At 38.1% G+C, this 142,600-nt stretch overlaps 15 protein-coding genes across 19 annotated transcripts; 11 read left to right on the top strand and 4 right to left on the bottom strand.

Annotated features, from left to right (window-relative positions):
- Positions 1–25,950: 25,950 nt before the first annotated feature.
- Positions 25,951–27,710, top strand: LOC140016396 (cytochrome P450 76T24-like). The gene is made up of 2 exons (XM_072069900.1): positions 25,951–26,770; positions 27,033–27,710. Exons 1-2 carry the CDS (start codon positions 26,012–26,014, stop codon positions 27,639–27,641), a joined length of 1,368 nt encoding a protein of 455 aa, XP_071926001.1. The 5' UTR covers positions 25,951–26,011; the 3' UTR covers positions 27,642–27,710.
- Positions 27,711–42,107: 14,397 nt separating this feature from the next.
- Positions 42,108–44,355, top strand: LOC113716120 (cytochrome P450 76T24-like). Its single transcript, XM_072071363.1, has 2 exons — positions 42,108–43,045; positions 43,593–44,355. Exon 2 carries the CDS (start codon positions 43,644–43,646, stop codon positions 44,199–44,201), a length of 558 nt encoding a protein of 185 aa, XP_071927464.1. The 5' UTR covers positions 42,108–43,045; positions 43,593–43,643; the 3' UTR covers positions 44,202–44,355.
- A 3,911-nt stretch (positions 44,356–48,266) lies between these two features.
- LOC113716119 (cytochrome P450 76T24-like) lies at positions 48,267–49,808 on the top strand. The gene is made up of 2 exons (XM_072070125.1): positions 48,267–48,543; positions 49,210–49,808. The coding sequence occupies exons 1-2, from the start codon at positions 48,267–48,269 to the stop codon at positions 49,806–49,808; spliced, it is 876 nt and encodes a 291-aa protein (XP_071926226.1).
- Positions 49,809–55,909: 6,101 nt separating this feature from the next.
- On the bottom strand, positions 55,910–57,484 carry LOC113716118 (loganic acid O-methyltransferase-like). Its single transcript, XM_027240414.2, has 3 exons — positions 57,365–57,484; positions 56,438–57,100; positions 55,910–56,296 (listed from the first exon to the last, which is right to left on the bottom strand). The coding sequence occupies exons 1-3, from the start codon at positions 57,458–57,460 to the stop codon at positions 55,958–55,960; spliced, it is 1,098 nt and encodes a 365-aa protein (XP_027096215.1). The 5' UTR covers positions 57,461–57,484; the 3' UTR covers positions 55,910–55,957.
- Positions 57,485–71,920: 14,436 nt separating this feature from the next.
- On the top strand, positions 71,921–86,188 carry LOC113716607 (putative late blight resistance protein homolog R1A-10). 2 transcript variants are annotated; one of them, XR_003454158.2, is made up of 4 exons: positions 71,921–72,508; positions 76,441–78,699; positions 85,150–85,205; positions 85,908–86,188. XR_003454158.2 is itself a non-coding variant. In XM_027241006.2 (3 exons), exons 1-2 carry the CDS (start codon positions 72,086–72,088, stop codon positions 78,655–78,657), a joined length of 2,640 nt encoding a protein of 879 aa, XP_027096807.1. In that variant the 5' UTR covers positions 71,921–72,085; the 3' UTR covers positions 78,658–78,699; positions 85,908–86,188. The 2 variants fall into 2 exon arrangements, 1 of the variants encoding a protein (XP_027096807.1); XM_027241006.2 differs by lacking the exon at positions 85,150–85,205.
- A 10,750-nt stretch (positions 86,189–96,938) lies between these two features.
- On the bottom strand, positions 96,939–97,823 carry LOC140016570 (uncharacterized). Its single transcript, XM_072070124.1, has one exon. The coding sequence runs from the start codon at positions 97,821–97,823 to the stop codon at positions 96,939–96,941; it is 885 nt and encodes a 294-aa protein (XP_071926225.1).
- Positions 97,824–104,943: 7,120 nt separating this feature from the next.
- Positions 104,944–109,593, top strand: LOC113716361 (putative disease resistance protein At1g50180). Its single transcript, XM_027240658.2, has 3 exons — positions 104,944–105,594; positions 106,733–108,993; positions 109,081–109,593. The coding sequence occupies exons 1-2, from the start codon at positions 105,151–105,153 to the stop codon at positions 107,783–107,785; spliced, it is 1,497 nt and encodes a 498-aa protein (XP_027096459.2). The 5' UTR covers positions 104,944–105,150; the 3' UTR covers positions 107,786–108,993; positions 109,081–109,593.
- Positions 107,865–108,947, top strand: LOC140016569 (putative late blight resistance protein homolog R1A-3). Its single transcript, XM_072070123.1, has one exon. It carries the CDS (start codon positions 107,865–107,867, stop codon positions 108,945–108,947), a length of 1,083 nt encoding a protein of 360 aa, XP_071926224.1.
- A 759-nt stretch (positions 109,594–110,352) lies between the features above and the next one.
- Positions 110,353–111,822, top strand: LOC113716115 (putative late blight resistance protein homolog R1B-23). Its single transcript, XM_027240412.1, has one exon. It carries the CDS (start codon positions 110,353–110,355, stop codon positions 111,820–111,822), a length of 1,470 nt encoding a protein of 489 aa, XP_027096213.1.
- A 69-nt stretch (positions 111,823–111,891) lies between these two features.
- LOC113716555 (putative late blight resistance protein homolog R1B-16) lies at positions 111,892–114,180 on the top strand. Its single transcript, XM_072070122.1, has one exon. The coding sequence runs from the start codon at positions 111,892–111,894 to the stop codon at positions 114,178–114,180; it is 2,289 nt and encodes a 762-aa protein (XP_071926223.1).
- Positions 114,181–115,171: 991 nt separating this feature from the next.
- LOC113717322 (adagio protein 3-like) lies at positions 115,172–119,668 on the bottom strand. Its single transcript, XM_027242117.2, has 2 exons — positions 119,199–119,668; positions 115,172–117,029 (listed from the first exon to the last, which is right to left on the bottom strand). Exons 1-2 carry the CDS (start codon positions 119,525–119,527, stop codon positions 115,421–115,423), a joined length of 1,938 nt encoding a protein of 645 aa, XP_027097918.1. The 5' UTR covers positions 119,528–119,668; the 3' UTR covers positions 115,172–115,420.
- A 4,124-nt stretch (positions 119,669–123,792) lies between these two features.
- LOC113716370 (uncharacterized) lies at positions 123,793–124,585 on the bottom strand. Of its 2 annotated transcripts, none has more exons than XM_027240669.2 (2): positions 124,118–124,585; positions 123,793–124,041 (listed from the first exon to the last, which is right to left on the bottom strand). In XM_027240669.2, the coding sequence occupies exons 1-2, from the start codon at positions 124,484–124,486 to the stop codon at positions 123,862–123,864; spliced, it is 549 nt and encodes a 182-aa protein (XP_027096470.1). In that variant the 5' UTR covers positions 124,487–124,585; the 3' UTR covers positions 123,793–123,861. The 2 variants fall into 2 exon arrangements, with proteins under 2 accessions (XP_027096470.1, XP_027096471.1); XM_027240670.2 differs by having other exon boundaries at positions 124,160–124,576.
- Positions 123,926–129,067, top strand: LOC113716368 (two-component response regulator ORR21-like). 2 transcript variants are annotated; one of them, XM_027240667.2, is made up of 5 exons: positions 123,926–124,062; positions 126,357–126,509; positions 126,584–126,988; positions 127,166–127,242; positions 127,724–129,067. In XM_027240667.2, the coding sequence occupies exons 1-5, from the start codon at positions 124,029–124,031 to the stop codon at positions 128,786–128,788; spliced, it is 1,734 nt and encodes a 577-aa protein (XP_027096468.2). In that variant the 5' UTR covers positions 123,926–124,028; the 3' UTR covers positions 128,789–129,067. The 2 variants fall into 2 exon arrangements, with proteins under 2 accessions (XP_027096468.2, XP_027096467.2); XM_027240666.2 differs by lacking the exon at positions 123,926–124,062 and adding an exon at positions 125,444–125,896.
- Positions 129,068–130,608: 1,541 nt separating this feature from the next.
- On the top strand, positions 130,609–137,758 carry LOC113717049 (two-component response regulator ORR21-like). Of its 2 annotated transcripts, none has more exons than XM_027241698.2 (6): positions 130,609–131,186; positions 133,027–133,179; positions 133,256–133,648; positions 133,838–133,914; positions 135,748–136,941; positions 137,254–137,758. In XM_027241698.2, the coding sequence occupies exons 1-5, from the start codon at positions 131,054–131,056 to the stop codon at positions 136,939–136,941; spliced, it is 1,950 nt and encodes a 649-aa protein (XP_027097499.2). In that variant the 5' UTR covers positions 130,609–131,053; the 3' UTR covers positions 137,254–137,758. The 2 variants fall into 2 exon arrangements, with proteins under 2 accessions (XP_027097499.2, XP_071926593.1); XM_072070492.1 differs by having other exon boundaries at positions 131,041–131,178; positions 137,254–137,678.
- Positions 137,759–140,072: 2,314 nt separating this feature from the next.
- LOC113716114 (tabersonine 16-hydroxylase 1-like) lies at positions 140,073–141,776 on the top strand. The gene is made up of 5 exons (XM_027240411.1): positions 140,073–140,251; positions 140,335–140,467; positions 140,557–140,685; positions 141,389–141,460; positions 141,621–141,776. The coding sequence occupies exons 1-5, from the start codon at positions 140,073–140,075 to the stop codon at positions 141,774–141,776; spliced, it is 669 nt and encodes a 222-aa protein (XP_027096212.1).
- Positions 141,777–142,600: the final 824 nt, after the last annotated feature.

The following is a 142,600-nucleotide window of genomic DNA, read 5'->3' as shown; positions in this document are numbered from 1 at the left end:
GTGATTTTGTAGGAACGACGATAATTAAATAAATTCAAATGAGAAAGTAAAAATAAATAATTAATTAGGAATTAAACCACAATTTACTGAACTCAGGATAACAATAATTAAAGGCCTAAATTAATTAAAATAAGGAAACAATCAAAAATAAAATAAAATAAAGTAGGCAATTAAAAGTCAAATGGCAATCCGCTCCAATCAAGGAAATGTTAACTAAAGATCTAGCCAAGAAATAACTTCAGCAATGGTTCACCTAATTGATCATTGATGCAAAGCAATCCCACTTATCTACCAATAAATAGGTTATAACTACCAAACAAACGATGGCAGTCAACCCCTCCTTACTGTGTCGGTGATCAAGGTACGCCCGTTAATCACTGCTCTAATTGAGGAATAATCCTAAGTACGCCCGTAGAATTTAATTCCCCAATTGCCTTACGTATTAGAGGAGCCCTATTCTAACCAAATAACGCACTACCAGGGTTATTTTAGATTAGCCCGTGTATTCCCCTGACACGAATCTAATCGTGCCAGGTGTCACTATTTTGAGGTAATTAAACAATTACGGATTTAATACCCCAATTAACAATAGATTACCCAATCAACTAATCATCCGGATCCAAGACAATCAATTAATTAAATAACCATAAGCATAGTAATCAGGGAATACACGAATACCAATAAATAAGAGGGAAAGATTAAATTAAATCGATCTCACAATTTTCAGGTGATCCAAAGCATCCGTCGTTTCTTGACTAGAATGAGGGGATTAGCTCATATTGGGTGAACTAAGCCCGCGGAAAATTGTAGAGAGAGCAGCGGCCATTGCCTGCGTTTCGGGGAGTTGCAATTCGTCGAACAATTGGAGAACAAATGAAAAGCGCGGTAACAATTGAAGCTTTGTAGTTGTTGCTAGCATTCGTAGTGCAAAGTCATTCACAAGATGCCAGAAAGAAAAGTCAAAGAAAGCAGGCTATCAATTTTTGCTCCCCACATGCGTGGAGCCAGAAGCTACAATAAGCTAAAGGAAAAGTCAAAGGAAATAATTCTTCCTTGTTCCTGCCATGCGCAGGATTCAAAGAAACTAAGAAAAGTCAAAAAGAAAAGTCCAAGGCTCCAAGCTCAAAAGCTAACAATTCTCTGCTAAAAATTCAGCCCCCCAAAAGAGCTCTCCCTTCTTATTGCGGCGGCTCACCAGCAGGAGGAAGAATCCCTCCGTCCGTCCTTTTTTGCGGAAATTACCAAAATGGGCATCATATCCTCTTTGCCAAAAATATCCCTGGAATAAGCTCTGTGGCTTGGACATCTTTTCTGTCAAACTTGGCCCTTGTTATCGTATTTTCGTTCTACTCCCTGAAATAATTGCAAAATACTAAAAATGACTAGAATCCAGCAAATAAACCCACATCAAGTCAGGTAATGGGAGGAATTAATAATAAAATAAATGAATAAATTGCGACCTATCAATTCCCCCCACACCTAAACCATGCTTGTCCTCAAGCATAAGAAAAGTAGACAGACACCAAAAACTGATAGTGGTCATTGCCCAATCTACCAAATTGCCAAGGTATTCAAGAGAAAATCATATATCGGGCACTAGTAGTTAAAATCCGAGAAGCATCCCCCCAGTTAGTCTCTAAACCACAGACTCCTTTAATTTCTGAATTAACTAAACTAAGGAAAAGGAATGACACTCAGCATTTATCAGCTAATGGTCCAAATATTCACACAAGTTCCCATATCAAGTCCATAAACCAGCAAGCTTCCCTATTATTTACTCTCTGTTTTTTTTTCTTCTTTTCTACTTTTCTTTGTTTTTTTTTTTTTTTGTTTAGTTCTTTTTCCAAGAAGACTTAGTCTCTAGCCGCCGGAGCCTTTTGACGCGAACTCCAACATTTTTAGATGAAGGAGCCCGGTTACTCAGCTCCTACCGCTATACAACCACGTACTCATATAAAGTACCACCTTTTGACGCGAGAAACGACACTTTTAGGTGCCGAACCCCGGTTACTCAGTAGTAACTCATAGCGGAGTACAGTCCAGATTATTCACAGCCAAGCAAACCCAGCAACACATAATATCAACACTAAGAACCTAAAATAGGAGCGGCTCGCCTCATTATTGCCAAACATAGAGAACTGGAGTCAATATTGGACCAGTTCACATTAAAATGCCAACAGTCATTCCCAATGCCTAGAAAAATTAACAAAGAAATCAAAAGAATTAAGCAGTCCGATATTCACCAAGGAGACATCTCGAATCCAACCACATTAACCCGATACCTTTGTATTTTAAAAACTTGGCAAGATTAAACTCGGAGTCAATAATTCCACACCTCAATATTGGCATTCACATGGAAGACAAGCACCAAGAAGAAAGAACGGAACATAAGCAACTAAAAATAAAACTACGAAAAACTACTAAAAACTAAAAACTCACTTTTCTTTCCCTTTTTCTTTTTCTTGTTCCCCTTTTTTTTTTTTACATTAACCAACAAGAGTGAAGGAGAATGAACAAATAGAAAATAAAAACGACTAACGACTAAAAACTAAAACCCAAAACTAAAAACTAAAAAAAAAAGTAATACCAAGAACTAAAAACACTAAAAACTACTAAAATGAAAAGCTGAAAACTGAAAACTACTAAAGACGGAACACACTAGCATAACTTTAGATCCCCCCCACACCTATAGGACACATTGTCCTCAATGTGACAAATAAAAACCAAAAGTGAAGCAAAAGTGAGAGGGGAAACAACCAAACGTCCCTGAAATCGGGTCAAAGCGGAGGGCGAGGTGGAAACGGAGGTGCAAAGCCTGTATGCATCAGAAACTGCGCCAAATTCTGTGCCATTCCGGCAACATTGGCGTCGACGTTGGTCATCCGGGCCTGCAAATCCTGAACCTGCTCCCTGAGATGCTGCCAATCATCGGTCCCAGGTGGTGGAGGTGGCGCAGAAGTAGAGGTAGACGGCCCAGCAGTGTCCGCGGCCGACCCAGGGAATGAAGATGGCCCTGCCCGGGCCGAATGGTGTGCACCCGGGGCTCGAGGTGGTCCCGGACGGGTAAACTGGTGAAAACCATCTGGCAGACGCTCGACGACCCCCATTTTCTCTAAGCAAACTACGTCCAAGTGCTCCATCTCAAATGCCAAATGGAGGTCGTGGTCATCCAGGTTAAGAACTCCCAACTGGGTCGCCAAGTGAGTGATGTAGGACTCAAGGATCAGTGGTTTGTTCTTCTTGGTCAAGACCGTCTTGAACTGTGCGGCCAACCAACATCCCAAGTTCACCTTGATATTGTTCTTCATACTCCAGAGAAAGAAGAATTCGGGCCGAGAGAGTATACCGGAGCTGTCCTTGCGCCCCGAGTAGCTATAAGCTAAGAATCGCTGAACATAGCGGGCGCTAGGGTCCTTAAGAAAGGAGCTCCTGGACCGGGAAGGATCGTAGCGTTGCCTATCGACGGACATGTCCTCCCATACATCATGGTAGTGGGAGAGGAAAGGCTCTACGTAGTCACAGGCACTCTCCGCATATTCCCTAGTCTCAGCATACTCTCTAGTGATAAACCCAAATGCCAGATTGAATTGAGTAATGGAGAAATTGAATTCTCGACCCATGAGCCGGAAATGAATGACATTCGGTGTTTCACCCGTGTATCTCGTAGGTAATTCGAACTCAAAGGTGAAGTAAAACTCCCGGATCAGCTCAACAAAAGCGGGACAAGAAATATGGAAATATGGGCGCCACCCAATGGCTGTGAACATTTGCTCAACCTCCTCCCGTATACCCAGGGCAGTTAGAGAGAGTCTATGACAAGACTTACAGGATATTATACGCCTCTCGCAGACCTTAGCGTATCTCTGCCGATCGGCGGGTCTGGTAAATGTTAAGTGCCCCCCAAAGTGAACAGGTGCATCTACCTGAGCACCCCTATCCCTACCCAAACGGGTTCGAACACTAGAAGAGGAGGGTAGGTTGGTAGGTGAGTTGACAGGAATAGAGGCTTGTGGAGGGGGTTGAGACTGAAAGGTCCTAGACCTAGAGGAGGATTTCGGTCTCACCATTTCCCCCAAAGTAAGTTCAAGGCAACAGAAAATCCAACAAGTATAGAAACCAGCAATTGACAAAGCAAAAATCTCCCAGTAGTAACCCAGCCAATAGCAAACAAAAGAGTTCCAGCAAGTAATCAACAAGCAATTCAGAAATATCTCAACTAAAATCTCAAGAGAAACCCCAGCGAGTTATCCAGCAATTCAAGCAATATCCCCAAGCAATGTGATGGTCAAAATGTCATCTCCAAATCGAACAAATAATCAGAGCATTGCAACACATTTAAAATCTCAATAAACGGCTCCAGTTGGCCAAGAAAAATTGCTAACTCATATGCAGCAATAGTAGTGCAGCAAGGGGACAGTAACAACGCAATAAACACAGCTACTCAGCCAAGCAAACCAATGCAGTATTATAGTTCCCCCAGATTCCCAACATGTGGCTCCAGATGGCCAATTAAATGCACAATTTCACCCAACCCAAAAGAATTAGCAATTCCAAGCAAGAATAGTCCAACCAGTACCACTGGTGGAAGATCATCCAAATATGCACAAGCCGCTACCAAATATCACTGGCTAACACTGAGAAATTGAGGGCAAGTGTCAAATACCTCCACTGGGACTACCCCAGGCGGCAGACAGAGCAGCGGCGTTGAAGCTGGTGGTGGGGGCTGCGTACGTGGGCAGAGCGTGGCTGCTGGACCGAAACTACTGCACGCGCCGTGGGCTTGTGGCTGCGCGCGGCTGGACTGATCAGCGGCGGACAGAGCAGGGAGGTGGCGGCTGCACCGTGCGGCTGCTCGCGACTGGACCGAGGCTGCAGCACGTACCCGTGGGCTTGTGGCCGCGTGAGGAGGAGATCGTTTGGGCGACGGTGGAGATGTAGCAGCGGCGGCCAAGCAGGAGCGGAAATCGCGTGGGCCGGCGAGGTGGAGCTGCGGCTGCTGGGGCGGCGCGCGCGAGGTAGGCTGGGTTGCCTACAAGCTGGTGGCGCGCGACCTTGGAGTTGGCGGCGGCGATGCAGATCTGCTGGTCGGCAGCAGTGGTGGACAGGCCTATGGGTGAAGCGGCGTAGGCTGCTGGCGGCGGACGCGGGTGGTTTGGTGCGGCGCGAGATGGCTGCGCGCGCGAGGGAGATGGGCTGGTGGCGCGCGGTTGGTGAGCCCAGCGCGAGGTGGGTGGCGAGCGTGAGTTGAGATGGCGGTGGGCAGAGCGGCGGACAGAGCAAAACAGCGGAGAAGAAAGAAAGAAAAGAGGAAAAAAGAAGAAGAGAGAAAGAAAAAGAAAGGAAAGAAAGAAAAGAAAAAGAGGAAAACCCCCCTTTTTTTTTTTCAAAATTGAAATTGCTATGGTTAAGAGAAAAAATTTCCAGCTTCTTATTATTATTATCGTTTGTTTTTTTTTTCATATTATTATTAATATTAATTTTTTTTAAATAATCTTTTTTTCTTCTTTTAATGAAAGGCATAATAATAATAACAATAATAACAATAATAATAATGAAATATTTTTTTCAAATCCTCACCTTTCCCGCGAACGTGACGCGGGCACGTCAAGAGGTCAAGAGAGCTCCCAGAAGTTCAGAATTTTCTGATCGTAAGCGTCCTGCACATCACCACGCGGGCACGTCATGAGGTCAGGAGAGCTCCCAGAAGTTCAGAATTTTCTGATCGTGAGCGTCCTGCACATCACCACGCGAGCACGTCATGAGGCCAGGAGAGCTCCCAGAAGTTGGAAGTTTCTGATTCCTGCCCGTCATCACGCGGGCGCGTCATGACTGAAGGTCACCTACAAATCAGCAAAAACGAAAACTAACACCCAAAATCAGTCAAATTCAGGGAAAGCAGATTTAAACTATGCTACAAAACCAACAAACAATTAAAAGAAATAATTAGGTTGCCTCCCAATGAGCGCCTTTCTTTAATGTCTTTGGCTAGACATGGTAAAGTGTCACTGATTAGGACACGGTGGTGCGTCAAGCCTTATTGTCTCCACCTCTCTACCTGAAAATTCTTCGTAATAATATTTGAGACGGTGTCCATTCACCACAAATTTGTTGTCTGTCTTAGCACTCTGGATCTCAACTGCACCATAGGGAAAAACATGAGTAACAATGAAAGGTCCAATCCAACGGGAACGTAGCTTACCAGGGAATAACTTAAGCCTTGATTGGTATAGGAGGACCTTCTGACCAACTTCAAATGTTTTTCTTGAAATTTGTTGGTCATGAAATGCTCGGCTTTTCTCCTTATAAATCAAGGCGTTTTCGTATGCTTCGTTCCGGATCTCCTCCAATTCTTGCAAATCCAGCTTCCGTTGAACACCGGCCTCTTCTAGATTCATATTACATTGCTTTATCGCCCAAAAAGCCTTGTGCTCGAACTCCACTGGAAGGTGACACGGCTTCCCAAATACTAACCTGTACGGTGACATCCCTATAGGAGTCTTGTACGCCGTCCGATAGGCCCAGAGTGCATCTTCCAACCTTTGGCTCCAGTCTTTCCTATCAGGGCGCACCATTTTCTCTAAAATGGACTTAATCTCCCGATTCGACACCTCTGCCTGACCATTGGTCTGAGGGTGGTATGATGTTGAGACCCTGTGGAGTACACCATACTTGCGAAACAACGCAGCTATGGTTTTGTTGCAAAAGTGCGTTCCCCTATCACTGACAATAGCTCTAGGCATTCCAAACCGCACAAAGATATTAGATCTGATAAAATCTGCAACTACTCTCGAATCATTAGTTCGAGTGGCCTTAGCCTCCACCCATTTAGACACATAATCAACTGCCAGCAAAATATATAAAAAGCCAAATGAAGTAGGAAAAGGCCCCATGAAATCTATACCCCAGACATCAAAAATTTCAACAAAAATCAACGGGACCTGGGGCATTTGATCTCTACGGGCTATATTACCTACCCTTTGACAGCGATCACATGACTTACAAAACACATAGGCATCCTTAAATAATGAAGGCCAATAAAATCCACTTTCCAAAACCTTATGAGCAGTTCTCTTTGGCCCAAAATGACCTCCACAGGCAAAAGTATGACAAAAAGCTAGAATTGATTGAAATTCCATTTCACTTACACATCTCCTCATGACTTGATCTGCACACCTCTTCCATAGGTACGGGTCGTCCCAGATGAAATACTTGGCATCGCTCTTCAATTTATCCCTCTTCGATTTTTGCCAACCTGCAGGAAAATCACCCGTTACTAGATAATTGACCAAATCAGCATACCAAGGCAATTGAGAGTTTAAGGAAAATAAATGCTCTTCAGGGAATGCATCCTTCAATGGCTCGCTATCCTCTTCAACTAGTATGCGACTCAAATGGTCCGCTACTAGATTTTCTGAGCCTTTTTTGTCCCTTATCTCCAAGTCAAATTCCTGTAGGAGCAGTATCCACCGTATGAGCCTCGGTTTTGCATCTTTCTTGGTCATCAGGTACCTCAATGCTGCATGATCAGAAAATACAATCACTTTAGCACCTAACAAGTATGACCTAAATTTTTCCAAAGCAAAAATAACTGCAAGAAGCTCCTTCTCAGTGGTGGAATAATTCAACTGGGCTCCATTCAAGGCTCGGGATGCGTAATAGATGACATGAGCCGCCTTCCCTACTCTTTGCCCCAGTACAGCCCCAACAGCATAATCACTGGCATCGCACATGATCTCAAATGGCAAATTCCAATCGGGGGGTTGGATGATTGGGGGTGAAGTCAACAATTCCTTCAGCTTGTTAAAGGCTCTCTCACACATATCATCAAACTCGAAGGCTACATCTTTTTGTAGGAGTTGGAACAACGGGGCTCCAATTTTTGAAAAATCCTTGATGAACCTTCGATAAAAACCTGCATGTCCAAGAAAAGAGCGCACCTCCCGCACACTCGCGGGGTAAGGTAATGCAGAAATAATGTCTATTTTAGCCTTGTCAACTTCTATGCCCTTAGACGACACAATATGACCCAGGACTATCCCGTGCTCAACCATAAAATGACATTTTTCCCAATTAAGCACAAGATTAGTCTCTATACACCTTATCAGGATCAATTTCAGGTTATCTAGACACGTATCAAAGCTATCACCATACACACTGAAATCATCCATGAAAACTTCTATTATTTTCTCAACATACTCAGAAAAGATGCTTACCATACATCTTTGGAAAGTCGCAGGTGCATTGCACAACCCAAATGGCATTCGTCTGTAGGCAAAGGTCCCGAACGGGCACGTGAAGGTTGTCTTCTCTTGATCCTCCGGGGCAATTGCTATCTGAAAGTATCCTGAAAATCCATCCAAAAAGCAATAATAAGCCCTACAAGCTAAACGTTCAACCATTTGGTCAATGAAAGGGAGAGGGAAGTGGTCCTTTTTAGTGACGGCGTTCAGCCTACGGTAGTCTATACACTGCCTCCATCCTGTGGGTTTGCGCACTGGCACGAGCTCCCCCGTTTGGTTGGCCTCTACCGTCACTCCTGCCTTCTTTGGGACTACCTGAACCGGACTCACCCAAGGGCTATCAGATATTGCAAAGATGATCCCCACATCTAGCAATTTTAGAATCTCTTTCTTTACAACTTCCATCATGAGGGGATTGAGCCTCCTTTGAGCCTGCCGTACAGGTTTGGCATCCTCTTCTAGTCTAATCCGATGCATGCAGACGGCCGGGCTGATTCCGTTAATGTCTGCAATTGTCCAACCTATCGCCTCTTTATACTCTCTAAGGACCCGGATCAATTTCTCTTCCTGGGTTTTTGACAGTGCCGATGAGATAATCACCGGGAGTGTCTCATTATCACCCAGATATGCATATTTCAGGTGCTCTGGTAGAGGTTTCAACTCCAATACAGGTGCCTGCACCACATATGGCAATACCCTCTGGTGAGGCTCGGGAGTAAAAATAGGCAAGACTTCATACCTTTTCGTGGTGGTCTGCAACGAGTGTAATGCACCTATTGTGCATTTTAAATCCTCGCTCCACTCCACCTCAGGAGTTGTCCCCAACTCGAGGTGCTTGGTTAAAGCCACCTCCAGCTCATCCCTGCCATCAGTTTCAAACACTTCCTGCACTACAGGGTCAATAGCACTCACAGAAAAAACTGAGCTAAAGTTGGAGTTCGAGGGGTACTTCATAGTATCAAAAATATTAAAATGCACAATTTTCCCATCAAACTCCATGGACAGGATACCCTTATTAACATCAATTTTCGTCTGCGCTGTGCTCATAAAAGGTCTACCCAATAACAGAGGTGAGGGGTCAGGGGAGTGATCATCATCCATATCAAGTACATAAAAATCAGCTGGAAACACCAAACCATTAACTTTTACCAACACATCTTCAACCAACCCATCAAGATATGCATTAGTTCGGTCAGCTAATTGAATGATTATTCCAGTTTCTTTTAATGGACCTAATTTTAGAGAAGCATAGATAGACTTAGGCATGACATTTATTGATGCTCCCAGATCCAACATGGCCCTTCTGATCACAGTATTACCTAACTTACAGGGAATAGTAAACATACCTGGGTCCCCGCACTTTGGTGGAAGCTTTCTCTGCAGGACCGCAGACACATTTTCCCCAACTATGACCCGTTCATCTCCCCTCAATCGCCTTCGGTTGACACACAAGTCCCTTAGGAACTTGGCATATTTTGGTACTTGTTTGATGGCGTCTAAGAGGGGGATATTTATCTCAACCTTGCGAAAAACCTCCAAGATCTCCTTCTCCTTATCCTGTTTCTTTGATTTTTCCAACCTGCTAGGAAAAGGAGGCGGGTTAGTTTTAACTGTAATTATTGGGTCAGGAAGTACCTTTTGATCTGCACCATTGCTGTCCTCCCTTTCGAGCTCATTTTCGATCTTCTCTTCATCCTTGTCCTTGGGAATCACAGGTTCAGGCCCCTGAATTTCTTTCCCACTCCTTAGGATCATTGCGCTCACATTCTTCGGATTCAACTCCGGTTGAGATGGCAGCTTCCCTTGGTTCTGGGACTCCAAACGGTTCATTCTGGTGGCCAATTGACCTATCTGATTCCTTATGTCCTGCATCTCGGAGTCCGTCTTTTGCTGATTTTGCATAATAGCTGCCTCCGACCTTTGCTGATTCTGCGCCATGGTTGTCATCATTTGTTTCAGTATCTCATCCGTAGATGAACCAGATTGAGGGGGCGGAGATGGTCGGGGTTGGTATTGCTGCTGGTACCCTGGTGGCTTATTTGGCACAAAGTTAGACTGCCTGTTTGGCGTGAAGTTGGATTGCCTATTCCCACCATAACTGAGGTTGGGATGATCTCTCCACCCGGGGTTGTAGGTGCTTGAGTAAGGGTCGTACTGCTTTCTTGGCGCGGGCGCGTGGTCAGCCATGTTCACCTGTTTCGCAGTTTCTTCCTGAATCATTGGGCACATGTCTGCAGAGTGACCTATACCAGTGCAAATCCCGCATACCCTGGCTTGTGATACATTTCTCACAGCCTGTTGCCTAACGAACGCAGTCAATTCATTTAGCTGCTGCTGCACAGAAGGTGTCTCTATCTCATTCACCCTACGTATTGGGACATCCTCTCTTGTACTGAATTGCTGTGAATTCTCTGCCATCCCCTCTATTAACTCCCGTGCTTCCTGAGGGGTTTTATTCACCAGTGCCCCTCCACTTGCAGCATCAATGATGCTCCTGTCTCTAAAAATGAGCCCCTCATAGAAATATTGTATGATCAACTGCTCACTTATTTGGTGATGGGGGCACCTGCGCAATAAGCTCTTGTACCGTTCCCAATACTCGTAAAGTGACTCCCCGGGATGCTGTTTGATCCCACAAATTTCTTTCCTTAGACTCGCAGCCCTGGACGCCGGAAAGTATTTATCCAGAAATTTTTTCTTCAATTGGTCCCACGTGATAATGCTACCTGGTGACAGGTAGTACAGCCAGTCCTTCGCAGAATCTTTCAAGGAGAAGGGGAATGCCCTCATTTTTATCTGCTCTTCTGTGATTCTCGGGGGTTTCATACTATTGCAAACGACATCAAACTCCTGCAGATGCTTATACGGCTCCTCACCTGGTAAAACATGAAAAAAGGGTAAAAGTTGAATCAGACCAGATTTTAGTTCAAATGGAATGTTGTCATTTAAAGCGGGGAAAGTAATGCATAACGGCTGCTGAGTTAAATCAGGAGCAGCCAACTCACTTAATGTTTGTGCATTAGCCATGGTGAACTCCTCCTGGTCAGAGTCACTCGAAGTGTTACCAAACGAATCTGTTGGTTCAACTTCTGACTCAGGTCTTTGAGATGTAGCACTAGAGTGCTCTTCTCTAAGTTGTCTGGTTTCCTTTCTCGTTCTACGCGCGGTCTTCTCTACCTCAGGATCAAAAACCAAATCACCTGTGCGACAAGATCGAGGCATACACTAGAAGAAAACCAGAAAATTAGGATAAAATTGAATTTAAAAAGAAACAAATAATAACGCCAGTCCCCGGCAACGGCGCCAAAAATTGACAGGTCGTCAGCCTGTGCAATAATAAAATTAAACTTAATTGCCAGTTAAAATGACCAAAACCCAATTCCAAGTACTGGAGCAGGGACTCTAGGTGTGCAATGGGTTACTTGATTCACCCTGTTCCCGAAGAGTTTGCTTGATCCGATATACCCGAATGGAATGGTTATTCCTTTTCACAAATGATTAGGAATTTGTAGACAGGGCAAGTAGGGTCGTATCCACAGAGACTGGGTATATTTGTTTCTTAAGAAATCCAAAGTAACACAGGGGGTGATTTTGTAGGAACGACGATAATTAAATAAATTCAAATGAGAAAGTAAAAATAAATAATTAATTAGGAATTAAACCACAATTTACTGAACTCAGGATAACAATAATTAAAGGCCTAAATTAATTAAAATAAGGAAACAATCAAAAATAAAATAAAATAAAGTAGGCAATTAAAAGTCAAATGGCAATCCGCTCCAATCAAGGAAATGTTAACTAAAGATCTAGCCAAGAAATAACTTCAGCAATGGTTCACCTAATTGATCATTGATGCAAAGCAATCCCACTTATCTACCAATAAATAGGTTATAACTACCAAACAAACGATGGCAGTCAACCCCTCCTTACTGTGTCGGTGATCAAGGTACGCCCGTTAATCACTGCTCTAATTGAGGAATAATCCTAAGTACGCCCGTAGAATTTAATTCCCCAATTGCCTTACGTATTAGAGGAGCCCTATTCTAACCAAATAACGCACTACCAGGGTTATTTTAGATTAGCCCGTGTATTCCCCTGACACGAATCTAATCGTGCCAGGTGTCACTATTTTGAGGTAATTAAACAATTACGGATTTAATACCCCAATTAACAATAGATTACCCAATCAACTAATCATCCGGATCCAAGACAATCAATTAATTAAATAACCATAAGCATAGTAATCAGGGAATACACGAATACCAATAAATAAGAGGGAAAGATTAAATTAAATCGATCTCACAATTTTCAGGTGATCCAAAGCATCCGTCGTTTCTTGACTAGAATGAGGGGATTAGCTCATATTGGGTGAACTAAGCCCGCGGAAAATTGTAGAGAGAGCAGCGGCCATTGCCTGCGTTTCGGGGAGTTGCAATTCGTCGAACAATTGGAGAACAAATGAAAAGCGCGGTAACAATTGAAGCTTTGTAGTTGTTGCTAGCATTCGTAGTGCAAAGTCATTCACAAGATGCCAGAAAGAAAAGTCAAAGAAAGCAGGCTATCAATTTTTGCTCCCCACATGCGTGGAGCCAGAAGCTACAATAAGCTAAAGGAAAAGTCAAAGGAAATAATTCTTCCTTGTTCCTGCCATGCGCAGGATTCAAAGAAACTAAGAAAAGTCAAAAAGAAAAGTCCAAGGCTCCAAGCTCAAAAGCTAACAATTCTCTGCTAAAAATTCAGCCCCCCAAAAGAGCTCTCCCTTCTTATTGCGGCGGCTCACCAGCAGGAGGAAGAATCCCTCCGTCCGTCCTTTTTTGCGGAAATTACCAAAATGGGCATCATATCCTCTTTGCCAAAAATATCCCTGGAATAAGCTCTGTGGCTTGGACATCTTTTCTGTCAAACTTGGCCCTTGTTATCGTATTTTCGTTCTACTCCCTGAAATAATTGCAAAATACTAAAAATGACTAGAATCCAGCAAATAAACCCACATCAAGTCAGGTAATGGGAGGAATTAATAATAAAATAAATGAATAAATTGCGACCTATCAATTCCCCCCACACCTAAACCATGCTTGTCCTCAAGCATAAGAAAAGTAGACAGACACCAAAAACTGATAGTGGTCATTGCCCAATCTACCAAATTGCCAAGGTATTCAAGAGAAAATCATATATCGGGCACTAGTAGTTAAAATCCGAGAAGCATCCCCCCAGTTAGTCTCTAAACCACAGACTCCTTTAATTTCTGAATTAACTAAACTAAGGAAAAGGAATGACACTCAGCATTTATCAGCTAATGGTCCAAATATTCACACAAGTTCCCATATCAAGTCCATAAACCAGCAAGCTTCCCTATTATTTACTCTCTGTTTTTTTTTCTTCTTTTCTACTTTTCTTTGTTTTTTTTTTTTTTTGTTTAGTTCTTTTTCCAAGAAGACTTAGTCTCTAGCCGCCGGAGCCTTTTGACGCGAACTCCAACATTTTTAGATGAAGGAGCCCGGTTACTCAGCTCCTACCGCTATACAACCACGTACTCATATAAAGTACCACCTTTTGACGCGAGAAACGACACTTTTAGGTGCCGAACCCCGGTTACTCAGTAGTAACTCATAGCGGAGTACAGTCCAGATTATTCACAGCCAAGCAAACCCAGCAACACATAATATCAACACTAAGAACCTAAAATAGGAGCGGCTCGCCTCATTATTGCCAAACATAGAGAACTGGAGTCAATATTGGACCAGTTCACATTAAAATGCCAACAGTCATTCCCAATGCCTAGAAAAATTAACAAAGAAATCAAAAGAATTAAGCAGTCCGATATTCACCAAGGAGACATCTCGAATCCAACCACATTAACCCGATACCTTTGTATTTTAAAAACTTGGCAAGATTAAACTCGGAGTCAATAATTCCACACCTCAATATTGGCATTCACATGGAAGACAAGCACCAAGAAGAAAGAACGGAACATAAGCAACTAAAAATAAAACTACGAAAAACTACTAAAAACTAAAAACTCACTTTTCTTTCCCTTTTTCTTTTTCTTGTTCCCCTTTTTTTTTTTTACATTAACCAACAAGAGTGAAGGAGAATGAACAAATAGAAAATAAAAACGACTAACGACTAAAAACTAAAACCCAAAACTAAAAACTAAAAAAAAAAGTAATACCAAGAACTAAAAACACTAAAAACTACTAAAATGAAAAGCTGAAAACTGAAAACTACTAAAGACGGAACACACTAGCATAACTTTAGATCCCCCCCACACCTATAGGACACATTGTCCTCAATGTGACAAATAAAAACCAAAAGTGAAGCAAAAGTGAGAGGGGAAACAACCAAACGTCCCTGAAATCGGGTCAAAGCGGAGGGCGAGGTGGAAACGGAGGTGCAAAGCCTGTATGCATCAGAAACTGCGCCAAATTCTGTGCCATTCCGGCAACATTGGCGTCGACGTTGGTCATCCGGGCCTGCAAATCCTGAACCTGCTCCCTGAGATGCTGCCAATCATCGGTCCCAGGTGGTGGAGGTGGCGCAGAAGTAGAGGTAGACGGCCCAGCAGTGTCCGCGGCCGACCCAGGGAATGAAGATGGCCCTGCCCGGGCCGAATGGTGTGCACCCGGGGCTCGAGGTGGTCCCGGACGGGTAAACTGGTGAAAACCATCTGGCAGACGCTCGACGACCCCCATTTTCTCTAAGCAAACTACGTCCAAGTGCTCCATCTCAAATGCCAAATGGAGGTCGTGGTCATCCAGGTTAAGAACTCCCAACTGGGTCGCCAAGTGAGTGATGTAGGACTCAAGGATCAGTGGTTTGTTCTTCTTGGTCAAGACCGTCTTGAACTGTGCGGCCAACCAACATCCCAAGTTCACCTTGATATTGTTCTTCATACTCCAGAGAAAGAAGAATTCGGGCCGAGAGAGTATACCGGAGCTGTCCTTGCGCCCCGAGTAGCTATAAGCTAAGAATCGCTGAACATAGCGGGCGCTAGGGTCCTTAAGAAAGGAGCTCCTGGACCGGGAAGGATCGTAGCGTTGCCTATCGACGGACATGTCCTCCCATACATCATGGTAGTGGGAGAGGAAAGGCTCTACGTAGTCACAGGCACTCTCCGCATATTCCCTAGTCTCAGCATACTCTCTAGTGATAAACCCAAATGCCAGATTGAATTGAGTAATGGAGAAATTGAATTCTCGACCCATGAGCCGGAAATGAATGACATTCGGTGTTTCACCCGTGTATCTCGTAGGTAATTCGAACTCAAAGGTGAAGTAAAACTCCCGGATCAGCTCAACAAAAGCGGGACAAGAAATATGGAAATATGGGCGCCACCCAATGGCTGTGAACATTTGCTCAACCTCCTCCCGTATACCCAGGGCAGTTAGAGAGAGTCTATGACAAGACTTACAGGATATTATACGCCTCTCGCAGACCTTAGCGTATCTCTGCCGATCGGCGGGTCTGGTAAATGTTAAGTGCCCCCCAAAGTGAACAGGTGCATCTACCTGAGCACCCCTATCCCTACCCAAACGGGTTCGAACACTAGAAGAGGAGGGTAGGTTGGTAGGTGAGTTGACAGGAATAGAGGCTTGTGGAGGGGGTTGAGACTGAAAGGTCCTAGACCTAGAGGAGGATTTCGGTCTCACCATTTCCCCCAAAGTAAGTTCAAGGCAACAGAAAATCCAACAAGTATAGAAACCAGCAATTGACAAAGCAAAAATCTCCCAGTAGTAACCCAGCCAATAGCAAACAAAAGAGTTCCAGCAAGTAATCAACAAGCAATTCAGAAATATCTCAACTAAAATCTCAAGAGAAACCCCAGCGAGTTATCCAGCAATTCAAGCAATATCCCCAAGCAATGTGATGGTCAAAATGTCATCTCCAAATCGAACAAATAATCAGAGCATTGCAACACATTTAAAATCTCAATAAACGGCTCCAGTTGGCCAAGAAAAATTGCTAACTCATATGCAGCAATAGTAGTGCAGCAAGGGGACAGTAACAACGCAATAAACACAGCTACTCAGCCAAGCAAACCAATGCAGTATTATAGTTCCCCCAGATTCCCAACATGTGGCTCCAGATGGCCAATTAAATGCACAATTTCACCCAACCCAAAAGAATTAGCAATTCCAAGCAAGAATAGTCCAACCAGTACCACTGGTGGAAGATCATCCAAATATGCACAAGCCGCTACCAAATATCACTGGCTAACACTGAGAAATTGAGGGCAAGTGTCAAATACCTCCACTGGGACTACCCCAGGCGGCAGACAGAGCAGCGGCGTTGAAGCTGGTGGTGGGGGCTGCGTACGTGGGCAGAGCGTGGCTGCTGGACCGAAACTACTGCACGCGCCGTGGGCTTGTGGCTGCGCGCGGCTGGACTGATCAGCGGCGGACAGAGCAGGGAGGTGGCGGCTGCACCGTGCGGCTGCTCGCGACTGGACCGAGGCTGCAGCACGTACCCGTGGGCTTGTGGCCGCGTGAGGAGGAGATCGTTTGGGCGACGGTGGAGATGTAGCAGCGGCGGCCAAGCAGGAGCGGAAATCGCGTGGGCCGGCGAGGTGGAGCTGCGGCTGCTGGGGCGGCGCGCGCGAGGTAGGCTGGGTTGCCTACAAGCTGGTGGCGCGCGACCTTGGAGTTGGCGGCGGCGATGCAGATCTGCTGGTCGGCAGCAGTGGTGGACAGGCCTATGGGTGAAGCGGCGTAGGCTGCTGGCGGCGGACGCGGGTGGTTTGGTGCGGCGCGAGATGGCTGCGCGCGCGAGGGAGATGGGCTGGTGGCGCGCGGTTGGTGAGCCCAGCGCGAGGTGGGTGGCGAGCGTGAGTTGAGATGGCGGTGGGCAGAGCGGCGGACAGAGCAAAACAGCGGAGAAGAAAGAAAGAAAAGAGGAAAAAAGAAGAAGAGAGAAAGAAAAAGAAAGGAAAGAAAGAAAAGAAAAAGAGGAAAACCCCCCTTTTTTTTTTTCAAAATTGAAATTGCTATGGTTAAGAGAAAAAATTTCCAGCTTCTTATTATTATTATCGTTTGTTTTTTTTTTCATATTATTATTAATATTAATTTTTTTTAAATAATCTTTTTTTCTTCTTTTAATGAAAGGCATAATAATAATAACAATAATAACAATAATAATAATGAAATATTTTTTTCAAATCCTCACCTTTCCCGCGAACGTGACGCGGGCACGTCAAGAGGTCAAGAGAGCTCCCAGAAGTTCAGAATTTTCTGATCGTAAGCGTCCTGCACATCACCACGCGGGCACGTCATGAGGTCAGGAGAGCTCCCAGAAGTTCAGAATTTTCTGATCGTGAGCGTCCTGCACATCACCACGCGAGCACGTCATGAGGCCAGGAGAGCTCCCAGAAGTTGGAAGTTTCTGATTCCTGCCCGTCATCACGCGGGCGCGTCATGACTGAAGGTCACCTACAAATCAGCAAAAACGAAAACTAACACCCAAAATCAGTCAAATTCAGGGAAAGCAGATTTAAACTATGCTACAAAACCAACAAACAATTAAAAGAAATAATTAGGTTGCCTCCCAATGAGCGCCTTTCTTTAATGTCTTTGGCTAGACATGGTAAAGTGTCACTGATTAGGACACGGTGGTGCGTCAAGCCTTATTGTCTCCACCTCTCTACCTGAAAATTCTTCGTAATAATATTTGAGACGGTGTCCATTCACCACAAATTTGTTGTCTGTCTTAGCACTCTGGATCTCAACTGCACCATAGGGAAAAACATGAGTAACAATGAAAGGTCCAATCCAACGGGAACGTAGCTTACCAGGGAATAACTTAAGCCTTGATTGGTATAGGAGGACCTTCTGACCAACTTCAAATGTTTTTCTTGAAATTTGTTGGTCATGAAATGCTCGGCTTTTCTCCTTATAAATCAAGGCGTTTTCGTATGCTTCGTTCCGGATCTCCTCCAATTCTTGCAAATCCAGCTTCCGTTGAACACCGGCCTCTTCTAGATTCATATTACATTGCTTTATCGCCCAAAAAGCCTTGTGCTCGAACTCCACTGGAAGGTGACACGGCTTCCCAAATACTAACCTGTACGGTGACATCCCTATAGGAGTCTTGTACGCCGTCCGATAGGCCCAGAGTGCATCTTCCAACCTTTGGCTCCAGTCTTTCCTATCAGGGCGCACCATTTTCTCTAAAATGGACTTAATCTCCCGATTCGACACCTCTGCCTGACCATTGGTCTGAGGGTGGTATGATGTTGAGACCCTGTGGAGTACACCATACTTGCGAAACAACGCAGCTATGGTTTTGTTGCAAAAGTGCGTTCCCCTATCACTGACAATAGCTCTAGGCATTCCAAACCGCACAAAGATATTAGATCTGATAAAATCTGCAACTACTCTCGAATCATTAGTTCGAGTGGCCTTAGCCTCCACCCATTTAGACACATAATCAACTGCCAGCAAAATATATAAAAAGCCAAATGAAGTAGGAAAAGGCCCCATGAAATCTATACCCCAGACATCAAAAATTTCAACAAAAATCAACGGGACCTGGGGCATTTGATCTCTACGGGCTATATTACCTACCCTTTGACAGCGATCACATGACTTACAAAACACATAGGCATCCTTAAATAATGAAGGCCAATAAAATCCACTTTCCAAAACCTTATGAGCAGTTCTCTTTGGCCCAAAATGACCTCCACAGGCAAAAGTATGACAAAAAGCTAGAATTGATTGAAATTCCATTTCACTTACACATCTCCTCATGACTTGATCTGCACACCTCTTCCATAGGTACGGGTCGTCCCAGATGAAATACTTGGCATCGCTCTTCAATTTATCCCTCTTCGATTTTTGCCAACCTGCAGGAAAATCACCCGTTACTAGATAATTGACCAAATCAGCATACCAAGGCAATTGAGAGTTTAAGGAAAATAAATGCTCTTCAGGGAATGCATCCTTCAATGGCTCGCTATCCTCTTCAACTAGTATGCGACTCAAATGGTCCGCTACTAGATTTTCTGAGCCTTTTTTGTCCCTTATCTCCAAGTCAAATTCCTGTAGGAGCAGTATCCACCGTATGAGCCTCGGTTTTGCATCTTTCTTGGTCATCAGGTACCTCAATGCTGCATGATCAGAAAATACAATCACTTTAGCACCTAACAAGTATGACCTAAATTTTTCCAAAGCAAAAATAACTGCAAGAAGCTCCTTCTCAGTGGTGGAATAATTCAACTGGGCTCCATTCAAGGCTCGGGATGCGTAATAGATGACATGAGCCGCCTTCCCTACTCTTTGCCCCAGTACAGCCCCAACAGCATAATCACTGGCATCGCACATGATCTCAAATGGCAAATTCCAATCGGGGGGTTGGATGATTGGGGGTGAAGTCAACAATTCCTTCAGCTTGTTAAAGGCTCTCTCACACATATCATCAAACTCGAAGGCTACATCTTTTTGTAGGAGTTGGAACAACGGGGCTCCAATTTTTGAAAAATCCTTGATGAACCTTCGATAAAAACCTGCATGTCCAAGAAAAGAGCGCACCTCCCGCACACTCGCGGGGTAAGGTAATGCAGAAATAATGTCTATTTTAGCCTTGTCAACTTCTATGCCCTTAGACGACACAATATGACCCAGGACTATCCCGTGCTCAACCATAAAATGACATTTTTCCCAATTAAGCACAAGATTAGTCTCTATACACCTTATCAGGATCAATTTCAGGTTATCTAGACACGTATCAAAGCTATCACCATACACACTGAAATCATCCATGAAAACTTCTATTATTTTCTCAACATACTCAGAAAAGATGCTTACCATACATCTTTGGAAAGTCGCAGGTGCATTGCACAACCCAAATGGCATTCGTCTGTAGGCAAAGGTCCCGAACGGGCACGTGAAGGTTGTCTTCTCTTGATCCTCCGGGGCAATTGCTATCTGAAAGTATCCTGAAAATCCATCCAAAAAGCAATAATAAGCCCTACAAGCTAAACGTTCAACCATTTGGTCAATGAAAGGGAGAGGGAAGTGGTCCTTTTTAGTGACGGCGTTCAGCCTACGGTAGTCTATACACTGCCTCCATCCTGTGGGTTTGCGCACTGGCACGAGCTCCCCCGTTTGGTTGGCCTCTACCGTCACTCCTGCCTTCTTTGGGACTACCTGAACCGGACTCACCCAAGGGCTATCAGATATTGCAAAGATGATCCCCACATCTAGCAATTTTAGAATCTCTTTCTTTACAACTTCCATCATGAGGGGATTGAGCCTCCTTTGAGCCTGCCGTACAGGTTTGGCATCCTCTTCTAGTCTAATCCGATGCATGCAGACGGCCGGGCTGATTCCGTTAATGTCTGCAATTGTCCAACCTATCGCCTCTTTATACTCTCTAAGGACCCGGATCAATTTCTCTTCCTGGGTTTTTGACAGTGCCGATGAGATAATCACCGGGAGTGTCTCATTATCACCCAGATATGCATATTTCAGGTGCTCTGGTAGAGGTTTCAACTCCAATACAGGTGCCTGCACCACATATGGCAATACCCTCTGGTGAGGCTCGGGAGTAAAAATAGGCAAGACTTCATACCTTTTCGTGGTGGTCTGCAACGAGTGTAATGCACCTATTGTGCATTTTAAATCCTCGCTCCACTCCACCTCAGGAGTTGTCCCCAACTCGAGGTGCTTGGTTAAAGCCACCTCCAGCTCATCCCTGCCATCAGTTTCAAACACTTCCTGCACTACAGGGTCAATAGCACTCACAGAAAAAACTGAGCTAAAGTTGGAGTTCGAGGGGTACTTCATAGTATCAAAAATATTAAAATGCACAATTTTCCCATCAAACTCCATGGACAGGATACCCTTATTAACATCAATTTTCGTCTGCGCTGTGCTCATAAAAGGTCTACCCAATAACAGAGGTGAGGGGTCAGGGGAGTGATCATCATCCATATCAAGTACATAAAAATCAGCTGGAAACACCAAACCATTAACTTTTACCAACACATCTTCAACCAACCCATCAAGATATGCATTAGTTCGGTCAGCTAATTGAATGATTATTCCAGTTTCTTTTAATGGACCTAATTTTAGAGAAGCATAGATAGACTTAGGCATGACATTTATTGATGCTCCCAGATCCAACATGGCCCTTCTGATCACAGTATTACCTAACTTACAGGGAATAGTAAACATACCTGGGTCCCCGCACTTTGGTGGAAGCTTTCTCTGCAGGACCGCAGACACATTTTCCCCAACTATGACCCGTTCATCTCCCCTCAATCGCCTTCGGTTGACACACAAGTCCCTTAGGAACTTGGCATATTTTGGTACTTGTTTGATGGCGTCTAAGAGGGGGATATTTATCTCAACCTTGCGAAAAACCTCCAAGATCTCCTTCTCCTTATCCTGTTTCTTTGATTTTTCCAACCTGCTAGGAAAAGGAGGCGGGTTAGTTTTAACTGTAATTATTGGGTCAGGAAGTACCTTTTGATCTGCACCATTGCTGTCCTCCCTTTCGAGCTCATTTTCGATCTTCTCTTCATCCTTGTCCTTGGGAATCACAGGTTCAGGCCCCTGAATTTCTTTCCCACTCCTTAGGATCATTGCGCTCACATTCTTCGGATTCAACTCCGGTTGAGATGGCAGCTTCCCTTGGTTCTGGGACTCCAAACGGTTCATTCTGGTGGCCAATTGACCTATCTGATTCCTTATGTCCTGCATCTCGGAGTCCGTCTTTTGCTGATTTTGCATAATAGCTGCCTCCGACCTTTGCTGATTCTGCGCCATGGTTGTCATCATTTGTTTCAGTATCTCATCCGTAGATGAACCAGATTGAGGGGGCGGAGATGGTCGGGGTTGGTATTGCTGCTGGTACCCTGGTGGCTTATTTGGCACAAAGTTAGACTGCCTGTTTGGCGTGAAGTTGGATTGCCTATTCCCACCATAACTGAGGTTGGGATGATCTCTCCACCCGGGGTTGTAGGTGCTTGAGTAAGGGTCGTACTGCTTTCTTGGCGCGGGCGCGTGGTCAGCCATGTTCACCTGTTTCGCAGTTTCTTCCTGAATCATTGGGCACATGTCTGCAGAGTGACCTATACCAGTGCAAATCCCGCATACCCTGGCTTGTGATACATTTCTCACAGCCTGTTGCCTAACGAACGCAGTCAATTCATTTAGCTGCTGCTGCACAGAAGGTGTCTCTATCTCATTCACCCTACGTATTGGGACATCCTCTCTTGTACTGAATTGCTGTGAATTCTCTGACATCCCCTCTATTAACTCCCGTGCTTCCTGAGGGGTTTTATTCACCAGTGCCCCTCCACTTGCAGCATCAATGATGCTCCTGTCTCTAAAAATGAGCCCCTCATAGAAATATTGTATGATCAACTGCTCACTTATTTGGTGATGGGGGCACCTGCGCAATAAGCTCTTGTACCGTTCCCAATACTCGTAAAGTGACTCCCCGGGATGCTGTTTGATCCCACAAATTTCTTTCCTTAGACTCGCAGCCCTGGACGCTGGAAAGTATTTATCCAGAAATTTTTTCTTCAATTGGTCCCACGTGATAATGCTACCTGGTGACAGGTAGTACAGCCAGTCCTTCGCAGAATCTTTCAAGGAGAAGGGGAATGCCCTCATTTTTATCTGCTCTTCTGTGATTCTCGGGGGTTTCATACTATTGCAAACGACATCAAACTCCTGCAGATGCTTATACGGCTTCTCACCTGGTAAAACATGAAAAAAGGGTAAAAGTTGAATCAGACCAGATTTTAGTTCAAATGGAATGTTGTCATTTAAAGCGGGGAAAGTAATGCATAACGGCTGCTGAGTTAAATCAGGAGCAGCCAACTCACTTAATGTTTGTGCATTAGCCATGGTGAACTCCTCCTGGTCAGAGTCACTCGAAGTGTTACCAAACGAATCTGTTGGTTCAATTTCTGACTCAGGTCTTTGAGATGTAGCACTAGAGTGCTCTTCTCTAAGCTGTCTGGTTTCCTTTCTCGTTCTACGCGCGGTCTTCTCTACCTCAGGATCAAAAACCAAATCACCTGTGCGACAAGATCGAGGCATACACTAGAAGAAAACCAGAAAATTAGGACAAAATTGAATTTAAAAAGAAACAAATAATAACGCCAGTCCCCGGCAACGGCGCCAAAAATTGACAGGTCGTCAGCCTGTGCAATAATAAAATTAAACTTAATTGCCAGTTAAAATGACCAAAACCCAATTCCAAGTACTGGAGCAGGGACTCTAGGTGTGCAATGGGTTACTTGATTCACCCTGTTCCCGAAGAGTTTGCTTGATCCGATATACCCGAATGGAATGGTTATTCCTTTTCACAAATGATTAGGAATTTGTAGACAGGGCAAGTAGGGTCGTATCCACAGAGACTGGGTATATTTGTTTCTTAAGAAATCCAAAGTAACACAGGGGGTGATTTTGTAGGAACGACGATAATTAAATAAATTCAAATGAGAAAGTAAAAATAAATAATTAATTAGGAATTAAACCACAATTTACTGAACTCAGGATAACAATAATTAAAGGCCTAAATTAATTAAAACAAGGAAACAATCAAAAATAAAATAAAATAAAGTAGGCAATTAAAAGTCAAATGGCAATCCGCTCCAACCAAGGAAATGTTAACTAAAGATCTAGCCAAGAAATAACTTCAGCAATGGTTCACCTAATTGATCATTGATGCAAAGCAATCCCACTTATCTACCAATAAATAGGTTATAACTACCAAACAAACGATGGCAGTCAACCCCTCCTTACTGTGTCGGTGATCAAGGTACGCCCGTTAATCACTGCTCTAATTGAGGAATAATCCTAAGTACGCCCGTAGAATTTAATTCCCCAATTGCCTTACGTATTAGAGGAGCCCTATTCTAACCAAATAACGCACTACCAGGGTTATTTTAGATTAGCCCGTGTATTCCCCTGACACGAATCTAATCGTGCCAGGTGTCACTATTTTGAGGTAATTAAACAATTACGGATTTAATACCCCAATTAACAATAGATTACCCAATCAACTAATCATCCGGATCCAAGACAATCAATTAATTAAATAACCATAAGCATAGTAATCAGGGAATACACGAATACCAATAAATAAGAGGGAAAGATTAAATTAAATCGATCTCACAATTTTCAGGTGATCCAAAGCATCCGTCGTTTCTTGACTAGAATGAGGGGATTAGCTCATATTGGGTGAACTAAGCCCGCGGAAAATTGTAGAGAGAGCAGCGGCCATTGCCTGCGTTTCGGGGAGTTGCAATTCGTCGAACAATTGGAGAACAAATGAAAAGCGCGGTAACAATTGAAGCTTTGTAGTTGTTGCTAGCATTCGTAGTGCAAAGTCATTCACAAGATGCCAGAAAGAAAAGTCAAAGAAAGCAGGCTATCAATTTTTGCTCCCCACATGCGTGGAGCCAGAAGCTACAATAAGCTAAAGGAAAAGTCAAAGGAAATAATTCTTCCTTGTTCCTGCCATGCGCAGGATTCAAAGAAACTAAGAAAAGTCAAAAAGAAAAGTCCAAGGCTCCAAGCTCAAAAGCTAACAATTCTCTGCTAAAAATTCAGCCCCCCCAAAGAGCTCTCCCTTCTTATTGCGGCGGCTCACCAGCAGGAGGAAGAATCCCTCCGTCCGTCCTTTTTTGCGGAAATTACCAAAATGGGCATCATATCCTCTTTGCCAAAAATATCCCTGGAATAAGCTCTGTGGCTTGGACATCTTTTCTATCAAACTTGGCCCTTGTTATCGTATTTTCGTTCTACTCTCTGAAATAATTGCAAAATACTAAAAATGAGTAGAATCCAGCAAATAAACCCACATCAAGTCAGGTAATGGGAGGAATTAATAATAAAATAAATGAATAAATTGCGACCTATCAGATAATGAACCTTAAGTTAGTCTACCTTTTATTCAATGTATCCCCCAGTGTCTTCCCAATTATTTACTACTCTTCTGAGAATTTCAATATGAGGAAAACTTAAATTTCTTTAGTCTTCTCCTCTTTTCTCTGCAAATTATAACCTCCAAACAAGGCCTAAGACTTCTTTGTAGTTCACGAAAGTATTACCTGAACGCTTGCAAGAATTTTTATGTTAATCGAACAAAAAAGTTAACGTTGGCTATTGTTTCCCAAGTTCTGGCATGCTAATTTTCCGAGAGGCAAATTTATCTTATGCAATTATGTCACTTTTTTGACAAAAAAAAATTATGTCACTGATTTATTCTTCAATCAGAAGAAAATAAGCTTGAATGTTGATTGACGACGATTTTATATTGCTCATGAGCAGATTCCTAATCATTGAAGTTAAGGAAAATACAACAAAAGAAAAGCAAAAGCATATTCCTAATAGTAGTAACCTTTTTTTTTTAAGTTTGCATGGAAGTAGTTATCCTTTTTTTTTTTTAGTTATAATTCAACCATATTTAATTGGCATTTTGTCCTCATGAAGACATAGCATAATGTTTACAAATCCAAATAGCGATGAACTTTGGCAGCGTGATGGATAGCGAAATTTCAACAGTGCACAATAATTTGAAAATATAATGAATCAATTTCCAGCCATTCTCACCATTAAATCTCTAGACAGACAGAGGACATGTAGCTAAAGAAGAAGAGTGGAAAAAGAGAGATAAAGATGGAGAAGCCATCCCTTTCCCTTTTGCTACAAGTAGCACTGCTACTTTTCATTTTGTATCGGATCTTCGGCCGCTATTGCGGCCACAAGTCCAGTAAACTTCCACCAGGGCCATACCAATATCCCATAGTTGGAAACATGTTCCAGCTCAGTGGAATCATGCATTCAACACTAGCAAAACTCTCCAAAACATACGGACCTTTGATGTCAATTAAGGTACTGAACAGAACTATGATTATTGTATCCTCCCCAAAAGTAGCCAAAGAATTACTTCAAAAATATGATCATCTCTACACCTCAAGACTAGTCCTTGATTCAGCCCGAGCATTCGATCATCACAAGTTCTCTGTTGTCTGGCTACCAATAAATAGCAAATGGCGCAATCATCGCAAACTGTGCAAAGAGCAACTTTTCTCCTCAGAACGACTCAATGCTAGTCAAGGGCTCCGTCAAGAAAAGGTGCAACAACTTTGTAATTATGTCCATGGCTGTTGCATTAACGGGGAAGCTATTGATATAGGTGAAGCTACCTTCACAACAATGGTTAATATTGTGTCCAGCACTTTCTTCTCTGTTGACTTTGGTTGTTACGAGTCAAATTCGTCTCAAGAACTGAAAGAAAATATATTGGGTGTGTTGGACACCCTAGCCAAACTTAATCTCTCAGACTTCTTTCCCGTGCTCCGAGCGATTGATCCACAGGGTATTAGGCGCCAGACCAAGTTTTACTTTGGAAAATTGCTTCAAATGTTTGATGAAATTATTAGGCAGCGGTTACAAGAAAGGGAGAAATCCGTTGCTTATTGTCGGAGAAACGACTTGCTAGAGGTCCTCCTTGACCTGATTCAGCAGCACAAAACTGAATGGAGCATTAAGGACGCAAAACATTTGTTTCTCGTGAGTATCTACTCTTAAGCTTTTCACTGATACATTTGTTGAAAATGATAAATGATTGATCTTTTATACAATGACAATGTATATATTTTCAACATTGGATGCATGACACATAATTATTGCCAGATCTATTAGCCATAATTCCCTCAATAGTTATTGTTTTTTTATCTTTTATTCAGATTTTATAAAGAATTGCAAACCTAAAGAAAAATTGGAAGCTAAAATCAGAAACTCTGGGAAGATATTTGACCATATTCTGTTTCAGGATTTATTTCAAGCAGCATTTGATACAATATCTTCTACGATGGAATGGGCAATGGCTGAGTTATTGAGGAACCCAGACAAAATGGAAAAGGCTAAAACTGAGATAAGAGAAATCATTGGACATCGTAAACTGATTCAAGATTCAGACATTTCTGCACTCCCTTACTTGCGGGCAATTGTTAAAGAGGCCCTTCGCCTTTACCCTCCTGCCAGCACAATGAGTCGCTACTATGAGGCCGATATAGAAATTGACCAGTATATTGTACCCAAAAATACTCTAGTACTTGTTAAGCTTTGGGCTATTGGTAGAGATTCGAGTGTGTGGTCGAATCCTGATTCATTTGTGCCTGAAAGATTCCTAGACAGTGAAATCGATGTCAAAGGCCATCATTTTGAGCTCCTTCCATTTAGTACAGGCAGGAGAATATGTGTTGGGATGCCACTGGCTGAACGCATGATTCATCTAATATTGGCTTCACTCATTCATAACTTTGATTGGAAGCTTGAAGAAGGGATGAAACCAGAAGATATTGACATGCGTGAAAAGCTTGGAATCACAATGCAGAAGGCAGTACCCCTTAAAGCCATTCCAATTAGAGCCACAATGTGATGATTTGTTTTACTTATATGTCCTTTTCATGGTCAGACTGTCAAAATAATATTAGCCAAGAACCTGGAATTGAAATGGGATCCGGGGCGTTGTATTTCGTTTAGCTTTAATGTAATTCTTACAATATTTGGTGTTGTCCAACTTTTGTGTTGTTGTGAAATTTGTTAGTTCATATAGTTGAGTTGGAATAAAATTGAGGATTTACACCAAACTTGGATGGATTTACACCAAATATTATAATAATTAATCAACTGAACTCAATCAGACAAAAGTCAACCGGAGAGACCAGTTTCCATTGAAATGTCCCTTAAAGAAATGATCGGACTTGTATGACTTTCTCTATTATTTTCTTGGATAGAGATGTTTAAAAAATCAACCACAAATTTTAATTAATTGAAATTGTTTGATACCATCATCTTAATTATTGATGTGCCAGTGTTTTTTAAAATTATGCTTCAATCAACTTTGAAGTGCAACATGCCAAAAAGGTAAAAATATTTTCTTAGCACGATTTTAAAAAATCTCTCATCTCCTCTTAAGTGATAAAAAGAGATAAAAACATTCTCTCCACCAAATAAGAGGAAAAAGTAAATGCCATCAAAGTGAATAAAAAAAATGTCAAAAATTTTAAGACGAATCATAATGATGTACATTTTAAATCCAAATTAGCACCATCAATTTTCACCAAAAAAAGATTAATTTTTTATTGAAAAAGTTTCTACCAAGCCCCATAAATGCTATGGGCTCTTTGGTCAACTTGGTTATAAAAGTGTGGATTTAAATTGTGAAGATGTGGATTTATCCCCACCTCTTTCTAAATTTCATTAGCTTTAATTTACTCTTATTCAATTCATTAACACAAAATTGAGAAATGAAAAGATCAAAATTACTAATTCAAAAGAGAGATAACGAAATCCAAGAAATAGTAGGAAAAGATTTGTATTTATAGTTATTTTGCTGTGCTCCAGATACTGTGGGACTCTTCCCTAATTATCAATTATCTTCTTTGCATCCCTCTAATATCAATTTGTGGTCATTATTTAAAAATTCAATCAGAAAACATTAAAATGGTGTTTTACCCTGCTCAAAGAAATCAAACTCTTCAGCATAGCGACTTTCCTCTTTAGCTTGCAGCATTGACAGGTGTCGTGCCTGTGCAATAATAAATACCTGCTTAAGAAAAATAAATTTTCTGTGTATAGTAGTAAGCAGGGTCGAATCCACAGGAACTGGAAAAAAAAATTTGATTCTTTTTAAATTCGAGACACGGGGGATTTTTATCAGATAAAACTAAAAATAAATAATTAAACAATTTAACTAAAAATAATTAACCAAAAATAAATAATTAATTAATACAATTGTAAATAGCAATTAAATAAATGATAAATAAATTCTAGCCAAGGATACAACTATGCAGACACAGTCCATTCATCCGATCATTGATGCAAAGAAGGTTCACTTAATTTTATTAACAGGTTAGTTATAGTCGCCGATAAGCTCTAACGACCAGTTTTTCCTTAATTTATTGATAACCAAGGTACGACCATTGATTACCCCTAACCAGAAAATACTCCTAGGTACGACCGTAGGAATTAATTTCCTAATTGCATTAAAAACTAGAAAAGCCTAACCCAAATTAATAACACGCTACGAGGGTTATTTAAATCAGATTGCATGTTCTCCTAGTATGTGAAAATACTAGTTGTCACTAATATTAACCAACTAAACAATTACGGATTTAATTGATTAATTTGACAAGAGATTAATAAGTCAAATTGCACATCGGGCCCTTGATATCCAATTAACAAAATAATCCCATGGAAATTAAAATAGAAAACATGCAAATATTAACAAATTAAGGAACACGTAAAATTAATTAGATCTCACAGATATTTGGGACTGCGTCTTCGCGTTGATCCTTGACTAGAGGAGAAAATTAGCCACGCTTCATAAGAAAATTCCCACGCAATTTAATTGAATTCGAAGACATAAATAACTCTTGCTAGTAACTGAAAATGAAAATTTGATTCTCCGTAATCTAATGCAATAAAACTAGTTTCATGGAAGAAACTAGTTGAATGAAAGAGACCGAAGAAACAAAAAAACAAACTTCTGGAGAAAACTTCACACCCAAAATCCAACAAACCAATCAACTACCTATTCTACCTACAGAGCTTCTTGGAGAGCAAACTAAAAACTAGTCTAATGGCTTATGAAGCTATCGTCTGATATATATAAGGCAAGCCTTTAGTCTTCATAGCTTTTTCATAGTCTTTTCTCCTTGAGCCCACTAATCTAGTGCCTTGTTATTTTATTGGAGCACTAGTCTCCCACAATAATCAAAGCTACGTAGGAAGCAATTGGAAAGCTACAATCATCAAAGCCAACATCTTAGCTAATGACTAATGAGTATATCTCCCACAATAAGGACAAACTTTCTACGTGGTCCCCGTTAGATAATGAAAGAAAACATCATCCCAATTAATTCCAGCACAATCATCAATTCCTCTGCAATTATCAAAACGGAGGAGTCCACTATAATCATCAATTCCAGCACAAATACACCCGTGGAACTTAGCTTGTATTTTCTTTAGAAACTTCCCACGTGTGGAGTATTTGTTGTAAGAAAATCTCTCTTTTCTGCTCCACTTCCTAAAATTGAGTCCAGATGCCAAATATTAGTACATGTCACAATTAAAGCAATATTTGGCAAGGATAAAGAGGAGAATTAACGATAAAATTACTAACAATTAATACCCTATCAATTTCCCCCACACTTAAATCATGCTTGCCCTCAAGCATGGGAACAACACAATAGACAACAATGGCTAACTCTCATTTCATTTACTGCCAAGCTGCGCTTATCCCAAAATCAAGTTTTAGTAGCTAAGTGTCAGGACATATTTCTCCCGGTTAGCTCCTGAAATCGTAGACTCGTCCAATTCATAGCTAACTCGTCTAAGAAATCAAAATATTAAACTAGCAAAAGTTAGCAATTGGGTCAACTGAAAAATCAAAATCTCAACATTGAAAAACAAGGATCGGCGGGTCAACATGATCATAAGCTTACTTATTATTTTCTTCTCTCTCTCTTTTTTATATATATATATATATATATATATTTTTTCAATAAATGCTCAGTCCCAAGCTATTCAAGTCTTTTGACGTGAACTCTGACATTTTTAGATGAAAGAGCCCAGTTACTCAACTTTTCACAGTTTCAGGACTAACTACTCATAGATATCGCCACTTTTTGACGCGAAAGTCGACACTTGTGGTGAAGACTCCCGGTTACTGGGTGACGGCACTAGCGGAGTAGAGTCTTTTATTAATCATAATTAAAGTATCAGAATACCAGATAATTAAAGATCATGGCTCACGTCATCTCCTAATATGGAGAACTAAGATCAACAATTGCCCAATCCACACAACAATTGCTAGTAAAATATTTATATTGCCTAAACAAGTTAACCACAATTTGCACCAAGTCATTAAACTCATGATATTCACCAAGATAACATGCGCTTACTTGCCATCTAAACAAAATTCATAGGATAAATCACAACCAGCAATAAACGAATGAATTGCCATATTTATTCATCAAAACACTAGTAAGAAAGGTAGCAAATTAAAGAAACACCAATCAAAACTAAACCCAAATCCCCCCCCACACTTAAATCACACATTGCCCTCAATGTGATAATGAAACAGTAAAAATAAGAAGAAGGACAACGAAACTCCCCTGAAGCTGGTGCCAGCTATTAGCACCTGTAGTTGGAGGAGACGGAGCGGAGGTCAAAGGGTCGGGATCGTGGTTTCACCATTCTTTCCAAATTGTACTAAATAAATAAAAATCAAGCAAAGTAAAAAGAAACAAGCAAAGTAACACAGAAGTATCCAACTAAGGATGAATAGAAATGTCAGGTAGTCCAAACACGCAGAATTTTCAAAAACGTACTGTAATAAAAATAATAAAAACATACTGCAATAATAAAATAAGAAAATAAAAAAAAATAATAGAAAGAGATTCAGGCAGGCGCGTGCATACGAAGCCAGTGGTGCGATGAAGGTGGTGGCTGTGAGAGAGAAGAGTTTGCGGCAGCTGGATCTGGTGGTGCGCGGCTTTCGGGGCTTCAGGCGGATCTTGGAGGCGGTGGCTATGGCAAGGGTGAAGGAGGTCAGATGAGCTGGTGTTCACCCTTGGCGAGGAGAGCCGAGGCAGCGGCGAGAAGAGCTGGGGTGGGCGGCGGTGGGCGGCGGTGGGGTGAGGTTCGCAGCCGAAGAAGAAAGAAAAAGAAAGGGACAGCGGGAAGAGAAGAAAGAAAAGAAGAAGAAAGAAAGAAAGAAAAAGAAAAGAAAGAAAAGAGAAAAAGAAAGGGAAAAAAAATAGTTTTTGATCTTACAGTTTTTTTTTTTTTTTTCAGAATTGAATTGCTGAAAAACTAAAACGAATGTTAAGAAGGAAAATAACAGCATTTTGAATTTTTTTTTTTTTAGTTCGTTAAACATGGCATGGGCATGCCAAGATTAGAAAACATTCTCTGACCTTGAAGTTGGAACTTGTAAGATTAATGCGTGCCCTCTCCGTGCGGGCACGCCATGATCACCTATCCTGATCATAGTAGAGAAAATATCAAATTTAAGCAATACCCAGATGAGAAACGACATATTTAACGAATTGAACAACAAAAACCAACAAAATCAAAAATTGGGTTGCCTCCCAAAAGCGCATTTCTTTAACGTCTTTGGCTAGACGGAGTCCAGAATTTGCTTAAACTAAGCAAATCGGGTCTTCCAGTTGCATCATCTCCACCCGTTCAATTGAAAATCCTTCATAATACGGCTTGAGACGGTGACCATTCACCACAAATTTCTTCTCCGTTTTCAAACTTTGGATCTCTACTGCACCATAATGAAAGACATTAGTCACAACAAAAGGGCCAATCCAACGAGAACGTAATTTACCTGGAAATAGTTTCAATTTGGAGTGGTATAGTAAAACTTTTTGCCCGCAGACGAATATCTTCCTAGAGATCTGTTGGTCATGAAAGATCCGATTCTTCTCTTTATAGATCACTGCATCCTCGTATGCTTCATTTCGGATTTCTTCCAACTCTTGTAATTGCAACTTCCTTTGAATTCCGCCCTCCTCGATATCCATATTGCATTGTTTGACCGCCCAAAATGCTCTATGCTCAAACTCTACCGGGAGATGACATGGCTTTCCAAATACCAATCGGTAAGGGGACATGCCAATAGGTGTCTTGTATGCCGTCCTATATGCCCATAGTGCATCCTCTAGTCTCACACTCCAATCCTTCCTATCGGGTCGGACCATCTTTTCTAGAATTGATTTGATCTCTCGGTTCGATGCTTCCGCCTGACCATTTGTCTGAGGATGGTAGGATGTAGAGACTTTGTGCAAGACACCGTATCTCCTAAAAATTACAGCGATCGTTTTGTTGCAAAAATGAGTACCCCGATCACTTACAATTGCTCGCGGCATCCCAAAGCGAACAAAAATATTAGACTTAACGAATTCTGCAACCACTTTGGAATCATTAGTACGGGTGGCCTTTGCTTCTACCCACTTCGAAACATAATCTACAGCAAGCAATATATACAAAAAACCAAAGGACGAAGGAAAAGGACCCATAAAATCAATGCCCCAAACGTCAAAAATTTCAACAAAAATCATTGGGGTTTGAGTCATTTGATCCCTACGAGAGATATTACCCACTCTTTGACACTTATCACATGACTTACAAAATGAGTAGGCATCCTTGAATAGAGTTGGCCAATAGAATCCACTCTCTAGCACCTTACGAGCCGTTCTCTTCGGTCCAAAGTGACCTCCACATGCAAAAGAGTGACAATATGCTAGAATAGATTGAAATTCAACTTCACTTACACATCTACGGATGATTTGATCGGCACCCCGCTTCCAGAGGTAAAGATCATCCCAAATGTAGAACTTTGCATCGCTCCTCAACTTGTCTCTCTTTGCCTTAGACCATCCTGTAGGAAATTTGTCAGTGACTATAAAATTAACAATATCTGCATAACAAGGCAAGGATGAATTAATAGAAAATAAATGTTCCTCGGGAAATGCTTCTCTCAATGGGAGGTCCTCTTCGACGACTTGTACTCGACTCAAATGATCTGCTACTAGGTTCTCTGTCCCTTTCTTATCTCGGATCTCCAGGTTGAACTCTTGTAACAACAATATCCACCGTATCAATCGCAGTTTTGCCTCTTTCTTGGTCAATAAATACCGTAAAGCTGCATGATCAGAAAAAATAATAACTTTAGCACCAAGTAAATAAGACCGAAATTTTTCTAAGGCAAAAACAACTGCTAAAAGCTCCTTTTCGGTGGTTGAATAGTTCAATTGAGCTCCGTTCAAGGCTCGAGATGCGTAGTAGATAGCATGAGCTGCCTTTCCTACTCTTTGACCCAATACCGCACCCACTGCATAGTCGCTGGCGTCACACATGATCTCGAATGGGAGGTTCCAGTCAGGGGGTTGGATAATAGGTGAGGTGGTCAATAACTCCTTTAACTTATTGAATGCCCCCTTACATGTTTCATCAAATTCGAAGGATACATCTTTTTGCAAAAGTTGGAACAATGGTGCTCCAATTTTCGAGAAGTCCTTGATGAACCTTCTATAGAAACCTGCGTGACCCAAGAAGGAACGAACTTCCCGCACACTCGCGGGGTAAGGTAAAGTATATATAACATCTATTTTTGCCTTATCAACCTCAATACCTGTAGATGATACAACATGACCCAAAACTATCCCGTGTTCAACCATAAAATGACATTTTTCCCAATTAAGCACGAGATTAGTTTCTATACACCTTACTAAGATCAATTTCAGGTTATCTAGACAGTTTTCAAAACTTTCACCATATACACTGAAATCGTCCATGAAAACCTCAATAATCTTCTCAACATATTCTGAAAAGATACTTACCATGCATCTTTGGAAGGTAGCAGGTGCATTACACAATCCAAATGGCATCCTTCGGTATGCAAATGTTCCAAATGGGCAGGTGAAAGTAGTCTTCTCTTGGTCCTCGGGTGCGATGGCAATTTGAAAATAACCTGAAAATCCATCCAAGAAACAATAGTAAGCTCGACATGCTAGTCGCTCCACCATTTGGTCAATGAAAGGGAGGGGGAAATGGTCCTTTTTCGTGACGGCATTTAGCTTTCGGTAATCGATACACTGTCGCCATCCGGTGGGCTTTCGAATTGGTACGAGCTCACCCTCTTGGTTTGATTCTACCGTCACCCCTGCCTTCTTCGGGACCACCTGTACTGGACTTACCCACGGGCTATCTGATATTGCAAATATAATTCCAACGTCCAGCAGTTTTAAAATCTCTTTTTTTACGACCTCCATCATGAGAGGATTTAATCTCCGTTGAGCTTGCCGTACGGGTTTAGAATTCTCCTCGAGTCGAATTCGGTGCATACACACCGCGGGACTAATTCCCTTGATATTGGCGATGGTCCATCTTATTGCCTGCTTATGTTCCCTAAGAACTCGAAGTAGTTTCTCTTCTTGAACCTTTGATAAACCCGCGGAGATGATCACTGGAAGTGTCTCCCCTTCACCCAAGTATGCGTACTTCAGGTGTTTCGGCAGCGGTTTCAGTTCCAAGACAGGTGCCTGCACCACAGATGGAAGTAACCTTTTGTGAGGTTCAGGTATAAAAATGGGTGCGAGGTCATACCTTGTCTTCGTGGTTGGTAACGTTTGCAACGATCCAATCACGCATTTAAGCTCTTCACTCAACTCTACTCCAGATGTCGTTTCGGACTCGAAGTGCTTGGTCAGAACAACCTCTAACTCATCTCTGTCTTCAATTTCAAAAACCTCCTGTATAGCAGGGTCAATAACATTTACCGAGAAAACAGAGCCAACATTTGAATCGGATGGATATTTCATGGTCTCAAAGATGTTAAAGTGAACAATCTCACCATCAAATTCCATAGACAAAGTACCCTTATTAACATCAATTTTGGTTCGGGCTGTGCTCAAAAAGGGTCTACCTAACAATAGAGGTGACGGATCACGGGAGTGTTCATCCTCCATGTCGAGCACATAAAAATCAGCTGGAAAAACCAATTCATTAATTTTTACCAAAACATCTTCAATCAACCCGTCAGGGTATGCATTGGTCCTGTCAGCTAATTGGATTATTATCCCAGTTTCTTTCAAAGGGCCTAAGTTCAAAGAAGCATAAATAGATTTCGGCATGACATTAATCGATGCTCCTAGATCTAACATGGCATTTCCAATCAAAATATTACCTATCCTACAAGGAATAGTAAACATACCTGGATCTCCGCATTTCGGTGGAAGCTTTCTTTGTAGAATTGCTGAAACATTCTCCCCAACTATAACTCGTTCATCTCCCTTCAATCGCTTGCGGTTGGCACACAGGTCCCTCAAAAATTTTGCGTACCTGGGTACTTGTTTAATCGCATCCAGCAGGGGTATGTTGATCTCCACCTTGCGAATGATCTCCAAGATCTCTTTTTCCTTGTCTTGCTTCTTTGGTTTCTCTAACCTGCTAGGAAAGGGAGGTGGATTAGTTTTAGCTGTAGGAATTGGGTTCGAGGGTACCTTTGCATTTTTGTTGTCTTTGCCCTCCTCTTCCAATTCTTTCTCAATCCGTTCCTCGTCCTTGTCTTTAGGAATCACCGGTTCGGGTCCTTGAACTTCCTTGCCACTCCTCAAGGTCATTGCGCTTACATTCTTTGGATTTGACTCAGGTTGAGATGGCAACTTTCCTTGAACTTGGGACTCCAAACGATTGATTGTTATAGCCATTTGATTCATTTGATTTTGCAATGATTGCACCTGTCCCAATTGATTTCTCATGCTTTGCAGGTCTGAATCCGTCTTTTGTTGATTAGCAAGTAATTGCTTCATCATCTCTTCCATGGACGGACTTGAATTTGAAGGGGGTGGTGGTGGTGGTGGGCGAGGATGGTACTGCTGTTGGTGTCCTTGCTGTCTATTTGGCACAAAGTTAGACTGCCTATTTCCTCCATAGCTAAGGTTGGGGTGATCCCTCCAACCAGGATTGTAGGTGTTTGAGTATGGATCATACGGCTTTCTTGGCGCGGGCGCGTGGCCAGCCATGTTCACCTGTTCTGCAGTTTCTTCTTGAACCAGTGGACACATTTCCGTAGGATGACCTACGGCAGTGCACACCCCACACACTTTGGCTTGCGAGGCACTTCCCACAGCTAATTGTCTGACGAAAGATGTTAATTCGGAGATCTGCTGTTGGATAGAGGACGTTTCTACCTCATTCACCCTACGCGTCGGGATGTCCTCTCTTGAACCAAACTGCAGCATTGACAGGTGTCGTGCCTGTGCAATAATAAATACCTGCTTAAGAAAAATAAATTTTCTGTGTATAGTAGTAAGTAGGGTCGAATCCACAGGGACTGGAAAAAAAAATTTGATTCTTTTTAAATTCGAGACACGGGGGGATTTTTATCAGATAAAACTAAAAATAAATAATTAAACAATTTAACTAAAAATAATTAACCAAAAATAAATAATTAATTAATACAATTGTAAATAGCAATTAAATAAATGATAAATAAATTCTAGCCAAGGATACAACTATGCAGACACAGTCCATTCATCCGATCATTGATGCAAAGAAAGTTCACTTAATTTTATTAACAGGTTAGTTATAGTCGCCGATAAGCTCTAACGACCAGCTTTTCCTTAATTTATTGATAACCAAGGTACGACCATTGATTACCCCTAACCAGAAAATACTCCTAGGTACGACTGTAGGAATTAATTTCCTAATTGCATTAAAAACTAGAAAAGCCTAACCCAAATTAATAACACGCTACGAGGGTTATTTAAATCAGATTGCATGTTCTCCTAGTATGTGAAAATACTAGTTGTCACTAATATTAACCAACTAAACAATTACGGATTTAATTGATTAATTTGACAAGAGATTAATAAGTCAAATTGCACATCGGGCCCTTGATATCCAATTAACAAAATAATCCCATGAAAATTAAAATAGAAAACATGCAAATATTAACAAATTAAGGAACACGTAAAATTAATTAGATCTCACAGATATTTGGGACTGCGTCTTCGCGTTGATCCTTGACTAGAGGAGAAAATTAGCCACGCCTCATAAGAAAATTCCCACGCAATTTAATTGAATTCGAAGACATAAATAACTCTTGCTAGTAACTGAAAATGAAAATTTGATTCTCCGTAATCTAATGCAATAAAACTAGTTTCATGGAAGAAACTAGTTGAATGAAAGAGACCGAAGAAACAAAAAAACAAACTTCTGGAGAAAACTTCACACCCAAAATCCAACAAACCAATCAACTACCTATTCTACCTACGGAGCTTCTTGGAGAGCAAACTAAAAACTAGTCTAATGGCTTATGAAGCTATCGTCTGATATATATAAGGCAAGCCTTTAGTCTTCATAGCTTTTTCATAGTCTTTTCTCCTTGAGCCCACTAATCTAGTGCCTTGTTATTTTATTGGAGCACTAGTCTCCCACAATAATCAAAGCTACGTAGGAAGCAATTGGAAAGCTACAATCATCAAAGCCAACATCTTAGCTAATGACTAATGAGTATATCTCCCACAATAAGGACAAACTTTCTACGTGGTCCCCGTTAGATAATGAAAGAAAACATCATCCCAATTAATTCCAGCACAATCATCAATTCCTCTGCAATTATCAAAACGGAGGAGTCCACTATAATCATCAATTCCAGCACAAATACACCCGTGGAACTTAGCTTGTATTTTCTTTAGAAACTTCCCACGTGTGGAGTATTTGTTGTAAGAAAATCTCTCTTTTCTGCTCCACTTCCTGAAATTGAGTCCAGATGCCAAATATTAGTACATGTCACAATTAAAGCAATATTTGGCAAGGATAAAGAGGAGAATTAACGATAAAATTACTAACAATTAATACCCTATCAAGCATTTTTGCTTCTGTCTTTCCCTTTCCCCTCTCCAAACATGTCCTCCATGGAAATGCCAACGTAGGTTTAATTTTGCTTTCTTCCCACCATTGTTGTTACACTTGATTAGCTTAAACATTCGCACCTTTATTTCTAAACTACAGATAGCACAATCAACAATACATTTGATCGTCAAAATAAATATTACTGCCAAGAAACAGTATCATCTAAATTAATTTGTTTCGAAGCAAAATTAAAAAAGGTCAAGATCCACCTTCCAAAGAATTCAAAACTGAGAAATTACTTCTATAATAGATTTGGCAGTTCTAATAACTGATACCGTCGTACTTGTCAGGAATCTATTGGTTGTCTCTAATATACTAACACATTATCTGCAGGTGTCGTCTAAATAAATGTGCTTCAAACTGAATAATTGGCGAAGCTGCAGCTTTCTTCAACATGTACACGGCTGACTAGCAGGTTTTATGGATTGTAAAGAGATAACACGTTAATGAAATACTTCCAAATTTCTCTTGCCAAAACAATCTTCAATAACTTAGGAAAATAATCAGTCAATTTTCAATTTCTTTAGTCTGCCAATATCTAGTTTTAAGTTTCTTTAAACGTTAAACAAGCATTTTTTTTTTTTTAGTAAAATGCTGGTTAATTTGCAGCTTTTTCCATGCAGATTCTGGCAGCTAAGAGTTTCCCTTTTTATGTTGCTGTTCTCATTCAAATTGGTCAGTGCTGATTTAGTTTGCCCTCTTGAATTTTAAGCCTAGATGCGCTTTTTTTTGAAAAAAAAAATAAAACTGAAGTCAATATTATTAATAAACTAGTTGAAAATCAGCTGGTATGATTTGCTTGACAAAGCAATCTGTACTAATGGCAAAAAATTCATAAAACATGTCACACATATATTTGATCTTAAAAATGATAAGATTTAATGGAGTTATAAAATATAAAAGACTACACTGTGAATCACAAACAATCAAATCTGACCAATTGCACGAGCTGCTCCATAGATATTTGTATATGTCTATTTGCTTAGATTTGCTATTCAACTATTTCAAACTCAAAATTAATAATGAGATCCGATGAAAAGATATAAGAAATTTCAGATCCGACATATAGATCTGAAAAAAAAAAACTCTTACATTTGAGAAAAATTAAACAAAACTCTCACTAGAAAAGCTTAAGAGAGAAGAAAATTCAAACTAATAAAACATTAGGAGAGACAAAATTCTCACTAGGATTTCTTAGGAGAAAAAATTGAAAGTATAAAGAAGGCAAAGAGAACGAGAGAGAGAACCATCACTCTCCTCTAATTATATATGATTTTCAGGATAATTTACCGCCCATGATAATTGTCAACTTTGGCGGTTGCATGGCCCCCCACATCAATTAAAGCCCCAAATTTGGCTCTTTAATCCACCACTCCGTAATATTTTATCTATTAAGAGCAAACAGCTATCTAGCTGTGAAAAGCCCAAATTTTTTATCCCCTACTTACCCATACTTCTTTAATTTTTTTTTAATTTTTTTTTAATTCTGTCTAGCTGATGATAATCCCGATCACATTATTTAAGATGATAGAATACAAGAAGACGGTGGCATTGGTTAAATTATTTACTATTGATTGCAGAATATCTGCAAAATAAATAAATCAAGTTGTCACAATTAGAGAATCAAGAACTAATCCAGTCGTTATCACTAAAAACTTAAAATAATTGCCTTTTCTTTTATTGCTTCTTCAATTATGCCACAACTCCATCCCACCTTATCTTACATTTTTCCCCCACCCTTATGTTATATTTGCAACGACTAAATATTATATTCCCAACTGTTTTTTAAATAATTTCTTTGACTCTTCCATATCTGCCTTCTTTATAGCATCTTGTACGACAGCAAATGCATGATTAAAATCAAACAAAAAATTGGACAGGAATCAGATTAACAAGCTCCAAAGGAATCTATACCTGCCAAACATCTTTGTCTTGACAGCAAAACCCAAATGCCATGCGCATATGGATTAAGCTTCTTTCCATGCCGAATCAAGTTGAACTTTGACCTAATTGAGGTGAAGCTCAAGTCAATTTTATGAAATTTGAATTCGATCTCGTGCTCAATGAGCTTCCAATGCCAAATTCTAGTTCAAATTCAAGCCTAATCAAACTCAAACTCAAACCTTCTCGAGTTTAAAAATAAAAAAATGATTATTTTATTTTAAAAATGAATAAAATGTTCATTTTTCTTAATGAATAATAAAAATATTAGAAATATATATATAATTTCACTATTAAAATAAAAAATAAATATGTATAATCAAGTTGACTTGCAAGTTAAAGAACTAAACTTCTCTATGATTGGCTCGAATTCTATAACTTGATTTGGTCGAGTCGAACTGTAACCGACCCAAAGCATGAGTACTCATGAGCAGTTTGCATCCATACTCATGATACAGCACATCCAAAAGTAAAATATAAAATAAAAATAAAATGCTGAAAGTAAACAATATTTGGTATATGGTAAGTTCTAATCATAATTCATAACCTTTTGGGACGTTTAATGTTAAGTTATAGTTTGATTGAAGTTAATGCTTAAATCCATCAGTTAATAAGCAACTGTCTCTAATTTCCCCTTTTAAGCAATATTCCTTTCAATTTCATTAGTTTAAACAATGCCAATTATCAGGTTGCCTACTTTTTTCTGCAAACCATCCCTCTATGTCTTCCCCATTCTTTACTTCTCTTCTTAGAATTTCAAAACGAGCAAAACTTAACTTTCTCTAGTCTTCTCCTCCTTTCTTTCCAAATTACAACCCCCAAAACTAGTAATAAGACTTCTTTCTAGTTCACAAAAGTATTAATTACCTGAACGCTTGCAAGAACTTTTATATTAATCGAACCAATAAGCTAATGTTCATTTTGGCTATTGTTTCTTCCAAGTCCTGTCAAGCTAATTTTCTGAGGGGCAAAATTATATTATGCAATTTATGTCACTGATTAATTCTTGAATCAGAAGAAAATATGCTTGAACGTTGATTGATGATGATTTTATATTGTTCATGAGTAGATTCCAAATCATTGAAATTAAGGAAAACACACCAAAAGAAAAGAAAAGAAAAGAAAACGCATAGTAGTTTGCTGGATCATGCATCCAGCTACCATTTACTTCACTAGCAATTTAAAAAGCTAATAGTAGTTGGTATCGATTTTTTTCTTCGGTATAAGTTTGCATCAATGTAGTTTTTTCTTCTCCGGTTATAGTTCAACCATATTTAATTGGTTTTTTATCCTCATGGAGACAGAGCATAATGTTTAAAAATCCAAATAGCAAAAAACCAGTACAGAACTTTGGCAAGGTGATGGAGTTGGTTATTGATAGCGAAATTTCAACAGTGCACAACAATTTGAAAATATAATGAATCGATTTCCAGCCATTCTCGCCATTAAATCTTTAGACAGACAGAGGACATGTAGCTAAAGCAGAAGAGAGGAAATTGCGAGATAAACATGGAGAAGCTACCCCTTTCCCTTTTGCTACAAGTAGCACTGCTACTACTCATTTTGTATCGGTTCTTTGGCCGCTATCACGGCCACAAGTCCAGGAAACTTCCTCCAGGGCCATACCAATATCCCATAGTTGGAAACACGTTCCAGCTCAGAGGAATTCTCCATTCAGCACTATCAAAACTCTCCAAAACATTTGGACCTTTGATGTCAATTAAGGTACTGAACAGAACAATGATTATTGTATCCTCACCAAAAGTAGCCAAAGAATTATTTCAAAAATATGATCATGTCTACACCTCAAAACTAGTCCCTGATTCAGTCCGAGCATTCGATCATCACAAGTTCTCTGTTATCTGGTTACCAGCAAATAGCAAATGGCGCAATCTTCGCAAGCTGTGCAAAGAACAACTTTTCTCCTCGGAGCGACTCAATGCTAGTCAAGGGCTCCGTCAAGAAAAGGTGCAACAACTTTGTAATTATGTCCATGGCTTTTGCATTAACGGGTAAGCTGTTGATATACGTGAAGCCGCCTTCACAACAATCGTTAATGTTGTGTCCAACACTTTCTTCTCTGCTGATTTTGGTCATTACGAGTCAAATTCATCTCAAGACCTGAAAGAAATTATATCCGCTGCGTTGGGCATCATAGCCAAACCTAATCTCTCAGACTACTTTCTGGTGCTCCGTGCGATTGATCCACAGGGTATTAGGCGCCAGATCAAGTTTTACTTCAGAAAATTGCTTCAAATATTCGATGAAATTATTAGTCAACGGTTAAAAGAAAGAGAGAAATCCCTTGCTTATCGTCGGAGAAATGACTTGTTGGAGGTCCTCCTTGACCTGACTCAGCTGCGCAAAACTGAATGGAGCATTGAGGACGCAAAACATTTGCTTCTCGTGAGTATCTACTCCTAAACTTTTCACTGATACACAGGGTGATAATTATTGGCAGATCTGTTAGCCATAACTCCCTCAATAGTTATGGTTTTCTCTCTTATATTAGGATTTTATAAAGAATTTAGACAGTTACTATTTTTTCTCGGAATACAGGCAGTGGATATTATATCATCCATGGTATTTTATTAGTTCCTTTGAAGGTCAAAAGATTAAAAGACGTGAGATGAGGCTGTGTATTGTTGCATTAATTAACACCGTCACTCGAATGAACAGGAAAATAGGCTCTCATGCCTATGTGAACTAGGGGCTCAATCTCTGTGTGTGTGTGTGTGTGGAAATTTTTTTTTTTTTTTTGTCAAAAGTGTGTGTGTGGATATTGAGTTACCTATAATCCGGAATTGAACAGTGTTAATGTACTTTGAATTACGCAATACGTTATGAAAAATTTCAGAATTGTATGAGAGTGGACTGAGCTGCAAATCCAATTTACAAACCTTAAGATTGGAAGCTAAAATCAGGCAAGATATCTGACCATATTTTGTTTCAGGATTTATTTATTGCAGCATTTGATACAACAACTTCTACGGTGGAATGGGCAATGGCTGAGTTACTGAGGAACCCAGAAAAAATGGAAAAGGCTAAAACTGAGATAAGAGAAGTCATTGGACATCGTAAACTGATTCAAGAATCAGACATTTCTGCACTCCCATACTTGCTGGCAATTGTTAAAGAGACCTTTCGCCTTTACCCTCCTGTCAGCATAATGAGTCGCCACTACGAGGCCGACATAGAAATTGACCAGTATATTGTACCCAAAAATGCTGTAGTACTTGTTAACCTTTGGGCAATTGGTAGAGATTCGAGCGTGTGGTCGAACCCTGATTCATTTGTGCCTGAAAGATTCCTAGACAGTGAAATTGATGTCAAAGGCCATCATTTTGAGCTCCTTCCATTTAGCACAGGCAGGAGAATATGTGTTGGGATGCCGCTGGCCGAGCGGATGCTTCATCTGATATTGGCGTCACTCATTCATAACTTTGATTGGAAGCTTGAAGATGGGATGAAGCCAGAAGGTGTGGACATGAGTGAAAAGCTTGGAATCACAATGCAGAAGGCAGTACACCTTAAAGCCATTCCAATTAAAGCCACAATGTAATGATTTGTTTTACTTATACTTCTGGCATAAGTTGTCCTTATGATCAGACTGTCAAAATAATATTAGCAAAGAACCAGGAATTGAAACGGGATCCGGAGTGTTGAATTTTGTCTAGCTTTAATGTAATTCTTACAATATTTCGTATACAACTTTTGTGTAGTAGTGAAATTTGACCTCTCACATAACTAAAGCTGTATAAATTTACACCAAATATTGTAAAAATTAGGCAATTGGACTCAATCAGACGAAACTCAACTGAAGAGCCCCATTTCCATTGAAATGTTCCTTAAAGAAATGATCGGACTAATATCGCTTTCTCTATCATTTTCTTACATGCACATCAAATCAAGGTTAGAACAAGTACAATACGTATCATTTTCTTACATGCAAGACAAACTGTTTTTTGAGGCGATGACACGCTTTTGGTATTACTCTGGCTCTTACTTTTGGTGTTGTTACATAGGGTATGATAGTATCATAAATTTGTTACACCCAGACATAGCATATATTCAAGTCTAGCTTATTCCGATATATAATGATTCATATCCTTTTTTTTAAAAAAAAAAAAAAAAAAATCCTCCCACCCCTCCCTATATCTTTCATTACCCCTAACTATTAGGCACAAATCTTAAACCTGACAGCAGCGAGAAGGATTCTAAGTTTTAACTAGGCCTATTATTCTTGAACTCATGTCTAAAGTTGATATTAATTTTCTAAGTTTTCAACTAGGCCTATCCTTCTTGAACTCATCTCTAAGTATTAAGTTGATATTAATTTTCTAAGTTTCATTTGCTTTAACTCGCTTTTATTAAATTCATCAACACAAAATTGAGAATGAAAATATCAAAATTACTAATTCAAAAGTGGGATGAGGAAATCCAAGAAATAGTAGGAAAATATTTGCGTTTATAGTTATTTCAGTATGGTCCAAATATTGTGGGTTTCTCCCCCCCCCCCCCCCAAATTATCAATTGCCTTCTTTACATCCTTCTAATATCAAATTGTGGTAATTACTTAAAAATTCAAATAGTAAACATTAAAAATGAAGCTTTACCCTGGTCAAAGAAATCAAACTCTTCAGCATAGTGATTTCCTATCCAAACATGTTCCCCATGGAAATGTCCATTAGCGCAGAGCAAAATATACCTATGTACGACTTAGGTTTTGCTTTCTTCCCGCCATTGTTATTACATTGAGTAGCTTAAACATTCGCACCTTTAGTTCTAAACTACAGATTGCACATTCAACAATAGATTTGATTGTCAAAATAAATATTACTGCCAAGATGCATTATCATCTAAATTAATTTGTTCCACCTTCCAAAGAATTCAAAATTGAGAAATTACTTCTATAATAGCTTTGATAGTTCTAATGATTGATACAGTCGTACTTGTAAGGATCAACCATTATCTATTGGTTATCTCTAATATATTAACATTATCTGCAGGTGTCGTCTAAATAAATGTGCTTCGAACTGAATAATTGGCGAAGCTGCAGCTTTCTTCAACATGTACACGGCCGACTAGCAGGTTTTATGGATTGTAAAGAGATAACACGTTAATGAAATACTTCCAAATTTCTCTTGCCAAAACAATCTTCAATGACTTAGGAAAATAATCAGTCAATTTTCAATTTCTTTAATCTGCCAATATCTAGTTTTAAGTTTCTGTAAACGTTAAACAAGCATTTTTTTTTTTTTTTTAGTAAAATGCTGGTTAATTTGCAGCTTTTTCCATGCAGATTCTGGCAGCTAAGAGTTTCCCTTTTTATGTTGCTGTTCTCATTCAAATTGGTCAGTGCTGATTTAGTTTGCCCTCTTGAATTTTAAGCGTCGATGCGCTTTTGGTGCACGAAAATGAACTTACAATATCATCTTTTGAAGTTATTTTTTCAAGCCCCACTTGTTATTGTACGATTGTTTATCTTATTCTTGCCTTGATACCAAACAAATAGACACAACCATCATACTAGTTATATATGATTTTCAGCATAATTTAGTGTTCATGATAATTGTAGAATTTGGTGGTTGCATGGCCCTCGAAATCAATTAATGCCCCAAATTTGATTCTTTTCCCCACCACTACATAATATTTTGTCTATCAAAAGCAAGCAACTAAGCCCTCAAATTATTTATCAAAAAAAAAAAAAAAGTCGATTAGCTTCCAACAATTTTACTTCTACATTTTCAAAAGCCCGATTTTGTATTCCTCACTTACCCCTACTTCTTTAATTTTTTTTTTTTAATTCTATCCAGCTGTGATGATAATCCCGATCACATTATTTAAGAGGATAAAATTAAGAGAAGACGATGGCATTGGTTAAATTATTTACTATTGATTGCAGAACATCTACAAAACAAACAAATCAAGTTGTCACCATTAGAGAATCAACGACTAATCTAGTTGTTATCTCTTAAAACCTAAAATAGTTTATTTCACTATTTCTTTTATTTCTTCTTCAATTATGCAACTACTCCATCCCCCCTTATCTAACATTTTTCCCCCCAACTTATGTTATATTTGCAACAACAAAATTCAATATTCCCAATTATCTTTTAATTAATTTCTTTGGCTCGTCCATTTCTGCATTCTTTATAGCATCTTGTACGACAGCAAATGCATGATTAAAATCAAACAAAAATTAGACAGGGAATATGATTAACCAGCTCCAAAGAAATCTATACCTACTGACATCTTTGTCTTGACGCCAAAACCCAAACGACATTACTTTCTTATCAACTGACCTTATCAAAGTAAACTGTATTTGGTAAATGGTAAGTTCTAATCATAATTCATAAGCTTTTGGGACGTTTCTTATTAAGTTATAGTTTGATGGAAGTTAAAGCTTAAAACCATCAGTTAATAAGTAACTGTCTCTAATTTCCCCTTTTCCGCAATATTCCTTTCAATTTTCATTAGTTTAAAACATGCCAATTATCAGCTTGCTTACTTTTTATGCAAACCATCCTTCTCTTCTTAGAATTTCAAAATGAGGGAAACATAACTTTCTCTAGTCTTCTCCTCTTTTCACTCCAAATTATGACCCCCAAAACTAGGCCTAAGACTTCTTTCTAGTTCACTAAGGTATTAATAACCTGAACGCTTGCAAGAATGTTTATGTTAATCGAACAAATAAGCTAAAGTTCTTTTTGGCTATTGTTTCTTCCAAGTTCTGTCATGCTAATTTTTGGAGTTATTTTATGCAATTTATTCACTGATTAATTGTTGAATCAGAAGCAAATATGCTTGAACGTGGATTGATGATGATTTTATATTGTTCATGAGTAGATTCCTAATCATTGAAGTTAAGTAAAATACACCGAAAGAAAAGAAAAAGCATAGTACTTTGCTGGATCATGCCTCCAGCGACCATTTACTTCATTAGCAATTTAAAAAGTAATAGTACTTGGCATCCACATTTTTTTGAGTTAATTTCATTTTGCACCCTTCACCTATATTCAAATTTTTACTTTGTTCCTCAAAGTTTAAAATGGGACATTTTAGTCCTCAGAGCAATAAAATTTGTCTCACTTAAGTAACATCATTAAGGAAGTGAAACAGGTTTTATGTGTAAGTAGATATACTTGGGGACTAAATAGGGGCAACTTTTATACTTTCAAGACTAAAATGGATAAATTTTATACTATTGTGATTAAAGTATGATAAATTTTATAATTTACAGATTAAAGTGTCTCATTTTGAAGTTTAGTGGTCAAAATAAGATTTCAGGTCTAGTTAAAGGGTACAAAGGAAAAATTAACCCTTTTTTCAATGTAAGTTTGCATCGAAGTAGTTGTGTTTTCTTTTTTTTCTTTTCTTAGTCATAGTTCAACTATATTTAATTGTTATTTTGTCCTCATGGAGACATAGCATGATGTTTACAAATCCAAATAGCGAAAAACTTGTATAGAACTTACTCTTTGTCTTTTATCCATTATTTAGATTCCACTTAATCAGCTTCAACCTTTGAGAAATTGAGAAAATTGAGAAATAACTTCAATAAATAGCAAATGGCGTAATCTTCGCAAACTGTTGAAAGAACAAATTTTGTCCTCAGAACGACTCAATGCTAGCGAAGGGCACCGTCAAGAAAAGGTGGTGCAACAACTTTGTAATCATGTCCACGATTGTTGCCATTAAGGAGGAAGCTGTGGATATAGGTGCAGCAGCCTTCACAACATCCCTGAATTTTCTGTCAAACACCTTATTCTCTGTTGATTTTGCTGATTATGAGTCAAATGCGTCTCAAGAGGTGATCGAAATTATATCCGGTGTGGTGGGTATCATAGCCAAACCAAATCTTTCTGACTTCTTTCCCATGCTCCCAGCGATTGATCCACAGGGTATTAGGCGTAAGACCAACTTTTACTTTGGAAAATTCGATGAGATTATTGATTGGACTTACAAGAAAGAGGGAAATCCCCTGCTTATTTGAGGAGAATGACTTGTTAGAAGTTCTAGTTCTACTCGATCTCAGTCAGCAGCACAAAAAATGAATGGAGCATGACGGACATAAAACATGTGCTTCTCCTGAGTATCGAATCCTAAACTTTCCTGTGATATATTTTGTCCAAAAATCAAGAAAAGTTACTAATTTCTGGTAAATCTAACGGCAATTGTTTGTCTAGATAATTATGGTTTTCTTTCTTTTACTCGATTTTATGAACAATTTAGATGGAAAATTGCTGTAGACACCAAAATTTCTTCTTCCTTTCTTTTCTATCTCGAAATGCTAGGACAGTAGTGGAAATTATACACGAGATTATATTAGTTTGTTGCATTAATGGGATGAGGTTATCTATTAGCTGCATTAATTAGTAATCTTGTCACTCAAATAAATTCCCAAGATCATAGATTTCATCCATATGCAAACCTGAGACAATGTTTTGGATCCAATCAACGGACGAGCTTTAAATCAGAATTTGCAAAAGCTTAGCAGAACTCAAAGAAAAAGAGAAATCTTGAATACATATCTGACTCCATTCTGGTACAGGATTTCTTTCTTGCAGCATTTGAGGCAACTTCATCAACAGTAGAATGGGCAATTGCAGACTTGTTGCGGAACCCTGAAAAAAGAGAAAAAGCTAGATCTGAGATCAGAGAAGTCGTTGGACAACATAAACTAGTTCAGGAATCAGACATTTTGGCGCTCCCTTACTTGAAGGCAATTGTTAAAGAGACCTTTCGCCTTCACCCTCCAGTCACCACAGTGAGCCGCTACTATGAGGCCGATGTAGAAATTGACCGGTACATTGTGCCAAAAAATACTCTAGTACTTGTTAACATTCGGGCCATTGGTAGAGATTCGAGCTTGTGGTCGAACCCTGAATCATTTGTGCCTGAACGACTCTTGGACAGTGAAATTGATGTAAAAGGGCAGCATTTTGAGCTCCTTCCGTTTGGCACAGGCAGGAGAATTTGTCCTGGAATTCCGCTGGGCGATCGAATGGTTCATCTCATGGTGGCTTCATTCCTTCATACTTTTGATTGGAAGCTCGAAGCAAGGATGAGACCAGAAGACATGGACATGAAAGAAAAGCTTGGAATTACTATGCATAAGGCACATTCCAGTTGGAACCAAAATGTAACCATTCTTGTTACAAATTAGTTCAGGCATAAGTTGTCCATCTTATGGTCATTCTGTCAAAATAAAATATTAGCAAAGAATCATCAAAAGTTTTTGAAAAGTTCAAACATTGATTGTCCTGGTATGACATTCCGTACCATTTTCATTGATGCACATATACCCAATCAAGTTTAGAACAAGTAAAATATTTATATGGAGTAGGCCACAGCTTGCGAGATCAACTGCTTTTGACGTGATGATACAATCTTGGTATTAGGTCACTCTTACTTTTGTACTTCTGTATCATTTTAATACAAGGTGTAACAGGGATTGTAATACCAAGGTGTGATACATCCAAAGCCTCCATTAAGAGTCAATTTTCATTATTTGTAGCCTGCTTATATCTAATTTTGGATTTCAATTAAAGTTGAACAAGCAATATTTATAGTGAAAAGCTGGTTAAATTTCAGTTTTTCACATTCCTATATTAAGAGTTTCTCTTTTTTTATGTTACTGTTCTTTCAAAATGGTCTCAGAATTGTAAGAGCCATGATGCCTGAAATGATACTGTGCTGATTTTCATGAAGTCGTTAGTTTTCAGCCTAGGTGCGCTTTTGACACATGAAAATGAACGTACAATATAAGTCCCAATTATTCTTTTGACTCTGTACAATTTAGTATCCATGACAATTATCGGCTTTGCTAATGGCACAGCACACCAAATCATTTTTAAGTCCCAATTATAGTTCTTTTCTCCACCATTAACTTCGATCAATGTTAACTTCTGCATTTTCTTAAGCCTATATTTTGTTATTGCCCTACTTATACACGCATTTCTTTAGATATAATTTTTTGATTCTATCTGGCTTTGGCCACGATCACATTATTTAGGAGAATGGAATAAGAGAAGACGGTGAAATTGGCTAAATTATTTATTATTGATTGCTGCGTATCTACAAAAGAAAGTAAAATAAAATTAATAAAACACGCTGTTGCCCTAAAATACATGCTTTCACGTTTTCTTTCTTTTCTTCCAATTTATGCAAGTACTCACCCCAGCGTATCCTCTTTTTTTTTAACCTAACTTATCTTATAACATACGCATGTGGATTAGGGTCCTCTCCATTTTCCCTCAATGGACTATTATATTATAATTATCACATGGACTAATTAGTTATAATATCACTTTATCAACTAAACGTTCTAACTCTAGTTAACCTACAAAATTTTTATACATATGATTAAATTTCTTACCACCGTTGTCATATTCAATTATCGTCATCATAAAAGCACATCCAAACAAAAAAAAAAAGGGCCTGGAAGTGACTAGATTTGGTAATTGGTAAATGGTAATCATAATTCATAATCTTCTGAGACGTTTCTTGTTAAGTTGTAATTTGATGGAAGTTAAAACTTAAAATCATCACTTAGGTTCCATTTGATAAAACAGAATCTGAATTTTGAAGTTTGAATTTTGAAATCTGAATAATGAAACAATTAATTTACTGAATTTTAAACAATGAAAAAAAATATATGAATGTCTGAATTTTAATACTAAGCTATTTATATTGTTTGATAAATATTTATAACTGAATGCTTAATAAGTTTAATTTGACAATTTTGCCCTTATATCTTTTCATTCAAAAAAGAAATAGAACATATGATTTAATTAGCTTAAAATTGTTAGGTATGAAAATGATAATATTTATTTTTAAATCAAATTAATATAAAAGATGAAATATATTATATGAAAAGTATGGAGAAGATGTGAAAGTCATTAAAAAGGGAGAAAAGAGAAACAAAAAACCGTTAAATAGAAAATACCAGATTGTTTAATGAGATACGAATTTTGAATATGATTAACAAATAAGGGTAGATTTGGTAGAGAAGATAACGTAGTTGAAGTAATTCTATTGATTTTTATCCGAATTAAGCATTCAGTTAGGATTCTTGTGCTGAAAAAAATACACACAAGTTCAGCACTGCTTAACAAGTTCAGCAGATAGATTTTCATTTATCAAACACTCAAAACATCTGAATATCTGAAAAGATTCAGTTTCAACACTTTTGTATGTTATCAAACAGACCTTTAGTAAAAGAAAAAACTGTCTCTAGTTTCCTCTTTTCAGCAATATTTCTTTCAATGGATAGTCTGAAATTTTTCATTACTTGCCAATTATCAGCTGGCATAACTTAATTGTTGACATTTCACACACACCTGCCTTCCAAGCTTCCATCTATAAATACTACCGATCACCGGCGAGAACTTCTCATCTATCTACTCTAAGAAGTTTTAACTTTTCAGTTTGTCTTTTGAGCCCAAAGTTAAGGCCATGGTTACAAATGGTGTGAAGCTACTTTGGTGTTCAAGCAAGCCAATTTGTGAATCGGGTTCAGGTTGCCCTAAATCTCAAATCAATACACTATGAATTCATCCGCAACGGATCTTCTGTCCCACGCCATGTGCCATTCTTTGTCTCGTTGCGGATAATTCATAAAAAATATCATTTTTTATGCATTTTTATTTTTTTTTATTTTGTTAAATTTTTTGTATTACTCAATTAATAGTTATTGGATCTTAAGGAAACAAAAAAAGAACTAAAACATAGTGTTTATATAAGAGAAGTAGTAATATAATAAAAAATAGGACAGAGAATGGCACAAAATGTGAGACAGAAGATCCGTTGCGGGGAAACGTGGGCTCCTTCTTCAATCTAATCCTGCTCACAAGAGCATCCGAGTACTCCTCCACGGCGATAAGCCCATCTGTGAGTAACTGTAAATTGTGATTGTCCAGTGCATCGATGACTTCTCGTCGGATGGTCCTCTATCCGCCCTTCTGGTCCCTATGACCGTGCCATAGCCCGCTTTAGGGCAGCTAACATTGATGAAAAAGTACTACGACATATGCCTTTCCTACCTTATCATTTTTTTCTTTTTTCTTTTTAATACAACAATTGCAACTGGTCCTATGCCAAGAGGAGGAGAATGGGAATGAATGAGACGGGTGTACTTAAGGCACCCTCTAGGAGTGAAACCAAAAAACTGGCAAATGGTGCACTAAGCCAATTTGTTGTGTTGAATCAAATTGTTCAATATCCAATCATTGCATTATGTACTAATGGACTAAGGACACAGACGGTATACTCACAACCGTTCATAAGTTGGTGGCTATAAACTAATGCAAAAAAGTCAAATAAAAAGGTCGAATAAAGACACATTATCGAGATAAATAACATATATACGCCAATATGAACAGTAATTGAACGTAAAATTGTAAAAGTGGTTAGTGATAAACTAGAGTATTTTTAAAATATTGTACCCCATTATATAAACGGTTGCACTGGTAAGTGGCAAATATTAATTCCTGCTTGTACTGATGTGGCTTAGTTTATTATGCAGTGGCTTACGTTTTTCCGGGAGCTTCCAACCGCAACAGACGAGGAGTCACAGTCAGGTTTGGTGGAGAGAATATTAAGAGGCCTAATATATTTTGAGGAAGTATTTGTCAAAGTCTAGGAAACTGTAGCTTTTCTTGATATTGCTCTGTGCTGCCACTTGGGATGGATAAAGGCTTGGGAAATACAATTGTATGTGAAATTTCTTGATGAAGCCAAGACAACAGCCCTGGTGGGGATGGGCTGAGACGTATTTATCGGACAGAGCTGTTCATGGTGTTGTGCTGGACACTGAGGAACTCTTGGACAGTCTTCAAATCATCATAGCTAGGGCAGTACCTGTTGCTCCAAAGTGAAAAAGGTCCCCATATTCATTGACCGAAAGGATGAGGGCATTGGCATCTTTAGTTGTGCTTTTTTTTTCCTTTTTTTTTTGGCAAAAGTTGTGAACTTAACATCATAACATTAATCTTAATAATAGTTTAACATCACGAGTTTCCTTAAAAAAAAAGATTTTTAATTTAACATTAATCTTATATACACTGGTCTGTATATGCACTATCGAATTTGAATGTATGACAATTAATCTTAATTTAAATTTAAAATTCAAATTTTGTATGTATGAAAACCTCACCAGTGCATACACTATCAGTACTTAGAAACTTATAACAATTAAGATGATGAAAATTGCATTTGAAAACCATAAAAAATCTCAACTCCCTTTTATTACTGGTGTAGTATAAAAATATAGAATAAGAAAATATAGAAAAAAAACAGTAATTACTTCAAAGATATGACCATCGCCTAGTAATGAGGTTTGGACATAATGTTTATTGGAGGCTTCACTCATTCCATCATAACCCTTAATTGGATGCTTGAAGAAACGATGAAACCGTTATATATGGACATGACTTGCTCAATTGCATTGGAGAGAACATCTCTTCATTATGCTTAATAAAAATTAATTTTCAAAAATCAATACTATTCATAATATATTTCATTATTTATGTTATACGTAAAATTTAGTGTCAAATTGATTAAGTTTTATTGTCTGATTAATCATTGTAAATTTTGTTACAATTTTGACCTATTTTTCACCATTCATATATTTCATGTAAATTGAATGTCAAAATATTTTCAAAACAATTATCATGTTAATATAGATATACAAAGAATAATAATGATACAATTTCATAATTTTATTACATTACATGATTTAAATATGAATAAATGAAGATACCAATAATGAGAAATTTGATGGAGATAATCCTGCATGGATTTTGGGTGCCGAGGTTTGGATCGAATGATCAAAAAGCAGTGATCCTTAAAGGTTATTCCGATTGGAACCATAAGATAATAAGCGTTCTTTAATGCATTGACACACTTGCATAACTCTTCCCACCATTTGGGAGAAATATTGTTTTGATCCCAAATATTTAGTCTGCATACTAAACTAGTCCCTAATATTTTTGACTAAAATAAATAGGGTTCTCAAAGTTTCTACTTTGATGCAGATTTAAATTGCTGAAGGAAAATCATAATAAATAACCATTAAAACCGAATTGGCTGCATTTTTTGTTCATAATTTTTGAAGTTTCAAACGATACATCCCTTTAGGTTTCAAATAGTTACAGTTAGTGTTTTAAAAGTAGAAGAAAATTTGAATTGATTGAAATATACGATAAATATGTTTCCAAATCCCCATGAAATTTCCATAAAAAAAACACTTCAAATCAATACAAAATTTTCAATTACCCTACAAAGCATCTTCTTTTTAGATTAATTCATTACAGCTAGATAACAATACATATATTATGTATAAAATGAATATTAGTAAAAGAAAAGGCTACTTCTAATTTTAATATATAAATTTGTAATATATATTGCCATGCAAAATTTGGCATAACTTGTGGATGTTAGCTTTAAGTTGCCAATTTAAGTATTTATAGGAATTTTTTAAAACAAATATTTTTATTTTTTTATTGTTGTCCCCTTCTATTAAAATCCCAACATTCCAATAGAAAGTTTCAAAGCATTTATTATAATGCTTGTGTACATCAATAATTGTATCAAATAATTCGAATAATTCTATAAAATTCCTACTTCAATTCAATCTTAATTGATAACTTACTGGAATGTAAAAGAGAAAAAGAAAAAAATAAAAAAATCAATTTAATTTACATATAGTATATAGAAGTTATGTTTTAAATGGATATTTATTGAGTATTTAATTATCAATATAAGTAAAAAGAGTTAAAACACGCACTATTAATTAATCATTCATAATGTAAAAATAATAAACATGGTTAGTCCAAAATTGAGACTAACCATACCAAAAAAAAGGAAGAAATATATGAGAAATTAGTGACATGAATAGATTAAATAAAAAAGAAGAAAAAGAAGTTTAATTAGCTTTTTCATTTTTTTTTAATATTAGAATTCCTAGGATACATCTAACACAATTTCAATCTAATTTTATTTCAATTCATCCTAAAACCCTCAATACCACCATTTAAATGTTAAAATATATAACAATTCAAACTCTAAATATTGGGACCAAAATTGTAAATTTAGAACTGTCAGCTGCTAGCAATTTGCTGAATTTTCGTTAATTGTACAAAATTTACTTAAAATTAAAAATTCTAGGGACCACATTTTTTTGGTGATAACATAAATGATCAGTTTGACATATAAATCAAATATTGAGGATTAAAACTGCATTTCAAAGGAAAAGATATGCTTGGAGTTGGAAAACATGGAAAGAACCAAAGCTTATTGACTACATTGACCGATTCATTTCCGCCTCAAAGCAACAAACAACAAAACTCCCGCCTTACTCAAACTTAAATGAAGATCTCTGTGAGCTGCAATATTCGTATGCAACCTATCAAACAGTTCATCTATTATCTCAGCCCCAAAATGTGCTCTGATAAAATCCTGGATAACTGCTCTTAAGTGTGCAGTATTCTTGCTTGGCTGAATTGGTTCATCCACTCCTGGTTTGTGATCCAAAAACTTCAATCTCTCAATGCTAAACCATCCATTCCTTTCTATGAGCCCTGTTATCTCCTTTGGTGTTCCAAGATACAGAGGCATATTAAAGGAATCCACTTGGGCTGCCGTGATCAAACCCTACATATATAAATATCCACAGATTAGCATTAGTCAATAAATACTTTTCGTTCTTAATTATTGTATGCTATATGGAAAATTGTACAGGTCTCAATTGAACTCTAATACTTCGTCCAATGATTTTGGCCACTTATGAATTACCTCATGTGCCATATCCATGAGAATAGATCCAGCAGCATCTAAAAAGAAACTAAGTATGTGTTTGGAGGGGTGACAACCATCCTGGAGAGCTAACATGAAAGTAAACATTATTCCACCACTGATGATCTCTTTTCCTCTAGCACTCAAGATGGAGTCAAAGTCCCCGGCAAATTGTGCTGCATAAGCTTGAGCTACTTCATCAGATGCACTGGCGTAAAAGATTCTTCCCTTATTCCATGATGGAGAGTCTTTCATCTGCACCTCTTTTGGCACCTGAGAAAGCCAGTGGAAAGAAAAAGAGGAATAGACGATGTTCATAGAGGAGCTGGGGAATAATTGGCCATGGAAAGAACCTGGAACACCCGCAACGAAGTATTTTTTTTCTGGAGGGAGACAGGTAAACAAAGTATTGAAGTCATTAGTGGTTTGATCGTTGAAGAAAACTTGAAATTCAGGAAATTGAGAAGGACTGAGGCCCTTTGATTCGCATTTCTTTTCTATTGCTCCTATTATATGTTGCATTGCAAAATAGGTGTTTGGACCAACTGAGCATCCTAAATCTGCAATTCGCACGGTGTTTGAAGAAGTAGAAAACTTCTCGATGATAAGCCTGTCTGCAATTACCTCTTCGATGATTGTATTTGCTTTCATTGATCCTACTCTCTGCAGTCACGAAGAAAAGGTTGTCATGCGCATTAGAATCTATATGAACTTAATATGTAAAGCTCAATCTGCATAAAGGAAAAGCTTTTCTCTCAATTTGCCAATGGATGACGGTTCAATTCCAATTTACATTTTTACTGGATGTAATTGCTTTCTGGAATGAATGAATGCCCCTGATGCATAACTCTATAGGTGATAAGAATTAAGCACTTTATGAAAGAATAACAGCAATAAAGAAATAAATAAATGCTATGATTTATGCACCTGAAGAGTAGAATTTTTTGAGTAGCTAAAATTGCCATTTCCACAATTCATGGATGAGGAGGATTGGTCCAAAGAGGCAGTACTGTCATTGGCCATATCTCACCCTCTATCTACTTGCTCAAGATTGTGTTCTATGATCGTACTCGTTCTTCTTTCCATATATATAGATCTCTTGGCTGCAGATACTTGATAAAATATGTTAAAAAGAACATTTTTTAGTTGCTATATGTTTTTGGTATGCCCATCACTTTATGCTCTTCAACCGATGCTTCATTTTTTTTTTTTTTTGGTAAAAATGAAAGGTGTCACTCTAACCTCTAGAGCTTTTATGCTAGTTACATTTCTTTGATATTCAAAATTTTTTTGATCAGCCCATAATTCCTTAAAAACATTGTGCAACGGAACTTTAATATTTTTGCCAATTTGTTTATTTTCTTTTCCTCCATTTATTTTTGGATAACTATTTTATACACTGACAGTGTATTACTATCATCATTAAATACATGATAACTAATTTAAATTTGAATTTAAAAAACTTTTGCATATGTGTCATGTATTTAACTGTAATGGTATATACAGTGTCAACGTATATAGAATTAACTTTTTATTTTTTCAATGTGATTTTCTTCTGAAATTCATTTCCATTTGTATTGCAAGGTCATAATTGCGTTGATTAAGTAGCAAAGTACTTCTTTCAGTTGTTTTGCATACAATGAACGAAACAATTTACTACTATTTTCTGGAAAAAAATTTATACATAACAAAGGCAATAAAAGAACAACAATATATGACAGATATCACTTAATTTGCACATAACATGCACTACTTTTATTGCGAAGCATGATTTACCACAATTGAACTACTTATATACATGTTAGAAAGCTAAACCTGATGATCAATCGATTAGTAAAAACAAAAGATTAGAAAAGCACTTCACTACAGATAAGAAAAGAAGCTAAAGCAAATTAAAAGAAAAAAAAAAACCATTACCCTTACTATGCAAATATAGGCTAATTGCAGTGGTATGAATGAAGAAGAAAACCAAGTTAAAAAAATGCAAAGCAAGAAATGTAATTTTTAAAGACAACAAATGGATTAGTGGTTGATTTTCTACGATAAAAACTTGGTTAATTTATGCAATTGCTTTTGTTTCGTTAATCTTTTGTAATCAATAGCAAATTAAGTCAACGAAATGCCACCATCACTACCACATGCAGCAATTTATTTATTACTCCTATGAAGCCGAAGAAGGGTTTGGAGGCATGTCCAATCGATCAAGGTACAACTAACAATTTCTTTTATCTCTTATTTTTGGTCAACTTGTGCCGAGTTGGCAAGCAAGAAAATAATATCCATGGTCATAATCGCAGCTGGACTTGGACATGATTAGAGACAACAATAAGCTAGCAATTACGATATTATGTTGATATAGTTAAACAACTCAACGATGCAAACCACCTTCTACTTTTCTTAAGTTTCTTGAACCCTGTTTTTTGTTAGTAATTTTGAAAATTTGAAATTTCTTCACTTTCTTTTAATGTATCCAATAATCAGTAATAATCAATGAAACTTTGAAAAAATTTCTAGAACTTTAAAAGTTTCTAATCATGGTTGCTCCAAACGAATTCTCCCAAACTGTAACTGGAACCCCGATCATCAATGGTTCAAACGAACTGGTTTATCTAAGATGATTCCATGGACCTTATTGAAACAATCTGCCATAAATGTTTCTTAAACTCTAGTGCCAAAGTGTATAATTTTTTTGTTCAGGGCAGTAAAGTATTACTGAATCACCTCCCCATCTTTTCCTTTGCTTTCATATTTAAGAGCTTATGATTTCATTAAAAATCTGGTTACATTAGTGACAATGATTTTTTTTTTTGGAATTTATATGTCTTCGAGATGGTGTTAGCTACTCTTTTGTACTTTTTCTCCACAATATGATACGTATATTTGAACTAGGTTTATTTTTCGTGAACTTATTTCCAAGTTTTAAATTGCTATTTATTTTCTAAGCTTCATAGACATTTACTGGGTTAATAAATTCATTAAATAAAACTAAGAAATTGAAAAAGGTCAAAATTACTAACTAAAAACAGAGTTTTGGAAACTCATGAAGAGTAGGTGATGCTTTGCATCGTTCAGTTGTTGTACACCTATTACATTTTAAACTTTAAAAGTCAACGACTGAAACTCCAAAACTGGTACAACATTTTGATGTCTTCCTAAATAGAGATTTTGCTATCTGAAAACAGTGATTTTAAAGTCCTTGCCTCAAATACCAACTTTAAAATTTTTTTCTTTGACAGAGACCTTAAGCTTCTTTTAACTGTGGCAACTATTCCAGAAAATACTTCGTTGGATTTATCTGTCACTATGTTTTATTTCATATTCTTGTGTCCACTAATTTTAGTGAAACACCTCTGGAAAGATACTCAAATTTCCATACGCCAAAATTTTTACATCTCCCAACTTGGTTTATTCATGAGATTGTGATAGCATGAATTTATACAAAAGGATACGAGTATGTTCTCAAAAAAAAAAAATACTATGAATAAGTGAAACTAATGGATAAGTCATATTTCGAGAATTCGTTCCTCCCTCTCAAAGACCAAAAAAAAAAAAAAAAAACTATTGAAATTAACCCATTTGACACTTTGATTTATCAATGCTTAGTTATTGCTAAGTTTACCCTCCAAAGGTGTAATTCTAGAAAAGTCACCATATGCGGTAGCAACTATAAACTATAAAGTCGTTATTTGAAGTGGCAATCTTTAAGTTTCTATATCATATAGCAAATTTTCTATTCTTGGAAAAGTTTAATATATTGAAGTAATTTTGGAATTTGACTTAAAGTTGGATTATGTTGGGTTATTTAACTAAATAATCCAATAATTATTTGAAATTTGAGAGGCAGTCCAAAGTAAAGATTTCACCATTTGAGAAGACGACTTCAGAGTCATTATTTTAGATGGGGACTTTAAAGTTAGCATTTGAAAGGGTGAGGTTAGGTTGTTTGTCCTTGGTGACCAACTTTCTCTAGTTTGTTTGTTCTAAACAAACCTATAGTCACCTTCTCAAATGGTAACTTTAGAGTCAGTATATGAAATAGTGAATTTGAAATCACCCTTTCAAATGGTAAAATCTTTTTTTTTTTTTTTTTGGGCGAAGAATTCAAAATTTTTATTTATTTCAGAATTTTCAATAAATATTGGTTTATTTAGGTAAAACCCCAGATTATGTTGGCAAACAGTCCCATGAGCAAGGACCTCATGTTTTTGTTCTTTAAAGGAACGACTTTAAGTCTACTTTATTTTCGGAGGTTTTTAATAAATAATGTAAAGATAACATATGGAACTTATATGACGCTATTTCCACACATTCGATGATATGATTTTTCTTATTTTCAATAATTCCGTCGGTTACTTAAAATATTACATAATTCTTGCGAATGGTGCTGAGCTGTATGATGCTTTGACTAAATTTAATGCTTGCCAGCTCCACCAATAACTAATGAAATATATATATATATATATATATATATATATGGAAGAATGGCGGTTTGCTTCCTAAGGCTTGAAGACCTGCTAATAAATTTCTCTGAAAAAAACGAATTTGTTAGAACACTGGCTTAGCAACCGTTGACATGATGAGATCCTATGAGATTTGAACTCTCTTAAAAATATTTTTCAAGAACATAGAATATGAGAAAATCACGAAGACAGGATGAGCAAACAAATGATATGCTGATCATTGGGTATTAAATAACATCCTCGTTTCTGCCAAGAAGAATTCACTAAAGTGCAGGACTATCAACTACTGATATTGTGATATCCTGAGAGATTATCTTTGAAACCCTTTTTTTTTTTGGAGGTCCCTTGAAACTATTCTGCGAGAAGAAAGAACGAGAGAAAAACATGGAGTTCTCATATATTCAGTCTTGATTCAAACTTCTGCAACAAAATAAGCAAATAAACAGATAAAAAGATTGAGATCTCCAATTGTTGACTTATTGGCTCAATAGTCACAATTGTTGATTGTGCAAAGCTACAATTGTTGACAATTGTGCACAAATTCCAAATCCCACATCGGTTGATTAGCCTTGAAGAGAAATTGTTGTTAGCTATAAATTAACAACCTCTCTTCTCAATTGAAGTACATCAAGCAAGAGCATCATAACTTGCTTCCTTCTCTCTCTTTGTAATTTTTCTTCTAGTGAAATATTAAATTATCAGTGGTGTCCGAGGACGTAGACAAATTAGCCGAATCTCGTTAAATTCTGGTATTCTATTTTATTGTCTATTTAGTAGCTATATTTGTAGGTATATTTTTGGTGAGTTATTGTGCAATCAATTGCCTATATAGGTGATTCTGTCTAGAAAATTGGTACTTAAGCAGGCCAGTGTGTTGCACCAAATATTTCCTGAAAATTACCATTTTGTAATTTTAGGTACAATAATTTACTCATTATACCTTAATTTGATAGAGCTTCCGCAACAATTGGTATCAGAGCTCAAGGTTTCTTAGTATGCTTTATGGTTGCAGCATAGTTGATCTTCCACGTCAGAAAAGATTTCTTGGGCTATTGTTATTCTATATTTAGGAGCTATTAAATATAATTTGTAGAGATGGCCGAAAGTAGATTTTCATCTACAATGCAAGCATCGACAAACTCGTCGTCGTCTATTATGACGATAAATGTTATGATGAATGCAAAATTAAATGTGAAGACATTTGATGGTACCGGTCATTTCGGTATGTGGCAAAGTGAGATTCTAGACGCGCTCTTTAATCAAGGTCTAGACATTACCATCGAAGAAGAGAAACCAGAAGAGATTGAAGAGAAGGAATGGAGGACGCTAAATCGTTTAGCGTGTGGTGCAATTCGATTGTGCCTTTCAAGGGAACAGAAATATGTGTTCTCAAAAGAAACTTCTGCAAATAAATTGTGGACTGGATTGGAGGAGAAGTTCTTGAAAAAAAATTGTCAGAACAGGCTCAATATGAAGAAGTGTTTATTTCGCTTCACTTATGTTCCCGACACAACTCTAAGTGATCACATCACTAATTTCAATTAGCTAATCACTGATCTGATGAATTTAGATATGATATTTGAAGATGAAGATTTGGTTCTCATGTTGTTGGGATCTCTTCCTGAGGAGTTTGAGCATCTTGAAACAACTCTACTCCATGAGAAAGCTGAGATGTCCCTCAGTGAAATTAGCTCTGCCCAGTACAGCTATGAGCTCAGAAGAAAAGACAAGCAAAGTAGCAGAGATGGAGTAGTAGAAGCTCTGGTAACTAGAGGATGCTCACAAAACCAGAAAAAAGGGACGAAAGGTAGATCCAAATCGAGAGCCAGACTAAGCAAAGATGAGTGAGTCTTTTACAGAGAGAAAGGGCACTGGAAGAAGGACTGCCCAAAACTGAAGGGTAGACCGGACAAGGAAAAAGCTGTTGCGGATTCAAATGTAACTAAGTGCATTGATCAAGACTCAAACTTTTCATTAGCTGTCATGCCTACTGGTCATTCAAGTACATGGCTGTTGGACTCAAGTTGTAGTCATCATATGACGTCCAATAGGGAATGGTTCTTTGATTTCAAGGAACAAGAAGGTGGAGTCGTCTACACGGCAGATGAGACCACATTAGCAATAAATAGGGTTGGTTCAATTCAGCTGAGGAATCAGGATGGATCAATTAGGATTCTAACTAATGTCCGATATGTGCTAGAATTGAAAAAGAACTTCATTTTTGTGGGAGTACTAGAATCAATGGGCTACAAGGTGTTGGCATATAATAGAGTGATGAAAAGCATTTCAGGTGCATTGGTGCTAGTGAAAGGAATCCGAAAAAATAATAACTTGTATTACTATCAAGGTAATGCAGTTGTTGAAGTAGCGGCAGTGGCTTCCAGTGATGACCGAGAATTGAAAGTAATCAGATTATGGCATATGCGCTTAGGGCATGCCGGAGAAAAATTCTTGAATCTTCTAATGAATCAAAGACTATTGAAAGGAGCTAGTGTTTGCAAGTTAGATTTTTGCGAGCATTGTGTCAAAGGGAAGCAGACAAGGGTAAAATTTGGCATTGCAATTTATGATACCAAGGGTATTTTAGATTATGTACACTCTGATGTGTGGGGACCTTCCAAAACAACTTCTCTGGGAGGCAAAAATTATTTTGTTACCTTTGTCGATAACTTCTCTCGAAGAGTATGGGTGTATACTATGAAGGCGAAAAGTGAAGTATTTGAAATTTTCATCAAGTGGAAAAAGATGGTGGAAACTCAAACAGAAAGAAAGATCAAACGCCTTCGAACAGACAACGGAGGTGAATACACTAGTGATCCGGTCATGGAGGTCTGTGAGAATGAAGACATTGTTTGGCACTTGACAGGGTGTCGAGCCTGTGCAATAATAATAATAAAAACCTAAATACCACTAAAAGCAGTCAATAATTAATCCTAAGTATTGGAGCAGGGACTCTAGATGTGCAATGAGTTACTTGATTCACATTATTCCCGAAAAGTTTGCTTAATCCAATATTCCAAAATTAATTAGTTAGCAAAAATTACTAAATAGTAGACAGTAGCAAGTAGGGTCGTCTCCTCAGAGACTGGGGATATTTGTCTCTTTTAAATTCCAATTGGTAAGGGGGAATTTCACCGGAATAAAACTAAAAATAATTAAACAATTCAACTAAAAATAAATAATTAACTGGCACGAATATAGCAGGAATTAAATCAAGAATAGATAAATTCTAGCCAAGGATACAACTACTCAGACACAGTCCATTTATCCGATCATTGATGCAAGAGAGGTTCACTTAATTTATTAATAGGCTAGTTATAGTCGCCGATGAACTCTAACGACCAATTTTTTCTTAATTTATTGATAATCAAGGTACGACCATTGATCACCCCTAACCAGGAAATACTCCTAAGTACGCCTGTACGAATTAATTTTTCAATTGCATTAATAACTCGAAATATCGAACCCTAATCAATAACACACTATGAGGGTTATTTAAATTAGATTGCACGTTCCCTAATGTGTAAACATACCAGTTGTCACTAATATTAATCAATCAAATAATTACGGATTTAATTGACTGAATTGGCACGAGATTAATAAATCACATTGAATATCGGGCTCTTGACATCCAATTAATAAAATAATCCCATGAAAATTCAAGTAGACAACATGCAAATATTAATAAATTGAGAAATGCGTGAGAACTAATTAGATCTCACAGATTTTTTGGACTGCGCCGTCGAGTTGATCCTTGACTAGATAAAAGGCTCAGCCACGCTGCATAAATAAATCTCCACGCAAATTAATTGATTGCAAAGGCATCAAGTTTTTCACTAAAAAGCAAGAAATAAGGGATATTTTTTCCATTGAGAAATGTTGTCGAACAGTAGGCATGCGCCTGACAAAGGCAAAGGAAAAAGAAAAACTAAAACTATCCTAAAAACTAAGCATGAGAGCCGACGCCCTTCTGTACGTTTGTTTCCCCTTAAAAAGCCAAAAGAAAGATGACTCCCTGCTTTCCCGTGGTCCCTACCGAATTTAGAGTCAAAGTACAAGAAAATCCAAAGGCCTCTGAATGTTTCCTCTTTTCTAGTTTTCTATTCCTGGTCAAAAGCTACAATACTCAAAACATTCCTAAAGGAAATGCCATCCGTCTCTAGCATTCCGTGGGCCAAGCTTGTGAGGCTTTCTTTTGGAATCTCCCAAATTTGCATCCAAAAGTCCCTCTTTTTTGTAGTTGTCTACTCCATTCCCTAAAAGTAAGTCCAGATATCAAATATAAGTAGATATCAACAATTATCACAATATTTGATAGGGACAAAAGGGAAAATTAATAATAAAATTGTTAACAAATAATACCCTACCATTTTCCCCAGTCCCTAAGGAATTTGTTGACTTGAAAAGGCTTTTCAAGAATTTATTGTTTCTATGTCTTTACTTAGACAATTCTTTATTTGCATATCTTGGCTGCTAATTGATTACTTCTCTCGGCATTAGTATTTTTTAAACTTAATTTATGTATTTTGTAGACAATTCACCAACTCCACAATCAATTAATGTTGTTGAGACAGTCGATCTAGAAGTTCAAGATGAAGATAAATATGAAATTGAAGGAGGTAAAAGAAAATTAAAATAAAAAGTTTGGGATCATTTTGATAGGGAGAAAGGTGATAATGGTATTCATTTTGGTGTGTGCAAATATTGTAAAAAAAAGTACAAAACTGGTAGTAGTTATGGGACAAGTAGCTTGCATGATCATCTTAGAAGGTGTGCTAAAAAGTCTAAATAAGATATTAGGCAAATGTTAATTCGAAGTGATAGTAAAAAAGCTGATGCAAACAAGAATTGTACAATCATGTCTTTGATATTGTTGATCACACAGACTTCTGAAGATTTGTTAATAGTTTGCAACCATGTTTCAAGATGATTACAAGAAATACAATCAAAGGGGATATCATGAAGATCTATGAATTGCAAAAATTAAAAACTTGTAATTTCTTGGAAAGACTCAAAAGCAAAGTTGCAATTACAACTGACATGTGAACTTCCAATAACACCAAGAAAGGTTTCATGGCCATCACTGCACATTATATTGATGATTCGTGGATTTTACAGAGTCAAATTTTGAGGTAAGTTTTTCAAAATTTCAAAACTTAACTTATGCTAATTGATGTTATACATGATAAAATTATTTTATTTCTTTTAGTTAGGTTTATTTATGTTCCTGCTCCACATACTTAGTAGGTGTCAAACCACCAAAATCTATTAAATATCAATTATCTATTCCCCAAACGTTAATGAATATAGTGTTGAATAGGGTCGTCTCCTCAAGGAACTAGTAAATTTATTACTCATAGATAAATGCAATGGATATTAGGGGGAAAGTTGTAGAATTTCTTTAAGATTATAATTAAAATAACATAAAATAAAATAATGCAATATATATTAAAAATAAATTAATTATCAAAATCGAGTCAAGGAAATAATCTTGGCAACGGTTCACTCAATTGATCACTAATACCAGAAATAATTCATATGTTCACAAATAAATTGGTTATAGCAATTCAACAACCGTCGAACCATCAATCTTTCCATAATTTCTCAGTAGTTAAGAGATGTTCATTAACTACTTCCCTTGTAAAGTAGATAATTCTAGAGATGATAATAGGATTTAATCTATTCACAGCCTTAAATATTAGAAAGACCCAATTCTAATTAACAAACACACATGTGGGTTCATTTAAATTAGATTAATTATTCCCATAACACAAATTAAACTACTTGTGAAGTAATGAAATTGTATCACCTGCCACTAATATTAAACTATCAAGGATTACGAACTTGATGTCGGCATTAAATCATTCAAACAATTGAATAGCTAGCCAAATTATTCAATTAAACCCAAATGATAGTAACCAGCGAAATACAAGAAATAATTAAATACTCGTGAACATGTAAAATTAAGCACAGGAAAAATTAAAAAGATCTCACAATTGATCATGAAACCGTGCCTTGATTACTCCTCAACTAGACATAACTTTAACTCTGCTCCATGAAGAAAATGCAGCAAAGAAAAATAAAAACTAGAACTAGAGTTTCTTTTGTTCTTGAGAGAAAAGAGAAAAATCAAGGGAAAAAATTCAAGAGTTTTTAGGTATCGATCTCTCCTCTTTCCTCCCTATTTATTCTCCTCAGCTTTATTGTTTAAACTAAGTTCGTAAAATGAAGAAAATCTCTGCTCAACTACCTCTCTCTACATAAGATAAGAGATAATAGTTGTGGAACAAATTTTATTAGAAAATAAACTCAAACTCCTAAACATCGATACTTCACGTACTTCAGATAATGAGCAAAATCAATTGTGACCCCCACAATTCTTCTAGAGATAAAACAATCATTAGCTCTTGAAATTTCCTGACTTCACGGGTGCGTCCACGTCCTTTCTTAACAGATCTTCTGAAATTTTCTCTTTTAAACTTCTTTTAATCACGAACCCCTAAATTCAGCACCAAAGTCAAATTATAAGAAAAATCAGCAGAATAGTACAATAATTTGGCAAAATTATTGATCGATAATTTTAATTTGAATGATTTGTTGATGGATGGTTTGGTGTTTCAACTGCATTGTGCTGCTCATATTCTAAATTTGATTGTGAAAGATGGGTTAGAAATGATATTGAGTGCTATTGAAAAAATTTGTGATAGTACTGTGCATTGGACTTTTTCTGCTGTTAGAATTGAAAATTTTGAAGAAACTGCTCATCAATTACGCATTTCTTGTACTAAAAAGTTATGTTTAGAATGTAAAATTCATTGAAATTTGACCTTTTGATGTTGCAAATAGTTTCAATTTATAAAGATGTATTTCCATGGGTTAAAGTGCATGAAAAATACTACAGCAGTTTGCCAACCAATGAGGATTGGGTAGCTTGTAATGAAGTTTGTGAGAAGTTAAAATTATTCTATCAAGTAATTGAAATGTTCTCTGGCACTCGATATCCTACATCCAATGACTTTTTTTGCAAAAGTTTATGACATCAAGGTATCATTAGCTCAATGGATGAAATGTTCAAATTGTTTATTAGAGCCATGGCAAAAAAGATGATGGCTAAATATCAAAAGTATTGGGAAGGTTTGTAATGTGATACTTGGTATTGTTGTAGTTTTGGATCCGAGGTATAAAATGAAATTGATCAAGTATTATTTTCTTATCATTTGTGGTGATGAATCTTGTACGAAAGTTGAAGAAATCCACCAAAATTGCTATTCGTTGTTTCTTGATTATCAATCTCAATTTAGTTTGGGTGAAATTACATTAATTTCATCTAGTGAGCATGCATTTGGGCATTGTGATAGGAATGAAGTTGAAAAAGATCCCTTTGATGATTTTGATAAATTTGTTGCTTCCAATGCTGGAAATTTAGCTTCTAAGTAGGAATTGGATATTTATTTGGAAGAAAACGTATCACCAAGGGTTCCGACTTTTGACATACTTGGTTGGTGGAAAACACATGGAGTTAAGTATCCTAATTTGCAAAAAATGGCAAAGGATATTCTAGCCATTCCAGTCTCGTGTGGCATCCGAATATGCATTTAGTACTTGTGGAAGAATAATTAATTCTCACCGATGTTGACTTTATCATAATACCTTGGAAGCCTTGATGTGTATTCACACTTGGTTATGGATTGAAGTAAATGTAAATCAAAATTTTGATTTCTAATTTAAAATAGTACAACCTTTCTAGTATTTTTTATTTATTAAATGTGTGACTATTTCTTTATATTGGTCTAGCTACTTGTTCTACATCGGAAAGGGGATCATGTGCTACATTACTTGATGAAGAAGAAGATGTTGATTGTTTTGCAGAATAAGTAAATGCTAACTTGCTCTCTCTTTTCTTTTTTCTTTGTCTATTATTTTTTACTGTTTCATAGTATTCATGTCTTTATTTCTCAATAAAATAATCATATATCATCTTTGTTTTCGTGTCATATTTACAAGATGTCAAATGTGGGGGCTGTGTTAACATGTGAGTTGCCACATCATTGGGCTAATACTAGTGTTATTTTTTTTATTGGTTGGTCTTTTTATAGCTTAATTCCTCTACTTGATTTTGTTGAATTTGATGTGTTCTATTTTTGTGCATATGTAGAATAACTGTGTTCAGCCATTCCAAAATAGCAATGGTCTGTGGTAACTGCCAGATTATGTTGTCCAAGCCCCACCAATGGACATGCCGGTTTCACTAAGTTTTGTTCTCTTTCAAGAAAGGTAAGTAGTAGTAGTATTTTGTTGACAAATTCTGGTTGATTCAAATTCCTGGAAGAGCAACAGCTGCGTATAGTCATAGTCAAGTGTGGTTGTATTTGCTTCCCCCCCTGGACATCCGCGGGGGAAGCGAGACTGGCGGCCCCAACCCCCTCCCCCCCGGGTTGCTATCGTGACTCTCTCTCTCCCTCTCATATCCTCCCAAGTCAGCCATTGTTATACATTACTCCTCTAAATCTTAAGCACAGCCATCCGTTTTTACGACACTCAATATGCCAACAAGAAATTGAGGAAGCAATTTCACTTTGCAACCCCTAATTTATATTTGATTTTTTTTCATAATTTAAATTTTAAATTTGAATATTTTGTACCTTAAACTTTGAGATCCATTTTATTTAAGTCCAATTTTTAGTACCATAAGACAAATTAACAAAAAGGAACATGCACATAACGCGTGGGTGTAGCAATTTCATATTCGTACCAGGAATTATTCACTTTGCATCCCTAAATCATATCCAATTTTCAGTTTGTACCCTAACTTTCATTTTTTGACATATTATATTCTAACTCTCAAATTGGTCCTATTTGAGTCCAATCGTAAATACCACGAGCAAAATCCACAGAAGTATGGAGCCTGCAGACAAAGTGCAAGTGTAGCGATAATTTGGTCTTATGTCATGTGTTTTAGCATTATTTAAATAAATTAAAAAAAAAAACTCTAGTTGCCTGATAAAGAAAAAGAGAGCCGACAAAAAAAAATAGAAAATCTATGATTTCAGTTGAAATCTTCTGAGCATGAACATATCCAAACTTAACCTTAGAAGAAAATTCTTGAGATATGCCAAACACCAGGTTAGTGAAGTGTATTAGTCATTTGTATTTGGAAGATAAATGCCAGTGTTTGGATTGTCAATTATTTCACTTTATTTACACCTTATTTACACATACTGATTTGCTTGCATCATCAACATATTTTTCAATCATCTTTTTATCTCACATACATCATATTAAAAAAGTACTACAGTACTTTTTCACAAAATTATCTCAAATAATTTACAATCCAAATACAGATGAGTGGATTCATCTGGTTCCAACATTTGCTAGTGGATTCACCCCGAGCTATGCCCTCAATATATGGAATTTGTGCACAAACTTTATGGGTAAGAAGGATGATGAAACAGCTAACATACAGTTAAAGAACAAGAACTTCAGTTGAAGCATTACAACATGCATGATGTTATTTATGATCCACTATGTATTTATTTTTTTTATTCAATTTTGTTTGACAAAGACAAGGAACTTATAATATGGAGATCTCTAAGAATAGAATACAAAGATGTCTTTACTTTTATTAGTTTTGCATTTGATGTTAATCATTGGACTCTAGTAAGAATGATTTGAGAGTATAGCTTGCAATGTGTCCTAAATTGAAGTTCAGAATACAAAGGATGAATCATATATAAGTTAGGGGTGCAAAGTGTAATAAGTCCTTTTTACAAATGTGCAATTGCTAGATACATGTGTTACATGCGTGCTAATTACTTCTATTAGTTTTGTTTACGGTGTTAATATTAGACTTAGAATGGGATTGATTCGAGAATTCAGGATCATGTTCAAAAAAATTTTAGGGTGCAAGTAAGAATCAGGTGTAAGTGAAGGGATGTACAGTGAAATCAGTCCAAAAATGAGTGTTACAATTAAATTTGTAACTTTAAAATAAAATTTTTCCAATGGTCTTACTACTATTCTTCTCCTGTTAATTACCGAAAAATCTAACCTTTAATTAACGTGTGATGTAAGTAAAAACTAACTTTTAATTGTTCATTTTTTTTTCTTTTAAAAGAGTATTATTTCACGTGCAATACACGTGAAAACGAGACTTGAAATGTTAAGGAATAATTTCAAAAACCTCCCACGAGATTTCTCATAATATCATCACTTAGCTCTCCTGAGGTTTTTAAAATCTCACTTATCGATCTCTCTTGATTGTCATTTCTTGTAATATTTTAACCCCTTTGGAGAAATACAAGAAAGATAAAACTTTTGTTCCAATACTACCCTTATGTTATTCTATATATGAAATTTATAACAATAATAAAAAATAAAATAAGGTTAAATTTTTATAAGGTGCAAATTTCTTGACATAAACTATTTATTTTAGTTGTATTGGAACAAAAGCAAAATTTACACCTTGAAAAATTCATGTGGATGAAGAGATTATTTTAGTTTTTAATACAATTTAAACTACACCATGGATTGAAACATATTTTCCCAAAAAATATCTTAACTTCTTTAATTGTAACTATGCACTAAATTTTTTAAGGTGTTAATTACTCACCAAAATTCTCCTAAATGGTTGATCTTGATTAGATTTAATTTATCCACATCCTTTACCATTCCACCACGACTCCAATGTAAAGAAATATTAACCATTATTAGCTAACAATTGTTTTTTTTTTAATTTACATTTTTTGGTTTTAAAATTTTATTTTGTTTTGGTTTTTTGGTTAAATAGTTATTAAGAATGAGGGTAATGTTATCAATATGTAACCTTTGATAGGAATATTTAGTCTTGCCAAGTGAGATTTTAAAAACTTTATGTGAGCTGAATGATATTATGACAATCCTCAGGAGAGGCTTCTGAAATTATCCCAAATGTTAATGCAAGAAAACGACTTTTGGTTCCTAATAGAGAAAAAAACCATTATAGAGTAACGTCTTTGGCCAGGAACTCTGAGCCAAGTCAGTCAACTCCTGGGGAACTTAGCACCTATCTATTGGCTCCGAGGATTTAAGTCCAACTGAGCTGCTGCTTAATCTCCAGAACAACTAGTAACTTCATCAAATCTTGGTGGATCAGAAAGAAAAAAAGAAGGCAAAAAGAGAGGATCTAGAGGGCCGGCCGGGGAGAAAGATCATGTCAGAAGCAGCTGTGAGTTTTGTCCTAGAAAACCTGAAACAAATACCGGTTTGTAACGCCCATTTAATAGGTGATGTGAGGGAGAATTTTGAGAAATTGTTCGATCAGCTCAAGATTCTCGAAGGCTTCGTCAAAGACTACACAGAAATGAACAGCAACACCGAGGCCCTGAAGGCGCTGAGGAGGGAGCTCAAAAGCGTGGTCGGTGAAACCGAGGATGTCATCGACGAGTACATCGTTCATGCCTCGACGCAGAAGGCTAGAGGAAAAGTTAAATATGGGAGCAAGCTTCGAGACCTGGGGAAGAAAATAGAGCAAGTCAGTAGAAGGGTGAAGCTTACTCTTGTGAGCCAGAGAGTGCCTCGTTTGGAGGCTGCACAAATCCAGGACGCAGCCAATGAACATGCAAAGAAAAAGCAGGTAAAAAATGAAACTATGACCTTTTGATTTTCTGCTATTTACTGCATTTTTAGATATTTTCTTAGTCAATAAAAAATTATATTTTTTGAAAAAAAAATACTTGTATAACCAGGTTATTGATTCTTTATCTATATGGAATTTTGACATGTCACAACCAATTTTGATTTGTCCCTTAAAATGTGAGATTTTAAGGATGTGATCATGTCTAATTAGTTGAAAATAATTGATAGAATCATCACTAGGATCGACCACTTATAGAAAGATATAAGATTTTATAACTGTGCAATGTTCGAGGCACTTTCGATACATGTATGACCTTCATAATTTGTTGAATATACTGATTTTTAACAAAAACAATGAATTATCTTAATAGTACTCTAGTAAGGGTTAGTTACTCCATAAATTTTATGGTCTTGTTCTTTTATGCAGTGTATAGAAGTCATAGCTAAATGTCAAATAGTTATCTTCGTTTTATTCTTTTGAACAATTTTTCCGAGCAAACCTTGAGGCCTGTTTGGCACCCTAATTTTTTACCAAGTTTTTTAGCTACTAGTTTTTTAACAACTTTTGCTACAGGAACTCCAAAAAACTTTTCAAAATTTATTACGTACACACTTCAAAAATCTATACACAAAAAATTTCTCAAAAACTTTTCTTCCTCCCTCACCCAACCCACCACACCAGACACCGCCTCCACCACCTCTCCCGGCGCAGCCGGTAACCTCAAAAAAATTTTTTTAATTTTTGAGTCCCTCACCCTCAAAAATTTATTATATATATTATATATTTATAATATTATATATTTATATATTTATTTAAACATATTATAAATATTTTATTTTATTTAAAATATATTTTTATATATTTATATAAATATTATATACCATATAAATTAATATTAATATAAATATGTAATTATACATTTATATAAATATTATATATAATATATTTAATATATATAATACATATTATATATATTACGCATTAATATATATATATTTATGTATATTTATATACAATTATATTATGTATTATGTATAACATAATACATTTATACATAATATTAACACACAATATTAATTATACATTTATACATAATACTAATACATTTATACATCTATATTAATTATATTAATACATTTATACATAACATTATATATTTATATATTTATAATATATTAATTTATATATTTATATAATATTCATTTATAATAATATACAATTATTACATTTGTAAATATATTTATATTATGTATTATATTTAATATAATACATTTATATATTTTTATATAACTATATAAATATATTTATTTATAAATGTATTATAAATGCATAAATATACATAAATATTTAAACAATATTAATTATACATTTATACATAATATTAATACATTTATACATTTATATTAATTATATTAATACAGTTATACATAATCATCATATATATTTATAAATTATAATTTATACATTTATATAATATTCATTTATAATATATACATTTATATTAATTATACATTTATACATTTATAAATATATGTATATTATGTAATATATTTAATATAATACATTTATATATTTTTATATAAATATATTTATTTATAAATATTTATAATTGTATTATAAATGCATAAATGCATATAAATATTTAAACAGTAAAAATTATAAATTATAAACAATATTAATTATACATTTATACATTTATATTAATTATATTAACACATTTATACATAATCATCATATACATTTATAAATTATAATTTATACATTTATATAGTATTCATTTATAATTTATACATTTATATTAATTATACATTTATATATTTATAAATATATGTATATTACATATTATATATAATATAATACATTTATATATTTTTATATAAATATATTTATTTCTAAATATTTATAAATGCATAAATGTTTAAAAATACAAAAATTATAAATTATAAAATACTCAAAAATATGTTTTAAAAATACCTCTAAAAATAATCCAAAAAACGTCTACAGTAACATTTCAAAAACTTCTACAAAAAAGTTTTTCATCTTACAAAAACTTCTACAAAATTTTTTCAAAAACTTCTACAGTGCATTATAGTAAAGTTTTAGACAAACTCCCAAAAAACTCAGGTTTCAAAAACTTTTTCTTACCCCAGTATAGAAAAATCATACATTAATGTCCCCAAAACTTTTTAAGTTCCACTGCTCCCTTATTGGAATTTTTTTTTAAAAAAAATACATGGATGTCGAATTTACTACGTTGTCTTTGTGTTTTTCTTTTACATCCTATTTAAACCTAGATTTATCTATTTATTTTTTATACTTCTCCAGCAAACAACTAGTCAATCTCCATTTTTTTTTCTTCTTTTTGTTAATCCCTATATACTTAGCAACCACTTTTTCTAAATATATCGCCAAACATTACAGACTGTAAAGACACTTAGGGCAACATCCTTCAACTTGACATAGGGGAGGTCACACATTTTGTTAAAATCTGAAGTTAAAAAAGATTTAAAAAAAATAACATTTTTGCTTTAGTAACAATTGAACTAAAGTTGGTGGTTTCATTTGGATAATCATGATTGGCTATAGTCAACAAGTTATAAAATAATAAGAAACATGTTCAAAGTAATAAAATAACAAGAATTTTATGTACTTTCCCATCATAGAAGCATAATTTTGTTTTTAAAGAACTTTAAACATGCTCTCCAATCATCTTTTTATCTTACATATATTCTTTCTAATAAATAGATATAATAAAATTTCTTTTAAAAGTACTCCAAAAACAGCCGTTTGCATGCCTAAAAATATGGGCAACCCGCTTAATCCAACCTAGGGGTGTCAATGGGTCAGGTTCGAGTTAAAATTGAAAATTTTGGGCCGAACCCGTTTTTATGTAGTTGATTCACATCCGACCCGTATACCCAACCAATCTTGATCTTAGAGTCTCAAAATCAGGTCTGACAGGTCTAGGTCAGGTTTGAGTTCGAGTCTGGGTCTAAAAGGTTTAAATTTAAATATTCCAAAATCAAATCCAAAACCATTCACAAATCCAATCTCCAAATTTAAACAAATCAAATTACAAAGCCAAATCACAAATAACTCGCAATAGTCAATCCAAAACTAACCACAAAATAATCTACAAAGTCATTACTAAATTGATAATTTGGTAAAAGAATGTATTTAGAAATATTTATATTTTATAACTATTAATATATTATTCGGATCCAAGTCGAATACAGGTCGAAATCCTATATTCCATATTCGACCCGTTTTTGTTAGAGTAAACAGGTCCGGATTTGGGTTCAAGTATCGAAATTATTTTTCAACTTGGACCCGATAAAAAGTAAACAAGTCCGGATTCAGGTTCGGGTACCGAAATTATTGTTCAACCCAAACCCGAAAAAAATTTATCGGGTTTGGATCCAAACCCAACCCGTTGGTACCCCTAACCCAATCTATAAACAAAGAAAAATCAAGTTGAAGGTATACCCCCCACGAGAAATTCCAAAGATTATGATGAAATCCAACAGACAGCACCCCGATTTCATCATAATCTTGGCAATTTCTCTAATCCCCACACCTTTATGGTAGTATAGATGTCAATATTGATTTTCAAGATAAAACAGAACTCCTATAGCGCTTAGGTTTAAGTATCAAGGCGACTTTTGGATCAAAACCACGTTCGTAGTCCAACAATTTTTCTGGATAGATCGAAACTATTGACAGCAAATGAAAAAAAGTTATTCGAGTGGGAGAACTTTCACATAATTTCAAATCGGTTACAGCATGCATAAATTACCTTCAAATAAAGGATGCAGTATCTTGGCAGGAAAAAAAAATGAAATTTTACTCTCTTTCCTGTCATTATTCTGCCACTTGTCTTGATCATTCCTTATCGTGCTATGTAGTTTTGACATGCTTACATCTGATAGGCCCCAATAGTTGAGGAAGATAATGTGATTGGATTTGATGATGCAACAAAAGCAGTGATGGAACGTCTCCAAGGAGGCTCAGAAGACCTCGAGGTTATATCAATAGTTGGTATGCCTGGGCTGGGGAAGACGACACTAGCCAAAAAAGTCTTACATGACCCAAAAATTGAGTATGATTTCTTCACCCGTGCATTTATCTATGTTTCTCAGCAATTTGAGAGAACTGAGGTGTTCCTCAATATTCTGTGGTCTATTGGCCATCTCACTAAGAAAGCGCAAAATATGCCAGAAGAAAAATTAGCAGAACATGTTCGTGAACAATTGAAGACTAGAATGTACTTGATAGTTATGGATGATGTGTGGAAGATAGAGGACTGGGATAAACTCAAAGTAGCTTTTCCGAATAATAAGAAGCGCAGCAGAGTCTTGATTACTACTAGAAACACCTCCGTGGCTATTTATGCAAATCCAGTTGAGCCATATCACTTGGACTTTCTAACTTTTGATGCCAGTCGAGAGTTACTACGGAGAAAGGTTTTTGGTGAGAACAAGTGCCCCGAAGAAGTGGAACAATATGAAGTGCATATGGTAAAGAAATGTGATGGACTGCCCCTGTCAATAGCGGTGATTGCAGGTATTCTCATTAAACACCGGCAGATTGTTCGTTGGTGGAGTCGAGTTGCTGACAGTGTCAATGACTACATTTCCAGGGATGAAAAGCATATTAAGGATGTTATAATACTGAGCTACAACCATTTGCCTTACCATTTGAAACCTTGTTTTCTCTATCTTGGTGTCTTCAGGGAGGATTTTGAGATCCCTGTGTGGAAGTTGTTGCGATTGTGGATCGCTGAAGGGTTTGTGCCTCAGCAAAGAGGTTTAAACTTGGAGGATATTGCAGAGGAATATCTGGAGGAACTTGTTGACAGGAATCTAGTTATGGTGGGACAGAGGAGGTCAAATGGCCAAATCAAAACTTGTCGTGTCCATGACACTTTGCGTGACTTCTGCAAGGAGGAAGGCAAGGAGGAAAACATCTTCCATGAAATTAAGAAGGATGACCGGGAAATCTTATCATCCAAGAGCCCAACCTTGGATGATTGTCGTCGTTTGTGCATCAATGCTAATGTCATGGATTATATGTCTAAAAAACCTTCTGATGCTCCTCTTCGCTCTTTCTTGACTTCGGCCAAGGAAGAAACTGCATTGGATGCTGAACATGTCTCCCTTATCCCAAGAGCATTCAAATTGCTTAGAGTGTTGGAAGCAAAGTCACTGAGATTTGCTGTGTTTCCCCCTGATCTGTGTCAACTAGTTCTCTTGAAGTACATTTCCATGTCTTGCAAACTTGACATCCTTCCGCCTGCAATGTCTACACTGTGGAGCTTGCAAACTCTTATAGTAGACACAACTGCACGTACTCTTCAAATCAAATCAGACATATGGAAGATGCCACAACTAAGGCATTTGCATACAAACGCATCCACTTCTTTACCCTGCCCCACAACACCTAGATGTGAAACCTTGGTAAATGCAAATCTTCAAACCTTGTCTTCCATCTCACCCCAGAGTTGCACAAAAGAATTGTTTGAAAGGACTCCCAAGCTCAAGAAACTGGCCATTTGTGGGAAATTGGCCGTACTTTTTCGGGCCAATGGCCGATCCAACGTATTTGAAAGCCTCTGTGCATTAGATTTCCTTGAAAACTTGAAGTTATTGAACGAATATGTGTCCTCCCCATTGAAAAGACTTCCACAAGAACACAATTTCCCCCGCAAGTTGACAATGTTGACTTTGTCAAAGACTTTGTTGCCTTGGAATCAAATGTCCACCTTAGGAAAGCTGGCGAATCTCGAGGTTCTCAAGTTAAAAATCAATGCGTTTAAGGGTGATAGGTGGCGAACAGAGAGTGGGGGATTTCAGAGCCTCCAATTCCTGCACATTGGAAGCACAGGTTTGTCGAGCTGGGATGTTGCAGCCGCGGATCATCTACCCGTACTGAAAAGTCTTGTTCTTAAGCACTGCCCTGATCTTCGTCGACTTCCACCCAGCCTAGGACATATTTCCACCCTCCAACTGATTGACCTCAGTTGCACCAATCCTAGCGTGGCCTCCTCTGCAAAAGACATTGAGAACCTGAAACTGAAACAAGCCCAACAAAAAGGCAACAAAAGCAATAGATTTATGCTCTTGGTGTATCCCCCGGATCATTTGTGACTGCCACCGCATAAACCATTTCTTCCAGTGCTTCTTTGACAGGTTAGTAAAGTTCTTTCGCATATCTTCTTCTCCTATCTTGTTTTCTTGATCATCTTATATGCTCTAACGGTGCCATTACCCACCTTTTTATCCATCTTTTCAAAAAGTTTATTTGCTTTTTGGCTGAAGGAGAGAATTTAATTTAAGGAGCAAGCCTTTGGACGTCTTTTCTTAACATTGTATTTCATTCATAACTTCCAGCTGCAGCTTGAAAATTATATCGGCTTCTTGTGTGTTTCCCATGTACTGGGAAGTTAGCCTTTTATAACTTTCCCTCTTTTTCTTTTTTTTTTTTGGGTTGTACTTCTACTTCAATAAACTACTACTTTTATTGTGTTCCCCAATAAAAATGAAAACTGAATGTGCTCAAGTTTTTTTTTTTTTTTTTTTTGACTGCATCTGCTAAACTCAAGTTTCCTTTTCGTGATATATTGTCCCCCGTTAAATGCCAATATTTTCTAGTTTCTCACAAATAATTTTGGAAAAGTACTATAAGTAGCCAATTGCTGCTATATTATTATGATCCTGGAGGCAGGGGATTCAAGACTTTGGGTTTTATTGTATTATTGTTTTTGGCAAAACCCCTTAAATTTTATTAATAAGGGTTAAAAACAAAAAAGCTCCTTATGCTATACCTAATATACAGAAAAGCCTCCCGTGGTTTCAAACATATAAAACGACACCTCATGTTTCTCATGTTTTAAACTAAATTGTAAACTAACAGAATTTGTTAAACTTAACGAAAAATTTAACAGAATTCGGTAAATTTAACGGTAAACTTAACGGAATTTAGTAAATTTAACAACCTAGTCCGTCACTTTTGTTAAGTTTAACGAATTTTATTAGTTTATAATTTAGTTTAAAATATGAAGTGTCATTTTGTATGTTTTGAAATTGCGGAGAACTTTTTTGTATATTAAATATACCACACGAAACTTTTTTTATTTTTAACCCTATTAATAATTGAAAGAAAGGAGGGGTTCTTTCACCTCAATAGTTACCTCTTAATTTTGAAGGTTCATAACCATCAGTATCAGAGTCATCCATTCCTCCCAACTGCAGTCATGTGGCGCGGCTAGTGATGCCAGAGGCGCAGTGTTTAATATTATGGTTAATTACATTTACCTCCCCTGAGGTTTGACCAAATAACGAATCGATCCCTGAGATTTGACCAAATAACAAAAAGGTCCCTCAACCGTTAGTCTTTGCCGTTGACTGTTAGGGTTAATTACATTTACCCCCTGAGATTTGACCAAATAATGAATCGATCCCTAAAATTTGACCAAATAACAGATTCCTCCCCCACACTAACTTCTGTCACTTATATGTAACGGAAATAGCCAAAAGTCTGAATAACCCTTATTGATTTCCATCAAATTTTTGACCTATCGATTTTTGTGTTTTCAGAAAAAAATTTTGGTTAACAGATAAAATTTTGAATCCAACAAATTATTAATTTATTTAACAGATAAAATCAGAGTAAATTTTGATAGACCTTGTAATGCAAAATTTGCCATACACGTATTTTGTAATTTGGTGAAATAGTGTGACAAATTTTGGATTACATGGGGTAATACCCATTATCCCATAAAATACCAGTGCTTTACGACTTTTCCCAATTATATGAACAAAGTACCTATTTTTTCAAAAAATAATTTATTTAAAAGATAAAGTAAATTTAAAATTTCTAGCGAATAAGAGGGTTGAAAATGTAGTACGCATTTTTTCTTTCCATAATGTACCAGCTCCTTATACTTTTCCTATATTATATAAATGAAGTACCAGATTTCTATTGACATTTTACTCTATTTATTAGTAACCCATTGTAAAACCAAACTAGCAGAAGGCTTTTCTACACAAAACACTTTGTCATAGCCGATTAAGTAGTCAAAGGATATTTGAGAATCCGGTAATGGTCTCATTTTTGAAAATCATGTCCGTCTCATTTTTGTGGTGGATTGAGTGAACCTTTACATTGCTTCTATAAATTTTCTTTCATCGCTCAATTGTCGATTTCCTTTTTTCACTCTACTTTTTTTTTCCATTCCTTTCTTTGCTTTTCACATTTTAATTTCTTTTTTGTTTTCTAAGCTTTTCTTCTTTCTTCATTTTCTTTCTTTTGTTCCTTTATGCGCATATTTTATTAAGTTTGATTATTACATGCTTGGTTTTTTTCTTTTATACTGGTTAAAAACTGTTTTATTTAAGTAATAAACTCTTAGTTTAATTCGTTATTATTGAAACCACCTTCGATTTTTTAACGGTAAGTTTTCTCTAACTACAAGTTTTACAAAGAGGGTAAATATGATATTTCATTACTTCTATTTAAGTGTCTTTGACGAGATCACTTAAAAAGGAGTTACATGTAATATTACCACACCACAGGGATTTAAAAGTAGTTTGGTCAAACCACAAGGGAGATAGATGTAATTAATCCTTAAAATTTTGATGGAAATCAATAAGGGTTATTTAGATTTTTGGCTATTTCCGTTACATATAAGTGACAGAAGTTAGTGTGGGGAAGGAATATGTTATTTGGTCAAATTTTAGGGATCGATTCGTTATTTGATCAAATCTCAAGGGGGTAAATGTAATTAACCCTAACAGTCAACGACAAAGACTAACGGTTGAGGGACCTTGTGAGAACCCTGAAAATAGATATATAAGCCAGTGCATATTTCTTTTGCATTTCTTTTATTCCTTAATAATTTCTAGCATTACTTTTACTTGTTCGCAATTAAGTACGTAAAAATAGGTTTATGTGAAAATAGTATAATTTTCCTAAGTTATGAAGTTTCTTGGTTTTGTTAGACTAAATTTATATCTTTAGGGTTAGATTAAATTTCTCGCCTTAACATAAAATGTTAGAATACTTAAATTCCTTTATACTAAATTAATGATACTTGAGTCGGTAGCCTTATTATCTTAAAATAAATTATTTAAACTCCAATGATTAATTCCAATTAGTTGCTAATGTTAAATACTAATAAGAATTTTCACTTTAAGACAAAGCCAATAAATTTTAGATAAACATGATACAAGTATACCAAACATACTTAAGGCATGAAAATTACGATAATTAAAGTCTTGCAGGATTAGTGTATAATTCGACGTTTAAATCACATTTGGGGTAAACTTTGAATTTAATTAGAACTAAGGACCCAAGGAGATAATTGGTGAAAATGTGAAAGGACTAAACTACCCTTGAACTATTCCAAAAATCACCATGCAATTTCAAAACCAAATTGCCGGACAACCTATTATGATCAACCTCCCTATTCGGCAAATCACAAAAGGAACCAACACCTCCATTTCAGCTGCATACCATTTCCATTTCCTCACTGCACCAACTCACCCCAGTCCGCAACCAAACAAACCCTCTGACCGCAAGTTAAATCACTGCAACTATCACCAATTCTATACGCAATCGATTCTTACACGAAACCTCTGCTCCTTAAACCACGGCACCACAATACCATTCTCTCTATTTCACCTCTAAAGCCACAATTCCAATTCCTTCTCTGCACAAACAAACCGCAAACCATTTCCTTCCTTCTTAATACCGACATACCGCCCTTCACTATCTCATTTTCTCTGCAAAACTTCACCACAGCCTCTACTCTCCCTCACCATAACTACACCTCACCTCTTCCTCTGCCTTAGACCGAGAGCAAGAGGGAGTGAGAGCTGTAGCCTCGGTTCCATCGACAAGAGTGAGCAAGAGGGAGCCGAGCTTCTTGTTTCTTTTCTTTCTGTCCGTAACTCAGAGAGGGAAGAGAGTGACTTGCGATCCATTCTGCCTTCCATCCGTGAGCTGGTGAAGAGCTTGAGACCAAATTTCCTTCATCCAGCCGCAAGCCAGAGCAAGGGAGAGAGAGAGAGATAGCGGTCTGCCATTTCTGGGCTGTTGAAAGGAGGAAAATTATTTCTGCTGCCAGCCGTGTGTGTGAACTCCAGGTTGAGGTAATATCTGGACTTGAACTAGTTGATTATGGGTAGATGAGACTGTTTAGAGGCATGCATGTAAGAGTTGTATGTTTGGATAAAGGATTAAGTTACCAGAAATTGGTTTGAAAAAAATTGGTACTGCCGTGAGTTTGAGCTGGGAATTTGCAGCCTTAATTCGTTAATTTTGGGATGATCAGAGTTTGTAATTGTGTTTAATCACCTGAAAACAAGATGATAAAGTCATGCATGAAGTTAACTAGCCTGGATTACGCTAGCAAATAAAAATGAAACAGAATCTGCTACATGCAAGCTCATCCAAGAGTAGTTGCACAAAATTCTGGAGTTATGGATGAATATTGTTGTTGCCGACCTGATTTCTGGTCTGGAAATGATAGATAATTAATTCAGCAGTTGTACGTGTGAGATTTAAGTGCAAAATACAAGGTTTAGCCGAAGAAAAAAATTGGATTGTGACTAAGCAAATGCTGGAAGAGTTTCTGATTTTGCCGAGAGTTAATTAGGAATGATGCAACCTTACTTGGTTAATCTAGATATTCTGAGCTTATAACCATACTTAGATAGTTAATAACAAGTTAATTAGGCTCTGCATGTAGTTAATAAGTTAGTTAAACCAGAAAAATAAAATAAAAATGTAATCTGCCTATGCATGTTCATCCGAGTCAAGCAGGAAAATTTTTAGAAAATTTTGATGTTAATGGTTGTTGTTTGAACTCGATTTCTGAACTGGAAATGTTTATTTTCTAGCTAAGTAATTGCACGAGGGAGTTGAGAGTTTAAAAGCATGTTTTAACCCAGAAAATAAAATGAAAACAGAACATCTCTTCATGCATGCTCATCCGTGGCTGATGGACAAAATTTCTGGATTTTTCTGGATGGTTTTAGTTGCTGAATGAATCTAGTTTTGAAGTGGAAATTTTTACTAGCTAGCTAAGTGTTAAATGCTGAATTTGAATACCTAACACCATGTTTAAACCAAAGGAAAATTTGATCTAAAGTATATTAGTTGCTGGAATTTCTTATGTGATAGTCAAAGGTTGAGTTGGAATCTTAGCTTGGTTTGTAATTTTTCCTTGAATCATGATGGATGGAAATGCCTGGAATATGTTGTTTTGGAGTTCTATAAGAAATGTATGGATGGTTTGAATAAAAACATTTTGGTGTTAAAAGAGAAAAAAGGAGTTTTCACAAGTGAAAATTTGAAATTTCAGATTTTCGGATGTCCCTGGCCAGTCTCAATAAAATGTTTATATCTTGGTGTAGGAAAATCCGTTTGAGGCGCCGTCAGTGGCATTTGAAACTAGAATCATAGGTCTTTGTTCTGTAGAAATTTCATATTTTTCCTCCATGTGTACTGCTGTCTGTGAATCCTCAAAGTAGACTGTTTTGTATGAATGTCCTGTTTCTTGTGAAATTGAATTTAGATTTGGATCGAGCTTTTAGCTTACTTGTGGTTTAAATTCTTGATTGAATTGTGGTTGGAAGTGATTGATGTTGTCAAGGGCTAATGATTGATGAAACCCTTGGCCATTTGAATGATTTTATAAGTATTATTGGGTGATGAAATTTAATTGCTAGAATTTCTTGGAGGTCTTACCTTCATTTTTATTTAGTTGAGTTGAGTTGGCTAAAACCAAGTGCTAATGATTGATGAAGCCTTGGTCATTTATTTTATTCTTGATTTGATATGAACCTATTGAAACCTAGGGCTAATGATTGACGAAACCCTAGTGAGATTTCTATTGGAAATGTTGGTTTGTTATATTGATGAATCTGAAACATTACGGGCTTATAAATCGGAATCGTAGGAAATCCGTTTTGGTCCTGTGAACTTGAGAAAAGTTCTAAAACAATCTATTTACATATATCTTCACTCTAGTAGAGTGCGATAAAAATCTAGCACTGTATGTTAATGTTAGAAACGTCATGTAGGGATTTTCTCAACCTTGCCAACTCGATATTTCTTGCTTTAAGTTTAAACTAGCCTTATTACCTTTGGAAAATGATTTCCCTAGTTTCTAAAACTCTAGCCTTGTTTTACTCCTTTTCTTTCCTCTAAAAATTGTTCTTGGCTAGTTAACTATAGGAAAAGTTCCAAAATACGAGTTTTAATAATTTTAGTTAAAAGCATAGAAACTTGCTCGACAAGAAACCTTATTTTTTTAGGTAAAATAGTTTTTAGTGATAATTTTTGCAAGAACCATAGTTTTAAAGAAATGTTCAAAGTATCTTCCTAACCTTGACGTTAAGAGGTTTGTCAACTTATTTCAAAAAAAAAAAAATAATACTAGTTACTCTCTCATAAAGAAAAGTATCTCAAGGAAAACTATAAGAAACATTTCTACTACTTTTGCCAAGTTTCAACCTAAGTAGATTCTTGAATTTACTAAGGGAAAGTAAACTAGTAATATATCAGATATACCTCGATGTGTATAAGCTTAAAAACTGAATAGAAACTTATAGTTTCAAAATTTTGTGTTTTAGGATATTGCGAGGACGCGGAATTCGATTCCCAATTTGACATCTGAACTTCACTCTTGGTGAGTGTCCCTGCCTGTTCTATGCTTACCTGGTTAAAGTGCTTCCTTGACTCAATATGTGATAATTTGCAAAATTAGTTTTTGATCCATCGAAGTGAGCAGTGTGTACTTTATCGCACTAGCAGTTCGAGTGGTGACTTGCGTGAATCATTTTCTCGTGAATCCATAAATCTAAATGTAGTTACGTCGTGGGTGAATCCCTCGACGCGTGAATCTAACTACCATAAATCTAAATGTAGTTACGTCGTTGGGTGAATCCCTCGACGCGTGAATCTAACTACCATAAATCTAAATGTAGTTACGTTGTTGGGTGAATCCCTCGACGCGTGAATCTAACTACAATAATGTCGTTGGGTGAATCCCTCGACCAATCATCTACGGGTATATCTCGAGTATACTGCGTCCTTAGTCGGTGAGCGGGTCCGGGACAGGGGTATGAACGGTGACGGGTTAGGATTAAAATGAGTGGATCTACATGGATTATAAGTAGTGAGAGTTGACGGAGGGTCAACTACGATAAATGGTGATCAAGCGAGGAAAATGGCTCCTGAGAGCCCCTGTATCCTACCTTGTGCTGTTATACGCTTTCCTAACTGTTTAAATTTTTCTAAGTTATTAACCGCTGTTTGATATTATGTGATTGCATGTTTTGGGGCACCACTGAGTTTTAACTCACCCCACGTTTATTGTTTTCCTTAACAGGTTCCGGGAATTGAAAGCTTGGATACTTATTTATGTTTTCCTTTTGAAATGTATTCGAATACTATGACTTATTTTGTGGGTTGTAATGTGTTAATTGGGATAATGTACTTCCCTTTTGGATTGCCACGTGAAACTGGAAAATGTGCAAACCCTAATTTGATTGCTTGGCTTGTAAGGTTGTATTAATGATGTATGTAATTATCTATCCGGATTGGTACGACTTTATACCTTGGTACGTAGCACGTGGGACGTTTAAGAGCCTCAATTGGCTATTTATATCACTGCTATCTCTGAAGTTAATGTGATTTTAGTGATGATATTATTCGGGAAAATTTGTTTTGTAATAGATTAGGTTATTATTCGAAAGGATTTGGGTTAGAATGCTTGCGTGATTCCTGGCGAGAGTTGGGCAGACAGCCCGCCAACCCTTTGGTTCGCCTTAGGGGGAAGTGGGGTCGCTACAGACCTTTTTGTTATTTGATCAAATCTCAGGGATCGATTCGTTATTTGGTCAAACCTCAGGGGAGGTAAATGTAATTAACCCTTAATATTACAAACAAATATGTGTACGTACACACGCATACATATCCAAGTAATCTTATGTGTCAAGCAATGAAGTACTTTGCTGCACCATACCCAAGCAATCAAATGAACATGAATGGTTAGATTAATTAAACAAAAAAATCTTTTGATCTTTCAATTGCTTTCTGAATAGGGTATACAAGAAGAAATTAAATTTGCAAATTCTACTAATTACCAAAATTTTAAAACAATAAAGTGGACCTTGACCAATTTTGAAAATTAATTCATTTTGAAGTAGAAATTTGTTTTGTCTAACTCTGTTGATGTACAACTGGGGACTTAACTAGCGGAACAAAGGAAATCTGGGCTGTGAAATTTCTAGAGAGAGAGATGGATTGGTGGCTGGATAGATGGTAAGGCAGAAGAAGAAGAACTGAAGAAGGAGAGAAACCCATAACTAAAAGAGTGAGTTACTGACCAAGTGGGTAACGCGCACCCCACTCTGTCTTAAGTGCAAATATGTGGCTATCCTGTGTCCGTAACTTTCAAGACTTTTATTGGTGGCTTTTTCGTTTTTCCTTTTTTATTATAATAAGAAAGGGGTGAAATTTAAAAAGCAAGGAAGGAGAAAGAGGATTTGGACGCTACCCCTCTAACATCTACTAATAAAGTAAATAAAGTAATTGAGTTTTAATATGAAATATATTGTCACTTGTTTACATTGTTGGTATCAATGTGGACGTGCAACTATTTTTATTTGGAGCAATAAGCTTGTACCCCGGTGAGTCCTGATTCGTGCATGACTTTTCCTTCGGTTTATATTCGAAAACTTGCTTTTTAAAATCTGGTAGCTGAGATCCAAATAAGAAAAAGACAAATGCATGTTTGGTAGCAGACGAGATTACAGCAGCACTATAGAACGAATTTATCGAAGACCTGAGTCAATTGCAGCATTTGTTGGATGCTTTTGGCCTAATTTTTGCTCTAGTTTCTATCTGCAAGCCTTTTTTTTTTTTTTGTAGATACATTTTTCAGAATGTTCTTGTCAATATGAACATGACTATTGCTCTAGTTTTGGCACCTAAACCGAAAAGGAATTTGGTCCGGACTAGCGTCAGGTTTGTCTAATTTTTCCTTTTTCTTTTTCTTCTGTTTTCGGTTGGCAAGCAAAAGAGATCCATTAATGTCCCTGAACATATAGAAATTCTCATTCAGTTTATGCTTTGCCTTCAAGGATGTTTCGTTTTTTTGAACTCGTTGCCACGACTTAGGATATATAAATTACATATAAACCTCTTGTGATTTTATCTATTATCACATGACACTTCCACCATTTCAAAATATCCACATCATTTCCCTATAGTTTTATATAAAGTGAAAACTTGATGGAAAATAGCAATGTAACGTCATTAGTTAAAATACCAATAGTACCCGTACTTAAATGCTAAATTAATCGACAATTAAACTATTTTGTATAAAAGTATGGAACAATTACATGGATAAATACAAAAATCATAAGAGGATAAAATGAATATTTATACAAATCAAAAAGGAGTTGCAAGGATATTAAGATTTTATCACACGTACTTTTAAAGCACATTTAGTATAAATGCCATAACTGATTATGCAATTCGTACATTTTCCACTTCACATAAAATTGCAAGGGGGTTATATGGCTATTTTCAAACCTTAGGGGGATCATCTGGCATTCTGTAAAAGTACAAGGGGCAATAAGTAATTTACCCAATGTTTAATGATTATTTATTAGATTTTCCATGTATCTAAGTTGCAATGCCATTTTGGTATATAGAGTCAATGAAGAATTGCAAGACCAAAAGATACTATGAATAAGGATGCATATGAGTAGAGTCACATGTGAATCGATCGTGAGCAGTTTGAGTTAAAACTCGACTCGAACTCGATCAACATCGAACTCGAGTTCAAAGATATTCAATTCATTAACTTGCAAATCGGTTTGATTTTATATATTTTATATATTTTTTATTTTGATTGTGAAATTACATATATTTTTCTAGTATTTTATTATTTTTTAAGAAAACTATTATTTTATTCATTTTTAAAAAGTAAAATAATTATTTTTATTTTTTTAAAGTTCAACCTTGAGTTCGACTCGACTTGAATTTGAAATTGAACTCGAACTTTACATTGAGAGTTTGTCGAGCTCGAATTCGAGTTCAAATTTAATAAAATTAAGTTGAAACTCGGTTCAATTAAGCCAAAACTCAATTTGGCTAGACTCTTTTGCAATCCTACTATGAAGGGAAAATTTTGAAAGAGTTGTGGTATAAATGCGATGACACTATCGTTGCATAGGATCAATCGACTGCAACATTGAAAAACTATCACATACATCAAGATTAAGACCATTTTAACAACTTCTGTCTCCAAAATCATCAGCAACTTCAAATTTTCGACTGTTATTCCTAAATTATCCTATTTTCTCAACCATACACACGTTTTCTGTAACTTATTAATTATAGTTAGCTAACTGGTAACTACCTAAGAACAAGCCCTTAATTCATTGAGCAGTAAACTTTGTTCTACTTTTTGTCATCGCTTTTTGTTGTAAAGTCTCTCACTTTGCTTTATCCGACAAACACAACTATGTGGGATATTTCTTTGAAGATGACTTTGGCCTGTAATCTTTAGATTTACAGTCGTTAAGTTAGCCTATTTTCTTAACTACATGCGTTTTTAACGCGTTAATTATAATTTCTTTACGTGTGAGGATATGCATAACACCTTGGACTACCTAAGAACTAGCACTTAATTCGTCGTGCAAGAAATTTTGCTCTACTTTCGTGCATGACTTTGCTGTAATTTCTGTCTCCCATTTGCTCTACCCAACGATTGCAGGTCTATTCGGTTCTTTGAACATGACTTTGGCCGGGTACCTTATCAGTCAATTCCAGGAGTCGTTGGATGCTTTTGATGTTAAAACCGAGTACCTCCTAGTGGATTGTTCACCGAGCAAAATATGGTAAATGAAAGAAAGAATAAAAAGTTCTATGTGGGGTGAAGAAGCACGGAACTTCCCCGAACCGAGCTGACCTGATCAGCTCGGGGTGCTGATGGCAGAGCTGGTTCCAAGCCTGCAAAACAATCAAGGATGAGCTAGCAAAGGGGGCCCGAGGGTTGACCCCGAGGGCACTCCGACGGTCAAGTTAGTTTTCCGGTGAGTAGGGTTCACGGGAAGTAGTAACAATCGGGAGTAATTTGCCTATAGTGAGCGTACCTTGTACCGTGGAGGTGTGTTATCATTTATACCTATGAAGGAGTCCGACCTCCGCACGTTTCGGTACTTGCCCGGGATAGCCCCTATCCCGCACTCAGGGGGGTTGCTCCCGACCTCTTCGGGATGGACCCGCGCCCCTCCAGGAGCCCTAGCAGCGAGGCCCAGGCCGGTGGCCGGGGGCCTAGGGCCGAAGCCCATCTCGGCCTTGTCCGGGCTACCACGTGTCCAGGCCCAGAACGGGGCCACTGCACTAGCCCCCTTGATTAGGTAGGCTGTCAGGCAGACCTAATCAACCTCTGCCACGTAGGAGGCCAGGGCTGCGCACTACCTCGCCCAGGTCACCTCCGGCACAGGGCTGTCACAGGGACGCTGTGCCCGCGTCCTTTCAGTTGTCACGTCTCTTCGGTTTCCGTACCAGCATTAAATGCATTCCCATGGGGTCGGTTCAAATTCTCAACCGTTTTCCCCCCATTTCTCCCCCTATAAATAGGGGTAACCAGATTCCAGTCGACTCTATTTGCCATTTTTTCCTCCTCTCGCGCATTTTGCACTCCCACTTTCCTTGTGTACTTGCATTTCCATTTCCCCGCAACTTTCGGCGTCCTGTGCCCAGATTCCGGCGAGCCTTCCGTCCTTCTTCTGCCTTGATCATCATCAGTAAGTCCCTTTTGCGATTCACCTTCCCTTTTTGCAGTGTCCCTTTTGCCCTCTGCCACCTCCTGCTTTTTATGTCGGGTCATTCCGACGTTACCTCCAGCGCACCCCCGAGTCCGGCCCGTCGCAGAGCCATCAGAGTCCTCATTTCTTCCTCATCTTCGCCTTCATCCTCACCGTCGCCTTCTCCTCCTCACCCTTCTTCCTCCTCCGCTTCTAACCCCGACCTCCTTGACCCCATAGTCATCATGAGTTCTCATTTCTTCCTCATCTCGCCTTCATCCTCACCGTCGCCTTCTCCTCCTCACCCTTCTTCCTCCTCCGCTTCTAACCCCGACCTCCTTGACCCCATAGTCATCATGAGTTCTCCCTCCCCCCAGTCTCCTTCATCCCCTCCTTTTTCTGCCCACGCTCTAGAGGAAGCGGCCGAGCTCGATGCCTACCTCGAGCAGGAGGCCGCGACCACCTCCTCCCCCCAATCCCCCCACGACTCCCCCGGCGAGGTCCAGGGCGGAGCTGGGGAGGACAGGGATCCCCCTGAGGGGACCTCTGCTCCGGAGCAGGGGGATGATCCTGAATTCTTCTATGGTTATCCAGAGCTGCAGGAGGCCACCCTATCCCCCCAAGATTTGGCCGAGCTGGCTAGGTCATACTCCATCCCTCCAGCCTACGAGCCGAGGTTGGCCGGGCCCGACGACCGAGCCTGCCGACCTCCCCCCGGCTTCGTAGCCATCAATAGGGAGCAGCTCATCGCAAGGCTCCGTCTCCCCATCCATCCAGCTCTAACCGAGATTCTGAACCACTGGGGGTTCAGAATCACACAGTTTCATCCCACCTCCATCAGGATCATCACCGGATTCCTGATCTACTGCCTTCTCTGCGACATCCCTTACTCTCTCTCCCTCTTCCGAGCTGCCTTCATTCTTAAGGCCGCCCTCCCGGGGTGGTACTACTTCTCCCGCCGCGGCCCCCAGACCAAGGGGGAAAAAGGGGCCCAGGAGTTGTTCTACGGGCTCCCCTCCTCCGTGAAAGACTGGAAGGAGGACTTCTTCTTTGTCAGATCCACACATTTTCCCCCCAATGTGTGGAAGGTTGGGGGAGTCAAGGCCGACCCCTACCCAGAGGGCCTGGACTTCGATACCCTCGGCCAGCTGTTGGGCTCCAAGGTGAAACTCGATGTCACCAAGATCTCCACTGAGCAGATCTCCGCAGCCGGGCTGATGGGGACGATGTCCGGATCCTCTGGGGAGGTGGCTACCCCCCAGCCCAAACTCGACACCTGTAACGCCGGCTTTGTCCCTGTCGCATTTGTAGTATATGTCGGTTTTTCCTCTCTCTCTTAAACTGCCTGGCGTTTTACTTATCTGGTTGTGTTCGTTGCAGTGAGGAAACTCTCCCAGCTGCTGGGTGCGTCCACTGAGGAGGCCACCGCCACTCCTCAGCCAGAAGCTGCCCAGGAGGGCCCTGGGGCGACCTCACCCGTGGGGGGCGGCCAAGCCCCCCAGAGGGAAACGCAGAAAACCCCCTCCCCCTCCAAGAAGGCTGCCGGTAACAAGAAGAAGGCGGCCGGGCAGAAAAGGGGGCGAGGGGACGAGCTCTCCCAGCCCGCGAAGAAGCTCGCGGTGGTTCCAGCTCAGCCCCCTCCGCTTGCGCTGACCTCGGGGGGGGCCAGTCCATCTGGGTGTGGGCTCCGCCGAGGAGCATGCCCTGGAGTCGACCCCTCCGAGCTTGTGGCACTTCCGCCACATTGCTCCCCTGAAGCCGGGCCAAGCCCCCACGATGCACGACCCCCGCCGCTTCTGTCCGTCCTGGGAGCTCTCCATCAACGACCGAGCCCAGTTTCCCGAGGTGGCTCGCGAGCTGATGGTGGGTTCGGTCCTTCCTCGCGACAAGAGGTGGATGGAGCTGGCCAACCCCTCCGAGCTCTTGGACGCGTACTACACCGCCCAAACTCAAGTAAGTCTATCCCCTGGGGTAGTTTTGCCTTCACGTCTCGGTTAGGCGGTGTGACGTGCTGACCAGTTCTCTTTTCCATTCAGACCAACGCCGCTGGCACCGCCCTGGCGACCCGCTTCTCCGAGCTATCCCCCGACCTGGAGAAGTTGCGGAAAAAGAACCTGGAGGCGGAGAAGAAGCTGTCCGCGGCCCTCAAGGAGGCAAACTCCCTCAAGGCCCAACTGGGTAAGGCCAAGAAGGAGCTGGACACCGTTCAGGTCCAGTTCGTTTCCACCAGGTCGGAGCTCGACCAGGAGAAGGCCGGCGTGGCCAAGCTGAAGGAGGAGCATGCCATCGAGCTTTCCGGCACTGTCAGCCGGGAGCGGAAGAGGGCTGTTCGGGAGTTCCTTATTTCCGAGCGGTTTGAGGAGGACATCGCCCACCTCAACCTGCCCATCCTCCAGGTCGGCTGCACTCGAGCCCTGGACCAGGTGAAGAAGCTCAATCCCCCTGGCCTCGACTTGGCGAGCTTCAAAGACTACAACCCCGCGGCCGAAGCGAGGCTGGACTGGCTCTTCGACGGGTATCGCAAGGGGCATCCCCTGAAGGAGCTAGCCCGCCGGACGGACATTGGGACCGTGCTGGAGGAGGTTCCCTTAGAGGAGGACGGGTCTCCTGGCCGAGCTGCCGGGAAGGAGCCAGTGGTCTAGAGAGGCGGCCACTCCAGAAACCCTTTCCGTTTTCTTATAAGGATGTGACCATGCTCCAGTTGAAAATGCTCTTGGAGGTCCATCCGAGACGGAGAGGTTCTGAATAGCCTTCACCCTACGCCTCTCAACATGCTTAAGATGTACTTTCAGCTCCCCCTTCCGGGCTCCAGCAGGTAGAACAGACATCGAAGGAAAATGCCGACTCGGAAATTTTGCGGTAGATAGGTAGGGCACTTTGTAATAGATAGGCGGCTCAAAGACTCTGTAAGCCTTGTAATAGATAGGCTTTAAATGCATATACAAAACTTGAGGAAACTTATTTTGTATTTCTTACCTGCTCTCAATTCTGTCGTGCCGACCTCTAGGGGTCGAACATTAGTTTCCATCCAAGTTCTCACCCGCGCCGACCTCCTTTGTCGAGCATTGACTTTGAGGCCTTGGAAGGTTCAACTTAGGCAGACCTCTTGGGGTCGAGCTATCCAAGTTCTCAACCGTGCCAACCTCCTGGGTCGAGCATAGAGTTTTCAGAACCCTTCCAAGTTTCGTCCACCCATGCCGACCTCCTGGGCCGAACACTATACTAGATCCTCGAGCATCAAATTTCCAAAGCAGTTATGCCGACCTCCTGGGTCGGGCGTTGAACCCCCCGGTTTTAGCGCCGACCTCTTGGGGTCGTGCATAAACCTTCCGAGGCAGTTATGCCGACCTCTTGGGTCGAGCGTTGAACTCTCTGGTTCTGGCTGACGTGCCGACCTCTTGGGGTCGAACATTTCACATGGCTGGGTACTTACGTTGAGTACATTCGCGCCGACCTCCTGGGTCGAACGCGCGCTTCACACCCCATGCTGACCTCTTGGGTCGAACACTTCACATTTACTTGGCTTAGTACCCCTACCCCCCCACTAGGACATTGAACGAGGGAACGTTAAGTGTGCTAGTGTAAGTATAAAATGAGACAATATAACCGTAAAGTTGCAACATGAAATCGCAAAGTGGGGCCTTTATTGAATGAGAAAACAAATATTCAGATGTTAGAGAACAGGCAAGTGAACACATTGGTCCTACCTATGCTACAAACAACCGCAAATTGGAGAAGTGCCAAGTACGAGGTACTTCAGATCCATCCACCTTGGCAAGCCTGCAGTAGCCAGCTCGGCTCACCTCAAGGATCTTATAGGGGCCCTCCCAATTTGGGTCGAGCTTGCTGGAGTTGTGAGCTCGGCTGACCAAATTCTTTCTTAGGACGAGGTCTCCGGGCTGGTACTGGGTAGTCCTCACTCTGGCGTTGTGGTAGCGGGCGAGCTGGCTTTTATACTTAACCATTCGGACAGCCGCTTCCTCACGCCTGCCTTCGAACGTGTCAAGTTGTACCTGAGCTCTTCCTCGTTGGATGCTGCCACGAAATTCTGTGTTCTGGGCGAGGGAAGACCGACCTCCGCGGGCACCACAGCCTCTACTCCGTAAGTTAAGGAGAATGGGGTCTCTTGGGTGGCCGTCCTGGGCTTAGTGCGGTAAGCCCAGAGGACACTGGGAAGCTCATCCAGCCAGTTCGATTGGGCGGATTCCATTCTAGTCTCCAACCCTTGCAGGACAGTTCGGTTGGCGTTCTCCACCTGACCATTGGCCTGGGGGTGACCCACTGACGTGAAGTGTTGGTTGATTTCGAGCTCAGAGCACCAGCTCCGGAAAGGGTTCTCGGCGAACTGGCGGCCATTGTCGGATATCAGGACGTGCGGAATCCCAAAGCGACAAACTATATTTTTCCAGAAGAATTTCTGAATTGCCTTTCCAGAAATAGAGACCAGGGGTTCTGCTTCCACCCATTTCGTGAAGTAATCTATTGCCACCACGAGGTGTTCATACCTTCCCGGGGCTCGGGGGAAGGGACCCACGAGGTCTATCCCCCATTGAGCGAAGGGCCAAGGACTATGAATGGGGACCATTTCTTGAACTGACTGATGGCGCAGCGAAGCGTGCACCTGGCAAGCTCGGCATTTTTGGACCAGATCTGCTGCGTCTCGGAAGACGGAGGGCCAGTAATAGCCCAAAAGGAGGCACTTTTTGGCCAACACCCTAGACCCCACATGTGCTGCACATATTCCTTCATGGACCTCGCGCAGAACGTAATCACCTTCCCCGGGAGTCACGCACTTTAGCCAGGGGGACAAGTACGACCTCCTATAGAGGGTTCCCCCAGCGTAGGCGTATCTGGATTCGGCGGGCCCCATCTTTGTTTTCGGGGAGGGTACCCGAGCTGAGAAAGTCTACGAGGGGCGTCATCCAGGTGGTCGAGCTGTCTATAGCCAGGACCTGAACTTGATTGATACTCTTTTGTTTTACCACCTCCACCAAGACCTCCTTGCTTAGATGGGCAAACGAGGAGGACGCCAACTTTGAAAGGGCGTCTGCCCGCTTGTTCTGGGACCTCGGCACCCGCACGATTTCAAATGTTCCGAACAAGGTCACCGCCTCCCGCACCTTAGCCAGGTATTTCTTCATAATCTCGTCCTTGGCTTCGTACTCCCCGCGAACCTGGAGGACGACGAGTTGAGAATCGCTCCGAACTCTGATCGCAGTGATGCCCATCTGGTGGGCTATCCGCAGCCCCGCCAGCAGGGTCTCGTACTCTGCTTCGTTGTTGGACGCCGGGAAATCGAACCTAAGCGCGTAGGTCAGTTCTTCCCCGGTGGGCGAGGTGAGCAGCAGGCGAGCCCCGCTCCCTTCCTTGCTCGAGGCGCCATCCACGAACAGCACCCACGGCTCTTCAGCCGGGGCGTCCGTGGGTGTCGGGGCTAACTCGGCCAGGTTTAAGTTAGCCCCCTCTGCAAGGAAGTCTGCCAAGGCCTGAGCCTTGATCGCGGTGCGAGGCCGATAACTAAGGTCATGCTCGGCCAGCTCGACGGCCCACTTGGTCATCCTGCCCGAGACCTCGGGCTTGGTGAGTATCTGACGCAAGGGCTGGTCGGTCAGAACTACGATGCTGTGAGCCTGGAAGTACGGGCGGAGCTTGCGAGCAGCATGCACCAAGGCAAGGACCAGCTTCTCGGCTGGTGAGTATCGCGTCTCTGCCCCTGTAGAGCTCGGCTGACGTAATACACCGGCCTCTGAGCCCCTCCGTCTTCCCGCACCAATACCGCACTGACGGCCTCGTTGCAGGAGGACAGGTATAGGAATAGGGTCTACCCCGACTCTGGGGCGATCAGAGTTGGCAGCTCGGCCAGATAAGCTTTCAGGTCGGCGAAAGCCTTCTAGCATTCCTCAGTCCAGTGAAAGTCCTTTGGCGCTTTCAAGACCCGGAAGAAGGGTAGCCCCCGAACCGCGGAGCGCGAGAGGAACCTGTTCAGGGCGGCCATCCTCCCTGTGAGTCGTTGGACCTCTTTCACATTCCTCGGAGAGGCCATGTCCATAATGGCCTGGAGTTTATCCGGGTTGGCCCGGATTCCATCTCGGGACACCAGGAAGCCGAGAAATCTTCCCGATCTGACCCCAAAGGTACACTTTTTCGGATTTAGGCGCATCCGGCACTCCAGCAGGATGTTCAAAATCTCCCGGAGGTCGGGTATGAGCTGCTGGTCAGTCCGGCTTTTGACGATCATGTCGTCTACATAGACCTCCATGCTTCTGCCGGTCTGGTTTTGGAATAATTTGTTGACCAAGCGCTGGTAAGTAGCTCCCGCGTTCTTCAACCCAAACGGCATGGTCCTGTAGCAGTAGGTTCCCTCCTCGGTGATGAAGGAGGTCTTATCCCGGTCCTCCTCAGCCATCTCTATCTGGTGGTATCCCTTAAAAGCATCTAGGAAGCATAAAACGTCAAAACCCACAGTAGAGTCTACTAACCTGTCGATTCTAGGCAGGGGAAAGCAGTCCTTCGGGGCAGGCTTTGTTAAGGTCCGTGAAGTCTACGCACATCCTCCAGGTCTGGTCCTCCTTCTTGACTAGGACAGGATTTGCCAATCAAGTCGGGTAGTAGACCTCCAGAATGATCTTGAACTCCAGCAATTTGGCGACTTCCGCCCTGATCACCTCATTCCTCTCGGGGGCGAAACTCCTTTTCTTCTGCTTCACCGGCTTGAAGTGAGGGTCGACGTCAAGGTGGTGGACTGCCAGGTCCGTTGGAATCCCAGGCATGTCATCCACCGACCAAGCGAAGACCTGGGAGTACTCTCTTAGCAGAGCTTTCAAGTCCTCCTTCTCCTTGGCGGGCAGCAAGGCTCCAATGCGGAGAACCTGGTTGGGTCGATCCTCCCTTAGGGGGAACTCCTCAACCTCATCCTGGGTGCCCAACTGTTGGACCTCATCCCCCGGGATGTAGGGCTCCAAACAGGTGGTTTGGGCGACCACCTTTTCCTGTCCCCGGAGCGTAGGCAGGTAGCAAGCCCTGGCTACCTCTGGGTCGCCGCGCACCTCGGCTATCCCTCCAGGGGTTGGGAACTTGACGCTGAGGTGGAAGGTAGAGGGAATAGCCCGAAGGGCGTTCAAAGCAGGTCTCCCCAAGAACACATTGTACGGGGACGACTGCTTGACCACCACGAAGTTAACGGGGACAGTCCGGCATTTGGGAGCCTGTCCTACTGTGACCATCAGAGTGATCATCCCTTCCGAGCTGATGGGTGGTCCGGTGAACCCTACCAGAGGCGTCCGGACTGGGGTGAGCTGGTCATCCCTTAATCCGAACTCCTTGAACACCCTGTGGAACATGATGTCAACCGCGCTGCCCTGGTCGACATACACCTTCTTCACCCGGTAGTTGTTGGTGACAATGTCTATCACGATGGCCTCGTGGTTCCCGGAAGTCAGGGGGACCGCATCCCTTAGTCCAAAGGTAATCTTCTCGTCCATGCGCAAGCGCTTCAATGAGTCGTCCCCCTCAGGGGGTGGTCGCTTGTTCTTCCGAGCTGCGTGGCTGTCCCCCCCGTGGGACCTCCAGCGATGGTGTTTATCACTCCCGCCAGGTTCTGGGTGTTCTGGTCGGGGGAGTGGCCCCGAGGAGCGTCGTGCCGCTCAGGGCGGTCGCGTCGCCGTCCCTCGTGCCGATCTCCGTAGCGGTCGCGGCCGAGGTCCTGACCTGGTCGGCGCACGAACCTCCCCAGGAAACCGCGCTGGATCAGGTTCTCGATCTCCTTGCGCAGGGCCCAGAATCCCTCCGTGTCGTGTCCAACGTCGCGGTGAAAGGCGCAGTACCTGTCCTGGTTCCTTTTGTTCCGGGGCGTCCCCATCTTGGGCGGCCGATCTCCCAGTCCTTCCGCCTCCATAACAGCCAAGATCTGGGCTCTGAGCCGTGTTAGAGGGGTGTAGGTCTTCTCTGAGAGTGGCGGCAGAGCGGGGGCCTTCTCCTTCGAGAGTCGGTCGAAAACGTTTTTCTTGGACGTCCTTGTTCTCCGGGGGGTTTGTCCGACCTTTCCGATCCCCGAGCTCCCAATCTGACTTCTTCTTCAGACGACCTGCCTCCTCCGCATTAGCAGCCTCGTACGCCCTGCGAAGGAGCTCTTCCAGGTGCACGGGAGGCTTCTTGGCCAGGTCGTAGAAAAACTCCTCTACCCTGAGCCCGTTCGTGAAGGCAGCCATCACTACTTTTTCATCCCTGTCCCTGACCTGCAAACTCTCCGCATTGAAGCGGGTCATGAAATTCTTCAGTGACTCGTCAGGCCTTTGTCTGATGGACATCAGGTGGGTTGCGTTCCTCGCGTAAACTTTCGAGGAAACGAACTGGGCTGCAAACTGCCGGGCCAGCTCGGGAAAACTCCGTATGGACCCCGATTTCAACCCCTGGAACCAGAGCCGCGCCTTCCCCTTTAGGAACATAGGGAAGGTCTTGCAGCGGACCTCATTCGCGGCAGTTTGCAGGCGCATGTGCGTCAAGAAAACCGAAAGGTGGTCCTCCAGGTCCTTAGAGGCATCATACATTTCAATGCTCGGAATCTTAAACCTCCGGGGTAGAGGGTAGTCCTCTATTTCCCGGGTAAACGGCGAGGTGGCATAGCTGTCCTCGTATGGCCGGGGCCTAAAGATCTGCTCGACTTCATCCCGGGCAGGGTTCAAATCAAGGTGGTCGCGAGGTCGGCTCCTGGCGGACCTGTCTGGGGAGCGCACGAGGCCCTTCCTCGCAGGACTCCCCGGCGAGGGACCCCTCGGCTTGCTCCCCGTGGACCTGTGTCGGGAATACCTTTCGCTGTCTCCGACTTCCGAGGCCCGCGGGCGGGGAGGAGTCCGTGGCCGTTTTCTCCTAGGGGGCTAGTCTCGTGACTCATCCTCCGAAGGATCAGGGGGTGATTCTTTCTCCTTCCCCTTCGCCTTGGAGGTCTGCGCGCCTCCAGCCTCCTCCCCCTCCTTTGCCTGCCGGATGATATCTTCCAGCATGGGGAGGTTCTCCGTCACGAACTGGAGGATCTGCTGCCTTCTTTCTCCTGAAAGAGCTGAGCCCCCGGCGCCCCGAGAAGCCTCAATTTCCTTTCGCTGGGATCCTTCACCGCCCCCCGGGCCGGTGCTTTCTACCGTGCGCTTGGATCGCGTCCTAGCCATCAGCACAATCTTACTTACCTTACGGTTCCCACAGACGGCGCCAACTGAAGAAGCACGGAACTTCCCCGGACCGAGCTGACCTGATCAGCTCGGGGTGCTGATGGCAGAGTTGGTTCCAAGCCTGCAAAACAATCAAGGATGAGCTAGCAAAGGGGGCCCGAGGGTTGACCCCGAGGGCACTCCGACGGTCAAGTTAGTTTTCCGGTGAGTAGGGTTCACGGGAAGTAGTAACAACCGGGAGTAATTTGCCTATAGTGAGCGTACCTTTTACCGTGGAGGTGTGTTATCATTTATACCTATGAAGGAGTCCGACCTCCGCACGTTTCGGTACTTGCCCGGGATAGCCCCTATCCCGCACTCAGGGGGGTTGCTCCCGACCTTTTCGGGATGGACCCGCGCCCCTCCAGGAGCCCTAGCAGCGAGGCCCAGGCCGGTGGCCGGGGGCCCAGGGCCGAAGCCCATCTCGGCCTTGTCCGGGCTACCACGTGTCCAGGCCCAGAACGGGGCCACTGCATGGGGCAAAGATTGTAATCGACAGAACATGCTATAGTCCCTTTCAGGTACAATAACCATGATTCAAATCTAAATTTTATGTTGCTTCATCTTTTAATGATTTAAACTCTTGAAACCATCTGAGCATTGGCAACTCAAAAAGCACGGTGTAAGAGCTCCAAAAAAAAAGCACGGTATAGCTCCTCGTAACTGTACGACACAAATGTACAAGAGTCTCTATATAATTTGAGAAAAATAAGGGAAAATCGTTCAAAATATCACTTATATTTTGTAAAATGATTTTTTTTATCCATCACTTTTAAAAGTACAATTTTACATCACTTACAAATTTTCATTGGTCAAATTTGATCCCTATCTAGGTTTTCAACTAATTTTTGGTTGAAATTCACTATGTGCCTTGCACATGATCATTTTTGAATGACAAAATTATCAAATTAAAATTTATATAATCCGATCCATAATACCTCATACTTTGTAAAATAAATTTTTTTTGTCCCTCACATTTCAAAAAATGAATTTTTTCGTCCCTCATTGATCATGTGTACGAATAACTTTTTTTAACTCATATATATATATATATATATATATATATATATATATATATATATATATATATATATATATATATTTGATTTCACTTGAATGATACAAATAACATGTAATATATCTCTATTTGATTTTCCCCTAAATGTACTGTTCAGATGAAATTAAAATAGATATATACAGGGGTTTAAAAAAATTGTTAGTTTTTCACTCATGTTCATGATAAATTCAAATATATATATATATATATATATATATATATATATATATGGGTTTAAAACAAAATTGTTAGATTTAAACCCATATATATATATATATAAAATAACATATGTACAACTACAATTAATCTGTTTAGGTGAAATTAAATAGAGATATATTACATGCTCTTCGTACTGTTTAGATAAAATCAAATAGATATATACATAGATTTTAAAAAAAAATATTCATACACATGATTAATTAGGGATGAAAAATTCATTTTGTGAAATATGAGAGATGAAAAAATTTATTTTGTGAAATATGAGGGATAAAAAAAACTATTTTGTGAAATGTGAGGAATGAAATAATTCATTTTAAGAAATATAAAGGACTATAGATAGATTATATAAATTTTGATTTGACAATTTTGTCCCTAAAAATGATCACGCAAAGCACGTGATGAATTTTGGTAAAAAATTAGTCGGAAATCTAGGTAGGGACCAAATATGATCAATATATATTTGTAAGGGACGTAAAATTATACTTTTAAAAGTGGGGAACGAAAAAAATTATTTTATAAAATGTGATGGACGTTTTGAACAATTTTTCCTTTTAATAATTGGCATAATTTGCAACTCTTATTAACATTTGTCTTATCAATGTCAACATCCTACTTAAAAATTCGTGCATGACTTTTCCTTTACTTTATGCTTGCCTTTTGCTTTATAACATTAGTTTAGGTAGCTGAGATTCGAAAAAGAAAAAACAAAGGTGGGTTTGGTAGTCGCCGAAGAAATTACTCTGTTGTAGAACGAATTTAGCGAGGACTGAGTCAACTACAATTTTCTCTTTTGCTTTTATTTGAAAGACAAAAAAGAACCATCAACGTTTTTAAAAAAATGATTACCTTCTTGTAATTGAGAATGAATTGGGAACACTATTCCAAGAATAAATTGGGATTAAAGGACATTTGCAAATTGAGTAATAAACATTTCCTGCCTCTGGATTCAAGTTGCAAGACTATTTTTGATGTATTGAGTGAGGAAGATTTCAAAGTCTAAGAGATAGTTGTAATATGGGACGGGTAATTTCATAGAGTTGTGACCAAAATGGTATGACAATTTTACTCTGTATTGGATGAGAACTTATGTTCAATTACCAAGAGATAGCATGAATTAAATAAATGCAACATTCGAGACATAGTTATTATTGTTGTTGATGTTAATTTACACCAACGAAAAAAGGATTGCTTAGAGTGTTTCTGAATACGTTATTATTTGAAAAGAAAAGAAAGTTTTATTAGCAACATATATATATATATATATATATATATATATATTATTAATATTTTTATTTTTTAATTATCCTTTTAGAATAGCTTAGAGTGTTTCTGAATATGTTATTATTTGAAAAAAAAAAGTTTTATTAGCATTTAGCAACATAAATATATTTTTTAATTTATTTTTTTTTATCTTTCAAAAATCATATCATAAAAAGTTCTACACTAATTCTTCTAAAATATTTTCTAAATAATCTTGTATCCACAGGCTCATAGTTGTTAACCTTAGCCCAACCTGTCAACAAAGCGAACCAATCAACCTCCTGAATTGATCAACCAGATGAACCGGGCACTAGATCAGGCCGATCTCTTATCAAACCAAAACATTAACCTTCTCGTTGTAGACCTCACTTACATCACCAACAAAATCTTACCACAAAGCAAAACTATCATTTCATCTTGTATTGCACATTGCCATCTATTTTATTATTGATTTATTGAATACGTTTAATGTGCGATTATGTTCTTTACAAAATCATGTGATCATGCTCTTTCTTTTGTTTTAAATTGCCCATATATAATTGAATATTGGCATAAACCGCATGTATCATAAATTTCTTTATCTTAAGAATATATGAAATATCATTAGTTAATATTATTGTTTCTTAGATAACTTACTTAATAGTTGTCCCTTTGGGGACGTCCAATAAAATTGAACTTACTTAATGGTTGTCACGTAATTACTCAAGTAATTAAAATATTACATTGTGGCTAATTGATTCAACCGCTCACCGAGGGTTGAACTAATGATCCATTGAGTTCTCTGTTCCAATAAGACAAAACAAAATCATGGTAATTTATGAGAAACCACTTGCTGGCATTGCCTTTCATCTCTAACTTGTGACTACAGATTGTAATTTTCTTTTCTTTAAAAAAAGTTTGGGCACCACCACAGAACAAAACATGTTTTTGAAATTATAAGTCGTTTATAGGATTATTTACAAATTATCTACTAATACAATTTTCATATCAGTAATGGAATTCAAGTACATACTTTTTTTTATAAATAAGTGATTCATTTATACCAATGGAGCCAATCCGCATTGTATGTGGTCGCGGGGGATTTACGAAATGTGATCTTCAAGTTTTCCACAGTCCCACATACATGGTTTCTTTTGAATTGCTAAATTATTTCAAAAAATATTTCGTTTGTATCATATACATATTTTTCAATACACTTTTTTATATTTTTTATTTTTATCTCAAATACATCACATCACAAAAAGTACTACAGTAATTATTCTAAATAATAATATTTCAAATAATACCCTGTCCAAACACTAATGAAAGTTATGTTAGCTTTCTTGGAATTCTCCAAATTCCAAACCACCTTTTTTGGCGTATTGTCTAGCTCTCTCTCTCTCTCCCTCTTATGTCCTCCCAAGGAAATTGAGGGAGCATTTTTACTTTGCAACCCCTAATTCGTATTTGATTTTCTTTCCATAATCTAAATTTCAATTTTGAATATTTTTTACCCTAAACTTTGAAATCCATTTTATTTAAGTCCAACTTTTAGTACCATAAGAAAAACTAACAAAAAAGGAACATGCACATAACGCGTGCGGGTGTAGCAATTTCATATTCGTTCCAGAAATTACTCATTTTGCATCCCTAACTCGTATCCAACTTTCAGTTTGCACCCTAACTTTCATTTTTGGATATATTATACTCTAATTCCCAAATTGGTCCTATTTGAGTCCAATAGTAAATACCATGAGCAAAATCAACAGAAGAATGGAGCCTACAGACTATGTGCAAGTGTAGCAACAATTTGGTCTTATGTCATGTGTTTTAGCATTATTAGAAAAAAAAAATACTCTAGTTACCCGATAAAGAAAAAGAGAGCCGACCTAAAAAAAAAAGGAAAATCTATGGTTTCAATTGAAATCTCTTGAGCATGAACATATTCAAACTTAACCTTAGAAGAAAATTCTTGAGATATGCCAAAAACTAGGTTAGTGAAGTGTACTAGTCATTTGTTTTTGGAAGATAAATGCCACTAATTCCTCTTATACTAATGCTCATCATTGCAACACAATTTTACATCTGGTTCCAACATTTGCTAGTGGATTCACCCCAGGCCATGCCCTCAATAAGAAGGATGATTAAATAGCTAATAGACAGTTAAAGAATTACAATATGCTGTTGTTATTTACAATCCACTATGTATTTATTTTTTATTCGACAAAGACAAGGAACAGACAATATAGAGATCTCTAACAATAGAATATAGAGATGTCTTTACTTTTGTTAGTTTTGCAAACGATGTTATTGATTGGACTGTAGTGAGAGTTATTCGAGGGTTTAGCTTACAATACGTCCTAAATTGAAGTTCACAATACAAAGGATGAATCATATATAAGTTAGGGGGGGCAAAGTGTAATAAGTCCTTTTCACAAATGTGCAATTGCTAGACAACATGCGTGCCAATTACTTCTATTAGTTTTGTTTACGGTTTTAATATTAGACTTAGAATGGGATTGATTCGAGAACTTAGGAAACAACATGTTCAAAAACAAATTTAGGGTACAAAGTAAGAATCAGGTATAAGTGAAGGGATGAAAAGTGAAATTAGTCCTAAAATGAGTGTTACAATTAAATTTGTAACTTTAAAAAAAAAAAAAATTTCCTATGGTGCTACTACTATTCTTCTTTTGTTAATCATCGAAAAAAACTAACCTTTAATTAACGCGTGATGTAAGCAAAGACTAACCTTTAATTAATTGTTCATTTTTTTTTCTTTTAAGTAGTATTATTTCACGCGCAATACACCCGAAAACGAGTCTCGAAATGTTAATGCAAGGAAACTACACATTTGGTTCCTATTAATAGAGGAAAAAACCATTATAGAATAACGACTTTGGCCAGGAACTCTGAGTCAACTCCTGGTGGACTTAGCATCTATCCATTGACTCCAAGGATTTAAGCCCAACTGGGCTCCTGCTTAACCTCCAGAACAACTTGTAACTTCAACAAATCTTGGTAGATCAGAGAAGAAGAAAAAAAAAGAAGGCAAAAAGAGAGGATCTAGAGGGCCGGCCGGGGGGAAAGACCATGTCAGAAGCAGCTGTGAGTTTTGTCCTAGAAAACCTGAAGCAAATACTGGTTTATAACTCCCATTTAATAGCTGATGTGAGGGAGAATGTTGAGAAATTGTGCGATCAGCTCAAGATTCTGAATGGCTTTGTCAAAGACTACACAGAAATGAACTGCAGCACCGAGGCCCTGAAGGCGCTGAGGAGGGAGCTCAAAAGCGTGGTCAGCGAAGCCGAGGATGTCGTCGACAAGTACATCGTTCATGCCTCGATGCAGAAGGCTAGAGGAAAAGTTGAAAAAGTGTTCAAGATTGTTGATTATGGGAGCAAGCTAAGAGACCTGGGGAAGGAAATAGAGCAAGTCAGTGGAAGAGTGAAGGTTATTCTTGAGAGCCAGATAGTGCCTCGTTTGGAGGCTGCGCAAATCCAGGACATAGCCAATGAACGTGCAAAGAAAAAGCAGGTAAAAGAAAAAAAACTTTGAACTTTTCATTTTCTCAGTTATTTATTGCTATTTACTGCATTTTTAGATATTTTCTTAGTTAATAAAAAGTTATATATATATATATATATATATATTTTTTTTTTTAAAAATACTTGTATAATCAGGTTATTGATTCTTTATCTATATGGAATTTTGACATGTCACAGCCACTTTTAATTTGTTAACTGCCCTTAAAATGTGAGATTCTAAGGATGTGATCATGTCTAATTAGTTGAAAATAATTGATAGAATCATCACTAGGATCGACCACTTTATAATTTGTTGAATATACTGATTTTTTACAAAAACAATGAAGTACTCTAGTAAAGTTTTGTTACTCTATAAATTTTAAGCCGTATAGAAAAATCATACATTAATATCCCCAGGACTTCATAAGTTGAAAATTTTTTTTAAAAAAAAAAATACATGAATATCAAATTTACTACGTTGTCTTTGTGTTTTTCTTTTAAATCCTATATAAAGCTAGATTTATGTATTTAATTTTGATATTTCTCCAGCAAACAACTTGTCAATCTACTTTTTTTTTCCCTCTTTTCTGTTAATCCATATTTACTTAGCAACCACTTTTTCTAAATATATTCCCAAACATTACAGACTGTAAAGACACTTAGGGCAACAAGCTTCAACTTGACATGGGGGAGGCCACTCATTCTGTTAAAATCTGAAGTTAAAAAGATAAAAATAACAGTTTTGCTTTAGTAACAATTGACCTAAAATAGGTGATTTCATTTGGATGATCATGATTGGCCACAATCAAGAAGTTATAAAATAATAAGAAACATGTTCAGAGTTATAAAATAACAAGAAGTTTACATACTTCCCCATCATAGAAGCATAATTTTGTTTTTAAAAAACTTTGAACATGCTGTCCACTCATCTTTTTATCTTATACACTCTTTCCAATAAATAGATATAATAAAATTTCTTTTAAAAGTACTCAAAAAAAATTTTTGTGGATAGATCGAACTATTGACAGCAAATGAATAAAAGCTATTCGAGTGGGAGAACTTTCACATAATTTGAAGTCTGTTACAGCATCTTGTCTTGATCATTCCTCATCGTGCTATATAGTTTTGACATGCTTAACACCTAATAGGCCCCAATAGTTGAGGAAGATAATGTGATTGGATTTGATGATGCAACAAAAGCAGTGATGGAACTTCTGAAAGCAGGATCAGAGGACCTAGAGGTTATATCAATAGTGGGTATGCATGGGCTGGGGAAGACGACACTAGCCAAAAAGGTCTTACATGACCCAAAAATTGAGTATGATTTCTTCGCTCGGGCATTTATCTACGTTTCTCAGCAATTTGAGAGGGCTGAGGTGTTCCTCAATATTCTGGGGTCTATTGGCCAACTCACTGAGGAAGCGAAAAATATGCCAGAAGAAAAATTAGCAGAACACGTTCGCGAACAATTGAAGACCAGAATGTACTTGATAGTTATGGATGATGTGTGGAAGATAGAGGACTGGGATAAACTCAAAGTAGCTTTTCCGAACAATAAGAAGCGCAGCAGAGTCTTGATTACTACTAGAAACACCTCCGTGGCTATTTATGCAAATCCAGCAGTTGAGCCATATCATTTGGACTTTCTAACTTTTGATGCCAGTCGAGAGTTGCTACGGAGGAAGGTTTTTGGTGAGAACAAGTGCCCCGAAGAAGTGGAACAATATGAACTGCATATAGTAAAGAAATGTGATGGACTGCCCCTGTCAATAGTGGTGATTGCAGGTATTCTCATTAAACACCGGCAGATTGTTCGTTGGTGGAGTCGAGTTGCTGACAGTGTCAATGACTACATTTCCAGGGATGAAAAGCATATTAAGGATGTTATAATACTGAGCTACAACCATTTGCCTTACCATTTGAAACCTTGTTTTCTCTATCTTGGTGTCTTCAGGGAGGATTTTGAGATCCCTGTGTGGAAGTTGTTGCGATTGTGGATCGCTGAAGGGTTTGTGCCTCAGCAAAGAGATTTAAACTTGGAGGATATTGCAGAGGAATACTTGGAGGAACTTGTTGACAGGAATCTAGTTATGGTGGGACAGAGGAGGTCAAATGGCCAAATCAAAACTTGTCATGTCCACGACACTTTGCTTGACTTTTGCAAGGAGGAAGGTAAGGGAAAACATTTTCCAAGAAATTAAGAAGGATAACCTGGAAATCTTTTTTTCCAAGAACCCAACCTTGGATGATTATCGTCGTTTGTGCATCAATGCTAATGTCATGGATTATATTTCTAAAAAACCTTCTGGTGCTCGTGTTCGCTCTTTCTTGACTTCTGCCAAGGAAGAAACTACCTTGGATGCTAAACATGTCCCCCTTATCCCAAGAGCATTCAAATTGCTTAGAGTTCTGGACGCGAAATCACTAAGATTTACTCTGTTTCCCCCTGATCTGTGCCAACTAGTTCTCTTGAAGTACATTTCCATATCTTGCAAACTTGACATCCTTCCTCCTGCAATGTCTACACTCTGGAGCTTGCAAACTCTTATAGTAGACACAACTGCTCGTACCCTTCAAATCAAATCAGACATATGGAAGATGCCACAATTGAGGCATTTGCATACTAATGCATCCACTTCTTTGCCATGTCCCACAACACCTAAAGGTAAGGAAGAAGCCTCGGTAAATGCAAATTTACAAACCTTGTCTTCCATCTCACCAAAAAGTTGTACAAAGGAATTGTTCGAAAGGGCTCCCAAACTCAAGAAATTGGCTATTTGTGGGAGATTGGCCATACTTATTGAGGCCAATGGTCAATCCAGATTATTTGAAAGTCTCTGCACATTGCAGTTCCTTGAAAACTTGAAGTTGTTGAATGAAGATGTATCCTCCCCATTGAATAGACTTCCTCAAGAAAACAATTTTCCCAGGAAGTTGACAAAGTTGACTTTGTCAAAGACTTTCTTGCCTTGGAATCAGATGTCTGTACTAGGAAAGCTTGAGAATCTTGAGGTTCTAAAGTTAAAAGACAATGCATTCAAGGGAAACAGGTGGAGGACAGAAAGCGGGGGATTTCAGAGTCTCCAATTTCTGCACATTGGAAGCACAGATTTGGTGATCTGGGATGCTGCAGAGAATCACTTACCCAAACTTAAGTGTCTTGTTCTTAAGCACTGCACTGAGCTTCAAGGAGTTCCACATAGCTTTGCAGATATTTCCACCCTCCAGATAATTGACCTTCATTGCACCAATCATTCGGTGGCCGCCTCAGCCATGAAGATTTATGTGTTGAAACTGGAGCAAGCACAACAAAAAGCCACTAAGAGCAACAGGTTTAAGCTCTTTGTATACCCCCCAGTTTAGTTGATGATTATCACATAAACCAAATTTGCCCTTGCTTCTTTGACTGGTTAGTAAAGTTCTTTCCATTCCTTTTCATCTCCTTTCTTGTTTGCTTGATCATCTTTAAGTGTTACTACGTTTTCTTATCTGTCAGAAAGTTTATCGTGAAGAGATGAGACAATTCACTTTTTGGCTGAATGAGGAAAACTGAGGAGCAAGAAGAAGAGGTCTTCTCTCAACATTTTTCTGCTTTGATAACTTCCAGCTGCAGCTTGAGATTTTTAACTTTGGTTTGTGATTTCCTTGTAATGGGAGGATAGGCTTTATTGGTCTTCCTCTGAATTTGTACTAGTATGGATCAAGTTTTACTTGCATCTTTCTTCTTCTGCTATCTTTTGTGGTGAATAAACTTTTGTACTTTTATTCTATTCCCACCAAAAGTGGGAAAAAATATCTGTTGTGTTTGAATAGCTATCTTGAATAGCTAGGTTGCTGGCACTGTGCTAGCTATCTTGCTAGGATTATTAGGCAAAAACAAGGAGAAATGGTAAACGAGCAGTTTGTTGTCATAGGATGAAATCTAGTTGGCAGCCCTAATTGGTGATGTATTTTTCTATGTTCCAACTGCTTGTAGTAGTTTGCAATTTCAAATGATTTCCTTTTTAAATTAGTTCTGTAAAATATTCATTCCTTAATTTTGTGGCATAGACACAATTAATCTTCCACAGGAATTGTTTGATTGAATTCTATAGGTACTTCAAAGTTGGAAACAGTGCCAAACCATGGATTAATAATCCGGTTCCTTCAATCACGGAAATGCTGTCCAGCAAGTCTGAATCTATATCATTTTATAAAAGAAGAATGGATGGTTGGAACTTGGAACTTCCATATTAAGTGATATCTCAAATTTACAAGCTCATTAGGAAGTTTTCAAGCTTATCATGCAAATAAATAAATAAAAAACAATCATTTAAGATTAAAAAAAAAAAGTAAATGTCAACATTGAAATTGTACTCAAGCGACCAAATAAATCCATATAACAAAGCTTAAGTGCTCAAAATGTTTAAGGAGGACTCGCAGAGTCATTTTATATAGAACACATTATGGGAATCAAAAGCAGACTGACTGTTATTTTAGGGACAGTTAACCAGTCATTGACTCCTTAACACATTTAATTACTGCAAAGTCAGGAGAAGACCACATCTCTGATTACTTAAAACTTTTATAATCAATTTTTTATTTGTTCAACTACTTGATGCAGTAGGGTTGTGCCGTGTTGTTATCACAAGAAAACTTCAATTATTGAGTCTCCCAAATTAACAAACCTGAATAGCTGAACTTCACCATTGCTTTGCCATTACCTTGAGCTTTCTGTATTAGCTGAACTTTTGCACTGAAATTATTACAACTAATTAGAGTGGCATAGATGTCTATGACTACCAGTTGCTTTGCCATTACCTTGAGCTTTCTGAAGCAGCTTGAAACAGATTGGGACTTGGATGTTAGACAGAAGGCTCAAATCCAAACTCTCAGACTGAAAGCAGGTTTTCTCAAAGCCCTTTTCAGCTGCGCTGGAAAATGGCAGATTGATGATATTAATTTGAAAGTCCTCCTTGGGCATATACAGACTGTGATCCTGAAGGTAGATAAAGATCTTCAGGTTCTTTGGTCAGAATTGAATCAGATACCATCAAAAGAATATCAGAGAATTCCAGCTGATTTGTATGTTTTGGCCTCAAGTTCACTATTAAAACTTGAGATGATTAATCCAGACATACAAGATGTCTATAGTGCACTTTCCAACTCAACAAGATTGACTTGTTCAACAATGGATGCTGTAATAGAATCTTTTGATGTTCTTCTAGAGTATCTGAAGGATCTAATGAGATACAAGTCTCATTCTGTTGTTCCAGTGAAGAAGGAAATCGAAGCCCTTGAAGATAAGCTAAGGCATCGGAGAAATTTCCTTGGGATTACGAAGAGGTGGTGCGATGACCATGAGGAATTGAAGGATTTCTTGACTCAGACTGGAGCTGTGGCTGACAACATGGCGTGTCTCTTGTACTTGTGTTCCGAAGATTGCAAGATGGAAGAAAATTTTGTGAATGAGATGAAGACTGAACTTTCTTATCAACTACAGAAGCTAAATCCTTTTCATCTTGATGTTAGAGAGAAATATATCAAGGCCCTAAAAGCTTTGAAGTCAGCAGGACAAAGTGTTTTCTTGGTGGATGAGCATGTTGTTGGATTTCTTGACTCTCTCCTTGCCAACACGGTGGAGCTATCAGACTTTAAGGCAAGTTCCCTACTTGCAATTGATCAATTAGAATATCTGCACGAGGAGCTGAAAATCCTGAGATATTTTCTCATGGATCCATCAGCTGAGAAGTACATTGAGAATCATCCGAAAGTGAGTAGCATATTTTTGCAAATGAAACGTGTTGTGTGTGAGGCAGCATGTGTTATCTACTCCTCTTATGATCATAATATTACTGAAGACATTACCAGGAAACAGAATCTTGCAATTACTGATTTGCTTCAACAGTTCAAGTTAATCAAGCAAGAGGCCAGAGATACCTATGATGAATTAATTCCAAAATCCTTGAGATCCAACTTCCCCAAAACTAATGAGCTGGGCTTCATTGATTTTGTCAGCCAGAAACTGAAGGAGCTTCTAAGTTCTAAGAATGATTCAATTGATCAATTACGGCATCATATAGAGACAGTTTACCAAAACATATTGTCCTTTAGAGGAGACATCACTGAAGCTAGAGAACAGTATATAGAACAAGAATTGGAAGATCCTTGGAAACGCTTCAAAGATATCGTGTACCACACTGATTATGTCATCGACTCATTCATCCTCAGAGATGAGCCTCTATGGTATCACAAGTAGGGGTTATTCGATATCACTGAAGAGATTAGCATTATCAAAGTAGAGGTCAATTGGATCAAAGAAAATACTATGGCTAACCTGGCAGCCCCCAAGTTTTCCCTGAATGTAGGCGGTGCATCATCTTCAGAAGCTAATTCTGAAAATTTTGAGGCACTGACAGCTCGCAACTATGAGGCTGCAGGTGAAGTTAAGAACCCCATTGACTATGTGGAGCTGTTTGAGGATGAAGCTAAACAGATAACAGAGGAACTAACAAATGGTTTGACACAGTTGAGCATGCTCTCTATTGTTGGAATGCCAGGAATTGGTAAGACAACACTAGCCAATCCCATATACCAGAGTCCTTTAGTTCCTCTGCACTTCCATGTTCATGCAAGGTGTTGTGTCACTCAGTTGTATCAAAAAAGAAGATTGTTGCTGGAAATTCTGCAACAAGTTAATGCAAGAACCGAGCCAAGACACGGATTGACTGATGATGAATTAGCAGAAGAGTTGTATAGAAGTCTGAAGGGGAAAAAGTATCTCATCTTCTTTGATGATTTGTGGGATACCAGGCTGTGGAATGATACGAGTACCTCTTTCCCAGATGATAATATGGGAAGCAGAATTATGTTCACAAGCCGATTTCATAACATTGTGTCACAAATTGAACGTAAGAGTATTACTTATCCTCTCAATCCCTTATCAGAGGTTACTTGTTGGAAATTGCTGGAAGTGAAGCTTTTTCAAAAAGAATGCTGCCCTCAAGAACTTTTGGGAGTTGGAATGCAAATGGCTATCAATTGCAAAGGCCTACCACTTGCTGTGGATTTGGTAGTTGGTCTGCTCAGAAACAAGGAGAGAAGACAAGATTGTTGGGAACAAATTGCAAATAGTTTAAATACACACCTTCTTGCAGATCAACAGGGTCGATGCTGGGGTATACTAGAACTCAGTTACAACCATTTGCCAAATTATTTGAAGCCATGCTTTCTCTATTTCAGAGCATTTTCTGAGGATGAAGAAGTTCCAGTATCTGAGTTGATGTGGTTATGGATTGCAGAAGGATTTGTTCAACCACAAAAAGACGAGAAAGGAAGCTTAGAGGATGTAGCTAAGAAGTATTTGAGCGATCTAATTGCTAGAAGCCTCGTAATGAAAACCAAAAGAGGATCTCTTGGTGGAGTCAAAGCAAGCCGCATTCATGATCTACTGCATGATTTTGTCTTGGCAAAAGCTAAAGAAGAGTGCTTCATGGAGGAAATAAATGGTTATGAGCATTTGATTTCACCTTCTTGTGTCCACACAATGTCCAAGCCATACCGTTTGTTTGTCCATTCCAGGTGGATGGATGGTGCTGCAATAACAAAGCCTTCTGCTGTTCGCGTCCGCTCTCTGGTAGTCTCTCGATTTGCAGCATCATGTCTAAAATCCAATTCATTTGCTTTGCAAAATTTCAAACTTCTGAGGGTGTTACAACTTTCAGACATCAAAACTGACTGCTGCACTAGCATATTCTGCCTGTTTCATCTGAGTTTCTTATCACTCGAAACTTACTCATATATGATCCCACCAGAAATAAGCAATCTCCAGAGCCTGGAAACTTTTCTTTTGAGGCTGAAAAGATACGGAGAAATTGAATTACCAGAGACTATTTGGGACTTGGTGAAACTGAGACATTTCAAGATATGGGGGTCATCCACTTTGCCAAAATACAATCTAGAGAAATTCTTCAAGTTTGATAATTTGCAAACACTTGCGACTCCAGCCTTTTGTTGTGGAGAAGATACTGAGAAGATCTTGAGAGGCTTACCCAGTCTTCGAAAGTTAAGTTGCATACTTCTGGATTCATGGGATAATTCTTTGAAATGCAACCGCTTTCCAAATTTGGACTTCCTCACGCGACTCGAATCACTCAAGCTGGAATACAGTGGTGAGGTGCAACAACATTGTGAGTTCAACTTCCCCTTGAATCTCAAAAAGTTGACTCTCTCAAGGTTCTTCTTACCGTGGAGTGAATATTCGACCATTGGAAGGCTACCTAATCTTGAGGTTCTCAAATTACTATGCGGTGCATTTGAAGGGAAATTATGGGACATGACAGAAGGTGAGTTTCTTGAACTCAAGTTCTTGATGTTGCAGAATTTGAACATTGCTCAATGGAATGCCTCAGAAGGAGATCACCTTCCTTGCCTTGAAACACTAGTATTGGCTAATTGCAATCAACTTGAGGAGATCCCTTCTTGCTTAGGTGATGTGCTAACGCTAGAGAAGATTGAGTTGCAACATTGCAGACGCTCTGTTGAGATATCCGCCAGGACAATTAAGGAAAAACAAGAGGAAATGGGAAATGAGCAGTTTGTTATCACCCTTAAATGATTATGTACTTGTGTCTGTTTCATGTTGCTTGTGTTGTGAATTCTATCTTCTTTTCCTGTCAACACAGCAACTTGTTTCCATATAAGCTCTCGTTCCATAGTTTTGCTTCTTTCCTTTGTGGTTTATTTTCTTCTTCACTCACTTATTATACTAACCAGTATTCACTTGATTAAACTTAATCAAACTGTTCAGGGAGCAATTTGTATGAATATTCATCAACTCAAATAGTAAAACTGGTACGTTTCATCAGCCAGGCTGCTTCATAACATTATTGAAAAAATGATCAACCACTGAATGAATTAAGAAGTACCTGGCTTACATTGAAATCATTCAGAAAAAAGCATCATTTGTTTATGCTGCGTGTTAAGTCATGTGAAAATAGCATCATTTGTTGATAAATGTTCATTGCGGAACGACATTTTCTCTGACAATTCTTCATGGTTAGATGACACTTTTTAGATTCCCCTTTCATACAACTCTATGTTTTCATTTGTAAAACTAATATTTACAAGACAAGATTGAGACTTGTATATTGCAACTTCAATCAAACCTAAATTACGTGTAGCCTATAATGATACTACATAGTACTTCCAAACTATAATTACAACAGCATAATACTTCCTAACTTATAGACCAGGCCAACAAGAAGAAGTTGAAAATGGAGGGCAATGATACATACCACGCTAGAATGTCTAAATTGTCAGGAGATGAATGTCGAAAGTAGTTATTGATAGATGCCCGGCTAACCATTATTCCAAGCAATTAAGAGTAATTAGAGGTCAATCTGAATCTCAAAAAATGATCACCGGCAACCAAAAGGGAACCCTTTACAGTAAACAACACAATCACCTAAAGTTCCCTCGCTAACATAAGTAAGCTCAGAAGAAGACTTAGAAAGCAGTAGTATGAGCCTAAAAAGAATAATGAAGTTGTTCCGCGGCCAACATATTAAAAACTCTTAACAACAGACACAGGCACAATATTTTCGAGATGTGGTAATAAACAAACACATTTATTTCAAAGACAAAAACTGGTGACTACATATAGTAGACCATAAAGAGCATATCTACAATATCAGTTGGCATCAAAACAAATAGGCAATACGAAGAATCACCATTGCATACAATCAGCTCCCTCATCTATCCAGAGAGAGAGAGAGAGTACCATGACGCTAACAGCCTAGCAGAAAACCAGAAAGAAAACATCTTCTTGAAGTTAAATAGCATGGTTTGTTCCTGAGTTATTGATCATAGTCCTGTCTGCTGGCTAAGCATAGCTCGTGTAATTCATTCAGAATCCATTCTTCACCAGTGTGCCCGCCAAGGACCAATACTCTGGTTCCACCAACCACACATGTACTATGGCCCCAAGAAAATTTTGGTGGCTCTCCAGGAACATTGAGAATTCTCCAGGATGGTTTTTCTTCTGCAGGATCTAACAAGAACAGCTGTGAAGGAGAATGCAACCCAGCAATTGAACCACCAAAGATGATAATCCTACCACAAGGCATGCTTACTGCCACATGATCAAGTCTAGGAGGAGGAATTACAGCATTCTGGCTTCCTAGGCCAGTGAATGCAGCACCGCATTCAAGTTGCCTCCACTGTGGCTTCTCATCATCCAAGTCAATAGTATATGCCTCACCTGACCTTAAGCGCAAGTGCCCGCTCTTGGCAAGCCCCCCAAACATAAGAATTTTTTTCTTTCCATATACTGAGAGTGAGTGCCCCAGTCTGGATGGAGGTGCCCATGCAGTTGGGATCTCTCTCCACTTGGGGTTTTCTGTAGTAAGATCCAACAAATATGTGTCACTGAGCAGCACCCCTGCATCAGTGCATCCACCTGAGACGACTAACTTTGACCCTTCTAACGTGCAAGAGCTATGCCAAGATCTAGGAAGTGGAGGAGTTCCACCAAAGACTTCTTTCCACGTGGGGTGTTTGGCATCCAAGTCGAGAACAAACACATCATTGAGCAACCCTTGCCTCCCACAGCCTCCAAATACCACCAACCAGGAACCGTTCAGGCATGAAAGTGTATGGCCCCAGCGTCCTGGTGGGGAAGATTTGACACTCACTCGACGCCATTCTGGGTTTGCAGCATCAAGATTTAGGACAAAGGTGTCATCCATTGGCTGCATGTTGACTCCTTCTCCACCAAACAGGACTAGACGATTGCCAGCGGCACAAGCACTGAAATTGCAACGTGAAGGCTCAACTGCACCTCCAACTGTCACCTTTCTCCAGCAAACGGCTTCAAGAGTTGTCAATTCCCTAGCAAGACGCCCCCAACCTAATTTTTTTGTCATCAGTTCCAATGCACCAGTGACATCCCTTCCCCAAGCATTTTGACAAACCATTTTTCTTACATGCTCATTTTTTGTTAATAGGCGAATCCTTCTACAAACAGAGCCAATAGATGCTACATCCCTTGGTGTCAACCGTGATAATATGTTCTGAGCCAGTACTTCATCAGTGAGCTGAAGAATCCTACATATTTCCTGATGCTGAGTGTACTGAAACTGCTCACTCATTGGAGCAGTGTCTCCTGACTCATCAAATTCATGCTGGCAAGTTTTCTTGAAAACAGGATATGATACAGTATTTAGATCTATTTTTGCTTCAGAAAACATTTGAATCCCAATTACATGCGTAACTATGCCATCATCGCTATGTATTTGTGCGAGCCTTAACCTATTCACCAGAGGAGTTCCATCCTTCCTGAAGTTGAGAAGCTCACCTTGGAACTCAATGCCTTCCTGGAGACATCTTCTGATCTCAGAAACTACAACAGGATCAACAGAAGGATGCCTTCTTTGAGCACGAGGGTCTCTGAATTGCAAGAACCGACTAAAGCAAAGGATAAAGAGGTATGTGTCAAATGAGCAACATCATAGTCTTAGATATTCTAAGGTAATTGATGAAATAGAGGGAGAAAATTGATGACTTCAAAAGTCAATAACCAGAATCAGCTGCAGAGAAGCACTGGTAAGTCAGAGTTTAGTTATTGTCTATAACTTATTGCTTAGTTGCAATAATGCACTCAAGTTAACCTATGGTATCTACAAAATAGTATGGAAGGAAACAGCACTATTCAGATAAGCCACGAATTTCCACCACAGCACTTTGCATAAACAAGTGGAGTTACATGTACAAATAGAAGATTCACTATTAGTGAGCAGTATTTGCTTTGGACAAAAATTTCACGAAATCTTTGAAACTTGTTTATTTCAAATTGCATCTCCATCCTCCTCTAGCCATCCAACAAATTCCATTAGACGTCAAAAATGACAAGACAATTGAGTAGCAAATGGTTTGGGTGGTATAAGAAGAATATTTTATCATCTGGCACAAGAATCCACCATTACAGCATTAAGCTTGCTGATTAATTTATATATTACCTTTTACAGCAGTTGAAGTTTTCAGGACTAAAGTTGGAAGTTCGTAACAAACCACAAGCCACTATTTATTGAATTTACAAGTTATAATCTATACTGCTAAAAAGCAGCCAAATAAGAATGTCTGAACAGAAAATTTTGTGTAAGAGTGAGACAAAAATGCCATCACTGCATCTGTTAACAACATGATAACTTGAAGATTCATCTATATGAATTCATTGCATTTTGGTCCACATTGTACATGGAAAATGTCAAAAGATGAAAAAAAAAGGAGAAAAAAAAAGGGACATCTGAATTTGTCAAGGGAAAAGGGACAAAAGTCGATCTTTTGATTTTTTCAGCACAAGTGAAACGGAAAAATAGAGGAAGACCTTTTTACCAGAAGCTCCTACACCTTTTTCACAAAGGTGAGTGCAGAAGAGGGATAAAAAGTAACAAAAATCTCATTTTTGGGATATTCCAAGACTTTTTCCAGTACAATTCTCACTGCAACAGCACACTGTGTAAAACAAAGAAGAAGACGAAATTCTTCACCTCAGCCACCTTTTAATTCCTCATTTTCAAATAATGATGTAGTAAATTTTGATTTTTAAATAATCAATCAAGCAAATATTAGCCCGATTCAAGTATAAAGTGTTATAAACAAGTCAAATTCAAGTATAAAGTCTTATAAACAAGTCAAATTTCATATTTCCCAAAGTACTAGCTCAGACCGAACGTAAAATCAGAATAAGCACTATCTCAATGATCTTTTGGAAACTTAAACAACTAATCCAAATGACAAAACTCCAAGTTAATACATCTTCATCAACTAAGACTTTAAGAGCCATTCAATCACTAATCACATTGAATGCGCAAGGCAATACCTACTCTGCTCCATTCCTGATTTCTGTGACACACTAACACATTTCTTCCCCAGTATTCTAAAGTTCTTAACAGATTCAACAATACAATTCAGTGCGTAGCCACCTGGATTATGAGATGACAGCAAGCAATCAGTTCCTCCGTGAAGTCGGCTTAGCTCATGATGCTTTCCTATTTCAGTTCAAACTTAAAACACGATATGCAATAATTGCAACTCTGCTAGCATAAAACTATTTTACTTTCAACCCCCTCCCCCCCTCCAAAAAAAAAAAAATCTAATTTTGCACTTGCAAATGCAATCTCTTTCATTTTGTCACGTTTGGCAGAAGCAAATTTCTTTCCCAAGAACTTCTCAACTGAACAATTTCCAATTTTTCATACTCACGTATTAGAAAATATAATAAGTACAACATCCCTCCAATTTTGCATTATGTTACCAAACATTTCGATAAAATCCCAAAAAGAAAAGGAAAATATAAGTCCTAAAAATCAATCAAATATACAACAAGTCCTTCTTTCCAACACCCCAAATTCTATTTTTTTCTCACACATTTTCCCTCCCACCAAAAACACCAAATCCCCAACTAAATTTTCAAAAAAAAAATCCCATTTTCACACATGCACAACACATTTCCTTCAACCAGAAACACCATAATCTCAATTAAACTTTCCCAAAAAAGGAAAAACATATTCACACATAAAAGCATGCAAAAGAAAACAGAAAGGAAAAAAATCAAATCTTTTTATCAATCCTTACCAATTGCGACCGAGGACTTCATCAGCACGAAACCCAGTGGAGAGTTCAAAGACTGTATTCACATAAATGATGGGGAAATCGGGTTCCAACGCATCAGAAACAACGATCGCAGACGGCGTCGTAATGGGATAGAAGAACTTTTCACCTGCAGGGACATAAATCTCACCATCTTCACTACCACTTTCCTCTTCTTCCTCTTCCTCTTCATATTGGAATTTTTCTCGTTGATACCCTCTTTTCTTTGGCTCACCCCCAGTGCATTTTAGCCTTTTCCCACCTCCCCTTCTCCTGAACTCCTCTTCCTCTTCTTGACCTTTCTCCATTCCCATCTCTCTGATTCGATGAATTTCTCTCTCTTTTTTTTTTTTTTTACCTGACTGAAGATTTTGTATATGGTACTCTCAACTCTGTACCTTGTGCGGTTTTTTCTTTTTTTTTTTCTGAGTGGAGATTTTGTAAATGTACCCTGTATTGCGTGTCGGGTGTGCAACTTGATATGTTGGAGAGTAGGGAATGAGAATGGACAAATTAGAGCAACGAATTACAATAAAACCTGTGCCACTTGGGCTTAGTATTTATCAAATTGAGATTCTTCAAAATTCACTTGATGGAAATACTTGCACTCTTTTGACAAAAAAAATAATTGCACTCAAATTTGATTTATTTTTTAAACTTTTTTATCGAATAAAATTGAATTGAGCTCAAATAAATTTCAAATTTATGCCTACAAAGTCAAGTTATCAGATAAAATTGAATCAAGCTCGAGTAAATTTAAAAAATTATTCATATGGAGCCGAGTTTAATCTGAGGCTAAAAAGTTAGCGAATTTCAAAATTTATTTTGTTTGAATTCATTAATTGGTAAATCAAACTCAAACTAATTCTTATCAAGTTGATTAGGATAACCCTATTTTATTTCCCATTATAGAATCACCTTCGTCCAAGATAAATATATTTTGTTTCGTATTATGAATGCATCTTCTTCTATTCGTCTACTTTCATTTCACAATTCATACCACCTCTATTTTCAATCATGGTCTATGCATTGGTATTGCAAATTTTGATTTTTTATTATTAATTTTGAGGTTAGTAGCTTGACACCATATGGCACGGTAAGTTCAACTAACATATGGTTGCTTAATGTTCAGATAAACGATTCACGTGTGTTTGGATAGGAGATTATTTGTCAAATTTTATTTGTTTATATCATCATTACAATTTTCAATACACCTTTTTATTTTTTCAATTACCTTTTTATCTCACATACATCACATCACAAAAAGTGCTACAGTAAAAATATCTCAAATAATTTATAATCCAAACACCATATTCACACAATAGAGTTTCTGAGATCATCTATACCAATGAGTTCTGAATGGCCTCCTCTCACAGTTGAAAAGTGATTTAATTATCTCGAATAAATTTATACGTCGAGCTGCAAAATGTATCTCAATTGTAGCCAAATCCTTTTTTTCTTTTCTTATTGAAAATCAATTCTATCAAAATTGTTCAAGAAACGTTAAGCAAGTGACACATTGAGTCGAGAGAGAGGTGGGTTGAGTGGTTTAGAGGGAAAGAATGTAAGTCCAAGATCCCAAATTCATGTCCTCCCACTTACACTAAAAAAAAAAAACTTAAAAAAAATGTGACACATTGGGCTATAGGTCATGACAAAGGTATCCCTTAATGAATTAGTAACAAAAGATCCAACAATCTAGTTTAGCACACACCTTTTTTTTTTTTTTTTTGGAGAGATGCCATGTAAAGCTAGTGGATTAAATAGAGCTAAAAAGAGCTCAAGCAAATTATTGCAAATAGGCAACCAACCTGTTGTAGCTAAGTTGGCCACCAGATGAAATATAAGGTGCGATTCTGACTGTATGTCAAGAATTCAAACCTCTCCACTTGCATTAAAATTTAAAGAGTGTACAGTAGTACACCCTTTTAATTTAGAGGCGAGAATCACTCTCTCTAACTCTCCTTGATCCAATTGGACCCTCTCTTAAATAGGCTAAAGCAGGAGCGGGAGCAAAAGTAGAAATAGGAGTAGTGTAAGAGTTGATGATTGATAGAATAAAAAAATTATTGCATATACATTTGATGGGTGATAAAACAGATAAAAGGGTAGCATATGAACTCCAAAAGCTGTTAGCATAAAAGTTGTGGCCGGTAGGCTCGAATTTTATTTATTTGTCCCATCATTTTATAAATTTATTAAGTAGGGTACTTACTTTGGTTTGGTGGGGGATTAGAGTGCGTCATCTTCAAAGGTCAGAAGTACAGTAGTAGTATTTTTATTTAGAAGCATAGGATGGGAATGATCATTCGCCGCCCAAGGATAAAAGTATGTTTAGACGAAGCATTGAAGTAATGCTATGATAGCGATTGCTGCTTGTCATGCGGGGTTTGTCAGCCGTACTATAAACCTTGGAAGTGACTTGTGGGGTTTGTGCATTAGACAATATGAAAATGACTTGGATAAGAAATTTTCTTATGGTCTACAGTAGAGGCGGTCTACAATATGAAAATACATTTGATAATTTTTTCCCCTAAGATTAGTTAATCATTTCACAAACTTTCATCACGTGATTTCCTTAATTACCCTCTTGTGATTTATGATAATGACCCCAAACAAAGCCAGTGGCACTGTCATGGTTACGGAGAACTTTAGGGGCAAAGAAGAATGGAATATGTCCACATAGGTGGGGTGGGCAACACATGTTTACAGGATATTTTCTAGGAAAAAATATCTGGACCTAATCTGCCACCAGATGTCTTCCACGTCATCAACTGGTTTAGTTAGATATTTTGGCGCCGGAATGGGGCAAGAATCCCCGAGCGTTGAGCTATCTGTTTCTGCGGACACTTGAGAGGATTGAATTGGCTTTAGATTTGCCTTGGCGCACTTTGAAATATGCCAAAATTGGTCCGTCACTTTTAATTACTCGTGAAAGATTTTTATTTTTTTTCCAGGAAAGCAAAATTGTAGGATATTTTTATGTTTGGATCAAGACTATACATGATTTGAGATGGCTCATGATCGCTGGTGAATTGACATGGTCGTTGCACGATTCGAGCTTGATCACTATTAAGTTTTGAGTAGGTTTTGAATTGATTTAGTGAGTTACTTTTGGTTCGTTAAGCTTACTTATTCTTATATTTTTTATAATATTTTATTAGTATTGAAATTATATGTACATCCCTCGTTTCGTTAATATATAAAGAGTAAAATTTCTGATTTATTCATTTTAAAAAAATACTTAGAAATATTTTTATTCTGATTTGAGCTTGATTTGGCTTTAACTTGAGCTCAACTTATATTTGAACTTGAATTCGAGACTAGTGAAAATTGAGTCAAGTTTGGTTAGTTTAGCACAACATCCGACTCGATTCTGCTCAACTTATTTGTAGCCTTATTTCGAATTGAAAAATATTTGGGGAAACATTGTAAACGCAATGCTGGAACAGTTTTTTTAATGTGATATATGTGAGATAAAAAGATATTTAAAAAACTAAAATGATGATTCAAAAATATATTTATGATGCAATAAAAAAAATTTCAAAAAATGAGCTCTCCAGAGAAGCCGAAACTTGTTTTATTATTTAAAAAAAAAGAAACTTTGAACTCTGCTAAAACTTTGAAACTAGATTATAAATAATTGATGTAATTTTATATTTGGTGCATCATTCCAATCTTTGACTTGATATGGAATGCACAGGGTGTATTATTGCAATATAAGATAATTTAATAATCTAAAAAAGAAATTGAAAATCATAAGCATAATAAAAGGAGAAAGCAAAGTTTTTAGTTATTTCATAAGCAAAGTTATAGAAACCCTAATCAACTCTCATGAAGATAAATGTTAACTTCAAACCCCTTCCACAGGCTTTATATACAGTATAGATTTATTTGTTAATTGGGATATAGGTAATTTGCCTTTATGTTACTTTTTTCTCTCTTGTAAGCTCCCGATTGGATTGCAATTTTTTTTGGAGTTTTTATAATAAAATATACTGTAGTGACGTGACATGTGCGAGATAAACAGATGATTAAAAAATGTGTCGGGAAATATTCTAAAATTTTTTCTATGACAACTTACCACCCAAAATATTAGCAATTTTTAAGGTTTATGAGCTTAGCTTTTCTCATGAGGTGTCACTAAAAATTACATAGGTGTATCGAAAAGCAGAAATCTTCCTTTAGATGATAAGTTGCAGGTGGCTCATAAAATTTACCATGATTTGCACATTTTGCAAGATGAAGGTTTGAGAGTCAAATCACGGACCTAACACGTGACTTAAGTCTCTAATTGCTAAGTTGGATCTTGCAAAAATTTTTGGTTAACCATAAATTGTGTCCATACTTCCTTAATGTTTTCCCTCACACTTTATCATACTGTTCTAAAGCAATGGACGTGGATAGAGCAAGTTGTAATTCAACCAAACAGCACTCTGCATCTTATGCACAAGTCTGATCCTTGGCTTCAAATAAATAAGCCATATCCACTGTGTAGACTCAATACTATTGCACATTTTTCTTGGAGAAGAACCCAACAAAAGAAAAAAGAAAAAAGAAAAAAAAAGCACAGAGTGAATGGAAGAAAAAGATACTGAAGTTGAAATAAATTAACAAGTTGATAGATATATGCTTTCTTGCATTATAATCAATTTGATTGGAGGCGGCTCTTGAAGATTTCCCATGTCAAACCTTTCTCAATGTACTCTATATTGGAGGGTTCAAAGGGCCCTTTAACTCTATCTATGAACTTAATCTCTGCTCTTGCAGGAAGAACACTTCTTGAAGGATCTGGTGAAGTCCCATAGCTCAAACATGATGAGAATCCCTGTCAATGATGGAAAATCAGGTAAAGACTTCATTACAATAATGTACTCTTGCGAAGAAAAATCACCTGCTCTTACCAAAACTGAAACCAAGGTCATGATTTGAATAAAATTTTTCACCTTGAAGATAAGGACTTCAACCTCCTCTTCATCAACCATTGCTTTCACAAGAAGAGCTTCATTTCTTGCAGATTGAGTATATGTCTCCAGCATCGCTATCTCTGCATTATAACCATATTCTTCATCCTCTTCTTCATCTTCATATACAGCTCTCCTTCTTGCACTACATTTTGAATCCAAATTCCACCTCTTATCTAATTTTGATCCCTTAATGAAGGAAGAGATGTTCAAAGTTTTGTTGAAGGTTGAATTGCTATCAGTAGAAAAATGAGGTAAGAAGCAAGGGGATGAAGAAAGTGAAGTCCATTTAACAAACTGCTTCAACATAGGAGATAGCCTAACGATACAATAAATGAAAGGATAATGCTATGTAACGAATTCTTGGCCCAAGTTAAAATGACTCTATTCAAAGTTTTTTTTATTATAATTTTTTTTTTAAAAAAATAATTCCTCTGTCTTTTTATTTGTAGTCCCTTTCTTTCCTTTTCGATGTGGTCGGGCAAAGATAAGGTTGAAAATTGAAATATCTTTCCATTTCTGTGTAGACGTGTAAAGAGAAATCTAAGTGGGCCGTGACTCATTTACGTTGTACAGCTCATCCTAGGGCAAACTGCCGAAGCAATTTCTCATACCTGTCCTTATCGTGAGTCATCCTCCTTGTCTTTTCTTCGGTACGAACCTCGTTCCCTGTGTCTAGAAAAATAAAATAATAATTGTGTTTGAATTACTAAATTATCTAAAATAATATTTCGTTTGTATTATAAATATATTTTTTAAATATTTTTTAATTACTTTTTATATCACATATATCACATCATAAAAAGTATTACAGTAATTATTTCAAATAATACTTTATACAAACATATTCAAAACCTCATTCCCCTCTTTCTTTCTTCTTTTCCAAATCATGTCTTTAAATTAGCCACAAATCCTCACTTTCCTGTCCAAATCACCCCCAAGACTCACACCTTCTAGAGGGGTGACAAACGAACTGAACTGTTTGCGAATAGCTGAATCAAAGTTTGAGTCGCACTCGAATTACTTGAGTCTTAAATATTTAGCCATTCCGCTTAAAAATTTGTCAAGTTCATATATACATACACATACATATATATATGTTTTAAATACATAAATTAATTATTAAATTATCTAAAATTTTATATTTTTAAAACAAATTACATATCTTAGCAATTGAATTCGGGTAGTTCGAATTCGAACTTGATCTCAATTTGTTTCTTGAACGGGTTTGAAGTTTGAACTTGATTCAATCACCTTATTTTTTACACTAGCCTAGCTCGAATTTGGATATCAAAAGTTCATCGAGCTCAAGCCCCTCAGATGTTACACTTCAAACTCGGGGTACAATCGATGTTCGATTTGGTTCCCTCGCATCTCTAATTTCCATTTTCCAAGTCTCCCTTCCCACATCCCCTCAAGGACAATCAAGTCATTTCACCACCCGCAATCAGCTCCACGCCGTTATTCTGCACTACTTGCACACTCGCATTCTAAATTAATACTCCACTGTCAAAAGCTTCCTTCCAACTTCTGAGACCAATTTCTTTTGGCGCAATAAATTTTCCATTTTGTCACTTCATTCCTCTATGGCGACTGCTTGCAAGGAGGCCTTGCCTGTGCCGCTGCCGTTTCCGGCGGGGTTAAAGGTGTTGGTGGTAGATGATGACTTAACCTGCTTGAAAATTCTTGAACAAATGCTTACCAGGTGCATGTACAGGGGTCGGTATTGATTTTTCAAAATCTCTGTTTTTTCCCTGTATTCTGAGTTCTTTTACCAGTATATTAGTTTTCTCCCAGTCTGGAAAATTGATATAGTAAAAGTGAAAAAAATTGAGAATGGATGTGTTTTAGTCATTTTTCAGTCCTATTTATCATGGAAATTTGTCACACTATTCACGTTCTTTAATAATTTCCCAATGCATTTGGTAAAAAACAAGAACTTGGGTTCATGAGCCAATCTTTTTACCAAACAAAAATTTTGCGTTTGTTAATTATTCACATGTTCTATGTCACTATATCTAAATAATTGGTTTAAGATTATATTTTTGTGAAAGTTCCTGCATCAATGTCTTTGATCGATGGTGAATCGCCACTGTTTGTTTTCTGACCGAATGCTTAGTTTAATGCTATGTCTTTTTTTTTTTTTTTTTTTGATTTGATGATCTGGAGTTGCTTGCAGTTACCACTTGTTCCCAGGCTACTGTTGCCTTGAATCTCTTAAGGGAAAAGAAAGGATTTTTTGATATTGTACTAAGTGAAGTCCATGTGCCCGATATGGATGGCTTTAAACTTCTTGAGCTCGTTAGTTTGGAAATGAACCTGCCCGTCATAAGTAAGTGATGTTTGTCTTCTCTGGCTTACATGCTGAAAAAATGCTGTCTGTTAATAATATCTTCTGGTCTGCAGTGATGTCTGTAGATGACAGAACAAGCATCGTTGTGAAGGGAATTATGCAGGGGGCTTGTGATTATCTGATTAAACCAATACGCTTCGAAGAGTTAAAGAATATCTGGCAGCATGTAGTTAGGAAGAGATGCAATAAGGGGAAAGAGCATGAGCATTTGGGTACCATGGAAGATTATGATCATCGCAAACATGAAAGTGATGAGGCTACGTATGCTTATTCTGTTAGTAATAAAGGAGCAGATGGAGAACCAGAAACATCCACAAAAAAGAGAAAAGATGCTAAACAAAAAGATGATACTGAAATAGGAAAAGATGACCTTATTACTTCAAAGAAGATGCCTGTAATCTGGTCGATTGAGCTTCATCAACAATTTGTTAGTGCTGTGAACCACCTGGGAATTGATAGTATGAACTTTTGTTTTTTACCTTTTGTAACGCATCAGTATGTTTTTTTAATTCTGGTCTAAGTTTTCTTCTTAAACCCGTTTTTAGATTCTAAATAGACACCTGCCTATTACTTCTATGTTTGCTGCTCTTTTTAAAGTTTCCATTTCTTGCTTAACTTTAGGTTTGCTTTTACAGAGGCTACACCGAAGAAGATTATGGAATTGATGAATGTGCCAGGTTTAACCAGAGAAAACGTGGCAAACCATTTGCAGGTTAGATTCTGCGATGATATCTTCATTCACCCCTATTAACTGATTGTAAGTGACACATGGCAGGCCCTTGGTCGCGACTTCTTTCCATATAGTTACCTCCCCTACTCCTTTTGCTGTTTTTCTGTGTGCGCTTGATTTGAAATGCTTGCTTAAGCTCATAAAAAGTTATATTCTTTCTTCCTACTAAAATGCTGAGATACTAAGCATGCTATTGGTATGTTATTGCTTCTTTCTTTCTTGCTTGTGGTATGTTATTGTCTGATCGCTGGCGGAATATGTGCGCACTTGTCATTGCAGTCATCATCTGCAACTTTTCTGTGGACACTTGGATTGTAAGTGGTATGCTATTAGTAGAGTCTGTCACGTCATCTTCAGTGTCCACAAACGGATAGAATTTTGTTTTCAATTGATGTGTTTCTTTTAATTGCCTTTAGCATTCCAGATACGTATATATTAGTTTTTGGTGATTACTTTTCTGCAGAAATATAGACTATATTTGACGAGACTAAGTGCAGTAGTCCAAAAGAAGGGCGGCCTTCCCAGTTCTTTTTGTGGTGGGATTGATGAGCCAAATCCAAAAGTAGGTTCAGCAGGAAGGTTTGATGTCCAAGCATTGCCTGCTTGTGGTCATATTCCACAACAAACTTTGGCAGCATTTCATCCTAAGCTTGGTCAGAATGTTGCGTACACCCAACCATCGATACAATTCCCATCCAACATACCCAAGCATATTTCTCAGACTGTTGCTGCTGACAATCCCATTTCTGGACTTGATCCCTGGTCTTCAAAAAACCTTGATAAGATGGTTGCTGGTGATAATGTTACTGGTTTACGTTCTCAAAATGGTACTTCAATGATGAGCACGATGCGACTTCAACAACAGAGACAGCAGCAGGAACCTCAACAGAATTTATCTATTCTTCCAAAGCCTAATTATTCAATCACTGTACAGCCTTCTCATCTTGTTGTTCCAGCTCATTCTTCCCCCAGCTTCCAAGTGGTAAATAGCCTGGTTTCTGCTAATCAAAATTGCAGCCCTGGTAGGAGTTCCATCATAAATTACAACATCGTCTCGCCTCAGTCAAATATTCCTGCTACGGGGATTGGGAGAACAGCAGATGCTCAACTTAAATCCACAACCGTGCTTGGCGGGTCATCAGCTGCAGGTTCTCCAGCTTTTTCTGCCTGTTCAGTAGACGCAAATAATGGTGTTGCCGTGCAAGTTCCCAGCTCAGCTTTAACATTTGGTCCATCCAGAAAGTTGCCAGTCCATGTTCCTTATATTCCCGTGTTGCAGAATTCTCCTGGAATGCCTAAAAACACTGACTTGGGTGGTGGATGGACATCGATTCTTAGTCGTTTTACTGGTGATGAAATTGGTTTGCCAGTTAGCAATGTAAATCAAGAAATGATGCATGGAGAGAACAATTGCAACGATTGCTTTCAAAAGAAGAGCTTCCTATCTTGGAGAAAGAGCATATGCCTCCATCATGGCTACATCTGCATATTTTTTGTTGTCCTCTTCTTCATCTTCACAACATTTTGAACCCAAAACGCTGTTCTTGTCTACTTTTGACTCCCTGGTAAGATAGACATGGTACAAGTATTTTTAGACATTTAGTTACTTTCAAACTGCTTTAGTATCAGAATTAAGAAATATCCAATGTAAGGAGGACATTACTATTTTGTGAGTTTTTGGCTCGAGGACAATCGTATAAATTGTGATGTATTATTAACTATTTGTATAAAATCGTATCAGAAACTCAATTATTATGTATAATTTTTATACAAACAGTGATTGAATATAGCATCAACTTAGTTCAAATATTGATTACACATTTCCAAGTTAGACAGTTTTTTTTTTTTTTTTGGGAACATCAAGTTAGATTCGGTTGGGTTGACATATATTTCAACCTCCAAAGTCCATGTAGGCCACTAAAGTGTGAGTGGGACGTGGGTGCTTTTTGGACTGTTCGACCGACTAGGAAGTACAGCCGACCTCATTGTGGCCAAGTTGACAAAGGGTACAACTATATATAATGGCATTGAAAATTTCCAAATTCTCAAGTTTTTCTTGAACAAGTACACATTTACTTTGTATTTAAGTGCTTTACACCTTAAAAAAAAAAATAAAGGGTTATCTATTCTTTTAAAATAATTTATCTTAGTCCCAAGAGAATTGGATTATTTTTATCTTGCTGAACATTGAGTACATCAAACATTTTTAACCCTCTCTTTTTGGAGTAGAAATTGCAAAACATTGCTTTTGTTGCTACAATTTCAGCATGAATCAACCACCTGATCTCCATGTAAAAGCTCTTAATTTGATGTTTGAGTTTTCACTAAGATTTGAGAAAAAGAAATTTATGAGAGTCATAAATAACACTAAATTTAATCTGGAGATCATAACATAAGTTCTTCACGGGCTTCTCCCATTATGGTTAATCACATAGAAAGGGGTGCAAAAAGTGAACTTCCATAAGTGATGAAAACTTATTCAAACGTTTGAAACAAAAAAAATTAACGAAAAACGCTAGTATTCTATATTCGATTGATCTTAATTCGATAGGGGTTTTGTTCAAGATTGATTCTTTTTTTTTTTTAATGCACAAGATTGATTCTTTAAACTAATCAATCAACCATTAACCATTTTTAGCATTCATTTACCTTTTTTATCTTGCAGAGCTTAAAGTGTATTTGATAAAATTGAAATCTAAAGTCTAATAAATCTGTTAAGTATATCGCATTAAGTGATGAGTGAATGATTTATGAAGCAAGTTTTGTTTTGAAAATTCAGTACTATGTGATTAATTTAGATGCTCTATTTTTTTGTTATTAAACACATATAAAACTATTAAGATTTGAATCTATTAAATTAAAATGCTAAATTGAATTATTAAATAGGGATTTAGTTGGATAAGAGTAGTATATCTATCAAATTACGTGCAAATAATTCAAATTACTTTAACTTGCTGTCGTAATCTTGATTCGGTAAAAATTCATTCTACTTTGACTCAAAACACGAGCAAACTAATTTTGAACATAATTTCAAATTCGTTAAACTACTCAAATTAGTTTAAAATGTTTATTGATTGTACTCATTTGCATTTGTACCATGTGCTCGACACATTTATCCTAATCATCGACCCAAAACAAAATTCGAAGACTAAAAATTAGGATCTCCAAAATACTTGAAAAATAGTCATGATCTAACTCGTAATGATTATCAAAATTAAAATCAATCAAACTTTTTATTAAAAGAAAAAAAACTCAGAAGGGTCGTTTCTGCAATTAACACACACTTACTCTCCACGGAGGCGTCCACTTAGAAGTGTATATATAGATCTTTCTCTCTTTCTCCCCAGTCTCCCGAGTCCAATCTTCAGTGGTATATATGGTAAATAAAGACAATTCAAAACATATTTCCTTCTGTTTCTCCCATTATCCATTTTTCCTCTTCTTCTTCTCCTAGTTGACTTATTTGTTCCTTCCTTCAATTCAAACCTCTTTTCCCTAATTTTCTCAATCATTCCACTCAAAGAAACCCTAATTTCCCTCCCAAAATCCCCCCTTTTTCTCCCCACAAAATTCTCTCCCAGAAACCCTTTCTATCGAGGTCAAACTAGTCATTTCACCACCGTTGATCATCATTATGCCTTGTTATCATTTTCCCTATAATAATCCCACTGCCCTTGGGGGTTTCACTTCAATTTTGAGCTCATTTTGTTAATATTCTCGAAAGGTTTTCCAGTAAAGTTTGAGCTTTTGGTTTTTCGTTTTCTTTTTTTTTTTTAGAATTAGTAATTGTTTAATGGCGAGTGCTTGTAAGGAGGCGGTACCGGTGCCGGAGCAGTTTCCGGTGGGGTTAAAGGTTCTGGTGGTGGACGATGACATCATTTGTTTGAGAATTCTTGAGCAAATGCTTCGGAAGTGCATGTATATGGGTCAGAATTAATTTTGCAAAGTTTATTTTATTTCTTCTCTTTTGTTTTCTGTATTTTAAGTTAAGTTTATGTGTTGCCCGAAAAAAATTAATTTTATGAGTTTATGGTTTGGTCAGTGGTTTATTACTACTTCTGTGTGAAACTTGTATGTATTGCTGATTTTTGGGTATTAGGGCTTGATTTGATTTATGTATTTAGTAAAAAGAAAAGTAATTGAGAAGGAATAATATCATTTCAATTCCTTTTTTGTTTCTTGCTTCTGGTTTTGTTTTACTAAAGTTTGGAGTGAATTTAGATATGTATTCCTGAATACGGTTGAAAGGATTAAGAAATGTGAAAAGGTCGAGCTGCAGTGTTGGCTTTCTACTTGTGTCATTTTGTTTGGAATATGATAAGTCCTCCTTTTCTTCTCAACCGAATGGCGTAATCTGACACTGAGTGATACTAAGTTAACTCCCTTGATCTTGTTTACTATTCCTCTGACATGATTTTGATAGATGATTTTACTTTCCGGTATTCAGACATCATGATGATCATTACTAATGGGTGCTCCTTATTCTAAAACAAGGAGCTTTTTAATGTTTAATGTAGATTCTAGTTACCTTTTGGACATGAATTTCCCATTTCTCATATGTATGTGATTTGGGTCTCCAGAATATTGGTTCCAGCGCATAATTGAGTGTTCTTTTATGCGAAAATTGGAAGCTTCGAACAATTTTTTAAGGCTTTCAAAGTGAAGGGTTACCTTTCTTATAGTCTATTATGTATCATACAACAAGTAAGAGAGCCATATTGGTTCTCCTTGTCATATAAAATCTCTTGCTTTTGTTAAGGAAGTTAACATAATGTTTTATTTGCTTTATGTCATAGTATTTTGCCTGTTTCAGTTTGTACAATGAATGATGTCTCCTTATAATACTCAACCTGTAAAGCAAACAAAAATTGCATTAACTTTCCTGAACTATTGTCCTTTTTGATTGGGTGTCGAGATATATTAACTTTGCTAATTCAGAAAGTATTAGTTATGAATATCCTGCTTCTTTTGAAATACTTATAGGCTGAGAATGGAAATGTCACAATTTCTCCAGCATATCTTTGGAATCAAATTAGTTAACCTACAGTGGTCATACTTCATTAAACATTTTTGTTTTCCTCTTTTTCAATTGCGTATGGTTAGTAAAGGAGGAAATTCATTTTTTTATTTAAGAAAAAGATTGTGTAGATTTTTGACATTCTTCCTTCCATGTGTATTGCAAACTATCAAAAAGATCATTTAGGAGTCCCTTTTTTTGGCATTGAAACTTGAAGAAAATTTTGATTTAAAACATCCTCAGTGGAACATAGTTCACAGAAAGGAACAAAAAGATGTTATGCCCATCTTTACCAAGTTATGCTTCAAAATCACATTCAGAATAAATTCTGGTACTTAATTAAGGATAACCAAAATCTAAATCATTCACTTTTATCCTCCTTTCCCCATTTGTCAAATAAGAATAAAATAAACACAAGTAAATATTTAAGCTAACTAAAAGTGATTATTCTTTTGTGCTCATGCTTTTGGATCACGATGTTCTTTTGCCAAAAAATTGTGTAAGAATCCTAAATTAATTACCTTGGCATTTTTATTATATGCCAATGAATTTGTGCAAGTTCTCATCAAGATCTTTGATGATTTAGATTTTTTTTGCATTTGGTAGTTGTTCTAAACCATCAGTCACTGTTAGGGAGAAATAGTACTGAGTTGTTTTACTTTCTCTTTTCTTCGTTCTCTTTAATGCCTACTCTCATTTATGAACTACTATGTCCTTTGATTTATTTGACAATGTGGAGTTACTTGCAGTTACCACTTGTTCCCAGGCTACTGTTGCTTTGAACCTCTTAAGGGAAAGGAAAGGTTTTTTTGATATTGTGCTGAGTGATGTTCACATGCCCGATATGGATGGCTTTAAACTTCTTGAGCTTGTTGGTTTGGAAATGGACCTTCCTGTCATAAGTAAGTGGAATTTCTTTTTGCTAGCTCAGATAGTCTAAAATTCTTTTTTTACTTAACAACCTATTCTGTTCTGCAGTGATGTCTGGAGATGACAGAACCAGCCTCGTCATGAGGGGAATCAGACATGGGGCTTGCGATTATCTGATTAAGCCTATACGTACTGAAGAGTTGAAGAATATTTGGCAGCATGTAGTTAGAAAAAGATGTAATGTGGGTAAAGAACATGAGCACTCGGGTGGCCCGGAAGATAATGATCGGCCGAAAAATGGAATTGATGATGCTGAATATACTTCTTCTTTTAATGAAGGAGCAGCTGAAAAATCATTGAAGAGAAGGAAAGATACTAAAGAAGAAGATGATACTGAGATAGAAAATGATGACCCTACTACTTCAAAGAAGCCACGTGTAGTCTGGTCGGTTGAGCTTCATCAACAATTTGTTAGTGCTGTCAACCACCTGGGGATTGATAGTATGAACTTTTGCCCTTTTTTTTTAAAATACATGTCAGTATTGGTTTTGGTAGTTCCGGTCTACCTTTCCTAAATTATATGTTTTTCTCAAAGATAGGTAGCTACATATGGTATTTATGTTCTTGGTGCTTGTTTTGTTGCTTTCTTGTGTGGGTTTTTTTTTCCTAACTTTGTGTCTCCTTGTATAGAGGCTGTGCCGAAGAGGATTCTGGAATTGATGAATGTACCAGGATTAACAAGAGAGAACGTGGCAAGCCATTTGCAGGTTGGAATCTATGGCAGATTAGAATTTTTTTCTTGACATCTGATATTTTCCCTTCCTTGTATTTGACTTTTTGTGTACATGGAACTATCAAATTTGGTGGATGCAAGATTAGAACGGGATATGTATAGCATCCGTTGTTTCTGCAGGTGGAATAACATGATTAAGCCCTTCCACCTCTTGGTGAAATGTGGAAGAAAGGAGCATTTTTTGGCTAATGAATAATCAACAAGTAGCTAGGTTCTTGAATGTTACTGGGGACAAAACTGAATAGCATTAGAAGTCCCCCCCCCCCCCACCCCCACAACAAAAACAAAAAAAACCCACCATTATAGAGCTGGAAAAGTCATATGCAATTTCTGTTTCCCATGCACATATTCTTACGAAAAATGAGATATTATGAGAAGTGCCCTCTTGTATTGAGCTTTCTAATTTGGTAGAATTGTGATTTACTTTGACATTCTTTTTGAAAAGATAATTTACTCATTCATAAATAAAGAAATAAATAGAATCATGGATTTTTCTGCTCTTTTTGACTGGGAGGTTTCTGCTTGGGTTTAATCATAGCTAGGTAACTGATTCTAAAGTTGAAAGGAGAGCAGCAATATGAGAGTGCGAGACATATTATTTACAGATACTTGTGCATATAAGCTTAACTCTTTTTAGTGATAGTAAGACCTTCTGCGTTGCTTAAAATTTTCGTGTATCATATGTTTGAGATAAATATTACCTTTTCTAGGACATGGAGTTAATCTTGTACGCTTGCACATTAGGGTGGTTGTGCTTGTGGTAAAAAGTGTCTAGCATCTACTTTTGCCTTGTTTGCTGTCTTCCTTCTCAAAGGTTTTTCAAATTCCTCAAATACCAAAGGATAGGCTTCAAATAATTGAGAAACAATTTGACACTTAAGTTCCCCCCCCCTGGGGCGCGGTTGATAGTGTGTGTCAGCTTATGGGGTGGATCATGACTAATATTGACAAGTATGTCGTGCCTTTCACTGTAAATACATTTTAATGTTGTTTATTTTCTTGGTTTTTGGAGTTTTAACTAAAACAGACGTGGCAGTTGAGATTCTGGTTACTGAAGAACAAATTCACCCAACTAGAGGAGAGAAGAACAGGCTCACCTTTGCTTGAAACCTATTGTCCTTTTCATATGCTTCATATCTGTGTAAATGAAAGTGAATATTAGAAAGGATGTGAAAAATGTTGAAAGCATGTATTTGCTTTTAAACTCAAATGCCAAAAGGCACTTGCAAAGGTAACTTGGGTTGCTTCTCATAATCTACTTCTTTTATCTTAAATTATGCTAAAGGAGGGCCAAAAAGCTAAGGTGATAAGCTAAAAACAGATTCTAGTCTCTATTATTTATTGATTATAAAACAGATTCTAGTCTTTATTATTTATTGATTATAAACATTTTAAGAACGCGTCATAGTTAGTTCGGTTTCCAATTAGTTGCACACCTTGATTCTGTTTGTTGTTCTCCTTGTGTATGCATGTGATTTGAAATGCATCATTAACACAAGTTAAGTGTCTTAATCAGTTATCCTTTTCACCTTGCACCTTTAGATAAAGAATCGTGCATGCTTATGGTATTTATTGTGTCAAGTTTGAGATGAAAGTCTGCATACGTGCCATGGCATGCATTGTAGTTATCATGTACAACTTGATTGCAAATATCTGGGTTGCATGTCCTCAGCTACTGGTGGTTATCATGTCATTTTCCATGACCTGATAATACTATCCATCAGGTAGAATTCTTGATCCGTTGCTTGTCATAACTTTAGCTTTCGATATATGAATCCTTGAAGCGTTTTCATAATCTGTATTGCAGAAATTTAGACTGTATTTAAAAAGGTTAAGTGGAGTAGCCCAACAGCAGGCTGGCCTTCCGAGTTCCTTTTGTGGGGCGCTTGAGCCAAATCCAAAAGTAGGTTCACTGGGAAGGTTTGATATTCAAGCATTGGCTGCCTCTGGTAATATTCCACCACAAACTTTGGCAGCATTGCATGCCGAGTTTTTAAATCGACCAACAGGTAACCTGGTATTGCCTGGAATGGACCAAACAAATTTACTACAAGCATCTCTGCCAGTATCCAAGTGCATAGCTCTTGATCAGAATGTTGCTTACGGCCAGCCATTGATGAAATGCCCATCCAACATGTCCAAGCAATTTTCTCAAACTGTTACTTCTGCTGATAATACTCATTCTGGACCTGGAGCCTGGCCATCAAAAAACCTCGTTAACGTGGGTAATTGTGATAGCTTTGCTGGTTTAACCGCTCAGAATGGTAATGTGATGTTGAGCGTAATGCAGCGTCAGCAACAACAGCATAGACAGCAGCAAGAACAACCACAGAAACATTCTACACTTCAAGAGCCTAGTCGTTTAATTAATGTACAGCCTTCTTGTCTTGTGGTTCCCTCCCATTCTTCAGCCAACTTCCACACAGGAAATGGCCTTGCTTCTGTCAATCAAAGTTGCAGCCTTAGTGGAACTTCCATCATAGATTACAGCATTCTGTCGCCTCAATCAAATATTTCTTCATTGAACTCTGGGAGGATGGGGGATGCGGAAATTAAACCTGCAAGCATGCTTGGTGGGCTATCTGGTGCTGGTTCAATCTCTCCAACCTTGTCATCTGGATCTGTCAATGCAGATAATGGTGTTGGCATTCATGTTCAGAATTCAGCCTCAAGATTTGGCCCAGCCAGACAGTTGTCAGCCATTGTTCCTAATATGTCAGCTCTGCAAGACTCTTATGATACTTCTGGGCAAATGTTTGAGCATGGAATGCTTAAGAGTACTGCCTTTGTTGGAAGAGGGACATCAATTCCTAGTCGTTTTGCTGTGGATGAAGCTGGTTGGCTAGTTGGTAACCTGAATCAAGAAAAGATGTATGGAGAGAACAATGCAAACAATGTGAAGCAGGAGCCGAACATGAACCTTGTTGAAAATGCTAAAGTGGGAGCTCCCATGTTACGGCGTCTTTCCCCTGCTGATGTTATGAGTGTCTTCTCAGATTAGGTAAAGTTTTTAGACGTGCGTGCATGAATGTGCTTACATCTGCTACTGGGTTTTGGCAAAGAAATGCTTACAATCTTATATTTTCTGAGGCTTTTGAATTTTTAGTATCTTTTACAGTAATATGTCTTGTATATTTCTGAAGTTTTAAGTCGTTTGAGTTACTTTCTCAAAGCAATGAAGTCATTGTTTCTCACTTGGGGTGGATGTCTGAACTAATTTGCAGTTCAGTCAGGATCTAGGAATACAGATGCACCAGTTTTGGCTCTTAAATTGAATAACTATCTTAGATTTTCTGTTGGTGCATCTTTTTAGGCTGGTGGAGTGCGTTGATAAGAAACTGGGCGGCTCTAATTTACCATGATGCAGAGTTGTTCGGTTCCGAACGTGAACATGAGGATCTGTGTTCCTTGAGTGCCTACAACTATTCATGTCAGCATTTGTCCGGAGGATTCAGTTTCAGGTTCTGAAAATTTAATGCTTGTATAAAATTTGAGTAGAAAGTGGTACATTCATTCAGCTCTTTGTATTTATTCTAGAACTTGTCTTGGTAGTGATGATTAGACAGTATCAACATACAATCAGGCATTGTTACCAGCTTTTTTTTTTTTTTTTTTTTTTTTAGTTTCTAGCAATAAGTTTTTTAAGTCAAAAATTTAAATTATGTATGGAATCATTCATCTTCAAGGCACCTAGCCGACATAATTGTGTAGTTATTGCCTTATTGGTCACATTGGAGATTCAGAATTGTTCACTTATTGTATAGTAGTGTGAGCAAGCTGCATAATGGTCAAAATATTCTGTTGTTACCTGGCATAAACTTGATTGTGGTGCCCATATGTTTTATCCTAAAATGGGATGCATTTTGTGGAAAGGTAACCCTATATAAGGAGTTGGACATCATATTTTATGGTTCTATGAACATATCTCAGAATGCAATCCATAGCTAGAATAACCAAAGTAATTTGCTACGGTTGCTTGTGGATGGCTTAGCTGGAATGCTGCTAGTCTATTGATTACTTGTTAATAGAGTTAGAAAATTGAGTATTGGTTGTGCAATTGAAACTATGCTTTTCTCATATCTAATTGAGGCAGTTGTGTTATGCTGCAGATATTTAAATAGGAAAGAAAGAAGGTCAATATTGTAGTAAAAGATTGAATGGGAAAATTCAAGAGGGGGAAAAGGGAAAAAAAGAAGATTAAAAATTAAAAGACCAAATATCCTTACTTTTCATTTTAATTGCAACTGCCTAAAAAGGAATGGTTGTAAATTTAATGAAGAATACGAATACTTATTGACAAATGAAGCATGAAATTTGGATCCGTATCCTCTTAGCGTGAGTGTATTCTGTTTGTCTACTTAAAATGGATGAGAGTAGCAGTTGTTTGTTTTGGACAGTGTTGCTGGTTTGGCTTCTGCCAAGTTCAGAACTTCTCATTGTAATCTGTTTTGGTCTGTATCAATAAAATGGTACTCTACCTAAACCAAACCCAACCCCCCCCCCCCCCCCCCCCCCCCCCCCCCTCTCCCAAAAAAAAAAAAAAGATTATCAGTAACATTTTCCGAATGCAAAGACAGTTTTGTCCAAATATGTCATAAAGGTGGTTAAATATTTAAAAAAAATGTTCAAGAGAGTAAAGCATGAATCAGTGATAATTAAGAGGAAATTCATACAATTAATTACCCCAGAAAAAAATAGGGGGGCCAAAAAAATGCCCAAGTGCAGTGCCTTTATAGATTTGTAATAGTTATAGATATGTGATGATTGATCAAAAAAAAAAAAAATCAAATAATCTTAGGATGGGTTTGGTGGCGGTTCAGTTTTTTTTGAATTTTTGATGATTCAATTGGATCCGTCCCCTCCCTGTTGGTCAGCAGTAGATGTAGATATGTGATGATTGGTTAAAAAAATAAAAAAAATAAAAAAAAAAACAAATCATCCCAGAAAGAAGTGTGGAATCTGCAAACAATCGTACTCAGCTGTGAAAGAAAGAATAATTTGTTAACAACAACATTTCCGTATTAGTTTGCTAAAAAATGGGCCCAGTATGACTTTTTTTGTGGCAAGTTGAAAAAAGACTTGCCAAATAAAATGTTGAAAAAGGACTTCTAACTTATCTCATGTCTCCAGTCTCAACCAGGGAAGAGTCAGATTAATGGCCTTGTTTGGATTACTGTTTTCCGCTGAAAAATTACGTCGTTTTCGTAATCACATTTCCCTATCACCTTTTTTCCTCACATACATCAAATCGTTACAGTAATTTTTTCATGAAAAATGACGAAAAATGCAATCCAAACGGGCCAGATTGGATTATAAGATGGGAAGGATTGTAAATAAGAGATTTTGAATTTAAATTTTCTCACTTACCAAAAGAAGGATAAAAAAAAAAGCATCCATGACTTTGTTTCATAATTTTTTTCCCTTTTCTTTTGATTCCAAAATCTAACTATTTTTTATTAACATGATTCTAGATGGCTAATGTATGAGTTAGAATTATGTTGTGATTTTACTTGTTAGACAACAAAAATATTTTTGAAACTTTCTTAATTTTATCAATTTTTTTATATTTATTAGTAACATATATACACACATATATGTATGAATATTATAAATTTGTAGTATTATTTTACATTTTTTTATATATTTAAAAAATCAAAATTTGTGAGACTTACATCCCACGCCTCAGGGCTTTCGTCCCACTTGGACAGACGTAAAGTGCTCCGTCCAACGTTTTCACCTTTTAAAACATTGATAATTTCTAGCGATACTAAATTAATAAGTGATTTTTAAATGTGTCATCATCTATAAAACTAGTACTTCACCAAGCAAACATCGATCACTCAAATTGCACTTTTGTTGCTTCAATCTTCAATAGCTTTCATTCTCTTCCTCACTTCTTTCCTTGTCTTCTATTTCACGGTAGTCAAAGTCCTCGAAAGACCCTCGGGGAAAAACCCAAGATTGAGGCTTCCCCGGGGGCCTAAACCACTGCCTATCATAGGAAGTCAAACATTGCATCGACTTTTTGGCTCCCCAATCCATCACTTGCTCAGAGACTAAGCAAAGAAATATGGACCATTGATGCACCTTAAGTTTGGTGAAATTTCAACCATTGTTGTCACTTCACCTGAAATGGCCAAAGAAATTTTCAAAACACGTCTGGCATTCAAGGTTACTTCTTATAATTTCAGTGACATTATGTTCTCTCCCTATGGCAAATACTGGAAAGAATTACGAAAAATCTGCAACATGGAACTTCTCAGTTCAGTCCACAGCGCGTGCAAACTTTCAAATCGATTAGAGAAGATGAGGTCTTCAATCTCATTAATTTGGTTTATTCACAAAAGGGATCGATTTTCAACTTAAGCAGAAGCATTTTCAATCTCACCTGTAGCATCACGAGTCGCGCAGCATTTGAAAAAAGAAACAAAGACACAGAAAAGTTTATACAGCTTATAGATGAAACCAGTAGTCTGGCGTCAGGGTTCAGCTTAGCGGATATGTACCCTTCTATTAAGTTGCTTCAAGTGATGAATCCTCTAAGGCTTAAATTGGAGAAAGGACACGAGCAGGCTGATAAAATGCTCGAGACAATATTCTCGATGACCATAAACAGAAAGTGGAAGTAGGAAAACAGGATGGTGGAGGAGGTAGGGAGGATCTCGTTGATGTTCTTCTCAATATTCAGAAATCTGGTGACTTTGAACGTCTACTAGCTGATGCAAACATCAAAGCAGTTATCCTAGTAAGTAAAATTCAAACTCAATAGTTTTTTATGCTTTGCATGCTCGTCCACAAAATTTTTTTGTTGTTTCTAGGATTAGGGATTTCAGCAACATTACAGACAAATATAAAACTGTTTGAATTTTTATTTATATTTTAGAATTTAAATAATCGTGAAAGTGTCTAAGAGTTCTTTTTTGTTTTGGTTGGGGGGGGGGGGGGGGGGTTGAAATTAGCCTAAAAGTGTGAATTCCGTCCACTAGTATGACATCTGTTTAGTGATTGGGTTCCCACTATTTTTCTATGCTTACTCCCTCCGTTTCATAAAAATAGGCCTATTCAAATAATTAAGAAATTTAGTTAATGTAATTACAAGAATTATTTTTTGTTTCTACTTTCCTCAAATGCCCTTTATTAATATTAGATCATTCATTCAAAGTAAGTGGCACATGTTACTATTTCCTATAAATGGTAAATCTAGTTATTAGTGTTGTGTTTAATATTCCAAGTAGAATAATTAACTAATGGAGTGGTGCATTTGCTAATAACTATGTACATTAGATACGGGTATGTTAGTAAAATACTAAACTAACTACTCTTTAGAAAAGGGAATAAGCCTATAATTTGGAAGAGACACGAAAAGAAAGTGAGTCTATCTTTACGGGACGGAGCGAGTATCTCAATGATGAATAATTTATAGGGGTATTTTTCCAGAGGTTTTGCAGAGAATTTCTTTGTGTGATGTCAATGCACGGGCCTGCGGCTCCTACAGTCACACTTTGGCTTCTAGGGTGCAGGTAATGGTGAGAATGAGTTTAATTTGAAATCAGATGGACGGGATTAATCTTGAAATACAATTTTCAAGGAATGAAAATTTTTATGTATCTTCGAATCTTGTGGTCTAGTCAAATATGTAATCACTGGTATAAAAAAAGAGATGTTCTGTTTATGTTTCAGGACATTTTTGCTGCTGGTAGTGAGGCATCAGCAACGGCCATGGAGTGGGCAATTTCGCAAACGATCAGAAACCCAAAAATAATGAAAAGGGCACAAAATGAGGCGAGAAGCATCTTCAATGACAAAGGAAATGTTGATGAATCAACGCCTTCATGAGCTCCAATACTTGCGTGCAATCATTAAAGACATCCTGAGGCTGCACCCAAGTGTTCCACTCTTATTGCCAAGAGAATGCAAGAATTATCGTTAATGCATGGGGAATTGGCAGAGATCCCCAGTACTGGAGTGAACCTGAGAAATTTAATCCTTCGCGATTTCTTGATGCTAAAATTGATTTCAGAGGAGATGATTTTGAGTACATCCCATTTGGTTGCGGAAGAAGAATTTGTCCAGGCATAGCCTTTTCTCAAGCAACAGTTGGGCTCATGGTTCGAAGACTCGGCCGAGTCGTCACCATCTCGGCCCTCGCCGATACGATACCGTGACGAAACGATACCGAGATACTCAACTCGCCGAGACGTCACCATGAAGGGTTGCAACGGCCGAGTTACATCGAATTACTCCGAGTCATCCCAAGTCAACTCGAATTTTTATTATTTTTACTAAATTTTTAATTATTTTTGTTTATAATATTTTTTACAATTTTTAGAATATTAAATATTTCAAAAATTCGCGTCTCGTCGAAATCGCGACCGATATGCCGAGACCAATGTAGAACGGTCCAGGCCCCGACCGCAACTTTGAACCATGGTTGGGCTGGCACTTGCACAATGGTGATCTGAAACCAGAAGAGTTAGACATGACTCTGATCTTTGGAGTGACAATGAGGCCGAAAAATGATCTGCTCTTGATTCAGTTTCCTTGCACTCGTTCCTGCATGAGAATGGATAAATGGCCTCTACAGGGGTGCCCATTTGCGATATACCCTTCCTTTTCATGGTATTAATTTTTCTGTGCCAAACCAATTCAAGTTCTTGTAA

The sequence above is a fragment of the Coffea arabica genome, chromosome 11c (genome assembly GCF_036785885.1).
Source record: "Coffea arabica cultivar ET-39 chromosome 11c, Coffea Arabica ET-39 HiFi, whole genome shotgun sequence".
Lineage (NCBI taxonomy): Eukaryota > Viridiplantae > Streptophyta > Magnoliopsida > Gentianales > Rubiaceae > Coffea > Coffea arabica.
This window is presented reverse-complemented; position numbering and strand designations above follow the sequence as displayed.

Coding starts and splice junctions, on each gene's coding strand:
- LOC113716119 (XM_072070125.1), top strand. CDS start 48,267: ATGCTAGCGAAGGGCACCGTCAAGAAAAGGTGGTGCAACAACTTTGTA. Junction 48,544..49,209: donor CCCAGCGATTGATCCACAGG/GTATTAGGCGTA, acceptor TCTTTCTTGCAG/CATTTGAGGCAACTTCATCA.
- LOC113717049 (XM_027241698.2), top strand. CDS start 131,054: ATGGCGAGTGCTTGTAAGGAGGCGGTACCGGTGCCGGAGCAGTTTCCG. Junction 133,180..133,255: donor AATGGACCTTCCTGTCATAA/GTAAGTGGAATT, acceptor TCTGTTCTGCAG/TGATGTCTGGAGATGACAGA. Junction 133,915..135,747: donor ACGTGGCAAGCCATTTGCAG/GTTGGAATCTAT, acceptor TCTGTATTGCAG/AAATTTAGACTGTATTTAAA.
- LOC113716607 (XM_027241006.2), top strand. CDS start 72,086: ATGTCAGAAGCAGCTGTGAGTTTTGTCCTAGAAAACCTGAAACAAATA. Junction 72,509..76,440: donor AACATGCAAAGAAAAAGCAG/GTAAAAAATGAA, acceptor TACATCTGATAG/GCCCCAATAGTTGAGGAAGA.
- LOC140016570 (XM_072070124.1), bottom strand. CDS start 97,823: ATGGACGAGAAGATTACCTTTGGACTAAGGGATGCGGTCCCCCTGACT.
- LOC113716368 (XM_027240666.2), top strand. CDS start 125,764: ATGGCGACTGCTTGCAAGGAGGCCTTGCCTGTGCCGCTGCCGTTTCCG. Junction 126,510..126,583: donor AATGAACCTGCCCGTCATAA/GTAAGTGATGTT, acceptor TCTGGTCTGCAG/TGATGTCTGTAGATGACAGA. Junction 126,989..127,165: donor GAACCACCTGGGAATTGATA/GTATGAACTTTT, acceptor TTGCTTTTACAG/AGGCTACACCGAAGAAGATT.
- LOC113716361 (XM_027240658.2), top strand. CDS start 105,151: ATGTCAGAAGCAGCTGTGAGTTTTGTCCTAGAAAACCTGAAGCAAATA. Junction 105,595..106,732: donor AACGTGCAAAGAAAAAGCAG/GTAAAAGAAAAA, acceptor AACACCTAATAG/GCCCCAATAGTTGAGGAAGA.
- LOC113716555 (XM_072070122.1), top strand. CDS start 111,892: ATGGCTAACCTGGCAGCCCCCAAGTTTTCCCTGAATGTAGGCGGTGCA.
- LOC113717322 (XM_027242117.2), bottom strand. CDS start 119,527: ATGGGAATGGAGAAAGGTCAAGAAGAGGAAGAGGAGTTCAGGAGAAGG. Junction 117,030..119,198: donor GAAGTCCTCGGTCGCAATTG/GTAAGGATTGAT, acceptor CCTTTGCTTTAG/TCGGTTCTTGCAATTCAGAG.
- LOC113716115 (XM_027240412.1), top strand. CDS start 110,353: ATGTCTATGACTACCAGTTGCTTTGCCATTACCTTGAGCTTTCTGAAG.
- LOC113716118 (XM_027240414.2), bottom strand. CDS start 57,460: ATGGCCAATGACAGTACTGCCTCTTTGGACCAATCCTCCTCATCCATG. Junction 57,101..57,364: donor CAAAAAATTCTACTCTTCAG/GTGCATAAATCA, acceptor TCGTGACTGCAG/AGAGTAGGATCAATGAAAGC. Junction 56,297..56,437: donor TCATGGATATGGCACATGAG/GTAATTCATAAG, acceptor TTATATATGTAG/GGTTTGATCACGGCAGCCCA.
- LOC140016396 (XM_072069900.1), top strand. CDS start 26,012: ATGTTCCAGCTCAGTGGAATCATGCATTCAACACTAGCAAAACTCTCC. Junction 26,771..27,032: donor ACGCAAAACATTTGTTTCTC/GTGAGTATCTAC, acceptor ATTCTGTTTCAG/GATTTATTTCAAGCAGCATT.
- LOC113716114 (XM_027240411.1), top strand. CDS start 140,073: ATGGCCAAAGAAATTTTCAAAACACGTCTGGCATTCAAGGTTACTTCT. Junction 140,252..140,334: donor AATCGATTAGAGAAGATGAG/GTCTTCAATCTC, acceptor TCTCACCTGTAG/CATCACGAGTCGCGCAGCAT. Junction 140,686..141,388: donor ACATCAAAGCAGTTATCCTA/GTAAGTAAAATT, acceptor GAGGTTTTGCAG/AGAATTTCTTTGTGTGATGT.
- LOC140016569 (XM_072070123.1), top strand. CDS start 107,865: ATGGATTATATTTCTAAAAAACCTTCTGGTGCTCGTGTTCGCTCTTTC.
- LOC113716370 (XM_027240669.2), bottom strand. CDS start 124,486: ATGTTGAAGCAGTTTGTTAAATGGACTTCACTTTCTTCATCCCCTTGC. Junction 124,042..124,117: donor TGACCTTGGTTTCAGTTTTG/GTAAGAGCAGGT, acceptor CATCATTGACAG/GGATTCTCATCATGTTTGAG.
- LOC113716120 (XM_072071363.1), top strand. CDS start 43,644: ATGGCTGAGTTACTGAGGAACCCAGAAAAAATGGAAAAGGCTAAAACT.